The 105,835-nt window shown below is 47.8% G+C and overlaps 1 protein-coding gene across 1 annotated transcript; it reads right to left on the reverse strand.

The window, feature by feature from the left end:
• Positions 1 to 16,586: 16,586 nt before the first annotated feature.
• On the reverse strand, positions 16,587 to 98,704 carry LOC133354416 (substance-P receptor-like). The gene is given in 6 exon segments (XM_061571238.1): positions 16,587 to 27,688; positions 27,690 to 27,987; positions 41,045 to 41,241; positions 42,398 to 42,548; positions 46,526 to 46,720; positions 98,177 to 98,704. Coding segments are annotated over 6 exon segments (1,446 nt in total). The 5' UTR covers positions 98,611 to 98,704; the 3' UTR covers positions 16,587 to 27,517.
• Positions 98,705 to 105,835: the final 7,131 nt, after the last annotated feature.

Raw genomic sequence — 105,835 nt, forward strand, 5'->3', positions numbered from 1 at the left:
ATTATGTTTTTACTAGTACAGTGTTGTAGTCAACCCAGAAAAGTCAAAACAGTATCTGTTTAGTATCATTGGTAGGCGTACCGTGTTTCAAAATCACTTCCCAAAATATATAAACATAATGCAAAGCTATATGCCTATAGCTTTGCATTATGTTTACCATCGGGGGAGTGGTGTTTTGTGCACTCATGAAGCTGACAACCTTGATTAAATTGCTGGCCACGTGGGGAGTGACATGTTAACCAACCCGGACTGACCAGCGTAGTGAAATATGGTGAAACAACCTCCATGACCAACACAGCATGGGGCAGCCTTCATCTCGCAGTGCATTTACAAAGGGCTGTGCATTATTTGAAGATTATTTTTTTGCTATCATATTTGCGCTCAGTTACATCCACCCCCCCAAAGGATACATGCAGCTGCTTGTAAGTTGTAAACAAAACTTAAAGCCCAGAAGACACATGCCAGCGGTCACATGGGACATATCACGTATGTGAGACGTGTGATGGGTGGGAAATGTGTGATGGGTGAGAAATGTTTCAGAAGTAAACGTATCGATTGCCCCTGCTGACAACTACCAAATAGCGTATAAATAGCCGCGCTGGTGACAGGTCAGCCACATCTCATGTGCCTCCCAATGTCGTACTTTGTGACCATCCCTGATTACATGTTACGTTACACCAACAACAAGTCACCTTCATCATCATCAGCCATGCTCTAGCCACTGTTGCATGAGGCCTCCTCACATCGTCGCCATCCCTCGTCGCGTGATGATGCCATCGTGTATTACCGTAATGCTTCTCCGCACCAGCTGATCTCATCTCCACGACGGCCCTTCTGTCGGTTGGCGTGCTCCCTCCTTTAGCTTCCATTCCACCACCACTCTCGTCCTTCGATCATCCCTTCTCAGCAATGTCTCCTGCCCAAGCCCACTTAGGTTCCTTAACAGTTAACATGATGCCCCCCCACCCACCCAGCCCTCCTCGTTCCCTTTACCCCCTTACATAAGTTATCCCCCCCCCCCGATCCTTCCCTCCCCATATTAACTCTCATGTTCTCGCTCGGGGTCCTCACTTGGTGGGGCAGTGAGCCCAATGTCTCCCCCTTCCTGAAACTCAGGCGCACTCAGCCTGGGATTGTGTCCGCGGGGTTACTGTGCCCCATCCACTCCCTGCGACACGGGTTGTGCTCCGTACCATCCTCATGTTGAGTTACAATCAAAACAAGACCAGTTAACATGATGTAACAATTTGTATCAGAGAGTTCGTGCTCTCATCCAAATGTAAAGGCTTATACGCTGTACAAACTGAAGCCTTCAGAGTTAATTAGTAAAACTAAAATTAAACCCGGTAACAAAATGCGAACAACTACACTCCGATTTTCAGCACTAGGAGCTTCCAAAACACAGTCACGATTTCACATTATAGATTCCATTCATGAAACAAAAAATCGAGATGTTAGAGCTCATAGTTTAAGCGCATTAATTAAATACACAACACTATCCTAGCCCAAACATGCTTTGGCCAACTTACGCATCTACTACTTTATTACACTGACGTAAAATATTAATCGCATCTCATCATTGAATGGTTTACATGTGGGCTGAACGAATGACAAATGAGTGGGAATTTTTATTTGCCTTAGGTGGCATTACGCTTGTTCACGTAACAAAACTTTCTGTAACTTTCTTCTAAATGCCAAATGTTTAAAGCTGAAGGAATTAGGAACCTGTCAGTAGTGATAAAATCTGATTTAAAATTACGTTCGATTGTGTAGTCATAATGTACTTTTTTCATAAATTGACAAATAGTTAATGTAGATAAAATGGCATTTTTTAAATTTAGCTTATGAATAATTTACATATCGACACGATCTATCTCAAAATAAACTCTTGAACATAATATTGGCAGTGAAAGCCTACGTATACAATTGATGATAAAATCATTTTAAATCACCATTAAATAGCACGGAAAGATCGCGTGGTTCCGTGTCGATTGCGTTTGTAATGCCAATTAAAACAGCTGCACACAACTCTCGCGTTTCGCAGACAGATCCATCCTATTCATCCAGCTTTTATGTTTTGCAGTTGCACTGCTGAGCAAAAGTGAACTTAGCTCTTCGATGTTATCAGGTTGTACCGTGCGGTGTCCAACGTATCCTCGAACTGAATAGAATTTTAACTGAAAACAAAAATCACTTTCTGAAGATGCTGCCAGCATGCTGCGTGAAACGTCTGTCATCGCGCGGAACAATGCACGGCAAACGACCCGAAAACACATCGGAGAACTGTAGGGCACAAACGATTAAAAATGATAATCTCATGTTTGATTTTCTATCGCGTTGTTAATGCAAATTGCATCTCATGATCAGTGAGGAGCCGGACAAGCTGGAAGGCTGCCAGACGGTGAGCCGGCACCAACAATTGCTCTGCAGTTCTCTCTATATTAAGATGTTTCAGCCAATTAGTTTATATGTGTGGGAGGAAACCGGAGCACACGAGTTGCGAGGGGACAACGCTCTATCGCATACAGAAGGGACAGATCATATGAGTCCGCCATGTACTCTACTGCCCTCCCCTGGCGAGCCAGCGCATGGCACCTCATCGACACCCGCGGGAAGGGAGATTCACAAAGTGTGTGCGTCTCCACCAACCCTCGCCTCCACAGTGAATATGAGGCATCTCATGGCTGGTGTGAAGGTGGTGGCTTCATTCCACTTGCAAGAGGGGTTTGGGAAGGGGGACGATTGTGTTTAAGCCCCCACACTCCCCACCTTTTCTCGTGTCTAAAATGCTCTGCTCACCTCATGCCTCTGGTCGTCATCTCGGTTGTCACAACCGCCCAGAGGCCTCCCGAATGTTGAACTTCTTTCGCACCGTACGTAGCCAACCCGTGCTCATCGGGACGCGGGGGAGAGATCTGCGAGTAACCTACCTCCTCCGGACCGGGAGTTGGGGGTGAAACAAACGGATGGAGGCGGACACTCGACGGCCGCGCAGTCCCAAGAAGGCAGAGCGCCACGTGACAACCACGTGGCAACCAGCCAATTTAATTGCCCGACGTTGCAAGAATTGAGGGCGACACTACCAGCACACCGTTGCCCTGCCGTTGTCCATCCGGTCACGGAGTGCATCAGGGTCATCTCCGTCACGGCCAGTCGAAGGGGACACGTGTCGGTTCGTCTGGTCAGTCGTGACCCCGCAGGAGGAATTCGACAACTCGGTGGCACGTGGGCACTGTGGCTAGCGCAACGAGCGCCTCTCCCGTCGGCTGTGTGTTTACAGATGATGGTGATGATGAGTGTGACTTCGATTGTGACGAATATTGCGGTATCCATGGGTTTTTTTTTTAATCACAGGTTGTCTTGTAAAAACATATTCACTGCAGTACTGTGATATATTTGAAGGGGAGTCAATGGCATTGTGTTCATTGTGTAAAGGAGAGCCGACACAAGATTGCAGGGGTTTCGTCTTTTAATCCTTTTCTCCCATCCACACCTGTCCCCAGCCGTCCCAATCTCGTTCCCACCAAAGCCCCCTCTTCCCGCCCGTTCTCCCCTTATATCTCCTCGATGACCCCTCCCACTAACCCTCCTATTGGTGGGGATCCTTCCCCTGACACCCCTACAATCGTTTGCCATGTAAATAATACAGCGCGAATAAATATGGGCCAAAAACTACGTCTTTCTCATTTATGCATTCACTCGCATCCGTATTGTCCCGAAATGCTACTTAACACCATAGACCAATTGTTCCATTGCAATATGCAACAGCACAGAACTAGGTGACGTATCCAACCCGCTGGGGGACAAGCTATAGGCGGACATGTGGACTCGATGTTGCCCCGTTATGTCAGAGGCTGGATAATGTTATGGTTTCATTACATTACATGAATGTCTGTGGCCGTATTTATTGACGGACTTTATTTAATTTATCTTATAGCACTTTGGGCTGTTTTTTGCAGGCAGTTCCGCAGTGGGGGGCTCGTGCGAAGAACGCGTTGAGAGCTCTTGCTCGTGTGCACATTGCCATCGCCTGCAACTTTCGCTGCTCTCCACGTCCCTGGACCAGTCGTCGTCCCTGTGGGAGAGTTGCCCTTTCTGCTCGATCGTGGGCCTTCCCGGCCACAGCCAAAGTCCGTCTGGACAGCTCAGGTGTGCGATCACCCGTGGCAAACGACAGCTGCCGTGCACGAAGCAAGCGACTTGGACGCAAAGGTAAAACGCACGCGCACGCGTGACTGTTTGTGCGAATGTCAGATTTGAGAACGTCCATGGAAAGTGCGCAGCTGCTGAATAGTCCACTGGGCCGTGGCGGGCAATCGGTCAGGGCGGACGTGTGGCGTAAGGTCTCGTGGTGGATTGAGCAAAACGGCATTGTGGTCGCTAAAATAGCCTCACTTGTTCATACGAGCTCACTGCTGCTGCTCCTGCTGATGTTGTTGTTGCTGCTTCCGTGTGCTGTGTGCTGTTTGAGCCGTGCATTATTTCCCCTCATTGATGTTGCCCATGTGATGTGTTTGGAAAGAGGATCGTGGAAGACAGCTCAATGCTGGGTCTGTGACAATGCGCGTCTGCAGGCGCGTGGCTGCTCGTGTCCGAGTGCGCTGCAGTGATTTAGTACGATGCCGTGTGCTATATTTGATCCATTTGAAGTTTGCGTGTGGGTGTGAAGACTCCATGATCTGCTATCAGATGTTTACCAAGTCACACAATGTCCCCCCTGTTTGATGGATTAACCTTTCAGAGAACACTTTGTTCTCATAGGCTCTTTTTTCTTTCCCCACGCTTGTTATAACCTTGATCAATTAAATAAACGTTGTTAGCTCTTCACTCATAATCAACGTTTTTGGGTTTAGATCGCGTTATTTATAAATGTGTCGTAACCCTCCACCACCCGACACGGCCAATCAGTAAAAAAAAGTGTCATAAAAGACAAATAGTTCACTGCTTTAGCCCACCGGTGTTTTGAAGCGTGAAACCACAACATTTACAATTTTTGAGTACGACGTTTCGCTGGTAATCGCTTCCAGCATCATCGGGCAATTCTGGCGAATTGCCGATGATGCTGTTACAACATTTAAAGCGCTGTTTGTTGCTGGCTGATTGACATGTTGGGGCTATGTTCAGCAATTGTGTAAAACAAATACTATCCTAATCATGGTCAGCACTCAAAGGCACAACCAAAAACTCATCAGGCAGACTAAAATTACATAGACTGTTGTAAACAAAACATATTATATACTTATAGAGTAGCGTCAAAAAAATTCATTGTTATGAACTGCATACAATATGCATTATTGTGGAGACGTATGGGTGAAACCATTCATAAGCAGTACACAGTTATGTGCTTCCACATGTAAATTAAATACATTTAATTCTTTCCAGACCAGTTCATATGTGGAGGAACAGAACAGACTTCTACTTAAAAAGAAATTACATTTAGATGCATATTAATAGAGCTTTAAAAATGTTCACTATGATCAGGCACCAAAGAGAATATTGGGAGTAGATTCCCAGTAATGTAGAGTAAATGAAAGAATGTTTATCACATTTAACACAAATGTGTAGTACTGTTCTACAACTGACAACATAACAGCATGTACACATCACGATGTCAACTTCAAACACACCGCACAGTGTCCGCTCACTCTCGTAGAGAGATAACGAGTTAGAGGCTCGAGGAAGATGTTATTGATCAATTAATGAATGCTTACATGCGGGAGGGAACCAGAGGCACATGGAGAAACACTATTCCAGACAGAGAGATGGAGTAAATCTAAATACCATGACTCCTCTACTTACGAACATTCGACTTACGATCTTTCAGAGATACGAACAAAACCTGTCCATATGTCCAGTTGCCTGTTCGGACCCGTAAGTCGTAAGTTCAACCGCCGCGCAATAGATGGCGGTGGTGGCATCTACATCTGCAGAACGTGAAGAACCAGTGGCATCTACATCTACAGGAGATTATACAACTTTTAAAACTATTCCATGTGTTTAGTGCACACGCCGTAGAACGCGTTTGGAATCGACTGGAGTAAAGTTGGACTTACGAACAAATCGACTTACAAACAGACCTCTGGAACCTCGTCCGTTTGTCAGGAGACGAGTCCCTGTATTCGTTCTACTGCCTTCTCCTGGCGAGCCAGGGTTATGGCTCCTTCCTCGAGGCCAACGGACAGGGAGCTTCACGACATTTGTATGATCCAGATTTGAAGCTTTCGTGACTGCAAGTATTCACTATTATTATTTTTTATATTTACTTTGATTCATTTTGATTTTTTACCTACGTGACTTTACCGAAAGAACCTAAGAATTTGTATGATCCACCAAGTCTCGCTGCTGCCTCCACAATGCTGGTATCACGGGAGTGTGCCTACAGCGGCCCTGGCTGCTCAGGAGTAAAAACATCGATGAGGAACTTGCAAACAACTGGCCGTCATTGCCAACAAACGGCACAGTGATTCCATTGGGTGTGTCCAGATGTCTCGTGACCGCCAATGCATTGACCCCGAACATTTTTTCCCTTTCATTATTTATATTTTAAATTAACCTTAGTTTACATCTTCTTGGTTCTTTCGGTAAAGTCACGTAGAATGGAAAGTAATAAAATAATAAAATAAAACATAATAAAATAATTCTCACGACGTTTTGGCCACAACGCAAGCAGCCGTCCTCAGGTGAAGACCAGGTGAAGACCAGGTCTGTCGGGGAGACAGCGTCTGAATCTTCACCTGAGGACGGCTGCTTGCGTTGTGGCCGAAACGTCGTGAGAATTATTTTATTATGTTTTATTTTATTATTTCCATTCTACGTGACTTTACCGAAAGAACCAATAAGAGGAATCCCTGCAGTCACGAAAGCTTTAAATCGAAACTTACTTTAACTGTCGATCATTACATGGGGGACACAAGTCATCTGGACCACCCTGTAGAATATGAAGGAATAACGATCTGGTTTTCAAAGTGGACTGCCCCCTAACACACAGGTTTTTTTCACAGCCAATTTAACGATTCATAATCGATTTCTGGGTTAGGCCACATAATGGGCCGGCCAAAATATTATATCGGAAGATCCTCCGTCACTCGATGTAGCCAAACAAATAAAATTGTCACGTGAACAGTGTGTCAGCTCACTGTGAATAACACTTCTCAAAACCAACTTAAGCAATTAGAAACCATTTAAACGCGACTGTTTTATTTAAACTCTGAGCCCTAATTGTCTTACACTCAACGGAAGCCCCCTCGTTGCTGTATTACACTCTGGGCGAGGTTCGGAGCGTGTGTGCAGGTGTCCGTTGTGTCATGTTGTACAGCGATCTCGCTCAATTATCCATTACATTTTACGCATTCTTTTCAAATGGCCGGCCCAGTGGTTCACGCACTGTGCTACGAACCCAGAAGTTCGAGTTCGATTACCAACCACAACACACACCAGTGGCATCTGTCTCCACGCTGCCCTGTCTCCACCCTGCCCTGTCTCCACGCTGCCCTGTCTCCACGCTCTCCCTGTCTCCACGCTGCCCTATCTCCACGCTGCCCTGTCTCCACCCTGCCCTGTCTCCACGCTGCCCTGTCTCCACGCTCTCCCTGTCTCCACGCTGCCCTGTCTCCACGCTGCCCTGTCTCCACGCTGCCCTGTCTCCACGCTGCCCTGTCTCCACGCTCTCCCTGTCTCCACGCTGCCCTATCTCCACGCTGCCCTGTCTCCACGCTGCCCTATCTCCACGCTCTCACTGTCTCCACCCTGCCCTGTCTCCACGCTGCCCCGTCTCCACGCTGCCCCGTCTCCACGCTCTCCCTGTCTCCACGCTGCCCTGTCTCCACGCTCTCCCTGTCTCCACGCTGCCCTGTCTCCACCCTGCCCTGTCTCCACGCTGCCCCGTCTCCACGCTGCCCCGTCTCCACGTTCTCCCTGTCTCCACGCTGCGCTGTCTCCACGCTGCCCTGTCTCCACACTGCCCTGTCTCCACGCTGCCCCGTCTCCACGCTGCCCTGTCTCCACGCTCTCCCTGTCTCCACGCTGCCCTGTCTCCACGTTGCTCTGTCTCCACGCTGCCCCGTCCTGCGCCATCTCTCTTTCCGCTCCTCAGGCCACCGTGTCCGATCGCCCCCCCCCCACCTCCTCTTCTTCTTCTGCCTTCCTCTTGATCTCTGTCCTTCCACTTTCATCAGTCGCCACCTTCTGACCCACGCAGTTTTCCTGTCGCCTCTCCACATGACCGAGCCACACACAGAGGCTTTTCTTTCTCTCATCTTCTCTGTGATTTCTACCACCTTGATTCTTCCTCTCACTTCTTAATTTCTCACCCCCGTGTCCTTCCTTGTCAAACCCAACATCCACCGCAACATCCTCATCTCTGTGACTGCCAAAGCTTGGTCCTCCCTCTTTCTCGTGCCCCAGCAGCACTCGGCAAATACAACAGCACCGGCCTCACCACCGAAAGAAACTTGCACTCTTTGGGCAAATATATAGGATGAACAGCAACAGGAGCATTAAAAGTGTGCTGTTGTTCGGAAAAATGGAAGGAATCGGAAAGAGATGAAGACCTCAAAGAGAATGGCTTGACAACGACGTAGGAGATTGGTGCTACAAAGATGTTGCGCGACTTGAGCATAGTGGCACAAGACAGGGGAAATTGGAAACAAATTATGAAATGTGCAGTGGATACCTACGAGATATCTGCCCATGGATCGTGAGCATGAATGGTTTTCTGTAAGTATATATATTTAAAGTATATTTATGAATGCGTCATTGCATCAATACATACAAAATACGACAATTCGCATTGCACTCTGCAGTTGTGAATGGGTGCAGGATGTATAGTTTTACAGCAGATGGCAGCAGAGATGTACGCAGTTTAATAACCAGTGCCACTTGCATGTGCGTACATTAAAGTGCCTTTACAACACGGTATTGTATGCCGCACAAACATAACATACTCCGTACGTCAATGAGCATAAACCATCACACAAACTCCGGTCATCCTCGCAGAGGCTTTTGGGTTGCCATCGAACAAAGACGGTCCACTGCATCGCGCGCTTTCAAATGCGCTTCTGCGGCCGTCTGGAACGCTCTTCCTTCCGATATTAGGACGCCACTCTGGAGTTCGGCACTTTTAAATCATCATCTAGATTGACAAACTCTTGATTGTTCTTGCCCCGCCCCTCAGATTCGCACAGTTGGCTATGTACGGTGCGAAAGAAGTTCAACACACATACATGTGCTATGAAGAAGGCCACTTACCTGAAATGTCACCTATGATATAGTTCCCATTTTAAGGCCACCACAGTATTATTGACCAATGTGTTGAATTTTTTTTTTTCGTTTCATATTGAGCATGGTTGACCCATATCCCTGGCAAGTACATGTTTCTGCCTGATGCTGTGTACACTTGCTGTACTCTATGGGCAGGGATCAGCACGAGTATGCAGCTTGTTCGTGGTGGAAGAATGTCGTATTCGCTCACCGTAATATACCTCGCAAAATCGCCTTCCGCTATCCCCACACAGCACACTTCTGTGCTGTGCATTCATAACACAGGAATTAATTAACGCAAGAGTGATCATTAAATTGGGGTGCACCAAACAAGCACTTTAAACCTCATGGCCAACTATCACATACTTAAATATTTGGCGTAATTTTAATGCAGAACCGAATAGCAATTTAATTAAAATTATTTTAATAAACTGTCAAGTTTCTGTGCTTTGCTTTGTCTCTGTCCACTCATTGGCTGTGTCTCTCTGTCTTTTTGCGTCAAATTTTTACGTGTATTTCAGTGTCGTTGTCTCTGTATGTGTCTGTCTCATATATTCCTTCTATCTAATCTTTCTATAGATCCTCCTTTGTCTCCCTCTGTCTCTTCCCTTTATCAAGGCCCCTAATAATTGTCCTGGCCTAGGAACCCTAACTAACCCAAATTTTTGTAGAAAGTTTTACGCGAGTGTGGAATTGAGATTAAAAATGGTCCTTGAAAAAGTAGCCTAAGAATGGCTTATCAGTACCAACCAGGGTGGCATGTGCTGACAACGATTATCATGACACATTTGATCTCTAGATCACAATTATTTATGATAGCAAGTGCACAGTGCAAGCTGTTTATGATAATTGTTGTCCTTAAAATAGTCGCATCGTGTGTTTTACGCACAGTATTGTTTTGGAAGCTATACAACCGAATGTGATATGACATCTACAGAATGCGAACATAAATATGAAGAGTGTCTTTGAAATGGACAGTATCTGTGCCAAGCCTTCTGCCCATGGTGGATACTATCCATGGCAGATGTTGCCCGTGGTGGACACTGGTAGCATTTACCACCCGAGGTAGTTATACTGATCAACCCCCTTGGCTGATGGGCTAAAACACGCGCGCACACACATTAAATAAGGATGGAATGGGCTGCCATACCCTCTCGGCGCAAGCCATGCCCAAAATCGCGATTGAGATGAAGTTGTACAATGGAGAAGGTTTAGCATCGATGGGTTATCAACTTGGTTTTTGCCCTGATCCCACCCACTTTGAACCATTCTGCTGCATAAGTGTGAAGAGCGTCGGTGCAATTGGTTGCGTCAATGTGCTATTCCGCAAAAGCGTGGCGTAATAAAGGCTGAAGTAGTAGCTGCATGGAACAGTCTTCGCATGCTCCTGCAGAGTGGGATATGGCACGCAACTTTTTCAAGAGCATCACCCGCTTGCTCAAGCCCCTTCTCGAGAACTCCTCGCCAAGGTAAGAATGCAACATTGTGGACACGAGCGTGCGGAGATGCCAAGGACGAGGTGAACACACATTTACTGTAGGTAATTGTGGGGATGATGCGATATTAATTTTGTATGCATTATGTTGAACGTCTTTTGCGCCGTACATAATCAACGGTGCTAATTTAGCCAGTTGGTTGCGTCTGGTGACGGAAGCAGAGGCGTACGCTGTTTGGCAACATTGGGGGTGTTGAGTGAAAATGTTGATGAGCAATTCGTGTGAAATACCTGTAAGTGAAATACTTTTTTCTATATATAGTTTAAACATGTGCTGTTAAAATAGCAGATGGGTTTGTGAATGGGCCAGTGTAGCTGCGACGCCTCTTGCTGCACACGTGTTATAATACTTGGCTTTGTATCGGAACATTGCACGGAGTTCCTCAACCGAGTGACGGCCATCGTGTTCGTCTAGACCAGGGGTCGGCAACCTACGGCTCCGGAGCCGCATGCGGCTCTTTACGGGCTGCTTCTTGACGATATGTACGTATATACAGTATGTACTCAGATGCATTGCGGCTCTTGAAATACTGCATTTTGTACCGAATTGGAAAGAAATGGCTCTTCTTGTTATTTTGGTTGCCGACCCCTGGTCTAGACGAACACGTCTTCACCCAGGTACAACACCTTATTTGTTACTGCTGTGTCCAGTATTGAACAAACAAGAAACAAGGAATAACGAAGGCGGTGGTCAGACAGGTTGGCATGATTTTTTAAAAATCTATTTTATGTGAGGTTCTTCTTTTATGGCTGGGATCCTGCGTTAATAAAATAGAATAACAATGTAGAGCCCATCCTCAAGCTACGGCCCACTGTCAATTAAAATGCATCGCTGTATCATTATCTTAACAGGGTCTATCAGCAGGTTCTCATCAGAAAAATCGACACAAATTAAAGTCACAGTGCACGGCCCTCTTTGTCAATGCACTGCTGGATGAAGGGCCTCCCCGTGAGGATTGCTCGACCACAATTCACCACGAGTGTCATTGCGAGTTTGCTGAGCCGGGTGGTTGTGGCCAAGACCAGTTCGAACAAAAAACCACACCTGTCACTGAAGTCAATCTCCCTGGCCAGGAGTCAAATTCGAGTTAACAGGGCACATGGCGGGGTCGTGCTAACCTCTGCAATCTTCGCCGCCGCAACCACAGTAGGGATGTAGGTGTAGGGGGTGGGGTGGATTAAAGAGGACTTTTTTTCTCTTCAGAATATGACGCAGGCCGCTAATGTGCTGCAGAACACTTAAACGCGAGCGCTGCAGTTCCCCCAATAAACATTAACGTCAGACGCTGTTCTACTAAATGAGGCAATGTTCCCCAGCACAGAATTAGTCTCCGCACGCAAACAACGCGCATCACTGTGTCGCGAAGCCACAAGGTATAATAATAATATAACAATCTAGTGGCGCTGCTTGTGCTCCGAGCACACACAGATATTAAATAAATGCACATTTTCTGAACCACAAATTATGTGCAATGCATCTATTGTATATCCTGATGTATGACGATTGCTTGTAATAGTGCTTGGATAGTGTTGTGATGGGCGACCACCAGGCATAGGTTGCAGGGCTACATGCCGAGCAGTGCAGCAATTTCCACGATGTAGTTGTACTGCACTTCTATACTCCCACATCAATGCTCCCTACCTTCACCTACCCGCACTGCCCAGTGTGGTGGAATCCAGCCCAAATAACTCACTCAGGGAGGGGGGGATTCACCATCAGCGGACCAACTAAAGCGCTGCAACTTGTTATGAGCCTTAACTTAGTTGTTCAGCCGGGAGGAGTCGTTAGATGCGCTCCGAATCCAATCGCAGTTGGCTTCTTGTGCCTCGAGCTTTGCCCAATAGGAACGGAGCCAAGAATACCCCGCGACGTAAAATGAAAATCGGAAGCAGCGGACCCGCTTGCAATTTGGCTCGGTGTTCCGCAGTCGTGCCGAGGAGTTCGGTGTCCCGGATCGGCCGGGTGGGGGGCTGGGTGGGGGTCCAGTCGCACACAACGAGCGCCGGCGGAGCGGAGCTTTAGGAGTAAATGCGGCAGCGTGGCCAGGGCCGACTTAGCGAAGGGCGGGTTTATTTGGACTGGATCCCACCACACTGGGCAGTGCGGGTAGGTGAAGGTAGGGAGCATTGATGTGCGAGTATAGAAGTGCAGTACAACTACATCGTGGAAATTGCTGCTTTAAGGCTCGGCAACCCATGGCCTCGGATTTTGAGACCCTCCACCACCCCCATCACCCCCACCACCCCACTATTGTTTTTGTTTTATGCAGCTTTGTGAACGTTTGAATTTCAATACTCTGCATTACTATTGCACTGTAACGAATTCTGTTGGTAATGTGATGGTGTTTGCTGCTATTAAGTCACCTCGTGATGAGCCACTTTGTTTAGGTATCATTTGTGGCCAGGCCGCTTCCGTAAAATAAGTTAATAGCTCAGTGGACTTTACCTGGTAAGATAACAATATAGTTCAGTTGTATTTGTATATATTCTATACTTTGCACTCCGATCTTTTGTGTTTCTGTGTTGTTTGTTGTTGTAACGTTCTGACCCGCCCCTACTGGACATCTGTGAAAAAGAGCTTCATAGCTCATCGGATTCCTCCAATCTAAATCAATATTCTGATTCTGATGTGCATTATCTTGGACAATGCAGATCTCCTCGTGTGCATATCGACATCAAATCCCTAGCACCTTCCAGTCTTAAATCGAGACGGCCACTCTAGAAGGCACCGCTCGACGCTTCTGTCAGCCGAACAGGACCCTTGAACCACCCAAAGACAGGAGACGTGGGGTGGGGAGGTTACGGTGGAGTTCCCAACAAGAACCGCACTGAAGACCTGGCAAAGGAGCAGCTCTGGGTCGTCTCTGCAGCCCTGACGACGGTGGGGACCTCTCCCAAGCGCGTCTCAACAACAACAGCACGTGGAGGAAGACGGTCTGCGGGATATTTTCTCCATTGATGGAAGAGGTGCTACCCATCAGGCGTATCTCGATGATCACTGCTCCAATACAACGCACGTGCTCTGGTGGAACGAGCGGTCTCCACCCAGCTACCCCAATACAACACACGGACTCCTGTGGAACAAGCAGATTCCACTCAGCTACCCCAATACAACGAGCGGAGTTCACTCAGCTTCCACCCCGGATGCAGTGGATTGGCTTACAAAATAAAAATTACAATTATATCCTGATGATTTTTTTTTCAAACGCCATATGAAAGAAGATCTGCGAGTGTATGAATTATATTGGCATCCAGCCACATCCATTTCACCTTAATATGTCCTCATGATACTACTGCAAGTGGTGTGTTGGTATACAGGGAACGATAAGACAGGATTAGTATGGATGTGGGGTAGCTTGTAGTCTCGTGGAAGTGCCGAATGCTGATAATCCCTACACTAGGAACCGGCCCAGCAGCGTTATGAAAAATATCGAGTGAGACATTAAGCCCCTTTGACATTACAAGGGAGCTATGTGCTAAAGCGTATTTTTTTTTTACTTTAATGTTGAGTTACAATTCGTATCTCTTTTTAAAACCGGATCTGAAATTATCAAGCATTTTAAAATGCATTGTTTGGCATTGGGCGTGCAATGGTGGTGGTGGTGGTGAAACATTAAAGCAAAATGAAGTTAATATATTGTTGGTGATGTATATCTGTTGGGCTCCCTGGAAGTGCACTTGGAAGGAAAACGAACCCAATCAGGCAACTGAGTTGAAGATCCGCATCCTGGCATGGTTCAAGCACGGAGCCTCTTTCCTTCTGTGCTAGGTTGGGCATTCAGACACGAGTGCAGTGGGGGGAGAAGCGCTGTGCCGTGTCGTGGTTTCTGTGTTGGTGGCCTCAAGGTGCACGTGGCCTGGCACAAGCGTCGTGGTGACGTCACCGCCACTTAATGGCGAATGGCGGTTGTTGTTGTGTTGGTGTGGTGCTGTGTGTGTGGTGCTGTGTGTGTGGTGCTGTGTGTGTGGTGCTGTGTGTGTGGTGCTGTGTGTGTGGTGCTGTATGTGTGGTGCTGTGTGTGGGGAGCGGTTAGCGCTACGCTGCGCTACGAACCCGGCGACCCGAGTTCGGTTCCCGCTCAGGACCACCAACACCATTGACGATTATCGGAACGGGTCCTGGGCCTCCCCTAGGTCGACTCAGCCTCAAATGAGTATCCGGTGCAGTGTGTAAACATCGCCACTCGGGAGACAAAGGCCGACTAGGTGTGATGCTGGCCACCCATCCCCTTGTGTGCCGTGCCAGCCTTCATAGGCGCTCACTAACAGCACTTACACCTACAGTATTTCAAGGCTATACGGGGGGATATTTGTCTTCGATGTGTGTTTGTATGAGTGTTGTAGCCGCGGGTGTTGACACCCTGGCATCCCTTGCAAACGAGATGTCCCATATATAAGAATATGTTTTACCTTTTCTGTCAATAAAACAGGAGGTGTTAAGATGTTCAAACACCAAACAGAAACCTTTTACAAGGAATCATGTCCGCATTAGCCACACGTACTTCTGGCGAACATGCAAACAAAAACATGCTCTGGTAGTATTTGCAGTCTTTGGAACTGATTGGTCTGAACCAGAGACAGCCTTCTTCAGGCCCTAGTCTCAACCAGTGTCAGCATGTTCACCACAAATACGCGTGCATAGAGCAGACACGATTCATTGCAAAACAATTGTCTTGCCAGAAAGGGCAAAACCTATTCGTATACTTTGATACTGGCGAAAAAAGTCCCATGAGATGTTCCATATCCGATGGATAATTCCAGTAAAAAAAAAATTTACGAATACAAATTGGAGACAATCAAAAACCCCACGTCAAACTTCAACTGGCCCTCATCTCCGCCAGTCGCTCCGAGCCACGAGGGCCGCACTTGTTACCAATTGTAAGCAGATGGCGGTGGAGAGTTGGAGATGACAAATTGGATGTTGACTGCCGGAGCTGAAACTTCAATTGCCAGTGCGGTGGAGTGCGTTGTTGCCCTGTTTGCAGCGGCTAAGGCGCAGCCCACAGCAGGCAGCTACCAAAGTACAATAGCACGTTAATCACGCTCGTAAAAAATAAAACATAAAACACTCTCCCCCTGCTCAGGCAAGTGTTGGGTCGTGCTGCATATCCATTACTGGTCCTGAATCAGCGGTGGGAATTCCACATTCCTATGGCAGGGCCTGCGGTTAGCTGCGGTGTTCTGGTTAAATGCGCTGCGCTATGAACCCTGCGACCTGGATTAGATTTGATTCGTACCGACGGCGTGTTCGCGAGCAGCTCTTGACAGCCATCTGCGCATGTCCAACTTCGTGCATGGGACCCGCGCCTCTTCGTCATTGTCATCATCAGCCGCGATCAATCCACTGTTGGACGAATGTCTCCCCCCCCCCCCCAAAACCATTGGCATCTCTTACGATGCCATCCTTCCCTCCATCCCCAGGTACCCACCGTAATTCCCGTACCCACCAAACCTCCCTCCCCATACCCCATCCCTATTCACCGCATCACTTTCAGCTACCCTCATCGTTGTACCACTCATAACCCTTGTCAAGGTCCTTGGATGAAATCGCTATGTGAATATAAGACGAGATCAGAAGAAACTTGCTCAGTGTTTCAGCCGCCGTGCCGGTTGAGTAGCGAGTCGAGTTGTCCTCACCCCCGTGGCAGCATCTGCCCTCTGCGCAGGTGCCTCGATCTAATTGACGAGCGATGCGAACTCGGCGAAGACGTGACACTGACCGTCGCGTATATAAATATTGTTTTTGTTTACAACGTCAGGCGAAGGAAACAAATAATGCACACCGCGAAACGGTACCACGGACATCGCTGTTCAACCTTTACTGTCGCCCGGGTGTAGTGACACACACACACACACACATCCAACTCATCGTCATATTCATGGTCATACCACGCCGGCGGATTCGCGACAGAGACTGCTTCAATAGCGCTTCCCAACGACAGATAACCGCACGTCGAAACGAAACAACCCTTTTTATTAGAAGCCACTGACGTAAAAACCTCCGCACGCTGCGTGGATATAATCGCGTTCCAATATCGGTGAGCGCTGCAGCTGGGACTTTCTAAAACGAGCACGAGAACGGACACTCGACGGGGTAACGCACTCGACGTTCCGGAGACACCCTACGACTCACGTGCCCAGGAGCGACGTCTGCGCTTTGCTTGCGATTGCGGAGAGCGGCAAGCGGCAGCTGCGCTCCGAACCGCCGGGGACCGGTCGAGGGCCTCTCCTCGGTCGACTCGGCCTCAAATGAGTAGCCGGTGCGATGCGTGACTATAGCCACTGGGGGAGACAAAGGCGGCCGGGCGTGGTTGCTGGCCACCGACCCCCTCGTGTGCCGTGCCGGCCTTCATAGTTGCTGCTCGCGAACAGCACTTGCCCCAACAGTCTGTTACAGGCTATACAGGGGAGCTTTGTCTTTGTGAGGTTGTTTATATAGTTACGCATGGTTATGAACAGCAGACGTCGCATATACTCTACATCAATACACGTTCAATGAATAACCGTGCTCACTTATTGACTGGCTTAAGAAATATATATTATATATATAAAAGCGTCAAGCTGTTCGCGATCAACGGCGGCTCGCGCTCGAGTGTCCGTGACCTGCTTTGGACGGCGACAATGAACACGGAACGCCGCGAGAAACGTGAAGTGCCGATAAGTGAACGTGAAGATTGAAGAAGATCTCCGCTGCACACCCCACCACGCTCGTGCGTCTCAGCATTCGACGCCTCGCAGATGTGCGCGCAGGGAACGTTTCGTGCGAGTGCGTTGTGGCCCAGCGGCGTAGTGGGTGACAAGAGGGGGAGTGTGCAGGCGGATGTGACTGCGCCGTGAACCCGTGGGCTGGAAGAGGCCAGGTGACGGGTTATGAAGGGGAAAAGGGGAGGATGGGGGGTCGGGAGAGGCAAATTGCACAGAGGAGGCCCCATTTAATTCCCTGCGCCCTGACCCATGCCAACCACACTACCCCACTGATGCTGCCATATACATTTGTGTTGCCCTAGATATGTTGAACGCGCAGGATTCCGCGAACAATACTATCCACAATGGAGGGTGTTTTTTTTTTTTGGGGGGGGGGGGAGATCGCGTGAATATAAATGTAAACCCGCCACCAACTGACACAGCTAATCAGAAAGGTTTGTCACGTGAACAAAATGTGCCAATTAGTTTCTAGTTCTTAATAGACGAAACAGGAGGAGAATTTCTCCACAACTCTGGCTGGCGCCTGAATGATGGTTGTAATTACCGGCAAACCGTCACGGTAACTCGAATGGTAAACTGTTGCGCGTTTACTCTCCAACACACCGGTGTGCTGAACTAGTAACGATTTGGTGGCGGGTTTTACGATACATTTATATTTACGCAATCTAACCCCAAAAAACCCCTCTATTATGCCCCATGTATACTCGGGAAAGCCTCACTTAAGACGATTTATCAGTAGGGTCCTGCTACACGTTTGACCAATTGCGCTCGCGAGTGATTCTCTTCACATTGGAGGATTCCGGAGAAACCCCACCGCGTTTCCGAGGGGGTGACACTTGATTAAAGAGCCTGCACAGATGGATTCAATAATCCGCTATTGGCTATCTCGTGAGCATTTACGTTTTCTTCTCCTCCGGCGGGGGGAGGGGCAATATATAGTCTCTCATCATGTCTCGACATTTTTTTAATCTTGAAAGCACGTAGCAAGTTTTCTCGCAACAAAAATAAAGCTGACGCAAAAACAATAAATACGAACGCGATGTAAACATTCCACGCGACGGGGAACACGCGATCGTGTAATGTACAATAGCTGCTTGTGGTTCAACACCGCATTGGAGAGTTCACACCGTCGGTCTCTTTGTACATTTGGGATTTTAAAGAGGCAAAGCAACGAAATGGCTTCCGTGTCGGACATCTATCCCTTCCGTCGGCTCGTTTGCAAGCAACGGGAACGAGCAAACACTCGCCCTGGTTCTCTTTGACTCCAGCCAGACCGGCGGAGTCACTCAACATCAACCCCTACTCTTCTTGTCATCGATCGATCTCGTACCGATACGTCTATCCGCCTGGTTTTCTAAACTTAAACTAAACTGTTTTTTTCGATTTAAAGCTTTCGTGACTGCAGGGATTCATCTTCTAGGTTATTTCGGTAAAGTCACGTAGAAGGGAAATAATGTTTTATTTTTATTATTTTAATATTTCCCTTCTACGTGACTAAACTGTATTCTTGGGTCTTCCGGTGAAGTGACGGAGATCGGTTCAAAGAAAATCATCAAAATAACAGAAAACTGCGACGTTTCGATCGCGACGCGAGCGGTCGTCTTCCTTTTCCTGAAGACGATCGAAACGTCGTAGTTTTCTGTTATTTTTTATTGTTTTATTTTAACCTATCTACGTGACTTTACCGAAAGACCCAAGAATATGAATTCCTGCAGTCACGAAAGCCTTAAGTTAAAACTAAACTACGCTTTATTTTATTTGACCAGGTAAGGCCCACTGAGTTGTGTAACTCTATTAAAGAATCGACCTGGCCACGCCAAATTACAGTTTAACAAAGCGGCTCACCACCTAGACATTTATCGCAGCCAACTACTCTAAATTCAAGTTGATTCTAAATGTGGAGGGAAAAACCGGAGGACCCGGAGAAAAATCCAAGCGACCACGGGGAGAGAGACACGCACGCTCCAAATATACAGCAGGCGTCAGGGTCGGGATCGAAACCACGACCTCCTGCATACCTGGCGAGGTAGTGAACATCTCGCCACCGTGGCACCCCTACGTATCTTGCACCTCCTCTTGTTCCCTTCGTTTTCTTGAGCCACGATCCCTGCTTCAGTCAGTCTCGACGCTTTCAGGATTGCGACCGAATGAAGCATTTGATAAAGTCGTTTAGTGACAGGTGGCAGCGTTGAGACCTTTCCACTAACATTAACTACCAATATCCGCGTTGGGAGTTAACATGTTACCATTTATTGATGATGAAAAATAATATTAATGATAATAATCTGCAGGTGTAACTAAGCAGATGATATAGTAATACTGTAACAATAATAATAGCGTGATTGTATAAAAAGTAAAGTATACATACATACACACAATCACTTGGCCTATCGAGTCACAACTTTTACATTAAGAGCACAGGTGAACAATAACAACTGTATCACAATCCCAAAAGGGGTCAATAGACACACTTTGGTGCACACAACATTAAATCAACGTCGTCAAAACCCCAGTCGGTAGGACCGATGTCCTCCGATGTCTTTTTCGTGTTGCGCTGCAAAAACGCATTTTGACAGCTGCACAACACAACCGGGAACCCCCGTGCAGTCAATGCGACTGCACGGGTGCTCGTTGAATATGTAATATATTTGTGAGCAAATCATGTAAAAAATAAATTTCTTGTCTTTTTCTGAACTATCACATATGTATAAAATTGGGGTTAGGCCACGCAATCGTCTGGCAATATTTGTGTCACAAGACCCTCCACCACCCGACACAGCCAAACAGATTTGACTGCCACGTGCACAAGCGTAATTAACGTGCCAATTATTGTGATTTCCGCTCGCCGATGAGTCGCAAATACAATTTTGGCAGGCAAATTCAGCAATTAGATACCAGGAAGTTTCGCTAGAATCTGCATTCGGCATTTTCAGGGACCGAATCCAGTCATAGAGTATACCATAAGTGACAAGCTCTGCTTTACATAAATAAACCATTTGTGGTTCTACGCTCTCTTCCCCAATATTAAGTTTGCCAATTGGTTTTACGCAGAGCAGGGGATGGATAATATAATTACATCGCTGGATCATTCGAGGCGACAGGCTGTGGCTTGGGGAAACTTTAAGTCAGCAAGTGGATTGTGCATGGCTCATGATGATGGCAATGCAAAAATATCATTAAACTATTAACGTCTTAGGAAGATTCACAAATATCCCCAGGACTTCCACCTCAAAAAGTATCCTAAAGCAGAAGATTAGTGCTGGATGCAACCACATTTTCTCACGTGATTTGCAACTTTGATCCTTATCCGTGTATTGTTAGTTAATTTTTAATGTTCTATTTTATTGATGGACTGTGCATTGTCTTGGTGTGGTCTGGGACTGTTTTTTTCTGTTGTTTTACTGCCTTGCCCAAGTTTGAGAATTTATGTACTTAGAAATTTAAACTGGTATACTTTAGTTATTTATATTTATTTATATTCAGTGATTTTCTTACCTTTTCTACACTTTGCACTCATATCGTGTTTTTTTGGAATTGTCTGTTGTTGTAACGTTCTAACCCGCGCCTACTGGACATCTGTGAGAAGGAAAAAAACAGCATCACAGCTCATCGGATTCCTCCACGATAAATACAGATTTTGATTCTGAAAAAAAAGAGGACATCTTGGGAACACCAAGACAGGTGGCAACCCTAGGTTCAAGACCCTTGACAAGTTTCTGTTTCAAGCCAAGTGCAATCACTCTCAGCGACAAGGGAGGAGGTACGACCCTTATAGTAACATGTTTTTTTTCGTCAACATTTCTACTTGACCCTGCTGTACGCAGCACGTGGGAGGAATGGCCGTGCGACGGTGAGTACACCGCACTCGCAAACAAACCCAGGGGGCACCGGTTCGATTGCTCTTTCTGCTGTAACCCAGAGGTCGACCGGTTTCCTGAGCGATGTTATTCGTCATGAACTTCATTGTTGACTTCGTTCACGTAACATCTCACACAGGGACCCCAACCGTCAATGGTCGACCATCAACCGAATCAGGACCGGGGGCCCATGTGGCCGATGCGGCCTTCCGATGCCACAAATGGCACCGTCAAAAAGATTCGGGGGCCTGCGAGTGGTGCGGCCACAAATCCCAAAACCGTCGACGGGCATCGTAAACACTCCGCCGCTGCTGCCGCTGCTGTCGTCTTCACTGCTTTAAACGAGGAGCGGACGAGATCCACTCCGCGTCTGAACAATTGAGTGAATAATACATCTAAAATCACGTCTTTCATCTGCCGCTGTTAATCGATACGAAAGATGAAGACCGGTTTGATTGCTGGCGCGGCAGGCTTGAACAACGGGGCAAAGGTTTCAGCAAAAATGTCATCCACCCTCTTGTCTCCGCTCGGAGCGGGCACACCACAGTTTGTGGCGGACGGTGCGGTCGAGTGCGGGCTACCCCCGCCTCTTCCAACACATCGTGATCAGGGTGGAAGATTAGACCAAACACCCTCTCAGAGCTCCCGATAGTGGAGGCCATTCCGCCAGCAGTTGCAGCGCGGCAAGCAACTGCAGGCCTGCACCTTTGCCTTTTAGCAAGCACGTGAAATATTTGGAACATTTTTCTTTTGCATCCACGGTCTGCGGAGACCGCATTCACTCCGCCTAAATCACGTCATTGCCCAGGGGTAGCCGGCAAAATAAAAACCTGAAGCCCATGGCTGATAACAGTATAATGCAGAGAGGTTAACTCATTGGCTATTAATATATCGTCGTCCACACACCTTCAACGGACGGGGGAATATCCACAAAAGAGTTTTTTGGGTTAGATCGCGTAAAAATAAATGTGTCGTTAAACTCGCCAGCACCCGCCACAGCCAATTGGTTAGGTTTGTCACGTAAACAGAACGTGCCAATGCATCACTCGTTCAGCACACCGGTGTGTTGGAGAGTAAACCCACAACATTTACAATTCTAGTACCGTGACGTTTCGCCGGCTATTACAACCAGCCCCACGAGGCGACAGCCAGAGTCGTGGAGAAATCCTCCTCCTGTTTCGGTCTCAAGCAAGAGGGATACACGTGATGTCCGTCGCTTTGCGAGCCAGTCAGGATCTCGACGTGGTCATTCAGCTCGTGCGCGTGTCGCTGCTGCTGCTGCCGTCACGCGTGATGGATTTAAATGCAATAAAACAATTGCTTGGGACAATAAAAAATGGTACGGGAAACTGTGAATGTATATTACGTAACTGCACACAGGAGATCAAGTGTGTTGGATATGATTTTTCTTTTTCAAAAGCACGGCTTGTTTGATTGCTAACAATGAAAAGATCGGACTTGTTGATTTGGAATGTCAATGAGGCAAGCGTGTTATTGTTGTTTATTTTACGTTGGCTGTAAAACGTGTATTTTTCGCCATGGCTGCAGGCACACTCTTTAACCTACACATTGCATAACGTGTTTATGTAATACCCCGGTTCTGCCGTTATCCTGTGTAACCGGGTTGTTATTGAAAATATAAATGATGAAATAATCATAATTTAACGTCACGCATTTTACAGGGGGTTGCAGCTGGCGCTGCTGTAGATCACTGCCAAGGACTCTACAACAATCAATCAAGAGCACAATGCCTCTTTTTGATGGTCGGATGAGAAGAGTTATGGCTTTTGCAAATGTGGATTGATAAAAGTTAAACTAAATATGATAATAGGTTTTTTACCCTTCTATCTGGCAATAAAACTGACACCTTGTTTTTACAAGGAGTCATGTTTACATAGACACACAATACCTGCAGTCATAATGCAAACAAAAAACATAACTCTGATAATGTATGCACTGTCCTTGAAGTTGATTGGTCCACACCCGTAAAAACAAGGTGTCAGTTTTGTTGCCAGATAGAAGGGTAAAAAACCAATTATCATATTTATACTGGCAAATGAGGTTACAATGGGGTTAAACTAAATATCCAAAGTAATCTCTTTTTTTTTTCATCACGTTGCACTCTGTCCACGGCCCGCGTTACGACAGCGTCGTCAAATGGTCGTGCTCCTCTGTACTACAGCTCGCGTCGCAGAAAAGCGTTTCTACACGCGTGTCTATTTCTACACGCGTGTATATTTCTACACGCGTGTCTATTTCTACACACGCATGTATATTTCTACACGCGTGTATATTTCTACACGCATGTCTATTTCTACACACGCATATCTATTTCTACACGCGTGCATATTTCTACACGCATGTATATTTCTCTCTATTGAAAGCATTTTGTCTATAATATAAATGCAGAAGAAACACAAACCGATAACATTTGAGTAAAATTCCATTTGTCACTGCAGCATTGTGATTCAAATGAATTGCCATCACAATGCTGAACATCTGTTTAACAGCCAGTGGTGGAAATTTACTATTCCAATAACAGGGGAGGGGGAGACTCTCTATAAATCAACCACGTGACTCGCCCACAAAGTGGTACTTATTTTATCGACTGCTGGGGGATGATGGGCTGAGTCAAACCCCCCAAATCAGGATTTGAACTCTCAACCTTTCGACTGTGAGCCGTCTCACTCTGCTGCTGGATTCACTCGGTCGGGATTACGCTGAAGGATTCCCAGCTGAAAATCCAGTGCGCCGTGAGCTGTACGACTGATGGCAGATTAATACATCGTAGGGCTTCCTTAGAAACAAAATCAGGCTCAGATCCAAAACGATGGCACCCTGTAGAGACCCACTGACAGACCGTGCCCTCGTATTCTCGATGGGACATGGATTACGGTGCCGAGGAAAATTAGAAAATTAGCATTTTGATTGGACAGAAAATGAGAATGACAAAATTTAAACGTGTAAAAGACAGGATGAAGAAGAAAAAATAATAACGAATAAGAAATGTTGAAAACGCTTACAAAATTCCAAGTCAACATAACATGACAGCTTAGTTGCATTCATGCAAATTACTAACACCAAATAGTGCCGAAAGTTGAAAAACAATTCAAATACTCAGCCTCAACTTAGCCTCAAGTGTGTCACTGATGTAGACCCTACCTAGTACAAAGTTACCCTTGCTGACACAGCAATAGTTAAACATTTTCTAAGACTGCTCGAAGATCTTTGTCTTTGCTTATACAGGTTTCCCTCGCTTTATGCGGGTTTGGTTTCTGCAATTTCGCGAACATGCGGCTCATCCATTTCTCCCTAAAATTCGCGATATGCGGGTTGAATTCACTCGTGAGCGGCTATGCGGTCAGATGTGGGACAACACCGTGTGTACTGTGTACGCTACTCGGCAAGCAGCTGTCTAGTGCAATGCATTGTGGGTTAGGTGACTGTGGAAGTCTATGCTACGCGATTTCACATTGTGCACCATTTTCGTGGAATTCAACTACTGCATAAGGCCAGGGAAACCTGCACAAAGACCCACAAGTCTCTTTTAAAGCTCATAATTTAACGTTCAAAACTATCCCCGTAGAATGTCTGCAGTCGTCTAGTACGAAGAGTTAATTCCATCCATCGTAATCATGAGCCCTTGACACCTTTTGATCCACAGGGAGAGTGAGTGGGTGGAGGCAGAAGCGAGAGGATGATTGAGAGATTTTGTACCGAGCTGGGAATTCCCCCTCAGCAGCTGTAAGCATCAGAATATGTATTTATAATGGAGGAATCCGTGAGCTATAAAGCTCTTTTTCACTGATGGGAGCGGCATGAACGATGCACACAGTTGAACCGGGCAGGCAGCTCAGCTGCAGGAGTGCGGGCTCGCGAACGCAAGGCTGCGAGTTCCAATCCCGATTGTGGGTTGATGAAGCACAACATCACAACATCACTCCGTGGTCGATCAATTATATACCGTCTTGCGTACCATGTTATGGGGGAGTCAAAAGTGGTTGTTCTAGCGGTAAACTCGCCCCTGCCATACCACCGTAGAATTTCCGCCACTCGCTTTGGGCCGTAAATGCGAGACGAGCAATTGCCCCATGCTCATTTGAGCAGGAAATTATTTCGTTTTTTTTGCCGCTGTTATAGACGAGTGTGCCTTCTCCCTCTCCGCCTGTTAACCCCCGTCCCCTACCTGGGGATTTTTAAGAGTCCATGATTTTCAATGTCCGCTCCTTTACGATGGACTACTCGGCACTGCTGTCACATCCTATGGACGGTGATGCTCGCAGGCTACTCGCTGTCTCGGCAATCCTGTTCCTCCACGTCTGCGCAGATTTTGGCGGTTTAAGTAACAACGGGACTGCGTCGTTTTGAAAAGCGTGCCGAGAAACATCGCTGTCAATGCAAAAGATCGTGAAGGTGCAGCCCTCGCGATTGCCACTGCTGACAGAACAGCCAGCTGGAGCAAGATCCAGAGACCCTCTCTAGAGGGTAGACGGTTCATTATTCGATACCAGCCAGTCATCGTGGAAGTACCCACTCTTTACCCCACTGCACAGCGACATGCCGATCGACTAATTGTGGTGCAGCCGTTTAGACCGCTGGGTGGACAGATGCACCGTTGTTTTGACTGCTGCGCCGGGAGATAGAACCGGTCTAGTGTGCTCACCGTGATAATTTTCTTGTGCAACTCAGATCTTGTACTGGAAAACCTCTGTACGGCCGCCGCAAGACACTCATAACACAAAGGCCTAGCAGTTTATTGGGGCCCTTCCTGCTGAAATAAATAAAATCTATAAAAAAATATATCCATCACTGATGTACACGTCTCTTGTTTCATGGCCTGTACAGAAGGTGGGATAAACTCATGAAACAGACGCAAACAGTTGGAGGCCACTAATTTCTTATTATCCAAGCAATGACGTTAGACCATTCGGATCGAGGGCATGGCACATTCCGCTTTTTCTATTCCTTCTGTCCTTCTTTCTACCTACTCCTCACTCCATCAGTTTTCAATCAATAAGTATTGTATGTATCAGCCAGAATGCACAGGTGAGGAAGAATATTTTTACACAGTGTGGTCTTAAATTATAACGGCATCGCCTGGGTTTGCTGTGTTGATGGGGTAGGGCTGTGCCCCACGTGGGAGGGGGTAATAGATGCACACAAATCTAAATTGAGGCAATTTATTTGAGGCGAGTATGTCTGATCGTCTGCTGATGACAGTGATAGAGGAATATCGTGTGCTTTCGCTGCTGGGTTTTTTTTGTAAGTTTAGTTTCATTGTCGAAATGTTTCTTTCTAGACCTGTATGTTAAGACCAGGCTGGAATTAGATTTTCATCTGCATAACCAGGTTTCTCCATTTATGTTTGGCAAACATGATTGAAAAATATGTTTAAGTAAACATATTTCTCTTTACTTGTTTAGTGGATGTGTATGTGGATTATATGAACCTCATGGCGGTACCATAGTACCCCGGCTCTCGCTTAATGTCCGTGGTGCAGTCATTTTTAGTCTGTTGATGGTCGGCCATGCGGCAATCGACTCATCTCGACGAGCTATACATGATGCACCACGACAGTGTGTACGAGCGTTCAGGGTTTAAGCGCAATCGTCCTCACTACGTTTCGACTGATTTCGGATTGATTGGTACCCCAGTCGTGGAGTTAAGTACATCCCGAGAAAAAAATGGTGTCCCAGAAATAAAATATTTAATTGCCTCGGCCATTTTGTATTATTTAGTACCCCAGGTTACCGCCATTAGGATCATATCATCGATCTCGTGGTTAAAAACACGCCAACCAAAAACATATTTATCATGTACATTCATCATTGCCATCATCGGGCTTGATCCATGCACCACTGGATGATGGCCTCCCCCAAGCCGCAAAGCTACTGCCACGATCCCGCCACGTGACAGCGCGCGCGCACAGGCCGATTTCGACAACCGTATTTGTATCACATTTAAACAAAAACTGTATCCTGGTTATGCAGTGTCAGAATCATCTCTCGAAACGTCACAATCACACCGGGGCTTTAAGCACGGAGCTGGTCAGTCATTGATAGGGGAGAGGAGGGGCGGGGGAACGACAGGTAAATAAGGATCATGCCGCGGCGCTGCACTCCTCAACGAACCAACACAGGCTGGACGCTCAGGCGAAAGGGAAGGTGTGTCGGTTGGGGGGGGATGGGGGTGGCGACCGCGCTCAGTACTCCTCCGTGGACGTGTGCGGGGATGAGTAGAAGCTCGACGAGCGGGAGCCCGGCACGGAGCAGGCCGCCTCTGCCGTGAGCGCCGCCATTTTGGGCGAGATGCTGTTGGGGTCCCGTGCGCCGCCACCGCCGCTCGTGAGCGAGAATCGGCGGGCCGCGTTCCCAGCGCCGCGCGCTCGGGCTCAGCCAGCCGTCCCTGTCGGCGGCCTGGAGCTTGAAAGGCCCCGCTCCTCCTCCTCCACTTGCCGCTCCTACCGCGGCCGCCATTGCCGCGGCCGCGGGGCCGCCCTCCAGCTCCCCGGTCTCGGCCACCAGTGTGAGGTTGGACTCGATGCGCGACACCGTGTAGGTGCTGCCGGCGCGCGCCTGGAGGCAGCGCGTCGACTTGAGCTCCAGCTCCTCGTAGCTCGACACGTCCACGAAGGGGCACCAGCGGAAGGCCCGCTTGAAGCCCACGCGGAACCTGCGGGGGCGGCGAGACGTCACGCGGGAATTGTCAATGCTCCGCTAAGATTTAAAATTGGGGGCTTTTGCCCCCCCCCAGCACCCCCCCAGCCCCACCTCCGGCCCCCCCAGCCTTCTCCCCACCCCTCCCCAGCTCCCCCAGCCCACCCGCATGGTGACTTGATTTGTTTCGCTTTGTTGGGAGAGTGGAGGATGATAGTTAACATGATTTAACATCATACCTACGTCGTCATCATCATCATCACGATCCATGGGCAGATAGCCGCGTAGGTGTCCACTGCACATTTCGTCATTTGTTTCCACATTCCTCTCTGTCCTGTGCCACTATGCTCAAGCAGTGCCACATCTTTCTGACACCAATCTCTTACGTCGTTGCTGTCCATCCTACATATGTGACCAAATAGTGGCAATTTTTTTCTCATACTGCCTGCATTAGGTCTTCTTCTATGTTGGTCATCACAACATAGACGTAACCTCACCATCTAGTTTAGTTTGTTGTCCTATCCACGTACCTACGATTAGCATGGTTTGCTACATAAGGTGCCAAAGAAGTTCAGCATACATACATTTAACCCAAAAGAAACCAATTGTGAATTAACATCCGCTGTGTTTGCCGCACGGTGCATTCAAAAATAAATAAGGGGTTAAGAGCAGCTCAAAGTTGGATCACAAGATGCCCCGAGAGATTTGAATGTGTAGTTCGTTGTACATTGTAACGCTTGGACTGATGCTTGGGCACACTTGCGCTGGTGCCACATTAAACAATCCCCGTCTGTCGGGGAAATGTCACGACTCGGATTTCAAAGGAAGAAAAGAAAAAAAATCTAATTACATTTCACCCTTCAATGGGAAATCCCACCACGTGCCCTCATTCCCTTGCCACACAGCTCTTCTCCATTCCAACGATTAATTCGAGGCTTCTCTGTCTAGCACGGTTGGCTACGTCCGGTGCGAAAGAAGTTCAACATACAACCCGTCCGAGTCACTCATTCTAAGTGCGGTCGAGTGTCAATTGGAATCTCTTGTTACCACTCATCGCCGGCTCCTGAAAAAAGAGTCATGCCTGAGTCTTTCCTGGGTTAACAAGCATCGTAATAATAATAACAAAAATAACAGTGCAGAGATCTATAGACTCCTTTGTGAGAATGAATACTCCACTGGTGGAGAGATGCACATGGAGACAATGCTGATGCGATAGCGAGACAAGGCTGGCAGCCAGGGCTGTTTTCATTCGTTAGGTAAAGAGCTCGCGATCGCATTTTGCCAAAAAAGTTTTAGTATTGACATTGATGGACTTCCTCAACTTGTGTAAGCATTTCTCCATTATATACCTGGGCACTAAGCCGTTGCAATACAGAATAACAATAGCCCCCTTTGTTGGCTCACTGCTGAATGAAGGCCTCCCCACAATCCTGTCCCTAATGGAGATTGCTTGACCACACAGTGCTACGCTGGTCTGTGTGGGCTGGTGTGTGGACAGCATAAACGGACTGTTTCAAATATCAAGCATCGCTCGCCAATGATGATAGCCAATCGCCTTGGTGGCCGGGGATCAAAGTCAGGTCTGCCCGAGTCATTGGCACAGTGGCGGCTAACCACTGCGCCACCGCCTTTTACATTCATGTCGTGCCTTTAAGGTCCAATACATCACCCCGTTCTCTCAAACTCTGTGAGCTCAAGAGTCTGCGTGGGATGCTGGGTGAGCATTGCCCTCAGTGGGCGGCGATCACGAAGATTTCGGTCCAGCCCTGGGTCTTTCATCGTGAGGATTAATTTGGCCTTGAATCATGTGCCCGCTATTGGCCACGCCAACATATTGACATCTGTGAAAAACAGCTTCACGGCTAGTTGGACTCCTCCAGTATAAATACATATTCTGGTTCTGAACGCGGTCCAATCGATCGTCTGGGTCTCGGTATAGCCAAGGGATCGGTAAACGCGACTCTTGCAAAACTCAGCATCGTCGTCATCGCCATTAATTGCCAGGAATCTTAATGCAACACCCTCTTCAAAGCTGCTGCCGCTGTTGAATCATGCTACATCAATGAGCATAATTACCAAGCTATGGTTACAGGGAGCCCAAAAAATGTATACATTTGCATGTCAAACGGCAGCAAGAGGCAATTGTGCATTCTCACATTCAACGTTTTTAAACGTGAAAGTGATTTCCTGCCCTAATGAGCGTAGATGCGTTGTCCATCTCCCATTTGCAGCCATGAACCAGTGGTGGAAATTCTACATTCCCATGCCGGGAGCAAACTTCATCCACAGGACAACCAACCACTGTTGACTTCCCCATAAAGTGGTAATTGGTATATCATTGAACACTCCGATTAGCACGGTTGGATATGTACAGTGCTAATAAAGTTCAACATACATACATGAACACCAGAGGGATGATTGGCTGGGTCAACGCCCAACCAGGCTTTGAACTCGGAAACTTTCGATCGCGAGCCGCTTGCTCAACCGCTGAGCCACTTGCAATGCCGGTATGCCAGTGGACTTGGGTCACTCTTTGCGAATGAGGCCCTGTCCTTGTCTCTCAACTTCTCGCCCTGGCCAAGCGAAATGACTTGAAACGTACATTGCAGATCATTTGGCTGGGGTGCGCTTGTAGAGAAGACAGCGTCTTAGAGAACATTGGGGCAATGATATATAAATAATATGAACAATAATGAGAATCAACATAGCAATGTGCCTTAACAATAACGTATTCAATTGGTTCATATCACCTGTTACGGGACGTGGATCGGACTCGAATGAGAAGGAGCTGCAAAGTGTCCCAAGTAGAAGAATAATAATTATCTCAGTATTTGCCCATTCTCGATGAGAGAGAACTTATGAGAAGCCCGAGGAAGCACCGCAGACAAGCGGGAAGGCAGCCAGTTGGTGAGCCGGTGCTACCAAGCTCTGCGCTCCGCTGTATGTTCAGATGCGAGCACACGGCACGTTAGCCAACTGCCGTAGTCGGAGGTGCGGGGGAAAGGACAACAACAAATTTGACACAAAAAGCAGTTCCGAAAGAAAATCAAAAATGAGCATTCGCATGGAGGGATACGTGCCGGAAATTACGATGGGAAGCAGGAAGGGGGAAGACGTGGATTGGTGGAGACGTGAAATTCACCAATAACGAAAGCAAAGCGGGCTCTGATGGGACACATCACGAGTGGTGCCGCTGAGGTGGCATTGAACAACATCGATTGAGTCTCCACTTCAAAAAAACACGATCAACATTTCGACGCGTTCATCTGACGTTGCTCGCCGCACGTTGATTTCACAACGGTGCAACGAGACATTTAAAATTCCGATTGTAAAGGCGCGGTAAATCAGAGCCTCTCACGTGAGTGTGTTTCTTCTGCCTTGTGGGCAGCGGTGGTGTCGAGGTTCGCATGGCGCGCTACAAGCCTGGCCACCCGAGTTCGATTCCCGCTCACGGCCAACACCAGTGACGATTATCTGAACCGGTCATCGGCCTCCCCTAGGTCGACTCAGCCTCAAACGAGTACCTGGTGTGGTGTGTAAACATCGCCACTGGGGAGACAAAGGTGGCCTGGCGTGGTGCTGGCCACCCACCCCGTCACGTGCTGTGCTGGCCTTCATAGGTGCTCGCTAACAGCACTTGCCCCAACAGTCTGTTAAGGCTATATGGGGGATCTTTAATTTGTTTCTTCTGACACCGTTCTGTGGAGGCATGCTGAGCGCTCTTACATAACTTCGATGTAAATTCTACACGTGTACCACACATATACCAATGCAGTAGTCCTTCGGTTAAGGGGTTTAATCCGTTCCACGGAAACTACTGTGAAACCGAAATTATTGATGATCGAATTCACTTAGAATTTGAAAAGTAAGTAGAAATCACCGAGTCTGCAAGAGAGCTGTTTCCACTGCCAAAACAGAAAACGCAATGTCAATTAAGCCAGTCGAGGTGTAAACCCTCATAAATGGACTTCGCTTGTTGTCTGAGGGCATGCCTCAGCTCCCTTTACAAGCGCTCTAATTGGCCGAAATTGGGGTGCTTTGAGAGGCGAAAGGTTAACCGAAAACCCGTTAACCCAATGTCACTGTTAACCGAGGGACTACTGTATCAATGCAAATGTTATGCAGGCGCCCGTTCTATATGGGAGAGACTGGCTCCCACTGGAGCAATGCGCAATTCTCCAACATTCACTCCGAGCCTGTCGTGATGGTGTGAGCGCGCAAACCCTCTGGCGCCTTGTTCCCACCTCGACGAGAAAGCCGACACATTGGGGTTGTGTTGTTCCTTTCTCCCCCCTCGTCCACCCATTGCTGGTAATAGAGACATCGGCACGTTCACGGAAAACGCCTCGCAAGTGAACGCTCGTCAAAGGTGAGGTGGCTTGGGTCGCCAGGCAGCTCCTCAGAGGTCAGAGTGCTCAGCCGGCACAGCTGAGGGCACTGGGTTAGAATCCATATCTCAGCTGCGTGCGACTAAAACTGGTTTCATCAAAGCGTAGGGAGTTGATGGTTTTATTCCCCGGTCAATATTGGCTGACATTGAGGCCCGTCGAGACCCATAGACTTGCACAGAGACCCATTGATTAAAATAGACTGAGTTGTGGTTAAAATGGATTCTCAAGCATAGTGAGTTGGTGATCTCAGCTGGGTCAACAATGGCTCGCATAGAGGTCCATCGAGACACATAGACTCACACAGAGACCCGTAGACTCACACAGAGACCCGTAGACTCACACAGAGACCCATATATCCACATAGACTTAGTTGTGGTTAAGCTGGATTCTCACGCGTAGTGAGCTGGTGGTCACTGATGACTTTGTTCCGCACTTAATTGGACACAAGTTCTGAGAATTAAAAAAAATAAGCATAATAATACTGCACGGTTCAATTCTGAAGATCAATAAACAAGAGCTCCACGTACACTCCAATTAATCTGCGAATATTAAACTTTAAAAATGCGCCCGTACGGTAATGAGCAAGGGCTTCAAGGACTGCTTGTGGCCATGATGTCTGCGCCATAACATGGCGCACGGCAATGTGATCCGAGTGAATACTAATTACATAAAAAAATATCTAATTTATAACGGACGGCTGTTAAGCCACCAAAAAACGACAATATCCACGGGAGGTACAAAATTACAATTGCAGATCCGCAGATTTGGAGTGGTGCTGCCGTGCATTTACTTTGCTTGTGTCATTTTCGCTCGCTCGCGCACCGATGCAATTTTGAGAGCGCGTTTACAGGCGCGAGGCCCCCCGCGTAGCCAACTTATTTCTGCTAAGATTCTCCGAGGAAGCGTATTCTGTGTTCGTTCCACCAGCTCTCGGAGGGCAGATGCAACGTGCAAGCAACTCCCCACCCCGTTCGGTCTTGTAACACCTTCAGTGCAGAATACCACTGAATGCACTGCACAGAAACATACGCTTTGTACGTTTCATTTTAATATTTGACTCGGTAATGTCCACTGCTCTTTTTTTATTAGTTTAATTATGGGTAGTGTTAGGATAGATATGTGATGAAATGAAAGAATCATAGGAAGTGCAGAGCATTTGTACTGCGATACGATATGGCTCGCGATAGAAAAAAGGCAGCGTGATACAGTACTGAGAGAAAACGGTAGGGGAGGCACAGCTATTTCCGGCAATGGGATTTTACGTTGATTTTGGGGCAACATTTTTCAGTTTCCGACATACGGAAACTTTGGGTTACGAATCGTTCTTGGGAACTGTAACCCCTTCCATAACCCGGGGACTGCCTGTATAGCAAAATAATGTGGACTCCACCTGTTCCATCTGGATGGGATAGGGGTGGTCCCCCTCGCACACTGGGTTTTCTCCGGGTGCTCCGGTTTCTTGCCACATGTGAACACTCATGAATTGACCGATAACACCTGAACACACATAGAGGCCCGCAGACCTTGGGCAATTGTTGGTGCTGGCTCATCGGTTGGCTCACTTCCCGCTCCCCTGTAGCTCCTCGCTCGCCTGAGTCACACACTCTCTCTACGGTAGTGAGCAACTGCTGCGCATGTTACAGGTTACAATTATTGTAATTACGTTACCATCTCAGCGTGGATGAAAACGTCAGTTGGTCAGAACACATCTGACACCGTGGCATTGCACGAGCATGTATCCCTTATTAAGAAAAGTGAATGAATTATTTCTTTGATGTGAATGATACAACTCATTATCGGTTGACACGCTTTGCTCGAGTCAGAAGCCACTTCATGATCACATTAATATTGTCCGCACTTCTAAATTGTTGCAATGCACATCCACAAGTTATGGTAACTACCTTGCTTATTTTCCAAAACGTGCTAGTCCTGAGGCAAACCCAAGGTAATTTAATTTGTCAGCTCAAACCTTCGTGACAAGATTCGTAACGTTGGTGAAATAAATGGGCAACCCGATCATCTCCGTGTGTGGGGTGTCGACAATTCTCAACTGGATAAAAAAAAAGTGACATTCACGTTACTTTCACATCCATACGGAGAATGTTTAATCGTAGCCAACGGAGTTATATTTTCCACAGGCAATAGTGAAATATGGCTGTGCACTGTTAATAGCATTTGTTTTTTAATTTGACATTTTGGATACAATGCAAGTGAAGTAATTGTGAAATGAGTCAAATCCTGCTTGGAGCCGCAGGCACGCATATTAAATCCAGTGTGACCGCCATGAATCGGCAGGAGTGGATTAGGTTCTTCCTCGACCATAATCCAGTGCCACAAATCGCACTCTCTACGATGCCTTTGAATCTGCGACCACAATCCCCAATTCCGAACCCCAGGGGCTTGTAACAACATCCGGCTTTGGCTGCTGGTTAATCAGTCCCCTCGCAAGCCAGGCTTACTATCGAGGGGTTGCTGCCACCTGCCCTCGTTTTCCCAGCGTCGTCCCCCTTTTCTTTTAAAGTAGCCGTCCTGGGAAATCTACATCTTCCCTAGTTTTGTTTTCAGTTGCGTAATGTCTCTCGCTCTCTCCCCCATATGGGTAATGTCCTGTCTCGGAGACAATCGGTGATCATGGCCTTCCTCCCATTTAGCCCTGTCCATGATATATAACTTTGCAGTCGATATTCCCAGCTGTATTCAATTGTCAAAATGCCTAATGTAACATAACGAGTTACATAATACTGTGATAATGCACCATCATGGGACCGTCCCTTGCCAGTATCAAAATATAAGAGTAGGTTTTACCCTTTCGGGCAATAAAACCTATTCTTATATTTTGATACGGCCAAGGAAGGTCCCATGATGTAGCTGCTTAACCCCGAGCTATAAATGCCCTGATAGTAGCATTGTCTTTGTGCTGTTCGCCTTTTGGCGTCTCTGGTGTGGACCAATCAGTTTCATATACTACCAGAGCATGTTTTTTTGTTTGCAAGTTCACCACAAGTGTGGTTAATGTAGCCATGATTCCTTGCAAAAGGTTTCTGTTTGGTGTTTAAACATCTTCACACCTGTTTTATTGCCAGAAAGGGTAAAACCTATTCTTAAATAATGCCCCACTCAAGACGACGCGTTTGCACACAGTCCTCTTCCATCACTGTGAGATATCCTTCATGCCACGATATCTCAGGGGGTTTTATTTTTTTAGCATTTCAACATTCGGCAAGCGGACGTGCTAGCGTCTCTCTTTCACCGCGGGATCGCCGATCGTGGTGAGAGGCGTCCTAGCGACGAGCCGCATTGCTGCGGAGACCGCAGAGTCAAACCGGGCTCCTCTGTGCCACGCAAAAAACCTGGCACCACGAATCATCTAGGTCCGTAGCACGGGGATCAGGAAGTGCCCGTGCCCAAGTAGCGCATCGTAACGACGGGAGTTGCCACGCAGGAGGAAGCTAAATCCTGCCGTTACCGTACGACAGTCGGAGCGAACGATTGCAATTGACACACCCTTGCACTGTGGCGTCGCGTCGTTCTGTATCACCAAGAGAGAACGGTTTCGCGCAATAGATTATAACAGTACGCGACAGTGCAAATAACTTGTAAGATACGAAAATTCCAGATTAACACCGTTCCCTTAACATAATAAAATGACGATGACCATGACGACGATGGTAATTTTCTGTCGTTGTTTATACCGCCGCCGGATGAAGGTATCCCCAGATGTCGTGTCAGGCATGGGAGGAATTGTTCCACCATACATCACCACGCTGGTCACTGCGGAATGGAGCAGGGGTGGCCCAGCATCGCTGAAGCTATCACTCGCCACCGACGTTAACCGCGGCCAGGAATCAAACTCCTGTCAACGGGCTCGTCGCACCATGCGCCCCAAACCCACTGTTTCTGCTGCTCCCCAACTGTTTACATATGCTGTGCATTAATGTATCAAGCAACTCCTTTCAAAGATGCGGTGTCTCATCCTCTAATCTATAATGTAGCGTATCAAATATTGATTGGTGTGGATTAAATAAAGATTGATTGATAATGGTGGCTTCAGTTTCTCAGGGGTCTGCAGGCTCTGCTTAAGAGCCTTCCGCATCAGAGTACATTGGTGCATGGAACTGATGTAACCACATAATCAGCTGTCTGAGAATGAGAGAGTCAAAGGCAGAGAGGATTTTTCCCTCAAAGCATAAACATGCGCAAAGTGTCCCTATTTGTAATGCCTTCTGTCAAAAGGAAACCGGATTAAAAGCAAATGGCCCGCGCGAGTACACATTGGGAAGGATGCGTATTCACACCCCCGAGATCAACGCGCGCTGTGTCAAACGGCAACGCGTCACATCGAACGCGGTGAGCGGCGTTAAAATGTCGTGCGGAACGAGCGATGGGAGGTTTTTGTCAACTAAGCATTTCTATTTTTTCTCCGACGATGGCCCGCGAGTGGATTGAAATCGTCAAAGCCATGGTGACTGCAACGTGCGGCCCAATCGCAGACCGAAGCAGTTGACTGAATATTTGACTCTCCAAAGACAATTAGATGATTAGACTAAGAAAACGACATTATTCTTTCCACGGTTGATATTAATGCAGAGCAACAATTATAATTTTGCAGAGGTCCCACAGTCGGGCGCAACAGTAACGAGATGTTAACTACCTCGCTTGGTATACAGGAGGTCGTGGGTTCGATCCCGACCCTGACACCTGTTGTATATGATAGAAACATGTTGTTGAGAGTATTTGGCTGTTCTAAATGCCTACATGATGATGAGCCACTTCTATGAGCTGTCATTTGTGGCCAGGCCACTTCTGCAAAAGAGCTCTATAGGTCAGTAGGTCTTACCTGGTTAAACAAAAAAATGCTTAGTTTAGGTAATAGAATCAGGAGTAGTGGAGTGTATCATCACTGTGCGCATGCCTCCTCTCTATTTGTGAATTGGGCATTGTGGTCGTTACATGTTTATCGGGTCCGTCTTGGGTGACCACGGTCACACAACTGACCGGAGAGCGTTTTAATATTTCCGTTTGTGTGTCATCAAGTAAACGCATCTGCCGCTGACATGGTTTGTGCAGTGGATGCGGCCTGACGGCCGTGGCCCCCGCCAGCATCGCGGGAGAGCGAAGCCAAGGAACAGGGACAATGAAACCCGCGGCGCTAAGCGTCGACTCGAGCTCCGCAGGTCGCCTACGAATAGACGCAGGCGATGACTCAACACGCAGACGATGTAAACACGGGCAAAAGGAAATTTGTGTAATACAATTTGAATAACGTATTAATTACTTGGCCCGTGGCAAAAAACCCAACGGCACAGCGTTTCCCTTCTCAATGTGAACTCCCCCCGTGGTTTCACACAACGAGCGATCTATTTTGCAGGAGCGTAGAGGAAGCGCACGCAGCACAAACAGTGGCGTCCACTTAACTACGAAACAAAATATGTTTTACTTTACCAGGTAAGGCCCGTTGAGCTACAGAGGTCTTTTTCGGAAGCGACCTGCCTGTCACAAATGAGAGCTCAATGAAGTGCCTTATGTGGATATTATTTCTTCATTGCAGCCAAATACCCTAAACGCATGTTGATTCTTAATGTGGGAGGAAAAAATCGGAGTGACAATTCACGCGACCACGGGCAGAACGTGCAAAGTCCAAACACACAGGCACCAGGTCGGGATCGAATCCACGACCTCCTGTGTACCAGGCGAGGTAGTTAACATCGGCGTGTTCTACTCCCGTGAGCCACGTAACAGCCGCACGCTGGCATGGCGCGACTTCACCGCGAAGTGCTCCAGTGCGCGGTGTTCCCGAGCAGTTGTTCCACAATGTTAATCAGGGAAAAGGGGTGAGCAAGGCATCGGCGAAATCCGCTCCGGATCCGCGTGCGGCAAGTTTAAGGGCTGCTTCGTGACGTTATTCACATGCGTTGCGGCTCTTGAAATAATGAGGTTTTTTTTTTTAACCCAAAAATATTTCGAGAAAAAATGTCTCTTCTTCTTATTTTGGTTGCCGACGCGTGGCACAGTAACAACCCGATTTAGGCATCCCGCCCCTTTTGCGTCGTTTCCAAAATACGCCGCCACTTCATGATGAACACCGCCACCCGATTTTCGTCGTCTCAACCTTACACACACTCGCGTCGCTGACAGCATCGTCCATCCATGATCGTTATCCGTCGCCTCCACCACCTACCCCGTGAATCGCTTTGATTGACGTCGTTTCGATATTCGTCGTCGCATGCCTGTCAACCTCTTATCAGTGCCCTACCGTATTACAGACCAATTCAGACCCTATTGATCACCCTGTGCTCTTAGAAATCGCAACGTTCATCCTACAAAGTCAATTCACAAGGGAGAAAAACAAACAAATAGACAAAAAAAATTGCCCATATTGAAACGGCTGTATGACGTATGGACCTGAAAACGGAATTTCCCTGTACAAGAATACGGGTAAAGCGTATGGGATGACAGCTACGTCGTCACACCTTTCAGGAACGCACAGCCCCTGCAAGGACGTGGTCACACCACTGCCTGGAGGAAGAAAGGAAAAGGGCTTCAACGAGACCAGGGGTTGGCAACCCAAAACAACAAGAAGAGCCATTTTCTCTTCGAATCCGGTAAAAGACTAAATTGGAGAGCCGTGGTGTATGTGGATACGAGACGGCACTAACATCAAAGCACAATTTTTGTAAGCACCATTTTAAGAACAGCACATGCACACAGTGATTTGCAATTACTGCATCACAATGATTTGTAATTGCCGCATTGCAATGATTTGTTATGCGGCATTACAAACCATTGTCGGTCTCTTAGACGTTCACCATTTATTGAAAATAATTCGGAGGGTTTCTTTTTACTTTGCAATCACCGTGTCGGGAGCCGCGAAACAGTCCTCGAAGAGCTCGCACGCGGCTCCGGATCCGCAGGATTGCCGACAACTGGACTAGAGGGAGCTCTTGAAGAGGCCCTCGCGGGAGAGGACATTTGGTCGTTCTCTACCACGCCGGCCACAGGCGTCTCGGGCGAGACGGGGGAAGATCCAGGCTTTACGCCACCAAACGCAGGCCTGCCGGTCGATCGGTAGCCGCTGCACTGTGGCGCACCCATTTATATTGCTGGGTGGACAGAGAGCACCAGGGGAGGCATTGACTAAGCCTGCCCCACTGTTTGAACTGTGACCTCTGGCTTGCAGGTCCGGTGTACTAGCCGCTGCGACATCGGTCAATCGGGTACAAAGCGAGTTGATCGCGAGCAGTACAATCCATGGACGCCCCGAGAGCGTTTGTTTGCATGTGAGTGAGAAAGAAGCTTATTTAAACTAAAACGTATTTTAACTTCACCAGGTACGGGCCACTGAGCTGTGTAGCTCTTTTTCCTAAACAACCTGGCCAAAAACGATAGCTCAACGAAGTGGCTTATCACGTGGAGATATATAGCAGCCAACTACGCTAAACGCACATCGATTCTAACTGTGGAGCTAAAAACCAGAGGACCCAGAGAAAAATCCACGCGATCACGAGGGGAACATGCAAACTCCAAATATATAGCAGCCGGCATCAGGGAAGCGATCGAACCCACGACCTCCTGTAGACCAGGCGAGGCAGTCAACATTGCGCCACCGTCACGCTCGCGGCATCCGCTCAGAAACCGCATCGTTCATGGTAACGGCAATTACGCACGAACCTTCGCGCACTTGAATTCTCTCTCAAATGACTCAATATGCGCCAACAAATTGCCGGCAAATATAATCACCCCCGACCGACAAGAAAAATCTTTTCATCAGTGCGCGAGAAATGAGTTGCGTTTCACAACGGGTATGAGTGTGGCGGTTTGTAATTGCCAGCGATTTGGGTTTTGAAATTCTGGGTAAAGTGTTATTATAATTATTATCGTTGTCATTGTGGTGTGTACCGGGGAAATCAAATCTGCCAGTCTAATACCGGACTGTTATTGCTAATGCAGCAGGTGGTGTTGACCCACGAGTTACCAAGGGACTTTTTCTCGTACATAATGAAACAAAAAAGACAGAGACTCTTTCTCGCCTTCGGTATTGAAATGCAACGTCGGGGAGCGACCCCTGGATTTAACGCTGCACTGTGGAAGCCATCGCCCACCTGCCTCCTCTCATCGTCGCTGTGGACACTGAACGTGCCTGTGAAGGTAGCAGCTGGCCCAAACAGCTGACCTCTTTAGCATCATCATCACCCCCTTGTTGTGTCGTACATATGCAGCACTGCATATTGGACTCGGACGTAATGAAGTCAAGCGAGGTGATGGAAAGTCACAACATTTACAATCTGAGTAAATCTTGTGGCTTTGCTCTCCAACACACCGGTGTGCTGTACTAGTTACGAATTGGCCACGTTCTGTTTACGTGACAAACCCCTTACTAATTGGCTGTGTCGGGTGGTGGCGGGTTTAACGACACGTTTATATATCACCAGCGAAACGTCGTATTCGAATTGTAAATGCTGTGGGTTATACTCTCCAACAAACCAGTGTGTGCTGAAGCATCAACCGATCGGTGGAGTTTTGTTCACATGACAAACCTGACCAATTTCCTGCGTCGGGCGGTGGCGGCGGGTTTTAATGACACACATTCTATATTTGCACGATCCAACTCCCCCAAAAAAAACACACTTCGTCATGGCATCGAGATAGAGAGAGAGGGAGGCGGGGGGGGGGTGGGTACCTCACCTGTTGTTGAGGCAGCAGTAGATGATGGGGTTGTACATGGAGCAGCTCATTGCGAGCCAGAACACGGCCAGGTACACCTGCTGAATGTACTTCCACTGGAAGAGTTCACTGTCGATCCCGTAGACCAGAAAGTAGACGTGGTAGGGCAGCCAGCAGATGGCGAACGTGCACACGACCACGATCATCATCTTCACCACCTGTCAACAAAGCGACGCGGTGACCGCAAGCGCAGCACACGCAGCCATGGAGTGTTACGTAAAAATATAAATACACACACGCATAATTGGGAGTGATTTTTTGTTGCTTAAATGATGAGCATTGAGGCATCGGTGTTTCCCCATTCGTTGCCCTTAGCAATGGTGGACGTTCTGTAGTCACATAGCGAGGGGTAGTCCACGAATAGGGCATCTGCTGTTGATTTCCCCCACAAGTTGGTACTTAATTTATAGATGCCAGATGGGATGATGGGCTGAGTCCGCCCCAATCCCCAATCCCCAAACAGGATGTAAACACGCAACCTTCTGATTGTGAGCCACTCGCTTGATCGATGTACCAACCTTGACGGTTCAATATCAATTTGGATAATTATAAGTTGAAAAAAAAATAGGCAGAACACCATTCTCTATCTCTACATATGAGGACAATTATATATCAGTCCATCTATCAGCCTATAACATTGGTCTTGAAAGCCAAGAGGCTGATGGACGAAACAATATTTTGTATATTTATACGTGGAAGACAATAAGGACATCACGTTGCTTGCATCATCGTGACATTTAGAATGCACAATGTCCCAAACAGCATCAGCCAAATACAGAATGCATCATGTTCATCATTGTAAGTTCGTCGTTATCATCAACCTTGATCTATCCACCACTGGATGAAGACCTCTTAAGGACATTGTCATCTCTCGCGACCTTTGCGATGTAATCCACTTTGCTCCGGTGCACGAGCTCCATACATTGCTCCACATTCAGAGTGAAAATCGTGTCGAGAATGTGCCCTTCCACTCCATTGTTCTGCCCAAACCCAATTCACCATTCCTAACTTTCAAGTCGATGTCTGCGATGTTTCAAACTTGCGTTTGTTCTTACCCTAATTTAAATTTCGATTTAAATTTCGATTTAAAGCTTTCGCGACTGCAGAAGTTCATATTCTGAGAAGAGCTATATAGCTCTGTGGGCCTTACCTGGTCAAATAACTAGTTAGTTAGTTTTCACGCAAGAGGTGCGCGAGATATGGCAGCGAGAACTGGCGGCGCTAGCAACAAATTGCCCAAGCTTTGGGGTCCTATATCGGGATGGTTGTTCCTCTCGTCCCCCCCCCCCTCCCCGCTCGCCCCAACTCCATCACCTTGCGCTTGGCCCGCAGCTGCTCGTGGTACTTGTCCCCCGTGTCGCCGGGGATCTCGCTGCCCCACAGGGTGATGCCCACGATCGTGTACGCCACCGCCATGGCCACGAGCGGCAGCAGGTACACCAACACAACCACCACGATCTGGTTCCTGGGGGGTGGTGGGTGGAGGGGGGGGCAGCGCCAACATCGCCACCGACAAATGCACAGCAGCAGCAGCAGCAGCAACAATAATAAGGCATCAATTCCTCACGGTGGTGTTTAACGCGAAACAATCGCCGGTGTCGTTGCGGGGAACTCGAGCGACTCAATCAATGAAACGCAAAAAAAAATGGTCCAGATTAAGTTTTTCTTTTTCTTTTCTGGACCCCACTGCTGCTGAAATGATGCACTCCCAGAAGGCCCTGTGGCTGATGGGATGTGTCAAAATAATGAGATTTCTTTTGGTGTGGAGGGACACGGAGTTGGAGGGGGTGTATCGCTTGCTTTTTTATTTAGTGAGGCGATGTTTTGCACGTGGAGCTGAGCTATCTAATTAGGCCAGTGATGTCCTGCTCACATGAGCTTTGAGGTATTGGTGCTCATATCCTGTTTACAGCCCTGAGTCACAGTGATGGAAATTCCACATTCCTATGGCGATGGGGGGGGGGGGGGGCATGCCTACCCATACAACTACTTGTTGACTACCTCGCCACAAGGTGACGCTCTTAGTCAAATTACTTGACCGATCATCGGTGCAATGACTCAACTGGTCGACCAACCTGTGCGAAGTGGGAAGTTTTTGTGTTTAGTTTTTCGTTCCTCTACCCTCCGCACCTCTGATGAGCAAGGTTGGCTACGTATGTTCAACATACACACATAAAATACGAAGTTACAGCTGACTGAAAACGACAATTAAAGACGCTCAGCCCCTACATATTTATGCTAATTTATGTTCAACAGCGATGGTAAGCGCTCACTTGGACCCCCGATCCTAGTCGTCGATTTATATTGAATAATATTAATGTATAATAATATGTTTTGAACTTGTAATGTGCCGCGCGGTATTCGCTCACTCTCGTAGTGAGAGAATGATTCAGAGGTGCGATGAACCGCAGACAAGCGGGGAACGCAGTCTCCGCCGTGAGCCGGTGCAAACAATTGCCCAACCTCTGCGGTCCTCTACGTATGAAGGTGTTATTGGTTAATTCATGTGTGTTCACGTGTGGGAAGAATGCGGAGTGCCCGGAGAAACCAAACGTATGCGAGGGAGAAACGCTCTATCCCATACAAACAAAACAGGGGGAGTCCACGTTTTTTCTGCACTGCCAGGGTATGACACCTCCTCGAGGCCTACGGGAAGGGAGGTTCACAACATCTATGCGAGGCACCAACCCTCGCCGCTCCACGGTGCTGGATTACAGGCCACATGCATAGCCACCACCACCGCCCGGCTATTGCTTCAAGTTGTGCCCCAGCTGCCAAATTCATGCTGCCGCTCAAGACAGCTTGTTGGAGGCCGGGCTGGTCACTCGATATAAGCAGATAATCTGGACACACGTCGAAGTAATGATGACGTGAAATGTGATCAATTCAAATGTTACGAATCTATAGCAAGTTATGGTGGCCAGAGAATAGTTATTCTAGCAGGTTGAGTTAACAGCCTGGTTTTAAGGTCATTTTCTCAATTTATTATTAACGAGATGCAATATCCTTTGTAAGGGAGACCTACGTGATTATAATAGGTTAGACTATGATGTGTGCTTCTCTTTTGAGTTATGACATTCATACAAATTTGGCACCTCTTGGGAAAGGAAATAACAGGGCTTTTAACATACAATTCCCAGCAAATGCCATATTTTCTAAGCATCTATAGTGCTTGTGTGCCATGGTGGCAAGGTGTTAACTACCTCGCCTGGTATACAGGAGGTTGTGAGTTAAATCGTGACCCTGACGCCTGTATATATGGAGTTTTTGCTTGTTTTCCCCGTGATTGTGTGGATTTTTTCTGGGTTTTCCGGTTATTCCCTCCACATTTAGAAACATGCGTTGAGAGTATTTGGCTGTTATACATTTCCACGTGAAAAAGCCACTTCGTTGAGCTATAATTCGTGGCCAGGTCTCTTCTGAAAAAGAGCTATAGCTCAGTGGGCGTTACCTGGTTAACAAAAACATAATTAAATCGTAAAAAAAGTATTTTTAAAAATAGGTTCATTGTTTAGTTTCAGCCACAATATCTGTACAACAGGCACCGGTCACGAACCAATAAATCAACTTGAAATAATTGTTTTGGAATATGTCATTTAAACGGTCTCATGATCTTCTGGATGCTACCGTGGTGTCATGATCGGCACACTGGGTTTTGAATCCAGAGGTCACTGGTTCAATATCCCGGCTGCCTCTGTCCACTCAGCAGCACAAATGTGTTCCCCACGCGCGTGATGGTGGGGTAAAGTGTCGGTGCTCCCAATTCTTCGTAGGCATATAGTTCCGTTGAGGAGTAGGCCAAATATAATCGCTGTTGGAGTCCCTTCTATTTTCAGTCGTGTGAGCAAGAGATGTAAGGGCTGCAATTGGCTCTCGTAAAACTTGGACTGAAAAGTCTGATCTCACAGTACAAAGAGCAAGAAGGTGACGACTTCTCTATCCTCATACCATAAAACAAATATAATCCACACGTGAGACTTTGAACGTGCATCCTTCCAGTTTAATTGGTGCAAGAAATACAATTTTGGGGTGGCACAATGGTGAACGCAATTCGCTATCAACTTGGTGCCATGCGTTTGATTGCTAACCACGGTTAACACTAGCGGCGAGTTATATCCGAATAAGTCCACAATCAGTCCTCCTTCACCATCCCTGGACGAACCAGGTTGGAGAAGTATGGTCAACCCCCTGCCCACGCAACATGAATTACAAGGCATGGGGGATATCTTCATCCAACAGAGATTGCACAAAGGGATGCAATTTTTTTTTATGATTAGTATCATGTATATCTGCCATTTAGAGGCATTAAATATCATCACGGCTGTGATATTTTCTGTGGGGTGTAGTGAAACGATCACGGGAAATTGCTGTCTAGAATTGTGCAGCGATTTCATACATGTTTGGCAAGTGGTTATTGCATCTTCCTGAGCTCCCCCACAATTTCGAGGTCAATTTGTGCTCTGAAAATGTCCTTTAATTTAAATTCGAAGGAAATTAACGCCGGAAAGGGGGGAAGCGAGAATTTAACCGGTGGCATCAACACACAGCGGTGTGTGTCCCGCGTTGCCAAATCAGCGATTCTGCCATCGCTAGACCTAAGCGACCTTTTGGGTTTCCCTAGCAACAACATTTTGTGAAAGTGGACAAATCTGGCCACTGTTTGGGATGAGGACAAGATGCGGATGTAGGAGCGATTTCAGGTCTGCATTAAGGGTCCTTTATCAGTTCGCTCTTTGTGACACTTGGTAAAGTGTCTAGTTACACGATGTCAGGTTTGTATTTAGGATCCTGCATCAATCAGTTCATGCTGTGTAGCACTGCGTAAAGTGTCTAGTGGAATGTTTGAAGGTCTTTCTAGAGCGTTTGGTGGCTCTCCGCTCTAAGGAGTTGGAAACGATGTCGTGTGTGCCTTGTGGTTCATAGTCATGTGAACATTGCGGCTCATAGGCTCAGGAAGTTTGTTAAGGGAAAGCTGGTAAAGGGTGCAGCCCTGTAATTTATTGCCCACGTCACTGCTGGCGAAAGAGCCTCTACTAGGCGAGAGCTCTAGAGAGTCTCTCACAGGCATTTGGCCTACTCTTGCAGGCTGGCCAGACGTCTTGGCTCGAGGTAGTAGCAATCATACCTTACCCCACCACCACACACGACCTGCCGATTAACTAACTGTGCTGCACCCACGTGTACTGTAGGGTGGACAGAGGCGGCAGCGGTGGCTTTAAGAAACTTGCGGCGTGGTTTTTACTGCCACGCCGGGAGATCGAATCGAACCTCCGCATCGCAGGGGAGCGCCGCTAACCATTGCACCACGGCAGCATCCGTTTGCACGCGTGTACCTACGCACGTACGCGCGTACGTGCATAGGTACACACGTGCACACGTACGCGCGTACGTGCGTACGCGTGCGGTGCGTCAGTAAGCAAGAGGAGAGAAAAAGGAACGGACACAAGTTTGAGGTTCACGTGATCGTCTTTGGGGAAGGAGATGTAGCAGATAAAGCGGCCATGGCTGTCAGCCACCTCCGAGTAGTAAAAGAAGGGAAATGCGAGCACTACGGCCAGCAGCCAGATGATGCCGATCAGGACCTTGGTGGCGAAGGCCGAGAGTCGTGGCCGCAGCGGGTGGATTATCGCCATGTACCTGGGGAGAGAGAGAGGGAAAAGCGTACAGTCTATCTGTTTTCAGAACGCGAAATGGACCCAGCGCGATTAATGTATTAGGGAACACATTTCTTATAACGCGCATGCGAATTGAACAGAACTGCGTCGTGTGAGTAGGAGTAAGCGGTCGTATGGCTGCCTCGGCGTAGCATCACACAAGGCGGGATACTGCTGGATGCTTCTAGATGCTACCCACGCACTTCAGTCTTTGTCCAGTCTGCATACGCATCTCACGTGTTATCACAGACTGTGCTTTACCCTATATTATTTATTATAACGCGATTTTTCCACAACGCGCCGTTCTTCAGGAAGGCAGCTACCGCGTTATAGGAGAAGAGACTGTACAAGGTAAAGGTGCAACCTTGCAATTGCTGGCTCATGCTACTGCGAGCAGAAGGCCCTCAATGAGAGAGTGCATTCTGTCCATCCGGCAGTTTGTCACGTGTGTACATTGCTGCTGTCAGGAATAGGGGAAGCATCATCGTCAGTACAAAATTAGAACTTTAATGTACGGATGCTGCCACAGAGGGTGCAACGGTTAGCAGCACACTGAACTTGCTTCCCAGAGGTCGCCGGTTCGATTCCATCTCCCGTAGAGGCAGTTGAAACGATGGTTGCAAGTTTCTTAAATGCCCACCGCCTCTGATCAACCCAGCAGTGCGAGTGGGGGTTCCACCACAGTTTAGTCAGTCGGCAAGTTGCGTGCGGTTGGGGTAAAGTGTGGGCACTCGCACCTCTTCCTTGACGTCTGGATAGCTTGGAAGAGAAGGCTAAACACCCTCTAGGGCAGCGGTCGAGAACCTATGGCTCGCGAGCCATATATGGCTCTTCCAGTGACGGCATATGGCTCCCAGACAATTTTGAGTTGAAAAAATAATTTTAAAAAAATCTGTTTGGAACTGATTTTAAAATACTTGTGATATTACTTAATAATACTGTGTCATTTTAAAGTGAACAGAAATTAGTTTTGAAGATAAATTTCACGGGTCACGCCTGCATGAAGCTCAACCTCACCACGTATGCACCAGACTACAAGGCCATCAGCAAAACTATGCAGCACCAGACGTCGCAGTAAAAGTAAGACATATTTAATTTATTATACGTTAAAAATACTATATGGCTCTCAATGAAATATATTTTGAAATATTTGGCTTTTATGGCTCTCCCAGTCAAAAAGGTTCCCGACCCCTGCTCTAGGGGTTTCTCTAGAGTGTGTGTCTTGCTCACACACACAAAGACACACCGATTGTGTGTCTCGCTTGGCGTATGTTTGTGTGTGTCTCTCTCTGCATGTGTGTCTGCTTATGCTGTTCCCGTGTCTGTGTTTTATCATTCATTCTTACCTGATGATGGTTGCTTGTGTTGCCACCGAAACGTCGTAGTCTATAATTTTTTTTTATTTTTTACGTGACTTTACCGAAATTACCAAAGAGTAGTTTGTGAAGGTCCTTATGTGCTGTGCAGTACATCAATGCACGTGTGTACACCAGCATGCGATACTGAGTCGGGCCTGTAGGTGGCTGGCAGGGTTATTGAGTAACCTGACCTGTACACCAGTCACGTGGTTAATGGCGACTCGGTTGAAAATTGCTGTGTGTGACATACGTGCTGTTGCATTTTACAGATTACCACAATAGATGTGTTTGCCCTCGATTTGGAGCACCTGCCCACGTCCTTCATTTCGAGTATGCAACAAAAACAACAACAAAAATCTCGGGAAATCGCGGGGGTGCCAATCGACACGGTCCACGGCACGTGCGTCATTCTTTGACACGACTTCGGGCCCCAGACGTGGCGAGCGGAAAGCGCCACTCGAGGAACATAATTGCACGGTAGTCTGTGACCACAACGGATTTTCATCAATTAGGGGGGACAGCGTTCAAACCTGGGGACAAAACAAATCAGCGGGAGCTGTTGGCGCTCTCCGCAACGCTCAGTTAACCCCCCTGCGCAGCAACAAATGGTCCCACGGTAAATTTTTGTTAATTAACCTTGCATGCAAAATATTTGTGTGGCTCAGCTTTGTTTGTGCACCCGTATAATGAAGCCAGTCTCGGGGTGGAGCGGTGGTGCAGTTGTTAGCTCGATGCGCTATGAACCATCAGTGGCGAATGATATCTAAGCTGTACCTGGGTCTCTCAGCCCTCGACCAGCACTGACCAGCCCGGTGAAGTATAGTCAAACAACCGCCATGGTTGGCGTGGGATGGCCTTCCTCAAGTAACGGATTGATTAATGGCCATAAATTATTTTGTAAAAGGAGGAAATGTTTTTAGTTGTCGTCTCTGTAGGATGAAATGCACGTGCATCATAACGCCACATATGTAGCATATTCACAAACACACAAGAGAGAGTGGCCATTCGTTATTCAATGGTGGTGACAGTCAAAGTGGTGGACACACAGACGAGAGAAAATACGTAGCGGGGCTTGGGCAGGGCCACGTCATGGCTAGAGGGGGCCGATAGCCAAGAGAAGTGACGGAGCGGCAGGTCAAGGAACGGAACGTGTCTGAGAGAGCACGTCCTCTGGGGGAGATGGAGCGATAAAATCAGCTCGTGTGCAGGTGCTAGGTGAATTACGATATTTGCAGCGCTTGGAGTGGCCTTCATCCAGCAGTGGGTTGACAACGGCTGATGATCATCATAATAATGATGGAGCATCTAGCATTCGTGGCAAGTGTGTTGCTTGCATTCCATCCAACGGCACTGTTATTCTTTGGCCGAATCTAATGAAAATATCCGGTGAAAATTGAGAGTTTGGATGTCTGCCTGTGCGTTCATGGCTTGTGGTTGCTGACGCTATTACCTCCCAGTTCCGTGCGCCCGCAATTGATCCCTCTCCTGAGTTGGGATTGTCTCGTGCTCCTAAATCTGGAAGTTCATCGATTGCCATTTTGGGTTTGTAAATGGCACGGTCCCGCAAAGCCCATCGCTCACTCTGATTTCAGAGCTGGATGCTGAGCGCCGCAGCACACAATTTCCTGAGAGTTCCCCTATCGTCTGTAATGGCACTGAACTATGCGTGTCACACATACGTAATAGGCACCAAACGATTAAAAGGGTGGGGAACTGCACTGGTGTGCTTGCCACAAAGCGAACCACAATACTTTGCTGCTGATCTCGTCGAGGAGAAAAAACCACCATCAAGCAAACTCCTGGTCATTCTCACAGCAACTTTTGGCGGGCCGTTGAACAAAGACAGTCAACTGCATCGTGGCGCTTTTAGACACACTTCTGTGGCTGTCTGGAACGCTCTTCCTTCCGGAATTAGGAAGCCACTGGAGTGATGCACTTTAAAATCTAGTTTGAAAACTAATTTCTGCTTTTTTTTGTTTAGTTTGTTGTCTTTCCCGATTACAACGGTTGGCTACCTGCGGTGCGAATGAAGTTCAACATACACACGTACCTACAGCACTCGATGCTATACACTGCCGCACACAATGTTCCGAAGAGTTTCCCCCGTCGTCTGCAATGGCACTAACTATGTGTGTCACATACATAATGGCATAAAATGATTCAAGGGTGGGAAACCGCCCGATGGCATTTCGGAGTGGTAAGTGTCACTCAGGGTTAGGATGTCACGAAGCGTGTGTGTTAAAATATATATATCCAATCGCCCCACCAAATTAGATTTTTCTCTTTATATCCATCACAATTCATATGCGTGTGCGGAAACGCATTCGTCCCATGACACCCACCGATCGCTGCAATGCCAGAGCCACCGCATCATCTCGCTGGGAGATAAATCGCAAGCGACATCGTAGCGAGCACTGCGTGACATCCTTCACGGTTGCCTCTTTACGCGCGCGCGTTGCGTTGCCTCCCCTTGAAGGATCCCTCACCCGCTTTGTTTCCCGTCACATTCTGGTGGGTAATGGGCAGCACACTTGGACTTCCCAGAGGTCTCCGGTTCGCATCAATCTCCTGGTGCTGGCAGTTTGAAGCAATGGCTGCGAGTTGATTGAAGGCTTCCCTGTTGAACTTCTTTCGCACCGCATGTATGTTGAATTTCTTTTGCACCGTACGTAGCCAACCGTGCTAATGAGAAGTGCGGGTGAGGACAGCAACACACTAAACACAAAAAAGCAGTTCTAAAGAAATGAGTTTTTAGTTTAGATTTAAAAGTGCATAACACATTCAGCATTAATGTGTACACCACAATTTGTGGATTGGCAGGCAGTGTAGTGGGGCAAAGTGTGTGGGTACTTTCCACGTTTTCCCTGGCCAGTGTGGAAGAGTAGGCCAAATGCCCTCGAGGGGGGGGGGGGGGCCTCTAAAGCTCCCACGAGTGGAGACTCTTCTGGCAACAGTGGGGTGAGCAAGCAATTGCAAGGCAGCACCTTTACTTTTTTTACACAAATAATAAAATTCAGTTGTCAGTCACGGGGGTTGTTAGAGACCATACATCATCCTTTTGGTCATTGTGGGTTGGTGAAGCGGGTGGGTGACCAGGATGTTTGCCCTTGATTGGAATACAACTCGCCATCTCTTGTGCCACCACTCCCAACCTTTTGCCATCATACACTGCAGTGAAATACACTGCAGTATATTTTACTGACCCTGTAGTATCGAGGAAAACAGTCGCCTTCCCATTCATCAGGACCTCAATAACGTCCTTCGTCATTGCGTGAAGTAACGCTCGCCCTTTTGGACCCATCAATGTGAATTCAACCCACAATGAAGCTTGGAAAGCTGAATGGAGTTCCAAAGAACTCACAAACAAGCACCTTGTGAAAGACCCAACGCAGGAGATCCATTAATGTTTGATCTTCTACGAAGCTCAAGGTCCACCCTAAACCGCATCTGCACAAACCATGGCAGCAGATGCGGATACCTGATGTACAAATGGAAAATAAAAAAAATCTCCAGTAGTAGCGTGCGGCTGTGGTCATCCAGAACAGATAAATATGAAGGAAACATCACAGCGATACACTCCGCTGCTCCTGACGCCTACTGTAGATTTGGAGTTTGCGTGTCTTTCTCTCTGTGGTCGTGGGGATTTTTCTCCGGGCCCTCCGGTTTTCCCCTCTACATTTAGAAACACGCGTTTAGAGTAGTTGGCTGCTATACGTTTCCACGTAATAAGCTACTTCGTTGAGCTATCATTTGTGACCAGGTCGCTTCTGAAATAGAGATATATAGCTCAGTGGGTCTTACCTGGTAAAACATTTTTATTAAAAGTTTATGAATCAGAAGTCCATAGTTTTTAAAATGTGAAATGAGCCATACAGAAGAAGATCCTGTAGTAAGTAAGCCAGGGCTGATATTCTCTCCACAGAATTCTAATTAAGGCTTCCAGCATGTTCAAGTCATGGGCCAGGTTTACTCCTTGGGCAAATAGCCTAAACAAATCACATTGCCAATTTTGCCATTGATGGTTATGGGAGGCTCTGGGACACTTTGCCCAAAACAACGATGAAAAGGAACATTTGGCAACGCGTGCAATCACACACCCTTATATGTAAATCTATACAACAAAAAGGGCCACGGTTCTAAGAGTCCATGCCCAATACTCTACAGACGATTGTGTCAAAGCTACTTAACAGACCGTGCCGACGTGATTAGCCAGCGGCACGAGATGGCGCTCGCACGATTAGCATTTGTTACTGATATAACGACAGTGCCACGTGTGTACTCCCTACGTCTCGAGGGAGCCGGCTCGGAATCAAATGTCCCATTCAGGAGCAAAGCAACATCTTAATTCTCCGATATCTTCCACTTGATTAGGAGCGCGACGGTTAACACGGCTACACGTGCAGTACGATGTGTTACAACAATGCGTGCTGCATTCAGCAAACGTGATTGTTCAGAGAAAGGCGCTTTAGCAATCAGCCGGCCTTATCCAATGGTCTTCCACCTTACGACCAGTGGCATCTTGCCACTCTAGTGGCCAGTGACAAAGGAGCAAACCTTAGCAACACCCCATCGTCAGCCGTACTCAATCTACTGCTGGATGAAGATATTGCAAAGCCTCCACCGCCACCTCTCACGATCCTTGCCAAGTGGCAATCCACCCAACACTAACAGTGCTCACCTGCTCACTATGAAAACCGTCATGCAGTGATACGGCAGTGTGTGTCGACATTCTTTCGCATCGTACGCAGCCGACCGTGCTAATTGGCAATGGTGTGCAAGCACCAGACACGTGATCTATGTGCCGTGAAGAAGGGACATTGCCCTGAAACGTCGCCTATGAATATTTGTTGGCCCTTTGAAGTCCACGGTGTTATTGACGAATGTGAGATTGTACTCATTGTGAAGAGGATCAAATGACAAAGTGTGCAGTGGACACCAACTGGCTATCTGCCCCATGGATAGTGATGATGATGATGAGATTATAAATGGAATGCCCCCCCCCCCCCATCTCTCCTACTCCCCTCATCTCCATCCACCATATTCATTGGCTTCCATGCCCCACCAACGTATTTTGCCAGGGATGTTTCCAGATTTTTGGATTAATCCGAAAGAATGATGAAAATTTGGCCTAGATATTACATTTCTGATGATCTAATTTACATTTTATTTTGTTTCGGATTGATTCAAAGAACTTGATGCCACTGACAGATGTCACTTCCACGCTTATTCCGCCAAAAGTGGTTCCACGCGCTATGGAGTGACCTAACTTTTGTTCGCACGTAGACATGCAAGCATATAGCATAATGTGAATTCTGGAAATCATAAAAACAAGACACGAAATTGTCCTTAAAAGTCCTAGGTACAATCCAACTAAAAAATGTCATCGAAAAAATATATACACACTTTTAATATTTATCCACTGGCCACAACTGCCTACAAATGCACACAAGGAGTAGAGTTGAAGCGGCTTCGGTGTGCGGTATCGTCTCATCGCCGGAATGACACCTGAACTTTAGCCCCTTGTCCACAGAGCCAATGAAGATGGATCTTTCAGCATTTCACAGTTGAATGCACATTTGTCGTTTTCCCATAAGATGACTCCCCGGACATTGTTGGTTAATTACCAGGACAATGTGTTGTGTTCACAACCTTTGTTGATACATATATATGTGTGTGTATACAAAAAGCTTCCTATGAATTTACACTTTAAAAATAATGTCACGTAAATATTATTTTTTCGTGTTACCAATAATTATTAAGGGATCATCTTGACTATGTTGTCCTTTAGCAACTGCATCCACGTGTACATATCAACACCACTCATTGATGGAGTTGGTCAAACATCTCAATGTAGGACCTCAGAGCTTGGGCAATTGTTGACGCTGGTTCTGGCTGCCTTCCCGCTTGTCCGTGGTTTCCCGTGCCTCTGTACCAGTCTTTCTCGCTCTGAGAGTGAACGAATACCGTGTGTGATACACATTCTAAATTTAGTCTTGTTATCATGCTGTACGGCCTCACTCTGGGGTCTCCATGCAGATGTATTCAAGGAACTAGAGCTATCATTTCCAAACAGCAGCGAAAACAATGGGCTGGGCATTTGTGTTGTTATAGACGTGTTCATAATATCACAATCAATGTTTTTATTTTGGTTTGGTCTTATTTGATCGTTACCAGATTTAGTGAGGTTAGAATGTTCTTCCCTTAAGGGAGGATTATTGACTGAATGTGTTCAATTTTGTTCGTAATTGTGCGTGTGCACCACTGCCGATGCAGCAGCAACGCAAAATATTTCGTGTTAATTTGAGGTTCGATTATTAAGCGCGTTGTGAGCATTCTACTTTGTAAGGAGCGCTACAGCTTGAGAGTGTGTGCGTGCGAGAGGGTGTAGTGTGTCAGTGGGGAGCGGTAGGCGCGCTGCCCTACGAACCCCGCGACCCGAATTCGAATCTCTGCTCACGGCCAACACCGGTGACAATTATTTGAATCGGTTCTGGGCCTCCCCTAGGTCTACTTAGCCTCAATTGAGAACCTGGTGCGGTGTGTAAACATCGCCACTGGGGTGCTGGCCACCAACCCCGTCGTGTGCCGTTCCAGCCTTCATAGGTGCTCGCCAACAGCACTTGCCCCAACAGTCTGTTAAGGCTATACAGGGGATTTGTGTCTTTGTCTAGGTGTGTGAGTCTGTGTGATGGTCAGTCAATAACAATAAGAGTGTGTGCAGGTGAAGACTGTGGATGTGAGTGTCTGCGAGTGTGTAAGTGTCACCAGTAGTGTCGTTGTTAGCGCACTGCAACCAATGCTCATGGCGAATATTTCAACCGGTCCTGGGCCTCCGCTAGGTCGAATCCTAACAGTGGCACCTGTAGCAATGTGAACACATCAGCACTGGTGTTGGCCACCAACCGCCCTCGTGTGCATCGTAGGCCTTCATAGGCACTCGCTAACAGCACCTGCACAAAAACGTATGTTAAGGATACACGGGGGACCCGTGTCTTGTCTTTGTGACCGTAGTCTGCAGGATGAAGAAGACGTTTCATGTCGACGCATTTACGTTCAGGCACACACGGGCACTGACCATGAGTATCGGCGTCTTGTCCCCAGGCTCAGCAGAGAGACAGGGGGTGGCGGAGTGATTAGCGTCAAAGTATGAAGGACGAGGCTCAGTGATGGGCAGTGAAAATTGGCCCGACGCGAGAGAGGGTGCAAATTAGGGCGAGTTCACCGGGGGTCAGCGGAGACTCGCGGTAACTAACAGCGAGGTGGGGTAGTGGGGGTACCAAAACATCTGATTGCTCAGGAGGGGGGGGGGGGTTCAGTGTGCTCGGTGAGGCTTGCTTCCGTAACCTGATCGACTCAAAGGCGGCATCGCATCCCAGAAGGGCGTCGTTCAAGTATAGTCCTACCTCAGGCAGAACAATCGTAGAACGAGAGAAATAAAAAGACGGCCAAGGTGGAGAGCAATTTGGGTGTGCAGGTGGCCAACTGTTGACATACAGGGATGAAGAGAATAAATACATGCCAAGGGAGACTCGGGTTTCGTCTGAAGCTAGAAACTAAACTAAACACTTTTTTTACCAGGTAAGGCCCACTGACCTGACTATCATAAATGATAGCTCAACGATGTGTCTCATCAAGTGAGAATATTGAGCAGCTGGTAAATACTCTAAGGCACGCTTTGTAAATGAAACCCGAACCATTGTCTGTCTTCTCATCGCACGGCAAAGCTCACGGAACAGAAATCACAACACCAACTGTCGCTATGCCAATGCCGCGGTGTTACCTGTGAGCACGGCGGAGTTGAGACCCAGAGGTTCACGCGGGGGGTTGGGGTTCGATCTCATTCTGTGGCAGTTTCAACAGCGGGTGGGCCGAGCTGTTTCTTTATTAAATCCTTTATAATAAGTTCGCTTGCTTGCTTGCTTGCGTGCTTGCTTGCTTACAACCGTGCAAATCTTTCGGTCGTTTTTTAACCCACTTCCCGTGATCTAATCGAGCTGACATTTTCCACACAGACTCGTTGTGCCAGACAATTAATGTTCGTGAAAAAAAATTCCCAAAATTTTACACTTTTTAGGCAAATTTTTTTTTATTTTACATATATTCAAATATAACTCATTCTTGGCTTTGGTTGAACGTCACAGTATAAGAGCCCAGAGCGTAACCCCTCCGCAGGCCGTGGCGGAGTAGCACAGTTGGTAGCGCCCTCGCTTCCCATGCCAAAGGTCGCGGGATTGATCCCCGCGTCCTCCACAGGCGAATATATTTTTAAATCCTTTATATTAAGTTCGCTGCCATGCATATAAAGGATTTATAGTCAAAAACTTTGTTTTTACGGGTTATACTTATTAAAAATCCCATTGCCTCGAGACACCCCTTGCGGTGCTGGCTCTGGATGACACAATTTGCGACGTGAAAGGTTCACGATGGACAAAGTCGAACAAAGCAGCACAGATGGATCGAAGTGATTTGCCGTTTGTAAAATCCCAATTTTCTCCAGTGGTAAATTTCCTTTGTAATTGGAAACTCTCATTAAAATAATTTAGCCCAACAAAGCCACTTTGAAAGTCTTGACACTGCGGGGCTTCCTTGGATCAAAATGCAATATTTCAACGTATACAGGTACTGTAACACGCCATCTCTCGCAAATGCATTAATAGATTATGCATAGCAACAGGCAACATGATTTTGTAAAGTGTGCATCTGATGTTTTAAATATGGACACATAAACGCGACACATTAAACGTATTTGTGATCTCGACCTGCGTTTATTTGATGTTTTCGCAATTTTCACGAGCTTATGCGATGCTACTCTATCCTAATCGCACCAGAGGTGCCTGTTTGTTTGCTAAGGAATTTGTTTGCATGAAATCGCTTAAAAGCCACCAGAAACTCCGAAGCAGAAAATCACAAACACTTCAGGGGCAATATATATGAGGAAAAGATAGCAGGAAAAAAAACATATAATCGAAAAGAAACAAAAAATAATTTGAGTTAAATCCTCAAATATTTTCGGATTTCACTCAGCAAGATTCCTGATGATATTGCAAAAATAAAATGTTCTTATTCAATTCGGTCAAATGCCATGAAAAAGTGTGTTTGCAGTTTTGCTCATCTTTCATAAAGTATTTTAGTGGAAGGTATCATCATCATCGTCATCGTCGCGATCATCGGCCTTGGTCTATCCACCGCTGCGTGAAAGGTCGTCGCCGCCTCTCACGATCCCGCAATGCCACGATCCACACACAACACCTGCACCCGTGCAGATCCCATCGCTCCCTCTCCCTTGTTGACGAGGGCACGACAGATGACGTCCTCACAATAGCGCACTTAAATCTGAAGGGCCATAAAAAAAAACATTAGAGGCTGTTCAGCAAATAACCTTTGCCCCCCATCTCCCCCCCCCCCCGCAAGAGTAAATATATATAAAGAAGCGAAATTGTATTCAACAATATTTACATTTTAGTCGTACAGCAAAGTACCTTTTTTATGATGATCAGCAGATGCGCCATAGCTTACGATGTGAGCACGAACGCACCCACACTGCAATTGATCAACACTGCAAACGTTTCATCCCACCGACTTCTTCAGAAGAATTGGGCTACGGCCTTAAAATACCTCTACGCGAGCCTCATTGCTTGCGGTTCCGCAATTACTCAGTCACGCTCAGTGCTCCGTGAAGAGCTTGCCACTTTAGGAAGCCATAGAGGGAGCATTTGGTTTTACTTTTGGGACCAGATGTCTTGGAGGGTACTGTATGTGCGCACACCCGCACCTTAACTCACCACGTGCTGTGTACCCTGGTGGCGGGGGCGGGGATTTAAGCAGATTTTAGGAACTTGCTGAGCTCGGAAGATTGAGCCGGTGAATTCTGAATTGAAAAACCCAGGGTGCTGAGCGTGACACCACGGTGGCATCCAGGAAATCACGAGACCGTTTAAATTACATATTCTACAAAACTACTGGTTTTGGGTTTATTTCTCGGCTCTTGGTTGGTGACTGGTGCCTGGTGCCTGTTATTTTCGATGCACAGCGAGGCTGCAATTCAGCACAAGCACTTACAGGTCCTCAGTAGTTTGGGCGTCTGCTGGGAATCGTGTTTCAAAAGCCGAACGAATTCCTTAACCCAAGATTTGCCAAATTTGTATGACTGTCATAACCCAAGCGGCAAGCACGCGTCAACGCCTCACCCGTCATCGTCAACCCAAGTCTCCCTCGCAAAAGGACATTGCGCCCCATCGAATTATGAAGCATTGCAATTGATAAATGAGCTGTAAAAAGAGAAACCAACCTCATTGTTTTGAAACTTCCACACCGGAAGATGGACCCTGACTTGGGGGCCTCGTGCGCCACTGTGGCAGCTCCCCTAAGCTTTACAGGGTTTTTGGAATGTTGCGCAACGCTCATGTCTCCTTGCATGCCCTCCGCGCCAATGTAGGATTATCCCAGTAGCAAGAGTAGCTACATATGTAGCAAGAGTAGCTACATATGTAGCAAGAGTAGCTACATATGTAACCACGGGCCCCGCACTTTCAAGGTCCCCGCGCTAAATGCTTTCAAGCTATGAATTCCGATTCAGTGATTCTGCACTTGCTCTATAACTATAGTACTATACCGCCTTCAACTTTTATGAACGACTGGGTTTTTAAGGTTAGCGATTTGTCATATTATCCGGCTGTATAGCAAATTAAACAATACAAAAACTTTACTAAGCAAGTAAAATATGTGTGTTTTATATATTTATTTAGGGCCCCTTTATAACATAAGCTACAAGCCCCGCACTAGCTTAATCCGGCACTGCACCAATCGTGCTCGCCCGTCGGTTTGTTACGTACAGAACCACACGCGCCAAGCGCTCAGCTCCTTTGTCCAGACCGTGGTGAACGAGGCCATGGCTCGTCACAGCCAACGCAAAGTCCCCTGGAGCGTCAGTTGATTGGCCGTGCTGTTGCTGGCTGGAAACCCGCAAGACACACGCAACGATGCACCTACTACTTTGCCGAAAGTTAATTTCACGTTGAAATTAATGTGCTGGATTAATGTGCAAGCCAATCGCCTGATGAGGCTGGTTGTAATCACCGACGAAACGTCGTACTCGAATTGCAAATGTTGTGGGTTTACTCTCCAACACACCGGCGTGCTTGGCGCATCTTATTTACGTGACAAACCTTACTAATTGGCTGCGTCGAGTGGTGGTGGTGGGTTTAATGACACGTTTTCATTGACGCGATCTAACCCAAAAAAAAACTTTATTCCGAATAATATTGGTCGCGAAAGCCCACGACGTTTTCATTTTTAGTATTTCCGTTAAATCAGGTGGGGGTCGGAGTGGTGGAGCAAGCGGTGAGCGTAACCACGCTACAAACTCGCAACGTGTGAGCCCAATTCCCGTCCGTGGCTCTCCACCAGCCGGTGGAGCGATGTCAGGATCGCTCCTGGACAAGCCCCCTTCTCTACAAAACCGCACCGACCAGCGTGGTGAAGTGCGGTCAAACAACCCCGAACTTAAATTTGTAATTGTACAGCGAGCAGCCCTAGGGGACAATCAGCCCGAGCCGACTTGCGCTGCAGGGAGTTTGTTATTTGTGGCATAGGTTTGTTTCTGTTTCGTGTGCGGTGTTTTCAGCTCTGATTTATATTTTCTTCCTGGCTGCACTTTACGTTATCGCCTGTTTTGGCTTTTTGTCATTCTAGTGACCCTCGAGGTCACGCTTGCAAAAGAAGAGAACTCTATCCCGGAACACTCCTGAGATCTCACCCGGGTTAAACAAAATGAAACTTGAATCTTAGATTAAGTTATTGGTGTAAGGCACTACCACTCGCATACAAGGTATGGCCATCCATAATAAACCTACAATATTCTACCCTATATTCCTATGAACATGTTTGTAGGAATATGTGGTGCGTGAAATGAGGATAAAGTCAGGCAAGATGGATGTGGCTGGGTGCCAAAATAATTCCTGGAAGAGCGTTCCGGACTGTTCCGGCTGAGATTAAGCACTGGTTGAACCCCGATGATTGACACAATACCTGGGGGGAGAGGGGGGGCTAATCCAGCAGTAAATTGACAAAGGGCTGTCGGTTCGCATTGATACCCATGCTCAACGTGAGCCCTGCATTCGAAAAACATGGAGCATATTTTTTTTTTAAAGAACGTGGCCGGCACGTCTAAGGCGCCACTGGCCTCTGTTTTATCAGACTGCTGTATTCGGGGGAATAGAGAAAACAGCGATAAGATCACAGCCGGCTTCCCCACATTGCTTTGGCAGTTTCTGTTGCACGGCACGGTATGCGGCACAGTTCAGCGTGAGCAGCCGCATGGGAGATTTCTATTTCACAAACTTTGGTGATCTACTCGAAAGTGATTTGGTAAATCGATGTAATCCCTATGTCATGGGACTTTTATGCCAGTATCAAAGTGTGAAAAATAAGAAAAGGTTCTACCATTCTGTCAATAAAACAGGTGTTAAGATGTTCAAACAGCAATTAGATTGCAAAAGTTGTGGCTTTGCTTTCCAACACACCGGTGCTGCTGTACTAGTGACGAATTGGCACGTTCTGTTCACGTGACAAACCTTACTAACTGGCTGTTTCGGGTGCTGGTGGGTTTAACGACACATTTATAGATTTGAAGCTTTCGTGACTGCAAGGATTCATACTCTTAGGTTTTTTCGGTAAAGTCACGTAGGTAAAAAAAAAATTGAATTAATAAAAGTAAAATAAAAATCACGACGTTTCGGAGGCAACACAAACTTCCGTCTTCAGGTGGAACCGTCACAGCACGATTGCTGTATGAAGTAATTATTAATTTTAATTTTTTTTTTACCTACGTGACTTTACCGAAAAAACCTAAGAGTATGAATCCTTGCAGTCACGAAAGCTTCAAATCTAGAATCATGACAACGTTTGTCAAAATCTTTTGTTTTGGAGATGAATTCATATTTTTACTTATGATATTTTACTTGATCAAACTACCCTAACCCTAAGATCTAAATGCTCTCCCTAAGCAACAACAAAACCCATTTTAACTGCATTAAAACAATAAAATATGTTCTGGCAATATGAATCACTTCGTATTGCTGGTACTTAGAGAGACAAGTGAATGCCGAGCGGTCCGCAGGCAAAAAGGTTTGAGAAACGCCGCTGTGGAGCAACAACGATCATTTCATCTGACCCAGCACTGCTGTAGGGTGACGACTATCATTTCACGTTGGGGTAGCCGAGCCAAATCATTGCCTCAGGAGTAGCTGAGTGGTGCACCGGTGCTGTGACGCCTCCTACTTTGCATTTGTGCATCATCATCATCGTTGGGTATCCACATCTACTGCTGCTGCTGCTGCTGCCATGGCTTAGCAGGGGATGCTGTCTAGGGATTGTGACCCCAGAAGCTTCGCGAACGATCTCGTGCGGCGAGGGAGCCTTCCTTTGTGAGTGAGAGGGGGAAAGAAAGCACGCTCCTTGAAGCGACACCCGGCGACACGGGTCGTGGTATACCCGCGATGTTCACTGTCGCCTCTTGCTTAATCCCGACTGATGGAGCAAGCCGAGGCACCGTCGTCAGCGTAAGACGCTGACGGAGGCTGCAACGAATCCGCGTGCATCTACCGGCATCGCTACCTCTGGGGTACACCGCCTTCAAATGCTGCAGTCCTTGTGGATTAGATCTTTTTTATATATAATTGTCGCATACCTGCAGGCCCATTGCAACCGGTGCTAAGGCATGTAATTAACACTTGCATTGAAGCTTACGGGCCCTCTGATATATCAAAGTGTGGCACCTCCAGCATCAACACGGCACACGGACACGGCTGCAAGTGCGTACGTGCAATTATGAGTGTGAAAATTTTATTTTGGGCAGCTTGAACATTTTCCTGGGGTGGATGATGTGATTTTTTTTAATTTTACGAGTAAATGCAATATTATCTTTAAATAAACGAGATTTTTTATTTAGTTTGCTATGAAGTAGGCCCATTTCCCGAAACGTAACCTATTATACGTGTCCAGTTTTAAGTCTCTAATAGCTCTCTCTAATCACTACAGTCATTTTGCTGTAGCAGTTCCACCTGAAGACGGAAGCTTGTGTTGCCTCCGAAATGTCGTGATTTAATTTAGTTGTTTTCATTTTTATTTTATTTTCATCTATGTGACTTTACCGAAAAAACCAAAGAGTATGGAGCGTTGCAGTCACGAAAACTTCAAATCTAAAAGATTTTTTCCTTCAAAAATGATCTAAATAAAATAAATATATATACAAAGTCCGAAACTGAGAGGACGCAAGGTTGCCACTCAGCAGAACCCGTGGTAGATCTCGTCTTATATTTACATAGCACTTTCATCCAAGGCCCTTGACAAGAGTTATGAGTGGTACAACAATGAGGGTAGCTGAAAGTGATGCAGTGAATAGGGATGAGGTACGGGGAGGGCAGTTGGTGGGTACTGTAATTACGGTGGGTACCTAGGGATGGAGGGAAGGATGGGCCAGGGAGTAGCGGTGTGGGTCTTGAGGCAGGAGCAGAGACTTGACAGGGAGCGTGCTCGTTGCTTCGTGCGGCGGGGAAGTTTGACCAGTGCAAGGGGGCAAGTAGGGGAACGGAGCGGAAACGGTAATTGTGCGCAAAGAGCGTGGGGGAACGGTGAGGAGTAGGAGGGATTGAGAGCGGAGCGGGCGGGAGGAGACATGGAACGAGACGAGGGAAGCGAGGCAAGGTGGGGCCAGGCCGTGAAGAGATTTAAATACCAGCGTAAGGAGCTTGAACAGACACCGGTAGTAAATGGGGAGCCCGGTGTATTTCTATCAGGAGGGCGGAGGTGCGGGAGCAGTGTGGTTGGTCTTAAAAGGGCACGCGGGTTCACCGATGGGCGTCAGGTTGCCACGTGCCCTGCTCACGGTGACTTTGTGCCCGTTGAGTCCAGGCATCCGGAGGTTTTGCTGCCGAGGCTGCGCGTGAACACTAGGAGTTGGTGAATAGGGTTATGTATGTATGTTGAACTTCTTTTGCACCGTACGTAGCGAACCGTGATAACCAGAGGTGCGGGGAATCCAAGTTGCCCAATCTAATGTCTAGGCTTGAATTAAACCATTAATCCTAATGTAGTAAGTTGATGAGGAGACGATGAGGAAGTTGAGACACACTGTTTATTAACTCCGGGACAGATACAATAGTTGAAGGGGTATCGGCCCCTTCACCCGTACTATGGGAAACCCACCCTAGTACTAAGCCCTCTGTCCTGTCCCCCAGTCCTCCTCTACTGGGCTACGGGAGGCTGACTGATCTGGCCCTGGCAAGCACAGATCTCGGCACCAGCTAACCAGCCTTGCCCTGATAAGGGCAGCGGTCTGGAAGCTCTTGGGCCGCGCCACTGGCTTACCCGGCTCGGCCCTTATAAGGACGGCGAGACCGGGGAGTCCCAGGGCCTAATCTCCGAGTCTTGGATCTTCACTGGTCAGCTTCGTGTCGAACTGCCTCGAGCTCTTTGGGTTCCACCTTTTATAGGGATCGCCTCCGAGGGCTGGGGGCGTGGGCAATAACTGATGCGGACGTCGGTGTGACCCCCCGTGTATGTGAGTGCCGACAGCCCTGTGTTTGTTGTCCGCCGTTTCTCCCGTAATAACCCCTACACTAATGTAAGAACCTATACTTCAATCATATTGTCATCACCATCATCATCAATCCACCCAAGCTGGTGCTATTTCCCACAATCCTTAGATTGTGTAATCCACCTAGCGCCTGCACATGAGCCGACTTCACCGCTCCATCTCCTTGGTTGATGTCCTTTCAGATGCGGCCCACTGAGCACAGGTCCAAAAACCCCAAAACGTCAAGCTTCCAGCAACAAACAGCACAATTAAAGTTGTAATATAAAATAGTGCTGCATGCTTGTTGCATGTATGCTTGTTCAACTTAATTTGCATCGTTCGTTGACAACCAGGATTATCGGATGTGTGGGGGAAGAACACCAAGCTGAACACAAAAAGCAGTTTAAAAAAAAAATCGTTTGCAATTTATATTTAGAAATGCATAGCTCCAGTGGATTCCTAATATCAGAAGGAAGAGCATTCCAGACGGCCACAGAAGCACATCTGAAGGCATGCGCTGCAGTGACCGTCTTTGTGCGATGGCTGTGCCAAAAGCCGCCGCTGCGAGGATGACCAGAGTTCACGCGATGGTTTATGCTCCTTGACGAGATCAGCGAGGGTTAGGGGTAGTACAGCCCCGTTTATCCATACGCCTCTCACCATGATGTCATTTCTCCCAGAGACAGCACGAGTGCAAAGGCGATCGCAGCTGTGCACTGTGTCCTACTGCAGCGCACCTCCATCATGCGGGGACGCTGCCGTGGTGCATGCAGTGAGCACGCTGGACTTGCAAGGCATGGAGGTCACCAGTTCAAACTCCCGTCGCGACGATTTAAACAACGGTGTGAGTTTCTATAAGAGCCCCCCTTGCCCCCAACCCACCATGCCCCCAGCACCTCTGTGTAGCCAGCAGTATAAGTGGCTGCACCAGAGTTAGTGAATCACAGTGAGCTCTGTGGGTGGGGTAAAGTGTGGGGACGCCCACCTCTGCCAAGACCAATACGCTATGCACTCCTGCAAGTTGGGAGACTCTTGTAGTCTACCAGTAGTGGAGCGAGAAAGCCATTGCAGGGATGCACTTGTATTTCTAGATTTGAAGCTTTCGTGACTGCAATGATTCATATTCTTAGGTTTTTTTCGGTAAAGTCACGTAGGTAAAAAACATAAAAAAGTAAAATAAAATAAAAATCACGACGTTTCGGAGGCAACACAAGCTTCTGTCTTCAGGTGGTACCGTCACAGCCACGACAGCTGTATCAAGTAAATGAGAGATTGCAGAAGCTACCACTCCGTTTATATATGCACTTGTATCTTATATATATAGATTTGAGATAATATTATAGAGTTTTTACCTGAAATAGCCATTGTGATGCAAATCTGGGCTGGCATAACGAGCCGTGTGCAAATGTCAGAGGTTGCAGTGTCAGCTATGGTCAGTGGAGATCACTTAAAAAGCGGATGTCCATATCTATCGTTCGCAGTGACATCGCAGATCTGGCGAAGTAAATTCTAAAACCCTCAAGTGGCCTCGATCATCCCTCACGTCCGGAGTAACCTGTTATGACATATGGTTCAGAATCAAAATGTGGATTCATTGTAAAGTGTGCAAAGAAGCGTTGAGAGATGGCGTATTTGGAACTTCATTGCAATACAGAACGAGGAGCACTTGCATTAAAGAACATCGGCAGGTGAGTGGCATCGTCCAAACGGTGAAGAAAAGTTGAGTGGGGCCTAGGCAGCACACGTCACGGCTCGAAGGGATTATGGACGACGGTCAACAACGATGGAGCGACAGCCAAGGAATGGAACGTGCAAGAGAGGTCGGCCAAAGTGGAGGAGACGGAGCGGTGAAATGCAGTGCGCCAGGTGGATCGTGACATCGCAAGATTGCGCCAGAGGTGGTGGTGGTGGTGGTGCCGGCTTGGGTTAGGCCTTCATGCAGCAGTGGATTGATCATGACCGATGATCATGATGACATAATCATATACAGTGTACCAACGCGTTTATATTCCGACAAGAGTCATATCACAGTGATTAAACGAACGCTTATGTGGTACTAATTGCAATGCACAAGGCAGCTTTTAGCAATGCAAAGGAAACAAAGACACGTCTCTTGTTCCTTTGTGGAATATTTTAAGCGCTTGATTCTTGTTTTAATTAAAGTGATTATATATATGTACACGGCTTGCGCATTAAATTATTGCTAATACTCCAAGAGGGGTCTTATTCATTATTTTGAAGGCCAAGCAAATCCGATGCATTGTTGTTTTTATGATATCTTTTTTATTTTTGATAACAACAAGATCGCACAGTGTTGTAATGGTATACGGTTAGTTGGCTCGACGACGATTTATTTCAATCATTGCATTATTTCTGACGCGCACAGTATTTCATTATTCAGTAAATTTCCAATTGTGATGCGGAGGTATTTAAATTAATCGGCAATTTGAGTCTCTCGCAACAACAACAACAAAACCCTGTCATGCAACGAAACCAAATTAAGTGAATGAGTAGTCGTAACTGATTATTGAATGCATCACGTGAACTTTTTATTAGCACAGTGTCACGTAAACGTATCTTTTACTGGGAGGAACCTCCTGGTTACACCAGCCCACAGGGGATTATTGTGTCCATCCGTCCGTCGTGCAGGGAGGGGCTGGGTGGGGAGGGAGGGGCTGGGTGGGGAGGGGAGGGTGGGGAGGAGCTGGGTGGGGAGGGTAAGGCGGGGTGGGGAGGGGCTGGGTGGGGAGGGTGGGGAGGGGCTGGCTGGGGAGGGTGGGGCTGGGTGGGGGGTGGGAGGGGTGGGGCTGGGTGGGGAGGGGCTGGTCACCCCGTGGTGCCCTTATAAAACTCAACGTTTAACCTACTCACGCCGGCTTGTGCCCGCCCTCACAGTCGGGCATATTTGCGGAATACACCACGCCGCCGTTGACCCTGGCCATTGACCGAGCAACCCAATTTGAGTGAACATGGGTTAGGGTCACAGGAAAATGCAGGGACACCCTTGTCCACGAGGGGGGGCCCGACACAAAGTGTCACAATATTGGCACGCTTAAGTGGGACGCTTAAGTGGCACTTCATTCCATGCGAGAAGTCTTCGTCGTCAGTTCACCACGTAGGCTTTCGTTGTGGGTTTACTCTCCAACACACGGTTGTGCTGTACTTAGTAACGAATTGGTACGTTTCGTTTACGCGACAACACTTACTAATTGGCCGTGTCGGGTGGTGGCGGGTTTAACGACTCAATTATATTTATGTGATCTAACTAAAAAAACTCTATTATGGGAACTTCTTCGTATTTGTTATTCAGTTCGTTAACACTTTCCAACCGAGGATGAAAGCGTTAATAAATTAGCGCTGTCTAACCCCTGTGTCTGTCTGTAACGGAGGAATCATGATAACACTCTTACAGATTATCCCATATGAACAACACTTTAGTTTATCGTTGTGTCGCCGTTCGGGACTTTGCCCGATTTATAATCCGGCCAAATTTATCAAGCAGGTTGCCCCAAAAACTTGGGAGATACAAGCCCCGAGCAAAAATAACCGTTTGAAAATGTGCGTGCTTGTTTTGCCCCGACAGTTACTGCCTGTCAGCTTCCATAAGGCGAGTGTAATACTTCCCAAGACAAACGCGCTCGTTGTTGTAAATGCAAGTGTGGTTTTGTGCGGTCAGGCTGCTCGTTGGGAATTAATTTTTCTCAAGCTGTTGCCACGCACCACTTTACTCTGGGCATCGTCAGGATTTTCGGGTCGTCATCATGGGGCGCGGATTTTAGTCGGCGCCATGAACTGCACTTGTCCCGTCCGTGACAATGACACCCTGCCTTCACGAGAGACTGGTCCTCTTTTGATTATTCACCACAGCAAACATGTTTCAACATCATCAGCCAGGATCTGTCCACTGGTGGATGAAATGGTTATGGTTTTTGGGGAGGCGTATACATTTACGCGTCCTTATTTGCTAGCAGATTCCCTTTTCCAGACCTGTGACCAAGACACCCATTGCCACAATTTCCCCTGCTGACAAATGCTGTCCCCTACTTATTTTATGCACTCTAACTTTACGTTTAAATCATCTCCGTTTATTTTGAAAGCCCATTTTGGACTGACCCTAGGCTGAGCAGGTGTGCAAAATGGATCTAGTTTTTAAGGCCCACCAATGGAGATAGGCACAACCCGACACGTGCTTGATCAGCGATGCACTGGACTTTTGGCTTCCAGGAATGTGGAAATCCATCCCACTGGCTTGGTGCCAGCAAGGGAGATGGCGTGAAGATATTTCTCGCTTTCAGATAGTCGTCTTCATTTGTGTCCGCTGTGGTTGGAGTTACATGCCGTTTGTTGCAGTTGTAGGTCATGTGTTTGCTTATAGTTGTGGGTAATTTATGAGCAACGGTCATTGAGAAATTGTAAACACACTGAACATTTTGCAAAAATCTACAGAAGAGATGGATACTTTCACAACGAGCCACGGAGAGACACGCGGATTAAAGAACACACACAGGTCGATGCTGACATGAACACTTAAAATAAAAATGAGTGAGGCTTGGGCAGTGCCACGTCACGGCTGGAAGAGATGGAGTGATGAGATGGGGTGATGAGATGGAGTGATGAGATGGAGTGATGAGATGGGGTGATGAGATGGAGTGATGAGCTGGGGCGATGAGATTGGGTGATGAGATGGGGTGATGAGATGGGGTGATGAGATGGGGAGATGAGATGGGGTGATGAGATGGGGTGATGAGATGGGGTGATGAGATGGAGTGATGAGAGGGAGTGATGAGATGGGGTGATGAGATGGGGTGATGAGATGGGGTGATGAGATGGGGTGATGAGATGGGGTGATGAGATGGGGTGATGAGATGGGGTGATGAGATGGAGTGATGAGAGGGAGTGATGAGATGGGGTGATGAGATGGAGTAATGAGATGGGGGTGATGAGATGGGGTGATGAGATGGGGTGATGAGATGGAGTGGTGAGATGGAGTGATGAGATGGGGTGATGAGATGGAGTGATGAGCTGGGGCGATGAGATTGGGTGATGAGATGGGGTGATGAGATGGAGTGATGAGATGGGGTGATGAGATGGGGTGATGAGATGGGGTGATGAGATGGGGTGATGAGATGGGGTGATGAGATGGAGTGATGAGAGGGAGTGATGAGATGGGGTGATGAGATGGGGTGATGAGATGGAGTGATGAGATGGGGTGATGAGATGGGGTTATAAGATGGAGTGGTGAGATGGGGTGATGAGATGGGGTGATGAGATGGGGTGATGAGATGGGGTGATGAGATGGAGTGATGAGAGGGAGTGATGAGATGGGGTGATGAGATGGGGTGATGAGATGGGGTGATGAGATGGGGTGATGAGATGGGGTGATGAGATGGAGTGATGAGAGGGAGTGATGAGATGGGGTGATGAGATGGAGTGATGAGATGGGGTGATGAGATGGGGTGATGAGATGGGGTGATGAGATGGAGTGGTGAGATGGAGTGATGAGATGGGGTGATGAGATGGAGTGATGAGCTGGGGCGATGAGATTGGGTGATGAGATGGGGTGATGAGATGGAGTGATGAGATGGGGTGATGAGATGGGGTGATGAGATGGGGTGATGAGATGGGGTGATGAGATGGGGTGATGAGATGGAGTGATGAGAGGGAGTGATGAGATGGGGTGATGAGATGGGGTGATGAGATGGAGTGATGAGATGGGGTGATGAGATGGGGTTATAAGATGGAGTGGTGAGATGGGGTGATGAGATGGGGTGATGAGATGGAGTGATGAGATGGGGTGATGAGATGGGGTGATGAGATGGGGTGATGAGATGGAGTGGTGAGATGGAGTGATGAGATGGGGTGATGAGATGGGGTGATGAGATGGGGTGATGAGATGGAGTGATGAGATGGGGTGATGAGATGGGGTGATGAGATGGAGTGATGAGATGGAGTGATGAGATGGGGTGATGAGATGGGGTGATGAGATGGGGTGGTGAGATGGAGTGATGAGATGGGGTGATGAGATGGGGTGATAGGATGGGGTGATGAGATGGGGTGACGAGATGGGGTGTTGAGATGGAGTGATGAGACTGAGTGATGAGGTTGAGTGATGAGATGGAGTGATGAGATGGAGTGATGAGACTGAGTGATAAGGTTGAGTGATGAGATGGAGTGATGAGATGGGGAGTTATGAGATGGAGTGATGAGACTGAGTGATGAGGTTGAGTGATGAGATGGAGTGTTGAGACTGAGTGATGAGACTGAGTGATAAGGTTGAGTGATGAGATGGAGTGATGAGATGGGGAGTTATGAGATGGAGTGATGAGACTGAGTGATGAGGTTGAGTGATGAGATGGAGTGATGAGACTGAGTGATGAGACTGAGTGATAAGGTTGAGTGATGAGATGGAGTTATGAGATCGGCACGGGTGCAGGTCCTGGACGGATCGATTATCGTGTCCCAGGGATGGTGAGAGGTGGCTTTCATCCAGCAGTGGACTGATCATGGATGACTGATTATGATAGTCAAGTGAAATACATTTACTTTTTGGTGAAAATATGGCACGTTTTTTGGCACAAATCTACCAACCAAAGTGCCATCACGTAATTAATTGTAAAACTAAACAATTCTATACAATTTCTAACGAATGAATGAAAGGCCAGTTGTTGCTGTAAGTTATGTGTTGTATGCAATGATATATTTTTAAACCTGGACTGGATATCTCTGTGGAGTCTCAACATTGCGAGTGCCCACGAAATCGGTCTGCATCCTACCCTGCTGCTCATTGAATGTGTGCACAAAAGGCAAGAAAATCAAAATGCATTAAATATTTGAATAGCCCACAGTTGGCATTTAGATTCATGTTATCAGCACTCTCCACGCACACACACCACAGCCAATAATACAAAAAAATTACGATAAAAATCAACCATGGCTCCAACTTTGGAACAAAAATGCAAACATTTTGCAGTAATACATTGGTTTTTCCTGGCAGATTTAATGTAAATAATTTCCTCTTGTCAATTGGTTGTTTTCATAACAATAACACGGAGATAATCAGTGTGCAAAGTAAACTTCGGGCTACGTGAAGAGAGGACGATAGCCATACGTGGGAAGAAATTAATTGGGTCTGTTCCATAGAATTTTCGGTTTCACGGGATCAGCGATGAACTCAGGTCTAAAAATCGGCCTGGGAATTCTGTAAAACACGCCTTATCCAAATTGCCGGGCGATCTCATTGGCTCATTTGGGCTGGAAAATTGCAAATACAGGCAGCTCTCGACTTACGAACATTCCCCGCTTACAAACGAGCTTCCACAAGATGTCTATTTTTCTTAACACTTCCGACTTGCAGACGTGAACTCGCACTCGTGAACCGAACGGCAAAACTATTTACAGCATTGCACGCGAAGGTACAATCTTTCTTATTTTAAAATGTAATCATGCATCCCTTTTTTTGTTAAACCTTATCACATTTGATAACTTTTGACCGTATGTGCATTTAAATGTGGTGCATTGTGTTCCGACTTCGTAAGCCAGGGACTGCCCGTAGAATATTGCATATATTAATTTTTTTACTCTGATCACATTTGCTAATTTCCCCACACAGACCGGCCCACCGGCCCTTGGAATGCCCAAAAAGGGCATTTGCCTAGACCAGGGGTCGGCAACCTACGGCTCCGGAGCCGCATGCGGCTCTTTACGGGCTGCTTCTTGACGATGAGTACGTATGTACTCAGATGCATTGCGGCTCTTGAAATACTGAATTTTGTACCGAATTGGAAAGAAATGGCTCTTCTTGTTATTTTGGTTGCCGACCCCTGGCCTAGACTGCTGCCGTATGGCCATTCCGGGCCTGCTCGGGACTTGGCGACAGTATTTCATCTTCTTGGACGGCTACTTGCGTTGTGGCCGAAACGTCGTGAGAATTATTTTATTATGTTTTATTTTTATTATTTTATTACTTCCCTTCTACATGACTTTACCGAAAGAACCAAGAAGATGAATCCCTGCAGTCACGAAAGCTTTAAATCGAAACAGTATTTCATGTTCAATGTCATATTTTGAAAGTCCATTGCTCAGCACAATCATGAGGAGAGTCATCTTAAAATGTGGGTTCGTCGGCCAAATGTAACAATGTACAATGGACGCGAACACAACAAGAGCGTATGCTTATATGTTGTATGATTTTGAAACGAGACTGGGAATCGCGTACATTGTGCACCGGGATATGATAGAGTATATAAGCAGGGCCTGGAATCAATTAGACAAATTATTTGGTGAAAGATCAATGCTTTTTTCATATCCCCCATGCTGAAATAACTGCACCTTATAAACTTGCTAATGATCACCTCATTCATTGAAATTGGCAAATTAGTCTTGGAGTTCTCCAGAATAATATACAGACACACGTGCAGATTATTCATAATGTACAGCCCTCTGTGAAGTTAGTGATGGATGCAGGCATTCACATGCTGTGCCGGTCGTAGGGTGATATTTGACCATACTTCACCACTTTGGTCGGTGTAGGTTGATGTTGGGAGGGGCACAGATCTGGCAGAGATATCGCTTGCCCTTGATGACAGCTGTGGTTGGGAATCGAACTCGGGTGGTCGTGCTTTTGGTGTGCAGTGTGCTAACCACTGCGCCAATACTCGAGCCCTCACATACAGAGTCGCCCCTGATTATATAACACAAACAAATGACTAGTGGTGTCGTGGGGGAATATATAAGTAATTACATTTTGAAAAATCCAAGTGTTTTTTTTATACTTCGCATCAACAACATTGCGTTCTAGGAGTGCATCACATCAGCTCCATAGCAAGCAAACTCTGGACCGGTTTCAACATTCAATTGTCTCGTCAGCAGAGACTTGCTCGAACCAATGCTGGTTAACTGCCAGGTGTGTATCAGCAATGACCCTCTCGGTGAGATAGGGGTTCTGTTTTTGCATCGAACTGGGATCCATGTCGAAGAGAGACGGCCCCTTGTCTAAAACCATCTGGCAGTCCACCACCACTGATTTGCGCAAGCCTGAGCACTGTTGATGAGACACTGAATGTCGAAACCGATCCAGAGTTGGCTTGTGCCGAGCAAAATGCCGCATATTGGCAAAGGTCGCCGCATCGCGCCCTGTCTGGTGAACTTTCGGCCGTCTGGAACGCATCTTCCTTCCAATGTTAGGAAGCCAATGGATCTATGCAATTTTAAATCACATTGGTTGAAAACTCATTTCTTTGCAACTGCTTTTTTGTGTTTAGTTCGTTGTCCTTCCCACGCACCTCGGATTAGCGCGCTTGGCTACGTACGGTGCGAAAGAAGTCCAACATACGTGCGTTACCTATGTTACAGATGAGCCCAAAAAGAAACGCCTACCACTGCCACACTTCCCCAATGCTGGCCACAGTGCTGTAGAGCACGCTTGAAGGTCCTGAGGCCAGACCCGCGTGATTGATGGCATTAATTGCAATGCAGCTCATATGCCAGAGAAATTCACCTTTAAGCGGCCATATCAATCACGCTGCAGCGGCGACAGAGGAGAGTGAATTTGCAGGGCCCTTCCTTCTTTTTCACATTGTTACACAACGAATAACAGCGTATGCATGTAACTATTCAAGTGTGTGCTTTGTAAAGTACGAATGTTTCGTATTTTTATATTCTCTCGTACCGTACAAAGTCAACCGTGCTAATCAGATGTTGGAAGACAACAAACTAAAACAAACTACTAAGTACTCCTTTCTGTACTTCGAAAATGAAAGACATTATTTGGTGACGCTTCTGCGTTGGTCGCGGTGCGCAAACAATGAAACAAACTTCAACAATGTGGCCTCAAAAGGGATGAAAAACACCGTACAACTGGGGAGCTGTCGGGCAATGGATCGCAGCAAATGTTGTTCCCCCACGCGCACGAAGTTACGTTCTTTTACGATGAAGGAAGGACCATTGCTCAGAAGCGTCATCTATCATCTCGTGTCGTTTTAAGGCCCCCTACACACACAGAACAGTGTTTGTCAGTAACGAGTGTTGCAGATTTGGTAGAGCTGCCCCTGTTGGTCAAGCTCAATGCGCCACGAACCCGGCAATCCCGGAATTTGATTCGGAATTAGAATTTTTTGCTTCGTTCTGGAGGAATCCCATGAGCTACAGAGAGCTCTTTTTGCACGGATGTCCAGTAATTTTCACTGATGCTCACAGCCAGGGCTGACACTTCTTTTTCCACAGTCGACCAAACTCGGACACATCTCTCCGTCAGCCTCGGTCTATCGTGAAACCTGTCCAGTGTACACTGTAATAAAGATCTCATGAGACACACAGTACCTGCGCCAGATCTTGGTGTGAATGAATTCCCTGCCACCTGAACACAAAACACAATTTCCAGAATGTCCGGGTCAAACCCCTGGTCAAACACAGACGGTCGGAAGCCACTTTAACGGCACTAACATTAGTTGTGAGTGATATGCGAACTCCCCTAGGCATCAAATAAGTATCTGGGGCAGTGTGTAAACATCAGCACTGAGGATTCAAAAGCGGCCGCACATGGGGCTGGCCACACAGCTCCCTCGTTGATGTAGCAGCGGCCTTCGTAACTGCTCGCTCACAGCACTTGCCCCAATAGTCTATAAGTCCATATGGTGGTTCTATGTCTTTTTTCTCTCTCTCTCTCTGATTTCCGCTGGATGTTTTATTCCATCACATCTTACTCCTACACACCACCTGTCTACGCGATTTCTTTTGATTGGCATATATTTGCTTACAGAATAAATGTTTAATTCTTATCTCACCTTCATTATCTGCGAACCCACCATTGATTTATAGCATCTAGAGCACCTGTGCAGAGAGCATTCTAACCGGAACAACATGCATCGCTCGTTTACAAGGCTTTTGTGTATAAACAAATAACAAATAAACAAATTATATTTATAATATAAAAAATAATAATATTTATTGTGGATGAAAGTTATTTGAAATAACTCTTTGGTTCTTTCGGTAAAGTCACAAGCAAACGTCATCAGGTAAAACTAAGTTTGAGAGAGAGACAAAACACAGACACGGAGCCACACACACAGACACACAAGCAGAGAGAGACAACACAGTGACACACAGAAAGAGACACATAACATAGACACACATTTTTACTTAAAACAACCCTTCATCCAGTAGTGGATAGATCACGGCTGATAGCAATCAAGGAATATATCGCTGAGTTTATTATAAAAGTGTACAATCTGTGCTATATTTTGTCTTGGGTTACATCATGTGATATCCACACCTACAAATCTGGCTGCCACCTGATGATGATGCCGGTTGTAATTACTGGCGATCATCATCAGGTGTGAAATCCACCTGATGATGATTGCTTGTGTTGCAGTCGAAATGTCGTGAGAATTTGTATTGTTTTATATTAATATTATTTTATTATTTCCCTTCTATGTGACTTTACCGAAATAACCAAGAATACAGATGTATGCTGTGGACATTTGCATTTGAATGAACCGTGCTGGTAAACATGCGGCGAGCAGCCGCACGGAGGTGGGGACGCTGCAGAGTGTTCACCGCACTGCTGTCAACGGAATATGAATGCAAGCTCCTTAGGGTGACTGCCATAAAACCCCTATATTTATGTCGCACTGAGCAGTAGTGACTGACTCAGAGACACTAAGAGTAGGAGGCACTCTGTTTATTAAACGGCCTTAACAGTTCACACTTGGTCACTACGGTTCCCAGTCAGGGCAGCCGGCAGACTGCCTGACTGGCGACGCCGAGACGGTGAAGACTGCAGCAGCAGCAGCAGGAGGAGGAGATCACACTCCACACGACAGCCCCGAGGTCCCCTCCCGGGGCCCCTCTTATACTGCCAGCTGTGTCACCGATTCTACGTCACTACACCTCTGTAACAGCTTAAATCTACAGTATGTATATTTTTATACAGGCAATTAAGAAAATGGGGACAATGAGACGTGGCGGCTAGCACGCTGCACTTGGGACCCAGCGAGCCGAGTTAGATTCCAGCCACGGTGGCGAGTGACATCTGAAATCTGAATCAGTCCTGGGCCCCACCTTCAGCAACCCGCACTGACCAGCATGGTGAAGTATGGTGAGAACAACCCCCGTGGCGGGGAGGGGGGGGCCTTAACTCAACAGTGGATTGGCACAGGGCTATGAGCAAACAATCGAATGGAAATAATAAGCAAGCAACGCAACAACACATCCGTGTTCATTTCTCAAACAAGTGTTGGACAAAGCAGGAGTGGAATTTACATTTTAATACTGTTGATGCAGATCTCGTTATGAGACAATTGCGATTGACATTCCACACACAGTTTCTCACAACGTGGTACTCGTTTTAAACGTCCTGAAGGGAATATGATGATGGTCGCCTGGGTAGTTGACCCCCCGGCCATAATCTGAGCCCAGATTCTGAGCGAAAGATCTGGAAAAAGAAACGAGTGACTGTGTATCCGAGCCGTAAACCTCCCCGTTCCTTGGAATCCCAACAGTGATGGATGGGGAGGGGAACTTTTTTCTGGAGCTCAGTCCCGGACAGCTGCAGCTGAAATTAAATGTCGCCGAGCTGATGCGACTGTTGCAGCAGTTGTTCGTGCGTCCGTGTGCTCGTGTCACCCACTTGCACCGAGAGCAGAGGGAGAATGGGGCAAGCGGAGCGGAGGGATGCTCGATAGAATCAACCGCGTGCAAACACGGAAGACGCATTGTGTGCCTTCAGCACTTGCGTGTGAACAGTGGCAGTGAATCCAAGCAGGCAGAGAACCTGCCCAGGCACGGGAGCCTGCAGAGGAAAGGGGGTCAAAGGCCTGCATTGTGGAGTGCTGTGCACGGGTAAACTTAAACTATTAAACTAAAACTTTTTTGATTTTACCAGGTAAGGCCCACTGAGCTATATCGTTGCTCTTTTTCAAAAGCGACTTGGCCACAAATGATCACTCAACGTGGAAATATATTTCAGCAGCCAAGTACTCTAAACGCGTGTTGATGCTTGAACGTGGAGAGGAAAACTGGAGGACCTGGAGAAAAATCCACGCGGCCACAGGGAGAACAAGCAAACTCCAAATACGCAGGCGCCGGGGTCGGGATAAACCCCACGACCTCCTACATCCCAGGCAAAGGTAATTGACATCTTGTCAGTTGGGATTGGAGTGTTTGCTCGTGAATATTGCATGGCCTGGATTGGATTGAAGGTAGAAAAGAAAAATGATCGTGTTGGTTGAGCAGGCCATATGCCGTGGGATATCATAATCATGAAGTGGTGATAAACGGAGTCACAGTGGGTAGGGGCATTGCGCTTTGAACCCAGCAAACTTGATTTTGATTCCCAACCACGGCCAACATCAGTGGCCACCCTTCCAAGGTGGCCCCCTTCACCAACCTTTGTGGTCAAGTATGGTCAAACAACCCCCACGACCCACACAGGCAGAGGGCTATAAATTATTAATGCATGTATATATGAATTTTTTTTTAAGAACTCCCAAACTGGTTCATAAATTTCAATGAACGAGGTGGTTATTTGAAAGCTCATTAAATGTGGTTATGTCAGCAAGGTCTATATTATAAAGGGAACTAAAACATTGATATTTGGACCCAATAAAGCCCGTGTGCAGAGGTCTTCATCAAGCTATGGGTTGACACTGGGCTCTACGTTAGTATTACATTCATGTGAAGTTCCAACGAAGTGTAACATTCTTTGGGGGGAGGGGGCAGGGGGGTCAAGGTGAAGGGCGGGTGGGTTTTTGCGGCATCAATTAAGCTAAATGCTGCAATTTTTACCATACACCGGCTACGAATATGATAACAATGGCCAACTATAGCTCTTGCACTGCCGCCATTGTACCGAGAGCGTGTTGTCAGTGTGTGGGTGGTGAGCTAACGACGAGCGACGAACAACCCCAACCCCGGGGCACCGAGAGGCCAGCAGTTGTACACTGTGCATGCGTACACTGTGCATGCGTACACTGTGCATGCGTACACTGTGCATGCGTACACTGTGCATGCGTACACTGTGCATGTGTACAAGTTGGTTGACCGTTCGTTCACCATTTAACTGATTGAAATTTCGGCGGCCTTCCAGCTCCTGCAGAGGGCTTCTTGTCGCTTCGCCCCCACTGATGCCCCCCCCGCCTCCCAATGTGTGCAGATTGACTCTATCGTATGTAGGGTGTGTTAGCATATATGCCTACAAAATGAATTTCATTTATTGGGGGCGCGCAATTGTTGGAAACCTGTTGGGTAAACTTTTCACCTCCACATCTGGTGGGGGGAGGGGGGGTCCACTTTCTATAACTTGTTGATTCAGGCCTTCGGAAAGGCTCTCGTAATTTATTTGATGGGCAAACCGACAAATGGAACGCCAGGCTTTTATAATAGATGGTGGTGAGCGTAATTCAATTAATTACACGTACAGAATCAGAATATGTATTTATACTGGGGGAATCCGATAAGCTATAAAGCTCTTTTTCACAGATGTCCAGTCGGAGGTGGGTAGGAAAGTTACAACAACAAACAAGACAGAAACACAATAGGAGTGCAAAGTACAATAAAGCTAAACAAATCACTCAAACACACACAATACAACCAAAGCATCACAATCCTATCAGACAAAGCTCACTGACAACACCGATACGTATCGCAATTTAAATTACACAATCTGTTTATCGACACATGTGCTATGAAGAAGAGCCATTGCCCGTATCGTCGCCTATTCTCTACTTTTCATTTCAAGTATCTGCAATGCAGGCGAAAGGAATATATGTATATTTTACAGGTAGGAACAACAGCTCCACACTGCCCACCAGGGATTATTTGTCTGTCTGTCGTGCATAGCCACGCCCTCGATTTGTATTTCATAGAGCGCTTCGGGCTGGCTCAGCACCACGTGACGCGCCGCTCCACGCAGCTTGCGCCGCGTGACACGGATTGCACGAATGCGCTGTCCAACCAAGTTCCTACCTGCCCACTCCGAAGGAACGTGCTCTAAATGTGGACGTAGGCCCAGACATCGATACTGCTCTGCTCCTGTGAATTGGTGTCACGTGGCAGCGGGGGGGGGGGGGGGGGTCCCGCAGGTGTAAAGGCACAGGGGCGTATAATAGAACCCCTCCTCCTCTTATCGACGATAATTGGTTCCACGAAACCGGTCGTTCAGTGATTTGGTCGTTCAGCGAGCTATAGGAAATCCATGTTAAAGGCTTAATTCGTTCAGATAGCATCGAAGGTTACCCCTTTCTCACCTACAAAACGTGCTTTATAATGTATATAATCAATGGATATTGATACACAAAGATGCTAACAACATTATAAACACATGTTGAAAGAAACATGGTTAATCAATGCATTACTTAGTATTTACCGGACCTACAACAACCCGTTGTTAACAGGGGAATGGTCGGTATGCGAACGGATTGGGCTCTATGGAAAGCACTACACTCTACAATACACTATAAACTACACTATATACAATTATACACTACTATACACTACACTATACACTACACACTGGGCTCTACAGAGGCCCAACGTTAAGCAATTAGTCGTTGACAGGGGTGGTCATTAAGAGGGTTTCTAGTGTATAAGCAGATCCCATAATTCTCCACAACAACACTTTAGCGCGCGTTTGTATCCCCGCCATGTTGCTTCGTTGCGATGAACAGGGTCCCGTTGTTTAGACGGAGTGCTCCTGCCAATGACGTCTGACAAATCGGCTGCGTTTGTGTTGAACGAGCTTCACTCTCCTGATGATGAGACCGAGGAGGATCGACAATGGTCCAGAGTTCACTTCGCTTAAGCAAATGCTGCTTGGATAATTATTGGGCCGGAAATCGAATAGGCCAATGGATGAAAAACACATGTCATTGTGTGAGTTGGGACTCAGAACGGATCTCTGCTTATATCTGATCATTGTCCCTATATTCTCCATTGTGCAACTCTCCTCTGCAAAAACGCCAATAACTCTCCTCCATACACCAAAAGACAAAGATCCCCCGTAACAGAGTTTCAGGCCAAGTGGAGTTAGCGAGCACCTATGAAGACCCGCACGGCACACGAGGGTGTGGTGGCCAGCGCTGTACCCAACCACCTTTGTCTCCCCAGTGGCGATATTTACACACAGTACAAGGTTGGCCTTTGAGGCTGAGTCGACCTAGGGGAGACCCAGGACCAGTTCAATTAATCACCACCGGTGTTGACCGCGAGCACGATTCGAACTCGGGTCCGTAGCACTTCACGCTAACCACTTCGCTGCCACTCCACAACCCACGGACACACGGACGGACGCACACCCCACCAATCTCCTGCGTGATGAAAGCTCCCAGATCGTGCCGAGCCGCTTCCACGTAGCCCCCTGCGGCCTTGCCCATCTGCCTCTCGGATCTCGAAACAGGGCTCAATATCTTTTCCATTGCAAATGATTGATTTTGTTTAATCTTCCTTCAGCCTGCATGTCCATTGCACATTTATATACGAGATAAAAAAAAAACTGCGCAAATAAAGTCCTGTATATCCATCACTTGGGGGCAGCTAAAGAGCCTCCTGGTCCACGTCGCTGGCCGCGAGGGCAGCCTGCAATCTGAGTTTCGGCTTTGTTACCACAGCCACTCCACTGCTGGTGAAATGGCCAACCTCGAGAGCAATGTTGGCCTATGCCTATCACACTGGCCACACGTCTTGCTCGAGGTGGGGGCGTACCCACAGTTCATCCCACCACCACACATTGCCTGCTCATCAACTGACTCTGGTTCACCCATTTAGACTGCCAGCTGGATGCACTTGCACCACTGTTTAAACTTCTGCGCCTGGAGACTGAATCGATTGCAAGTCTCCTGTGCTATTAATTACACCACGGTGGGACCATGTCATACATTTCATAGTAATACCCCTGATTTATGACTCCTCCTTTTGCGTCATTTCGCAAACACGTCGTCGCCTCGTCATCAACACCGCTACCCGATGTGCGTCACCTCAACCCCGCACTCACGTCGCTGTCAACATCGTCCGGCCTCTCTCGTTTCCATCGCCTCTCAGCCTTCGCCACCACCGACGGACCCTGTGAATCGCTTTGATTGACGTCGTTTCGATATTCGTCGTCGCAACTTTCAATTTCCCCCGACGTAAACCGGGGTATTGATGTGTGCATATGTATATATACCATATCGTCAACTCATATTGCTTTGGACATTCCAGCAGTACCGCACGCATTATATCACGAGGCACCTGTGTACACCACTCACGTTGGAACGGTGAACATTTCTTGGCCATACCGCCCACGGGCCTGAGTGGGCCTGTGTGTGACTCGGGAGGTTATGGGCAGTGGACTGGACATGCAGTGATTGTGGCGTGAAAGTCATGCGCCCACACCGTGTAGCCTTAACAGACTGTCCTGGAATGTGCTGTTAGCGAGCACCTATGAAGGCCGGCATGGCACACGACTGGGTAAATGTTTTGGACACCGTACCAGGTACACATTTTAAAGGCTGAGTCTACCTAGGGGAGGTCCAGGACTGGTTCAGATATTCTTAGGTTTTTTCGGTAAAGTCACAAAGGTAAAAAATTAAAATTAATAAAAGTAAAAAAAAAATCACGGCGTTTCGTTTTGCCTCCGAAACGTCGTGATTTTTTAAAATTTTATTTTTATTAATTTAAATTTACATGTTTTACCTATGTGACTTTACCGAAAAACCTAACAATATTAATCCTTGCAGTCACGAAAGCTTCAAATCTAGAACTGGTTCAGATATTCGTCACCGATTTTGGTAATGAGCGAGAATCTAACTCGAGTTGCAGGGTTCGTAATGCAGTGTGCTGCCCGCTACATGCTACACCACTGCCCCCACACCACATACGACCATATTCAGCGCACAAGACATTACATATCAACCCATTAACATCACAGATGCCCGTATACACGTACATCACAAATTGTCCTTACCTACACGAAACACACACACATCACACACCCCCGATGTGTATCGCACGCCGACGCGCACCACAAACACTCGCTTGTATGTGTAATGGGTTACTGCTTCACGAGTCTGATTAAATAGAGGTGTTGGGCATCGACACAGCCCATTGCCACCGTGCGTTACTTCGCTTGCACGTGCGTGGAGGAGCAGAGGCAATCCATCCTCACTAGGCGCTCCGAGTCTGCGGTTTGTAAATTCCGTGTCGTTTTGGCGGGGCCACGTGTTTCCGTGACAACCATCCGTTGAAGAACTGTGCTCATTTGTCGACCCTCGAAGGGACGAGCGGATTGAGTAGAAACCCGCGACGGTTGAGTTTTGAACGCTCTTGCCAGCAGTGACGCATGGGGCTGTCGGAATATTCAGCGGCGCGTTGCTCGGTTCAACCTCGTGGGTCTTTCTGGTAAATTAGCCGAGCGGCGGTGGCTACTCACGCGGCCTGTAACCCGGCGAGGGTTGGCGGGTCACCGCGCAATCGTTGCAGAACTCCTAGCCCGTGGGCATCGGGTAGGAGCCGTGCCTTGGCTCGCCAGGAGAAGGCAATACAGGTTTTTTTGGGAGGGTTAGATCGCGTAAGTATATAAATGTGTCGATAAACCCGCCACCAACCGGCACAGGCAATTAGTAAGGGTTGTCACGTAAACAGAACGTGCCAATTCGTCACTAGTACAGCACAACGGTGTGTTGGAGAGCAAAGCCACAACATTTACACTCTGAGTACGACGTTTCGCCAGTAATTACAACTAGCTTCATCAGGCGACAGCGAGATTTGGTGGCGGATTTAACGACACATTTATATATTTACGCGATCTAACCCCAAACAAACCTGTATTGTGGATGATATTGGTCGCGATAGCACTAACACGCGTTAAATCCACCTGTTCCATCTGCTTGGGATAGAGCGTTGCTACCTTGCACTCGAAGGATTTCTCTGGGTGCTCCAGTTCCTCTCACGTGTAAACCATCACTCATCGGCCGATAACACCTTCATATGTTGCCAGGGTGCCACAGTGGCGACATGTTAACTCCCTTGCCTGGTATGCAGGAAGTTGTGGGTTATATCCCGATCCCGACCCTGTCGCCTGCACATTTGGAGTTTGCGTGTCTCTTCCCCCGTGGTCACGTGGATTTTTCTCCGAGTCCTTCGGCTTTTCCCTCCACATTCAGAATCAACGTGCATTTAGAGTATTTGGCTGCTATACATTTTAACATGGAGAGATGAGCCACTTCGTTGAGCTATCATTTGTGATAACCAGGTTGCTTCTAACAACAGAGCCGTATGGCTCAGTGGGCCTTACCTGGTTAAGTAAAAATAGTAAAATAAAAAACATGTATATTGGGCAGTTGTGGCGCCTGATGACCACGTGACTGCTGCTTACCCGCTCAAGCCTAGTCCTTGTCTCTCTGTCTTGATGAGAGCGAGCAAATACTGCGTGATGTGTTACAAGATTCAATTATTGCCATGTGATTATTAACTCATCATCATTATCATCCCTAAACCCGCGTCCGCGCAAACCGTGGCAGCAAATGCGGTTACTTTATGCACAAGTTGAACATTTGCAAGCTCTTTGTGAGTGTGCGACAGTGGTGACCCCAGAACAGACCATTGACACGGATAGCGACTCAATGACAGAATCACGAATACGACAGAGGCATCTTCACAGCGATGATGCACACCGCCGCTCCGAACGCAATAATTTGGCTCAACCACAATAATATAAAAACTATAGTTGTTGCTCTTTATCATCAGCCATATGAAAATCACAATAATCAGATCACAATCAACATCATCATAATCAAGATTACAATTACAGAAATGAATTAGTCATGCGCTCAGTCACATGATTGCTAAACATATCCACAACAGCCCCTGTGAGCTTTTTAGATCGCAACACTCATTACTTTGAGCAGCAAATGGGAAACGGATGTGGAGGCTTTTGGGACGTTTGTGACCAGGCTGCCGTGGTACGTTACGAACATTTTTTTAATATTACGATTCGTTTGTCTTGGATTCGATCGTGTGGTGTATAATGCCAGTTTTGTTTTGTTTAACCCTCCACCACCCGACAGAAACAATCAAATGAAGTTGTCACGTGGACAAATATGTGCCAGCTGATGGGTTTTTTTCAGCCAAACGGAGGAACGTTGAAACATGTGCGACATGTTGTGAATTGTGTTCGACGTTTCGCTGGAGACCACTGTGTATCCAGCATCATCGGGCGTTAACAAAGCTAACCAATTGGGGATGTTTGACCATGCTTCACCACGCTGGTCAGTACGGATTAATGAAAGAATGGGGTCGCTACCCAGTACTGCTTCCCACCAAAAAAAAACATTTTTTATTTTCCAGGTAAAGCCCACTGAGCTATATAGCTCTTTTTCAGAAGCGACCTATCTATCGCAAATGATAGCTCAACTAAGTGGATTTTCACGTGGAAATCTATAGCAGCAAAATGCTCTTAACACATGTTTCTAAATGTGGAGGGAAAACCGGAGGACCCGGAGAAAAATCCATGAGACCACGGGGAGAACGTGCAAACTCTAAATATATAGCAGGCATCAGGTCGGGATTGAGCCCACGACCTCCGGTATACCAGGCGAGGTAGTTAACATCTCACCACCGTGGCTTCTGATATCACTCACCACTAACATTACCCTCAGCTGGGAATCGAATTCAGGTCAGCCTATATGATTCATAGCAATAAGAACTCAAAGTAAAGTTGTACACAGAAGTGTCGAGCTTCAAAGGCTTGGGTGTTGTGTGATGAACAATCGTTCTCCATTGATCGCACGAATGGCTTGTGACCACCGATTGCAATGTTTAGGGATTGTTTGCACAGTAAATTTAAATCGTGTGTGTGTGTTTGTGTATCTGCACGCTGGTTTAATTGATTGCCATATGGATGAGATGTGTGGGATTCGGCCTCATTTTTATTACTTGGGAAGCATATATTTGTCGCCATTGGCACGTGAGACAAATGGGCAATTTGGATAATCGATTACCTGCCTCCTCATATATCACAGCCCCCGTTTCTATAAGGGCTGACAATGCCCCGCCTCCTAGCCCTGACTCTAATAGATGTAGGTAATGGCGTTCATTTCACGGAAGCAGGGAATGGTTTAATAGACTCGGGGCTCGCACGCCCCTCTACTCTGTACCTCTCAATTATCGAATGCTGATATCTACAAGGACATGATTAAAAAAGGTGTCAGAAAGAGGAGGATGTAAATATTCCGCACACACCTAATTTCATGTTCAGCGAGTCTCCCCATTTAAAAATACGACAGTTTTCACCAATTGTGTCCGGATTCTGCAATTGGCGTCAGGTTGAACGAGATGTCGTTTCCACCGGGGTTTCTTCCAAGAACCAGTGCATCTCAGTTGAGAGCATGGCCAAGGGAAGTGGGTATCACAGAGCTACTTCTTAAAGCCTTTCTAGAGACCTCTGATCTACGTATTCGATGGAGCACAAATCACACTCAATTTGCACATGAAAGTAAAATTCATCGGGTGCCAGTGGAACTGATATTTCAATTCCCAGAGCTGTAATTGTTTGCCAATTAAGTGCAGAACCGAATTTAACGTGATGGGTTTTATTTTGTCTGCAGTCATTGGTGACCATGCTGAGACCATCAACCCGCTGTTCTTGACAACCCATTTTCACGTGAATAGCCACTTTGTTGAGCTATTATTTGTGGTTAGGTCGCTTCTAAAAGGAAAAAAAAACATATACTCAGTGGGCCTTACCTGGTAAATTTAAAACATTGTTTAATAGTTTAGTAATAATCACGGGCAGCTGAATCCTGGATTTGAATCCAGGGGCTCAGCAGTGGTGGCTCAGCTTCTCTGACCTCTGAGTCACCCGGCCAAGGCCTCTCCATGCCAAGCCGGTCACGGGAGTTTGTTGTTTGACCATACCTGACCACCTGCCACTCATGTAATGTTCACTGAACACTCTTCACTAAATATGCGACTGTTGGCATTCCTACAGAGAGAGATAGAGTGCAGGCCGGAACACCATGAGTTTCAGATAATACACGGAAATGTGTACACAACGCGCTCAAAATTTTGGGTGCTATGAAAAAAAAATCGTCAATTTCTGACGGAGTGCATTGTGGTCCTCGTGTCTTAACATCACCACGAGAATACATTCGAGCGAAAGTGACACCGACGAATAACAGGCAGCAGCGATGCAGTGAGGGACATCCGTGGAGCGGTCTCGTCATTGTTCGGACTCGTCATCACGGTGCAGTCGCCAATGCTCGCCGGCTGCACCAGGGCTCAACGTTTGTGTTCGTTTGACCACGCGATTCGTTGCAATTGATGCAGTCAGGAGAACCGAGGTTGACGAAAGAGCACACGAACGCCCTGTGCGTCCGCACATGTTTACATGTTCGATTCATGTCCTTTTGTATCGCTTGGCGAGAAAATTCCCCATCGGGATGCATTCACTTCTGTCCGGCGAGTTGTGAGTGGCCGCATTCCAATGGGCAAATACGCCGTTTTAAATTGGCAAACAAACTCAGCACATTCTTCGGTAGCATTGCATCTAAAGGAAAAGTGCAGGACTGTATATCATAGGCAAGGTTCCAGGCGATAGTAGTTTGTTTTAATCTATTGATCAATCTCTCTACCCTCTCTCCCCTTAAGAAGCGCCACTGCCAGAAATGTAATGATTTTATACGGAATACTTATTTATGAATATGCTTCCTGTGTTCTTTTTGTATTGAAGTCTGATGTTTAATCTCATTTGGTTGTCACTCACGCAAGACGAGCCGGTCGGTTATGTTAGACGCGCGCGCGTGTGTGTGTGTGTGTGCGCGTGTGTGTGCGTGTGTGTGTGCGCGTGTGTGTGTGTGCGTGTGTGTGTGCGCGTGTGTGTGTGCGCGCGTGTGTGCGCGCGTGTGTGCGCGCGTGTGTGCGCGCGTGTGTGCGCGCGTGTGTGCGCGCGTGTGTGCGCGCGTGTGTGTGCGCGCGTGTGTGTGCGCGCGTGTGTGTGCGCGCGTGTGTGTGCGCGCGTGTGTGTGCGTGTGTGTGTGGCGCCTTCTCCGTATGTGTGGCAAGTCGCTTGCACCTCTGCCGCCCCAAGTGAGATCGTTATCAGTGTTGGCCAGCCACCCCTGGTCAACGACAAATCGCTTAACGACGGGCCTCCATAGAACTCAATGTGTAGTGTATAGTGTAGTGTATAGTAGTTTATAGTGTAGTGTATAGTAGTGTATAGTATAGTGTATAGTAGTGTATAGTGTAGTGTATAGTAGTTTATAGTGTAGTGTATAGTAGTGTATAGTAGTTTATAGTGTAGTGTATAGTAGTGTATAGTGTAGTGTATAGTAGTGTATAGTATAGTGTATAGTAGTGTATAGTGTAGTGTATAGTGTAGTGTATAGTGTAGTGCCTCCATAGAGCCCAATCTGTTCGTTGACCATTCCCCTATTAACGACGGGGCTGTTTTAGGTACCATAAATATTAATTAATGCATTGATCAACAGTGTTTCATTAAATGTTACGTGTTAACAATGTTGTTAGTATCGTTGTGTATTAATATCCATTGTTCAAATATTCTAAAGTACGTTTTTTTCGGGGGGTGAAAAATTGTAACTTTCGATGCTAAGCCTTGAACATGGATTTCCTCGACTCGCTTAACGACCAAATCACCGAACGACCGGTTTCGTTGAACCAATTATCGTCGTTAAGAGGAGGAGGGGTTCTATTGAACTTACCTGTGCTTTTACACCTGCGGGACCTCCCCTCCGCCCCACGTGACACCAATTCACAAGAGCAGAACAGTGTCTGGCGATGTCTAGGCTGAAGTCCACATTTAAAAATATATATTCCTTTCGCCTGCATTGCAGATACTTCAAATGAAAAGTATAGAATATGCGACGATACGGGCAATGACTCTTCTTCATAGCACATGTGTCAATACACAGATTGTGTAAATTAAATAACGATACAATTAAATATAATAATGTACAGCCCTTTGTTAATCCACTGCTGGATGAGGGCATGCTCACGCCTTGCGTGCCGTGGGGGTTATTTGACCATACCTCACCACGCTGGCCAGCGCAGCTTGGAACGGGTGCGGAGCAGAGACGAGGGAGCATATAAGTGCAGTACACCAATGTTTTGTTAATTGTGCACTGCCCTCTGCTACCCACCATGTATATCCACACGACATAACTTGTCTAATTAATGATGTGTGTATGTATAACTTGTTTCGCACCGTACTTAGCCAACTGCGCTAATCGCAGCATCAGCATCCTGTGTTGACCTTTGTAAATCCACTTATGGACAAAATTATTCCCCACAATGTGTCGGCCATATGGGGGTTATTTGACCATACTTCACCATGCTGTTTAGTGCGAGCTTGTAAGGGGGGGGGGGGCGGGGGGGCGGCGGACGGGCGGGGGAGCGGGGGGGGCGGGGGGGCGGGGGGGGACCCAGCAGGACCGGTTTAAATGTCACTCGCCCACTGATTTTAGCCGTGAGTTGGAATCTAAGTGCCAGGTTGCTGGGTTTTAGAGAATGCAGTGCGCTAACCACTGCACCACCGCTCCACACTGATGTTGCCATCCTGAGGAATTCCCGCCGGTTGCTATACAACACAATGCCCAGGCTGCGCCACCAGTCTCCGCCTCGAAATGCAAATACAACCTTCTCCATCGGCCTTTGGGATTTCCAGACCAAATATTATCAAGCATAAATGTGTTCATGGCACCTTTTCTCCAGTATAAAAAAATGATGAAAAATAAGAATAGGCTTCACCATTTCTGGCAATAAAACAGAGGTTAAAACATAAAATAGATACATTCTGCAAGTCATAAAGTCTGCATCAACCACACGTATGCAAACAAACAAGCTCTGATAATACAGGCAGACTTGATGCTTTTGAAAAAGGTATCTATTTGATGTTTCTACATCTTAACACCTCTTTTATAACCTATTCTTATTTTACATCAACGGTTTCGACCTTCTGGGTCTCATCAACAGCATCATGGATAATTAAATAAATCTTGCTGGATGACCAGATGTTATTGGTAAGGGTGGTACATGTAAAACTCAATGGGACCTCGTTCAATATTGATGGGCGGACACTTTTTTTTAAACTCTGATCAGGCGCAATATACATTCCACTCCTGACTCCGCGGGCATTATGGGCGAGCGCTCCGCGGTTGCCCACGGAATATCAATGCGTCGCCTCCGCCACGTGGAACGTGTTAATAACCTCTCTCTCGCTGCGCTCCCATCGATCGGGCTGCACTTATTTAAATACTGTCCAGAGGTGCCCGGCGCTGATTGCCACAGACAGCGAAACTGATAGCCGGAGCCTGGCTCTCTACCCTCGCTGCATTCCCCGTCCCCCACCTCCTCTTTTTTTAATCCAAATAAAGTGTTCAGATGCAGCAGACCAGACTGCACAGCAATTGGAATTAAGTCGCGCAGTTGATTGATTCTACACCCGCCGGCCACCCGTGTTGTCCCGCACGCGTGCGTCGAAGAGGAGCCCAAAACAGCCCCCAGAGGCCTTCCCGTCGACTCGGAGCTCCCTCTTGCAATGCCCTTCCATCAGCAGTGGCTCGAGCAAGCAACTGTGCAGGGGTTGCGCTTTTCACTTTTATCGTTGAGGTATTCAGCATCGTAGACTGCTGGGGGAATGCGACGTCACGTACATCCCTTGTGCATCACAGTAAGTATATGTTTCGATTTAAAGCTTTCGTGACTGCAGGGATTCATCTTCTTGGTTCTTTCGGTAAAGTAGAATGGAAATAATAAAATAATAAAAATAAAACATAATAAAATAATTCAAACAAATTATTTATTTAATTATTTTGATTTTAATTATTTTATTTTATTATTTCCATTCTACGTGACTTTACCGAGAGAACCAAGAAGAGTAAGTATATACTTAATGAACAAAATGTATCGCCGTACGTCAATCGACTGCACGAACGACTGCTTTACCACGCCGTGTCGGTCGTCATGGAAGTTGTTTCAACCATACTTCACCACACTGCCCAGTGGGTGTTGGATCGTCAAAGGAGAGTTGCCCACGAACGGTTCAGATATCAGTCGCCAGTGACGCTCGCCGTGGCCGGGAGTGAAATTTGGCGTGCCTGGTTCGTTGGATCGTCACGCTATGGCCCCTAGTCGGGGCCGGCACGCCACACGAGGTTGTGGGTGTCCACCTTTGTCTCCCCAGTGCTGATGTTTTATAAACACCGCACGCCCCCTGGTATTCATTCATGGGCCGCTTCGACCTATGGGAGGCCCAGTACCGCTTCAATTATATCCGCCACTCTTATTGATCGTGAACGGGAATCGAAACTCGGTTGGTCGGGTTCGTGAGCGTAGTGCGCTAGCCACTGCGCCACCGCTCCCCACGCCACTCTTAACGCGCGTGCCGATTTGCCATGGGCGTGCATGTGCGTGGATAGCGAACACGTCTTGCTGCTGCTGCTGCCCATCGCCTCCGAGTAACAAACGGCGCAGTCTGCTCAAACAAGCACTGGCAGCTGTGGGCCAGTGGTGGGAATTCCACGCGCACACCGTTCGGCGTTTCACACAGGAGGAGAAGCGACTCTACCTTCCCGTGATCAAGTGTCTGGACGTTGGGCGACAGGTGAAGTATGAAGGGACTGGGTGTCATGCGGTGACGCAGTGGTTTGGGGTAATGCCCCGAAACTGCAGCTGTCAACCCAGAGACCTGAGTTTGATTCCCGACCACGGCTAGCATACATCAGTGGCGAGTGATATTGGAACATGTCATGCCCTCCACCTACCCATCCTACCTTCCTCCGCCAGTCTGCACTGACCAGAGCGGAGAAGTATGGTCAAACAGTACCCATCAGGAACGCGGCGTGGGGAGACTTTCATCCAGCAGTGCATTGACAAGCGATTGTAACCCACTGTGTTGGCAGTGATGCGCAGCCGCGCTAATAATTCACACTGCCTCATATCTGAATATATAGTGGTAGGCTGACGTTTCGGAAAACCACCCTTTTTCAGAGTTGATTTTTGTTCCGAGACAAATGACAGCCAGAGCTTTAGACGTGTCCAGTAAAGTAAACTCACGTTATCAATGCTTCCTTGAGTTATTTTTACAACTCCTCTGTGCGTTAATGTCATCCAGAAGTGGGTTGATCTTGGCTGCTTTGGAAATAACGAATAAGAAACGCCGTAAATCACCTCAAACACGAGTTAGTAATTTTTCTTGCGCAGAATTCACAAGCCATCTTAACACTTCACTAATTTTCAGAGACGGGGGGGGGCACTTTTGCCGATGAGACATCGTCAGTGTGAGGGCCGCCACATCACGTGAAGCCACTGTGGGGTTTGACAGCACGACGACGACAATGACGACGATGATGACGATGACGACGATGACGATGACGACGACGATACGATGATGACGATGACGACGATGACGACGACACGATGACGACGATGACGACGACGATGATACGATGATGACGATGATGATGACGATGACGACGATGACGACGATGATACGATGACGACGATGATGATGATGACGACTACGGAGGCCAACATGGGGCCGCCAGTGGCCCGCGGGACTTGCGACGAAGAACACCGCTCGACCAAAACGCTTCCTCCAGCGTCTCACCTGGAACTGGAGACGATTCATCTTTGGGGGGGTGGCGGGGTGGCGCAACTGCATAAGGGCCCGTTTTGCCTCCGGGGTGACTACAGCGGAGCAATCGTTCAAGCAGCCTGTGCAGAATGCAGCACATCACATCGTCTGGCTGTGCTTGGGGTAAGCACTCCTTTTAGGCAAGCAGCCAATTCGGTGCGGGCAGTGTGATCTTATCGTCAGGGACGTCCGCCGGCTTTTGGCGAGCCATCAAACAACGACGGCCACGACATCGCCCGCTCGAGCCGATATTAGGAAGCCGCTCCAGCTGTGCACGTTTAAAGTTGCCTCGATTGAAAACCACATTTCTTCTTCAACTGCTTTTTGTGCTTGGTTGTTATGCCATACCCACCTTCAATTGGCACGGTTGGCTACGTACGGTGCGGAAGAAGTTCAACATACACACGGTACATGCATAAACCAAAAGTATTGCATCTGACACCGTGGCGTCGAAACGCCCCCCCCCCCCAAAGTGCAGGGCCCGGGGCGTTCGGCCCGTTTCGTCCTCCCCTAGGGACGGCTCTGACTCTAGTTACATAAATCGTGTTGAGCGGTGGGGGGCTTTGACTGTGGCATCATCCAAGGGACTGAACGCGAGAGAACGTCAAGTGATGAGTTGGAGCAATTCAATCAACCCGTGGGCCAGTCTACTCGGTGGATTTCTTTTCATTTCGCTATAGTGGGATGGGGCGGCTGCTTTTGGCGAGGCCATCATCCAGCAGTAGATTGGCCATGGCTGCTGCTGATGAGTAATTACACATTCATACTGTATGTACTATACACATATGAGAGGCATGAAGCGTACACTGCATACAAATTAATTTCACATATTGATGATGTTCGTTATTCAATTGGGTTAGACTGCATTGACATCAATTATATCTTCCGATTCATTATGCCCGTAAATCTTACGCACGTTCAACCCTCGGCGTGGTTTGCATGTGGTTAACCCATTCCTTCATCCCATACCTGTGGGCAAATCACAACACCCGGAAGCTAAGCGGGCTTTCAGCCTGGATAGCGCTTGGATGAGTGACCCCACCACACATGAAACATTCCCTACGTAGGATGCTGTGGGCGCCCGGTGATCAGCAGACGGTGGCAGTGCAGCAAAAAGCAATTGTTGTACTGCACTATGCTTCTGTGATCCCACGTCTTCTATGCTCCCACCCGCTTTCGCTAAAACCCGCCACTGACCGGCGTACGTGAGCTATGGTCAAAATAAAATCTCCCCCCCGCCCCACGACCAGCAAGGCGTGGGGAGGCCCTCATCCAGCAGTGGATTGACACACAACTTGCGATTGAAAATGCATAACTCTGCCGGGCCAATGAGAGAGTTCAAACGCTTACACTCTCACGGGGGTAGTGCATTTCTCGTTGATGTAAAGATGGAAATTCCACATTCACATGTCCATGAGATACCTACCGCAGTGTTAACTATAAAAGTACATTACATATTTCAAATTCGCGTGGAGGTATACGATGCGGATTGTTACGTACAACGTAACAGCGGTTAGCGCACTCCGCTACGATCCCGGCGAGCCGAGTTCGACATCGGTGACGATTATCTGAACCGTTCCTGAAGCCTTCCGTAAGCCGACTCAGCCTTAAAAACGAGTAGCTGCTGCGCTGTATAAACATCGGCACTGGGGAGGCAAAGACGGCCGGCCGTGGTGTTGGCCACCGACGCCTTCATACTTTTAAACTAAACCGGGAAAATTACATCTGGCGCCGTGACGATCGTTCCGATTCGCCGTACCCTAGGGACGGCTCTGTTGACCACCCTACCCCTTCGCGTACCATGCCGGCCTTCACATCTACTCTGTTAACAGCACTTGCCCAGCTGTCTGTTTAGGCTATAGGGGGGAGGAGGAGGAGGGGAGGGGTTATATAGAGATGGTAACGACTTGATGGGAACCTTCATCCATTGGCGGCTAGAGAATGACTACCATGTTGTATTCAAGTCACGCATGGCGCGGTAGGGCTCTGTGGCTATTGAATCGCGGTCTGCTTTGCACACCTGATGACGGGTGCCCGCCTCCTCCGCCTCTCGCCATGGCATCTCCCGCTCATCTCCCCCCATCTCCTCCTCTGGGCCGTGTGTGCAGGCTTCGTAAACCTACGTGCCGTTGAGTTACGGCCCGTTATCAATCACGCGTTCGCCAATAATGTGTTGTCTTAATTGTGGGGGGGGACTTTCATCCAGCAGTGGAACAGCTCCTGGTGATCGCGGTGGAATGGTAGCGGTCACGCGATGGGACTATCGGTCATGCGTTCTCTGTTGTCGCTCGCGGGGAGAGTTTGACCATAGGGGCCGTCCATAAATGACGTCACGCGATTTTGGACGATTTTTGACCCCCCCCCCCCCCTCGTCACACGGCGTCACAAATAGTCAGACCCCCCCCCCTCAAATGTGACGTCATAAAGCTCTGCCTCCCCCCCCCCCAAAATAAAAATGCTTCAAATCGCTTTAAACTATTGTCATTGTAGTGCGTAATTAATGTGGCGCTGCACTCTGATGTTGTAGGAGAAAACATTTATAAAAAAGTGTATTTAATCAAGTAGAACGTTAAATTTCGATTTAAAGCTTTCGTGACTGCAGGGATTCATCTTCTTGGTTCTTTCGGTAAAGTCACGTAGAAGGCAAATAATAAAATAATAAAAATAAAACATTATACAATTATTTTATTATGTTTTATTTTTATTATAAAGAACCAAGAAGACAAGTAGAACGTGTTGTCTATATTTATTTAAAGTTGCGCATTTTTACTTGACATCACATTTCTCACTCAACCCCCCCCCCCCCCCCTCGTCACACATCGTCACAAATGTCTTACTTCCCCCCCTAGGTGCGTGACGTCATTTATGTACGGCCCCATACTTCCCCACGACGTCCACTCGCACGGAGGGAGACATTGCCTCGGGTGGCTTCAGGCGACACTCGCCGCTGAGATTGTCTGTTCCCGGCAAGCAGACAAAGATCCCCCGTAGAGCCTTCACAGGCTGCTGGGGCAAGTGCTGTTCGCGAGCGCTTATGGAGGCCGGCGCTGTGTGGGTGGCCAACACCACGCCCGGCCGCCTTTGTCTCCCTCGTGGCGATGTTTACTACACGTCACACCAGGTACTCATTTGAGGCTGAGTCGACCTAGGGGAGGCCCAGGACCGATTCAGATATTCGTCACCGGTGCTGGCCGTGAGCGGGAATCGAACCCGGGTCGCCAGTAGCGCAGCGTAGCGCTAACCGCTGCACCACCGCTCCCCACTGCGCCAAAGCTCATACATTGAGGTGCTGTGCGCGCGAGGGTATTACATAAGCCGAACACATTTCACGTCATTTAGTTCAATCTGCTCAATAATATCGCGACGCGTATTAAGTGCCACTTAGCAGGCATATTGATCAGCAGACCACGTTTACTAGAAACGGTGCACTGGACCGCACCAATGGGTATTGCTGCGCGTGCAGATACAGTCCTTGGTGGTATACTGGTGGCGGGCAGCTTACCCACCCTCACAGAGACACGGCGAGAATCAGAGCGTTTATATAGACTGGAGGAATCCGATGAGCTATGAAGCTCTTTGTTTCTCCCCCCCCCCCCATAGACGGACTTGACTGGTATCCGCTGTCCTCAGCAGGATTGTCCAATGCAGTGGCAAGTGAGAGAATGATCTCCTGCAGGAATCAAACCAAGTCGCTGGCGATGCTGCTGCTGCTGCTGCTGCTTTTTACGTTGGCAGTGATGCACAAGCACAATTAACAGAAGACAACTCAACGCATTTTTCAATAGCGCTGTGTGGCCTTGGACGCAAAAGGGCTATAATAATAGGCGACGTTTCGGGCAACTGTTCCTTCGTCGCAAATAAAAGGGTGCATGTGCTATGCAGAAGGGCCATTACCCGGAACGTCGCCTATTGACGAATGTGTGGAGTCATTCAGGCTGTGCTCATCTCTCGTTCACAGTCCTGAGCGAGTGGAAAGAAAGTCCACGTTGCTATGGCAGGGACGAGTCTATCCGTGGGACAATCACTGTTGACTTCCCCAGAATGTGGTACTCGTTTAGCTTTTTTTGTATCAACCTCGGAGTGATGATGAGCTGAGTTCACTCCCCAACCGTATCGTAGAACTCGCCAATCTTCAGCTTGAGAGCCACCAGTTCATTGCTCGGCAACCAAAATAACAAGTCGAGGCTTTTTTGTTGGTTGCGATTTTGGTAACAAAAAAAAAACTTCAATATTTAAAGAGCCGCAATGCGTATAAATACGAGACCATGGTCATTAATAAGGCCCCGGGGCCGACGCAGGACACGCTGCTGCTGGCGGCGGGACGATGTCGCTCGGCTGGCCTGGGAACGCCTAGGGGAGTCTGTGTATAGTAGTGTGTAGTGTAGTAGTATATAGTAATGTAGAGCTGGAGTCCGTCGCCAGGGAAAGCGAGATCTGGACCGTGGCCACGACTCAACACGCTGCTGCCGCGACCCCTACCAGGACGAGCAGACTGAGAAACGAAGGAACGAAGCGAAGGAGACATTTTAAAAAGCCGCGTGCGGCTCCGAACCCGCAAGGCTGCCAACTCCCGTCAGCTCTCACCGCTGAGCCTATACGAGGCCCGGTTGATGCAGCAGCGCGAGTCACTGGGAATTCGCGTGCTCCCCCATCCGCTGATTCGGGGCGCTCGTTAGAACGGAGAGAAACAAACAGCACCGACACGCGCGCCAAACAATGTAGCTTGCACGCACGCGCGCACCGACTCTCCTATCTGCCCACAGCCCACATCTGATCTGCACGGGTTGTTTAGCACGTCCGGGGTCTGCTGGTGAAACCCACAAGCGGTGAAAACTGGCCTGGAATGCCGATAGTCGCGTAGGTGTGTGTGTGTTTTTGTTTCTCTCGTGTCGATGTCCTTTTACGCACGTGCGGATTACTGTCGCAGTGTGACGGTTATCGCAACCGGACTTGCTCATCCCGTGGTCGCCTGTTCGATCTCCCGGCGCGGCAGTGGAAGCAATTTTCTAAAATCCCTCCCCGGCCCCCACCCAACGATCGCCTCTGTCCACCCAGCAGTACACATTGGTGCATCGCAGTCAACCGACAGGTGGCGTGTGGTGGGGTGAAGTGTGGGTACTCAGACCACGTCCAAGGCGTCTGGCCAGCGCTGAAGAGTAGGCCGCCATACCCTCTTGGTGTGGGGGCTCTCTATAATGAAAGAGCTCCGTCTAGTGGAGGCCATTCCAAAAATTGCAGGGCTGCGCCTTTATCTGTTTTACGTGCATCTCAATGGGGAGGGGGGTTGGTGCCGGATTATCCTACAGGCACAAGTAGCTACAAATGCTACGGGCCCCACACTTTCAAGGGCCCCGCGCTCAATGTTTTCAAGCTATCAATTCCGGTTCAGTGATTCTGCACTTGCTCTACTACTATAGTACTGTACCGCCTTTCAACTTTTATGAACGACTGGGCGTTTAAGGTTAGCGATTTGTCGTATTATTTGGCTGTTATATCAAATGAAAAAATACAATTAATTCACTATGCAAGTTAAACATTTATTTTTAATATTTATGCTTTATTAATTTTTATTTAGGGCCCCTTTATAACATCATATGCTACAGGCCCCGCGCGAGCTTAATCCGGCACTGCGTAGAACAATCGTTGTTCACGGAGGAGGAGGAGTGTGGACAATTGCCGTGTGTGGCACCCTGCAGAAATGCGCCTTCAACAGATTGCGCCACCTCGCTGCGCGACCTCCCCGTGGCACTGAGTGCATCGCGACGAGAAGAAAGCCACGCGGCTTGTCCCTGACGCCGAATCTCCTCCGATGTGTTTTTTTGGTTTGTTTTCTGGTTGTACCGCGTGTTGTTCGGCGCGATGTCCGACGTTTCGCTCCACGTGCTGGGAGCTCCTTCGCTTTTTTTTTTCTTCTTTTGCAGGAATTGCATTTTAGCGGCTGAGTGAGCTTCACTAATTTTAGCTTGAGCCGGTTCGCGAAGTAGAAGATGAAGAAGCTCGAGGAAGCGGAACGTGCAAACATCAATCCGAACGACAATCCGAACGACAATCATAACCGTGCATTGGTTACCCCTAAAATGGGCGGAGCGAACAGATTTACAAAATCCGCAAGTTTGAACCGCAAAACTGAACGTTGACAACTGTCCTGGAATAATAATAATGATGATGATAGGACAAGTGGCGCGGTGGTCAGGGCACTGCAGAGGATGTGTCACGGAATTAGACGTCACATCAACAGTGCCTCTTTTCGATCCACTGCTGGATGCGAGCCTCCCCACGATGTGCCGTCGCCCCTTGACCATATTTCACCACAAAACTGGGGATCCCAAGTCACTTCAACGGGTGTCGTGGTGCAGTGCACCGACCACTACGCCACTGCGTCATGCCCCACACCGCTACAATCCACATCTATGTGAGGGCCTCCTCTCCACGCCGTGTCGGTCGTGAGGGTGGGGAGGGTGGGGGACAAGAGGAATGTTGACCATACTTCACCATGCTGGTCAATGCAGCGCGGCGTTGGTGGCTGAGGTTCGTTGAGTACAAAGACTCCCCACCCCGTATGGCCTTCACAGACTGCCGGGGCAAGTGCTGTTAGCGAGTAGCACCGATGAAGGCTACCGGCACGGCACACGAGGGGGTGTGGGTGACCAGCACCACGCAGGTCCGCGATGTTGACGGCACCGTACTAGGTGCATCATCTGAGGCTGAGTCGACCTCGTGGTGGGCCCAGGACCGGTTTACGAGCATCGTCACAGGTGTTAGCCGTCATCGGAAATCGATGCTCGGATGGCCGGGCACGTAGCGTAGCGCGCTCACCACGACTACACCACCGCTCCCCATCACACGTGTGCGCGTGCGTGCGCGTGTGTTGGCGTTCAGTCTTACCTGTCGCCGGCAATGGCTGTCATCGAGTAGATGCTGGCGAACATCGCAGCCAGCGGGAAAAAGTTTTGGAAGCGGCAGTAGGCGGCCCCGTAGTACCACTCGTTGTTGATGGCGTACGTGAAGTTGATGAGGGTGTTGAAGGCGGCCGTGGACGCGTCCGAGAAGGCCAGATTGACCAGGAAGTAATTGGTCACCGTGCGCATCTGCTTGTGCGCCAGGATGATCCAGATGACCACGAGGTTGCCCAGCACGGCCACCACCACCTCGGCCGTGTAGGCCAGCGACCAGGCGGCCACCTGCCAGCCCGCCTGCTCGAACTGATTGTCCGTTTCGTTCGAGATGTCATCGTCCATGGAGCCGTTGGCCGCCAAGTGGGGAAACTGGTTCGCGTACGGGCTCGGCGTTGCCGTGCTGTAGTGATGTTGGGAGGTCATGCCGCATGGATTTGGGGGGGTTGACCCGAGGTCACGGCAGATCTTCGACGACGCTGGCGTTCTCCGTCGTTAAATTCGGCGACTAGCGGCAGCAGCGTACACGAACCGTCGGTTGCCATCTTCCTCGACACGGCTGCGGATGTCTTTTTTTCTGTTCAGAGCAAATGCGCGACGAACGGCAGAGGCCGTGATAGCGGTAAAGTTTTGAATTGCCCTATGTTCTTCCTCGGGCGATGCAGTTAACAAACATCTATGATGGGTGTCCAAGCCCCTTTTCACGGCCCTATTCGAATTCAAGCAGCGTGGGACACACAACCTCGTGACAGCTCCTTTTCTCTTCCTCCGCCAAATGGAGCAGAATTCCCTCTCTCTCTGTGTGTGTGTGTCGAAGATCTAAATCATTGCCCTGGCACTGCGCTGCCCACAGCGACAAACGCACGCAAAACGCTCCGGAGTAAAATCAAAACAGCCATTTAACTCTCTGCTGTTTGTGATTTTGTTTGTTTGTTTTACCTTAAAAGGTTGCGAGCGTCTTGCCACGCGGGTGCAGTGTCCACACGGCCACTAACGTCCACACACAGAGGCAAAGATCCCCCGTCTAGCCTTCACAGAATGCTGCGGCAAGTGCTGGCAGCGAGCACGCGCGCGCGCACACAATCCCGGCCCTCGAGATGCCCCACGGCAGGAGCTGACTCGTCACAGGAGGGATGATGATGATGATGGGGTGGGGGAGAGATGAGTTCTCGGCGCGATGTCTCTCTCGCTCTCATGTAGCGAGTGCGTTGGCTGCAAGCACGCGTCGACTCACGCACGGAGCGAGAGGAGACTTGCGCTTTATCCTCTACAGCGCCCCGCCTCCTCCCACCCCCCCTCCCGCCCCACGTCCACACAGACCACCATCACCACCAGCAGCACAGCAGCGGTAGGACGCGTACCCCCTCTCCTCTCCTCCCTCTCTCACCACCACCCCCGCAGCTCGCCCACTCTTTCCATAAACCACCCCACCCGCTCCCACTTGGGTCCCCAGTTCGTCTCCACCGCGTCCACCCCCCACCCCAGGCACGCGAGCGCAGTCGTCACCACAGCGCGAGAGAAAGAGAGAGAGGCAGTCTCCACGCTTGTTGCTGGCACGGTCGAGCGATTCCCACTAAATATGCCTTTTATTTGTTAAAAACCCGAAAGTTTATTTAGGTCGCACGCTTTGATGATAATGCTGCTGCTGCTGTACACCGAGCAGCGGTAGGGCGAACATCCACGGGAATGAAATAATACTGACTCGACACAAACGAGCGAAGGATGAACTGATGCGTTGGTTGGTATTGTAAGAATTGTAGTCATCGTCATCAACAGCAGCAATGTCATGTCTATCCACTGCTGGATCTAAGGCCCTTTACACGCCGTCGACATTCCATCACGGTCCAGTGCTGCTACAACATCCATCTCAGTTCCGAGGAAATACGAGATTATATCCAAGCTCCATCTCCTGCGGTGGCCCGCCTCCTTGGACGCAGTTTCCCTCCATTGGCTGCAACTCCTGTCACTAACTCTCGTCCTCGGACCGCCGTCATCTTGTAGCGATGGACCCCACTCCGAATCTACCAAATGACAGTACTCCCACACGGTGAACGGCTTTGATGTGCGTTCTTAGCCCCGGTGTCCGTGTGTGCCTCCTTCTAGCGCTCATCGCAATTCTCAACACCCCTCCCCTCCACCCACCAACATGCATCGTTGCGTTCCACTGCACTGCGTTCGTCCCATCGCACTGGCCAGTTCGGTGTCGCGGTTGTGAATGAACGCGTCGATTGCTGCGTGCGCTCCAGCAACCAACCCCGCAGACGACGGCTAAGCCTACAGCTAAATCCACGCGCAAGTTAAACAACAAACTAAAGAAGTGGCGTACTTTGCACATTCACTTTCGTCACAACAACACGATACATTATCCACAGATTATTTACTTGGGAGTGTAAGTAGCAATCATCGCCCCCCCACACACCACCACCACTTGTGTCAAACTTATCATGACCCTCATGAAAAAGAAGTATTGAAAATAGAAATGAACTTTGTGAATAAAATGGTTTGGACATGTCGACGCGTCATATGTGCACACATGTTGACGACGTGCCAACAGTAACACTCGCAGGGGCGTTGAGCGGGCGAGCGCATTAATGCGAATTCTGGGATGTTGGCGCGGGTAGATGGGGGCTTCAAGCGAGGGCTCTTTTGAACAGGAAGAGGAGAAGGGGGGTGAGTGGGGAGAAGGGGTGGGTTGCGTTATAATTGAATTGTCCGTGGCAGGCGCGGCCAGCAACTGTAGGCAATTGAGAGAGAGAGGGCGATCCGCAATGTGTAAAGCGATATTCATTCATAATATCACCGCGCCGTACGAGTGCTGTTCTTTTATACTGCGCTGCCAGATACGACGAACTCTTTTCAGCACCGTATTTTAAACTAATTATCCGGTGGTGCCGCTGGTGGTGGTGGCGGTGCGTTGGCAGTGGTGTGAAGAAGCACAGATAAAAATAAAAACAAATCAGCACAATACGTAAGAAACAATATATTTGGTGGCTTTTAGGGAAATGGACCTTCTTCATAGCACACTCGATTTTCATTTTTGTCCTTCGCCAAAGAGAACGTCGTAACGATACCATTACATTAAGAACTACTGTTATTTTTTATATTTATAAAATAATGCCATCATGACCATCCTCAACCATGGTCCATCCACTGCTGCATGAAGACATCTCCAAGCCGCCGCCGTCTCTCACGATTCTGCGACGTATTAATCCACCTAGCACCTGCACACGCGAGCTGATCTCATCGCTCCGTCTCCCCGCTCGACGGCCTCGCTCAGACACATTCCATCGCCTGGCCGACACTCCGTCACCAGTCTTGACTGTCGGCCACCATCCGTTCGACCAACGTGTTCTGCCCGAGCCACTTCACTTTGAGAAACAATGCCAATGTTGCATTTCATTAACCGACTCTTACGATTTATTTGCACGAAACCGGGATGTTTGGGGTTTGGCGGTGGGGCCCGCAACTCATGGTGGCGGATTTGGCGCAGACACACCGATGACTCGTGGTAGCTGGGCTCGAACGGTGGCGAGATGTTCACTACCTCGCCTGGTATACAGGAGGTCGTGGGTTCGACCCCGACCCTGACGCCTGCTGCTGCTGTATATTTTGAGGTTGCATGTCTCTCTCTCTCTCTCGCGTGGATTTTCTCCGGGTTTTTTTCCTTCCACATTTGAAATGAACATCACGCGTTTAGAGTAATTGGCTGCTATAAATGCCCACGTGATAAGCCACTTCATTGAGACATCATTTGTGACCAGGACGCTTCTGAAAAAAAGAGATATACAGCACATTGGGCCTTACCTGGTAATATACAAATAGTTTCGTTTAGAACCTTGACTTTGCAAAACTGGACGGCAAGAGTGATGACCACTGGGTTACGAAGAGTCCAGGATTGTTTTTGCCATGTGGCATTGAACTAAAAGACATGGCCATTGCTGGTTGCTGTCAAGGAACCAATCCGCAAGATTTGTAACGCGCTCCATATCCATCAAAAAGCTCAGACGGCTGCGAGGATGGCATCGAGAAAATTGATCTCCAACGCAAGGAGCAGAAGAGAAAATAAACGTGTTTTTTTTAGGTCCGGTCTTGAAGGCACCGATTGTCACGGCTGAACGAACTTCCATTTGGCAGACCGCTCCAGACCACCGTGGCTGCAGATTCAAAAGTTCCGTTCTTCCTGTCTTTACGCCAAGTGGACCTAACGCAGGTGTTATATGTTCAAAACACCAAATAGATACCTTTCACAAGGAATCAAGTCTGCATTAAACAAACAAAATATGCTCTGATAACAGTGTAACAATTGTTTTGTGTTCCTGGGTTGTAAGTGTTATTTCCTAATTGCTTATGCCTCAAAAGTACAGAACATGGTTATTATTCCCCCAAATTTTGCTTTTGTGACCAGGACAATGATATTTAGAAATTTACCTATTTTCCAGAACATTTCAGATAGATTCAGTGCTGAGTAAACTTGGAGTAACTTCTAGAACATTCTAGAACTTTCCAGTAATATGAATAGTATAAATACAGGGGCCTTAATCCCACCAGTTCAGTTTAGTTACAGCTGCCTAAGAGGATACATATCTGCATTTTTCTGAGATGGCATCACGAGGCTACAAGCATCCGGCAAATGCATTTTGCTATGTCTGCGGCCAATTTATGAAGACAAGAGCGAAAATGTACTCTGTGGAAGCATCTGCTAAGATGTGTGAGGCCTACAAGGCCTGCTATCTTTGCCTTTGCGACAGCAGGGACACCAAGGCGCACTACCACAGGCGGGACTGGCCACAGCGGACCTAGTTCTCTATGGGGAGGAACAACGTCAAGTGGGAGCCACTGATGGACCCCCAGAAGGTGCTGATGCCACCACCATACATCAAATTGGGTCTCATGAAACAATTTGTCAGAGCTGTAGATAGCAGCCTTCAAGTACCTTCAATACTTCTTCCCTAAGCTGTCTGAGGCAAAGGTCAAAGCTCGTGTCTTTGTCGGATCACAGATGAAGAAGATCCTGGAGTGCAATGAATTCCTCGAAGAAGCTCACTAGTAAGGAGAAAGCGGCTTGGAACAGCTTTGTCGTAGTGGTTCGTGGCTTCCTGGGCAATCACAAGGTCGAAAACTATGTGGAGCTGGTTGAGACTCTGGTGAAGAACTACGGCACACTGGGCTGTAGGATGTCCCTCAAAGTCCAATTCCTTGATGCTCATCTTGATAAATTAAAGAACATGGGAGCGTACTCGCAGGAGCAAGGTGTGCGCTTCTACCAGGATATACTGGACTTTGAATGCCGCTACCAAAGACAGTATAACGAGAACATGATGGCAGACTACATTTGGGGACTGATTCGTGATTTACGGTACAGTAATCGTAAATCTCGAAAAACTACACACTTATAAATCTTTTGTAGTATTTTTTGTATTACTTTAGTATAATACATGTTAATTTTGATTAATATATTTTTTGTGACTTTATGTGAACGCAAAGACACGAATTCGCCCGTTTTCTCATTGAAAATAAGTTAACTTCAAAATTCTCGATTTGAAGCTTTCGTGACTGCAAAGATTCATATTCTTAGGTTTTTTCGGTTAAGTCACGTAAGTAAAACATCAAAATAAAAAAAAATAAAAAAATCACGACGTTTCGGAGGCAACACACGGTCCCACCTGATGACGGAGACTTGTGTTGCCTCCGAAACGTCGTGATTTTTATTTTTATTTTATTTTTATTTTGATGTTTTACTTACGTGACTTAACCGAAAAAACCTAAGAATATAACTTCAAAATATCACTGTCCTGGTCACAAAAGCAATGTTTGTGGGGAATAATAGCCATTTTCTATACTTTTTAGGCATAAGCAATTACGAAATAACACTTACTACTCAGAAAAAAAAATTGTGTTACATAGTGTAATCTTTGAAACGGATTGGCCTACATCAGAGACATCCTTCTTCATAGCCTAGTCTCACCAATGTCAGACCAGAGAACGCCAACAGGCGAACAGTACAAAGCCAATGCCACACGTATCAGAGCATTTATAGCTCGGGGTGAGCAGATAATTTTCTTACTTTGATCCTGGCAAAACAAGGTCCCATGCTATGGCTCTCATGCATCCGGTGATGGCACAGATAGGTGGTTGGCATCGCTCAGCTAGGTTGTTTCACCGTTTGTCTTTGCTAGAAAAGTTGAGTGCTGCGACCTCGAACCGTGCGTGTGTAGAACTTCTTTCGTGCCGTACGTATCCCAACCGCCCTAATCGGATGTGAACTTGGACCAGTGGCGGCTTCTTTACAAGGCGAGGGGGAGGGGCATGCAAGTGGTGCTGGCTATGGGGGGGGGTGTTTTTGAAGGCACCGGAGATGTTTGCTGAGACCATCGTTTAGCACGGTTGGCTACGTACGGTGCGAAAAAAGTTCAGCAAAGCACGCACACACATGTACATCGTTCAACTGAGAGAGCCGCAACAGTCAAGGCGCGTGGCAAACGAGAACTCGAGCACGATGGTGTTTGCGACATCCGTATCTGTGCAAACTCCCGTGTGATGTCGAGCTCGGGTGTGCTAAGCGCACGGCCGGACTGAAGCCGAGATGATTGTCGATTGTCATCGCCTGCAACGTGTTCATTGCTGCGTGTGTTATGCCCTTGTCCGACCGCGAGGAAGTGTCAAGTTGTCTCCCCGCTGGCGACCTGAGTCATCGGTGGAAAGTGCGTATTGCTTTGGAGCAGCGGTTGGGAACCTATGGCTCGCGAGCCATATATGGCTCTTCCGGTGACGGCATATGGCTCCCAGACAATTTTGAGTTGGAAAAAATAATAATAATAAAAGTCAGTTTGGAACTGATTTTAAAATACTTGTAATATTGCTTAATAATACTGTGTCATTTTAAAGTAATCAGAAATTAGTTTTGAAGATAAATTTCACGGGTCACGCCTGCATGAAGCTCAACCTCACCACGTATGAACCAGACTACAAGGCCATCAGCAAAACCATGCAGCATCAGAAGTCGCATTAAAAGTAATACATATGTAATTTATTATACGTTAAAAATACTATATGGCTCTCAATGAAATATATTTAGAAATATTTGGCTTTTATGGCTCTCCCAGTCAAAAAGGTTCCCGAGCGCTGCTTCGGAGGGAGTCCAGTGTTGGACCCTTATGTAATCGTCGGCTTCGTCTTCATTATCACGACCACCCCAGTAGCAGGCGCGGCCCAATCCACTGCTGGATGAAGGCCTAACGAAATCCGCCGACATTTCTCAACCAAACCTGCGATGCAATTGGCGTCTGCTGCTACTGAGGCCATTGAGCAATAGCTGATTTCATTGCTCCATCTCCCCGGGAGTCGTTCTCTTGGACGCGTTAACTATTCTTGGCTTATTCTTGACCATCCGCCCGTCGGTCCTCATAACAGTTTGCACGAGAGGTCGTTGACCTGTGAATTGATCTCCAACGTGTCCATTCTCGACGAATCGTTTTTATTCAAGACCAAGAGTCTCGAGTGTTGGCGCACCGCGCTATGAAGTCAGCAGCCAACTCGAGTCGTAGTGGCCCACCCATGCGAGAAATTTCACTGTGTATGAACGTACGCGTTACGCCGCATTAACAATATGCAATTATTGCACGCGATTCTTTGTAGCCAAACTAGCAGATCA

The sequence above is a fragment of the Lethenteron reissneri genome, chromosome 47, assembly GCF_015708825.2.
Source record: "Lethenteron reissneri isolate LAM-NWPU_2019-01 chromosome 47, ASM1570882v1, whole genome shotgun sequence".
Classification (NCBI taxonomy): Eukaryota; Metazoa; Chordata; class Hyperoartia; order Petromyzontiformes; family Petromyzontidae; genus Lethenteron; species Lethenteron reissneri.